General features: G+C 38.7%; 4 protein-coding genes across 10 annotated transcripts; 2 read left to right on the top strand and 2 right to left on the bottom strand.

Annotated features, from left to right (window-relative positions):
- Window positions 1-14,952: 14,952 nt before the first annotated feature.
- zmat5.S (zinc finger, matrin-type 5 S homeolog) lies at window positions 14,953-24,618 on the bottom strand. Of its 2 annotated transcripts, XM_018232345.2 has the most exons (5): window positions 24,230-24,618; window positions 19,521-19,583; window positions 17,277-17,357; window positions 15,633-15,732; window positions 14,953-15,159 (listed from the first exon to the last, which is right to left on the bottom strand). In XM_018232345.2, exons 1-5 carry the CDS (start codon window positions 24,354-24,356, stop codon window positions 15,036-15,038), a joined length of 495 nt encoding a protein of 164 aa, XP_018087834.1. In that variant the 5' UTR covers window positions 24,357-24,618; the 3' UTR covers window positions 14,953-15,035. The 2 variants fall into 2 exon arrangements, with proteins under 2 accessions (XP_018087834.1, NP_001165293.1); NM_001171822.1 differs by lacking the exon at window positions 19,521-19,583 and having other exon boundaries at window positions 14,956-15,159; window positions 24,230-24,451.
- A 94-nt stretch (window positions 24,619-24,712) lies between these two features.
- Window positions 24,713-26,715, top strand: LOC108707062 (cytochrome b-c1 complex subunit 9). Its single transcript, XM_018243995.2, has 2 exons — window positions 24,713-24,891; window positions 26,463-26,715. The coding sequence occupies exons 1-2, from the start codon at window positions 24,751-24,753 to the stop codon at window positions 26,508-26,510; spliced, it is 189 nt and encodes a 62-aa protein (XP_018099484.1). The 5' UTR covers window positions 24,713-24,750; the 3' UTR covers window positions 26,511-26,715.
- A 1,742-nt stretch (window positions 26,716-28,457) lies between these two features.
- ascc2.S (activating signal cointegrator 1 complex subunit 2 S homeolog) lies at window positions 28,458-51,045 on the bottom strand. Of its 3 annotated transcripts, none has more exons than XM_018233963.2 (19): window positions 50,906-51,045; window positions 50,301-50,382; window positions 49,911-50,069; window positions 47,719-47,889; window positions 47,506-47,635; window positions 46,578-46,645; window positions 45,770-45,880; window positions 42,072-42,184; window positions 38,420-38,494; window positions 38,118-38,225; window positions 37,979-38,047; window positions 35,102-35,176; window positions 34,847-35,015; window positions 34,556-34,764; window positions 33,781-33,900; window positions 32,166-32,357; window positions 30,411-30,504; window positions 29,357-29,436; window positions 28,458-29,230 (listed from the first exon to the last, which is right to left on the bottom strand). In XM_018233963.2, exons 2-19 carry the CDS (start codon window positions 50,379-50,381, stop codon window positions 29,059-29,061), a joined length of 2,196 nt encoding a protein of 731 aa, XP_018089452.1. In that variant the 5' UTR covers window position 50,382; window positions 50,906-51,045; the 3' UTR covers window positions 28,458-29,058. The 3 variants fall into 3 exon arrangements, with proteins under 3 accessions (XP_018089452.1, NP_001080879.1, XP_018089442.1); NM_001087410.1 differs by having other exon boundaries at window positions 50,851-50,907; XM_018233953.2 differs by lacking the exon at window positions 50,906-51,045 and adding an exon at window positions 50,769-50,854.
- Window positions 51,046-51,267: 222 nt separating this feature from the next.
- Window positions 51,268-101,763, top strand: mtmr3.S (myotubularin related protein 3 homeolog S). 4 transcript variants are annotated; one of them, XM_018238216.2, is made up of 23 exons: window positions 51,269-51,432; window positions 63,614-63,666; window positions 64,542-64,594; window positions 77,806-77,852; window positions 78,837-78,904; window positions 78,982-79,071; window positions 79,374-79,490; window positions 79,937-80,019; window positions 80,790-80,956; window positions 81,038-81,134; window positions 81,284-81,397; window positions 82,574-82,782; window positions 82,888-83,019; window positions 83,160-83,271; window positions 85,493-85,688; window positions 86,763-86,948; window positions 87,206-87,376; window positions 87,529-87,674; window positions 88,122-89,544; window positions 94,856-94,966; window positions 97,153-97,241; window positions 97,347-97,373; window positions 99,633-99,888. In XM_018238216.2, exons 5-23 carry the CDS (start codon window positions 78,902-78,904, stop codon window positions 99,787-99,789), a joined length of 3,630 nt encoding a protein of 1,209 aa, XP_018093705.1. In that variant the 5' UTR covers window positions 51,269-51,432; window positions 63,614-63,666; window positions 64,542-64,594; window positions 77,806-77,852; window positions 78,837-78,901; the 3' UTR covers window positions 99,790-99,888.
- Window positions 101,764-115,755: the final 13,992 nt, after the last annotated feature.

Raw genomic sequence — 115,755 nt, 5'->3', positions numbered from 1 at the left:
TACTTGCACAGCCGTGCCCCTGCATCCGAGCTCCGATGACTTCTTCTTGTGTTCTGATTCGCCAGTGAAATGTAAGTCCCGGTAAAGCCACATGCGGATTGGTTGGGAGAAGTTTGAACCTCCCCTTTACTTTATCCAATCACTATGCGGCTTTACCGGGACTTACATTTCACTGGCGAATCAGAGCATAAGAAACTGAAGATACCGGCATCTGAACTCCCTGGCTAAGGTACGTGCAGTTTTTTTTTTCTTTTAACTTGTGGGGGCCCTGACCAATTGTTTTTTAAATGTGTGGGGGCCCTGGTTAATAGTTTTTTTTTTAAATGTGTGGGGGCCCTTTGCTAGTTTTTTTTTTTTTTTTTAAATGTGTGAGGGCCCTGGCTAATAGTTTTTTTTTCAAATGTGTGGAGGCCCTGGCTATTTGTTTTTTTTTAATGTGTGGGGGCCCTGGCTAATTGTTTTTTTTTTAAATGCATGGGGGCCCTGGCTAATTGTTTTTTTTTTAAATGTGTGGGGGCCCTGGCTAATTGTTTTTTTTTTAAATGTGTGGGGGCCCTGGCTAATTGTTTTTTTTAATGTGTGGGGGCCCTGGCTAATTGTTTTTTTTTTTAAATGTGTGGGGGCCCTGGCTCATTGTTTTTTTTTTAAATGTGTGGGGGCCCTGGCTCATTGTTTTTTTTTTAAATGTGTAGGGGCCCTGGCTCATTGTTTGTTTTTGTTTTTTTAATGTGTGGGGGCCCTGCCTAATTGGTTTTTTTTTTAATGTGTGGGGGCCATGGCTAATTGGTTTTTTTTTTTAAATGTGTGGGGGCCCTGGCTCATTGTTTTTTTTTTAAAATATGTGGGGGCCCTGGCTAATTGGTTTTTTATAATGTGTGGGGGCCATGGCTAATTGTTTTTTTTTTTTTAAATGTGTGGGGGCCCTGGCTCATTGTTTTTTTTTTTAAATGTGTGGGGCCCTGGCCACCAATGTTTTTTTTCTTTAACCACCACCTGACCACCAAAACTTGTAGGAGGGGTCTGGGCACCAAAGTTATTTTTTTAACTTGTAGGGGGGCACTTCATGTTTTAATGCCTGTGTCTTGTGTGGCCTTCATACTGAGGGAGGGGTGGCGAGGGGGGCCCAGAAAATTTTGTTGTGCGGGGCCCCGTGATTTCTGATGGCAGCCCTGTACGTGAGTGTATGGAGGAGTCCGTGTGTGTATGTATGGATGCTGGGTATTATTTGGAGGGGCTGAACTTGATGGACTTTGGTCTTTTTTCAACTGTATCTAACAATGCAACTATGAGTCTTTTTAGCACTGCAGGGGGAAAGTCTGTTCTTGCCGCATCCAGCATCTCATACTCTCTAGGGGATTGCAGTAGTTATGCGGGAATTGCAAAGCCCGTGCACTGCCTGTAGGGATGGGTTCTTGTCATGGCCCTGTGTGGATGCTGGGTCTCTCTGGCAGAGGTAGGGAGAGTCCAATTCTTGGCACAAAAGACTAATCTGCTGTCTTCACACTCTCTTCCTAGTGGAAGTTATTGTATCATCACAATGAGGGATGGGATAATGAGCTCTGAGAGTGACAGGCTGAAATAATCAGCTAATGCAGTATTCCGCCCGCAACCCTCCCTCACCTCTCACCACCTGTCTTCCTAATTCTTACACCTCCTGTTGCCTCTCCTCTCTTTTGTCCTTCACTCTTCCATTTCCACTTAAATATTTTGAAAGCAATGTGGCAGCAAGATGTAAATCTCATTTTCACATCTGTCTTGGGAAGCAGTATGCAGTGGAAAGATAATAAAAAAAATACACATACCATTACTGTTTCTCACACCTTTTCTCCTCTCCCCAGCGCCCCCCCCCCATTTAATTCTCTTAAATTTACAACCTATCCTTCTCCCATTTTGCTTTTAATTTCATTGCTCCTTGTTCTCACCCACCATCTGTTTCTGGGTATCCTTACAGTTCTTTCACATTCCTCCCATGTCTACAACTGTTCAGAATGTAGATCACATAAAACTTATATTTTCAAAAGGACTATGTAAGAAGCACTAAGAAACAGTTGGATAATATTATAAAGCAGATTCACAAGAAATCCGAGTATTGTATGCTTTTGTCAGGACGCAGAGTTCATTCTCCTCCCCCACCAAATTGGATTCCAAGGTCCCGTGACTTACCTTTTAACACAATCAATCCATCAATACCCTCTTGACACCTCTGCTTTACTAAAAAAGGCAAAGGAATATATGTGGTGTCCCAGAGGTGAAGGATGAGACACTATCTGCATAATAAACATGGATGTAGATGTAAAGATACACATGTAGCTCTACCTTTTCAATACACAGATATATATTGTTTAAACATGCACATCGGGGTGTGTCTTGCATGGCGATGGAGAAAGACCAAGAGCTCCACTATAATTACATCCTGAAATCCTCCTGAGCCCTTATAAATAGGCAAAATAATAACATTTTTGGACTCCTAAATACTCCCAGAATGGGGAAATATGGACTGAGACAGAAAACCATGGAGCACTTTGCCAAAAAAAGTGATCAACCCAGCGGTTCTCCAACGCTGCCTACCAGTGATGATGGCGTCGCAGATCCGACTGAGCTGCAGCAACCAGATCCGGGACTCCAAATACTCCTGGTGGCAATTGCCAAATCCCGCAAAGCACTGTCTACACAAATTGAGGAGCTGAAGGTAGACTTCTCGCTGCTGCGGGCGGATGTCCAAATGATCCGCGAAAGGCAGAGGGAAATGGAGGGCACGATCTCCAACCTGGAGGATGTGCAGGGCCCGGTTCCAGACCAACTCGGCAGTCAGACGCAGCATATAAAGCAACAAGCAGAACTACTAGAGGATTACGAAAATAGACAGCGCTGTAATAATATCCGAATCTTTGGACTGCCTGAACGAGCTGAGGGGGATAACCCGGTAATCTTTATTGAAACATGGCTCCGAGACCAGTTTGGGCCAGAAATCCTCTCGCACCACTTTGTTGAGGAGCGAGCGCACAGAGTGCCTAGGAGACCCCCTAGACCTGGTGCCCCACCGAGGCCCTTTTTGTTGCGCTTATTAAACTACCGAGACAGGGATGCCATACTGAGTGCAGCAAGAAACAAAGCTGAGCTACAACATGATGGTGCTTAAATCAGGCTATTCCCGGATTACTCCACAGCTCTACAAAAGAAAAGAAGCTCCTTTGTCGCAGTAAAGAGACGGCTGAGAGATTAACAGTATAAGTATGCTGTCCTGTATCCGGCCATGCTCAAGATTGTAGAAGGCACCCAGTCGCATCCTGGCTTGACAGCAGACACCAGCCAGACCCAAGCAACAGCCCCAGGCATTAACCACTGAAGGTTTGTTCCTACACATATGGATCCATTTTGGGGTTATTCCAACGCCACTCAACGAGCAGTTGCGATATATCTGGGCTCAAAACAGCGGAGACTTAACTTGGAATCGAGGAAACACCACTTGATCTTCTGGGCTTGGACTACACCTCACAGTCGGTATTTAAGGGTATTAGGTCTACCTAGTTCTAAGGATAGACAGTGAGGGAGGGCTAATGTTTAATATGTATGTTGTTATATAATGCATGTGTACTGTATTAGAAACGGATGGTTAACCTTTTTTCCCCACCCATTGGGCCACCTTGGTTTAAGATCATTACACCCTGTATGACTATGCCTATTTGCTTTCCCAAATTTAAAATATGGAGTCCGTGGACATAATTTCTTGGAATACCAGAGGCCTCAATTCCAAGATTAAAAGGGGCCTGGTATTCCAATATCTCAAAAAATACCAACTGCACCTGGTTCTTCTTCAGGAGACACATCTCACAGGTGGCCGCATTCTAGCCTTGAAAAAAGCATGGGTTGCAAGAGTGTACCACGCTGAACTCTCAAATTACTCTAGAGGGGTGGCGATACTAGTAAGCAAAAAAGCAAATGTCACTATAATAGACTTACATACTGATAGACTCGGCAGATATATTGTTATGCAATGTTCAGTGAGGCAACAATTACTTAACCTGGTGTGTGTATTTGCCACCACCGGCCGATATCACTGTACTAGATGAGGTCATGGGGAAAATATTGAACATGGATCCAGCCCACACGCTACTTATGGGTGATCTTAATATGGTTTTAAAACCAGAACTAGACCGTTGCCCCCCAGGAAACCCAGGCCCAACCCCTTTACTTAGCAGGTGCCACACTTATAACTTTGACATTTGGAGGCAGGCCCATCCATCAGGGCAAGCATATTCTTGTTACTCGGCCACCCATAAGACGGTGTCACATAAAGATCTAGCGCTGGCAACGCCAATATTGCAACCTAAAATCACTAATGCCCGATACCTCCCGGGGGGTATGTCAGATCATGCCCCGCTTATCTTATCCATTAGATCAAACCAAGACTGTTCTACACCCATGTGGCGTCTCAACCCTAAGTGGCTCACTGTAACTGAGGTGAATGAAAGGGTGGCACATAAGCAGGAGAACTATTGGTCAGAGAATGCTGAGTCAGCCGACCCTTTAATTGTTTGGGATGCCTCTAAGGCTTGCCTTAGAGGGTCCTTTATTGGCAGTATAGCGACATATAGACGTCAGTTGGATACAGAGTTAAATAATCTGAAAGCAGAGGTCTTAAGGGCACAAACCCAGTTCACGGCAGATCCATCCCCCACCATTTATGCAAAGGTCGCACAGGCACAAAGAGAGCTACAACTTCACATTCTTGGAATAAAATCAAAAAAAAATTGTTGTGTACCTCACAGATTATATTTGAGAAAGGTAATAAAGCAGGCAAGCTCTTAGCATATCTCTCAAGAGAACAAAATGGATAACAATTATCCCCAGGGTTAGACAAGACAATGGCACCCTTGTTGACTCCCCTACAGGTATCAATGATGCCTTTAGAGAATATTACACTCAACTCTATAATCCAACACACCCTACACAAACTACTTGCCCAATGCAAATTCTTAGCAATGCTAAGCTCCCTAACCTCTCAGCACCTGAGCAACAATTTCTGGACAGTCCCATCTCTGTAGAAGAGGTAAAGGTAGCAATCTCTGCATTTCCATCAGGGAAGACTCCAGGTCTAGATGGGATCCCAATAGAACTATATAAAATCCAGCAGGATAACATGGCACCCAGATTGTTAATATGTACCAAGATGCTCTTATTAAAGGTCACCTCCCACTGTCTGCCCAAGAAGCGTTAATTGTTTTAATCCCAAAGCCTGGGGGGGATGTAGAGGACTGTACTGCATATAGGCCTATCTCCTTACTCACGTGTGATAACAAGATATTAGCAAATATTTTAGCACTAAGATTAGTACAAGTGATAGAGACATTGAGCCACACAGATCAAACTGGGTTTATGCCCGGGAAAGCCACATCCATCAACATACGTAGGCTCTACGCTAATATGGAATACTTAACCCTAAACAAAAATCATGGAGCGATAGCCACTTTAGATATCAGGAAAGCTTTCGACACTGGGATTCCTATGGGCAACTATGGAGCACATGGGCTTCGGGCCCAACTTTATCAAATGGGTCAAACTATTGTATATGAATCCCACGGCAGAGGTACGAGGCAGGGTTATCCCTTGTCCCCATATTTATTTGCCATTGCCATAGAACTATTAGCCAGCCTGATTCGTTATGACCCAGACATCCTTGGCTGGAAAGTGGATGCGCTAGAGGAGAAAATTTCCCTCTACGCAGATGACACCCTAATCTATCTGAAAGATACACACCAGTCACTTAATAAAATGCTACAGGTTGTCAATCTATTTGGGAAAGCATCGGGTCTCACAGTTAACTGGTCCAAATCTATACTTCTGCATATGGGTACATCCTTGCAAAGACTGCTAAGTCAAACACAGGCATTATCGCAGGTGGATCAATTTAAGTACCTAGGAATAGTCATTCACCCGGATCTCTCCCAATATACAGCCTTAAACATAGATCCAATAATAGCTGACATCTGCCATAAGTTTTCACTATGGTCCCCACTCCCACTCAACCAAATAGGCAGAGTTAATATGATAAAAATTATTATCTTGCCTACACTGTTGTATATGTTTCAGAATGCACCTTATGTAATGCCAGCAGCACTGTTTTCAAGGCTGGATTCCATGGTGTCATTTATATTGGCAAACAAACAGCCTTGAATTAAACTAGCAATACTAACCGCACCTAAGGAGCTTGGGGGCCTAGCCCTGCCTCATTTCTTTATATACTACTTAGCATCTCAACTCACCCATGTGGCAGGGTGGCTCAACCCCTTGGCAGAGGACACTGCCAGCATAACTGCTGCCGCAGTGGCGGGATCCTTCGAATCACTAGCTAATCTGCCATTTCATGGCATCACTCAAAATGGGTGGCCACTTTCCACCTTTCGTACAGGTATACTTGCCTGGAAAAAAGCCTTGGCTTTAAACAAACCTAGCACCCCACAAATATTGCCCAATATACCACTGAGGCTAAACCCATCCCTGCCACACTTACAAACAATACCGGACTTGCAGCTGTGGGCAACATACTGTATAAAAACAAATATTTGGGTCAGTTATACAAAAACCAGACACTGAAGTCATTTACAGAGTTGTCCCAGGAGTTTCACTTACCACGTACCATGTTTTACCGGTACCTCTAGGTTTGGCATGCCCTGAATGCCCATGCAGTAACATAACTAGAGGGGGCGGGCCCTGGCGTGGGACATGCAGCCGGGCCCCCGCCGCCTCCATACGCCCCGGAAACACTGAAGAAGTCAGTGGCGCGCGAGCTGTAGGGGGACATGAGGGTGTGCGGGCCCTGGCCCAATCGCACCTCCTGCTCCCCCAGTAGCTACGCCACTGTTCCCATGTGTACCCTTAATGGAAACACCAGCCTTGGAAACTCTGCTTAAGGCACCTGAAAAGATTGTCCAAAGTATATAACCTGCCATACTCCCAAAGAGGTTACATATACGCAAAGTGCTATAGTAAATGGATCCAAGACATCCCTACTTTGGACTTAGATGACTGGGGTGACATAACAGAAACCTTTGTTCCTACAGTAATTAGTAGTGGGGATAGGCTTATACAGCATAAGATGATTTTTTTTCTAGATCATATAGACCAATTAATCCCACAACAAGCTAAACGACAAATGTTTTGGTTACTATTCTTTTATGCAAGGAAAGTTATTGCACTTAAGTGGAAACTCCGAGATCCTCCTACGGTATCATTATGGAAAAAAATGATTAATGAGGCACTTCCCATGTATAGACTGACCTACATGAGAAGAGGATGTCCAGAAAAATTTGCTAGAATTTGGGACGTATGGACTATGTGTCAAGAATCCACCACAGAGATGGACTAACTCATCTGGTATAGCATAAATATCGGACTGGTCAATGGGTGGCCCAACCACCATCCCCCTACCCCCACCAACCTACCACTCCACTTCCCCTCCCCCTTTTTTTTCTCTCCTTCCAACAATATTATTTGTGTTATTGTTAAATGCAAAAATATCATTTGATGATTATGATTGCTAAGTAAACTCATTGGCATGGCTTTGTGTATTACAGCTAGAGGTCATCACTTCAGATGAGAGGACAAGTGTTTTTACTTTCAGCAACAGAAAGGCTTCTTCATTCTAAAATTATGGAATTCGCTGCCAGGATGGCTGACATGGCAAATTGCCTTAATGTAAATATGCAAATAAATAAATTGAATAGCAGTAATATATTGATCTTTTAATGTGTTCAGTGGTTAGGAATGTTTTTTTTTTATTAGCGTTTATGCAGATAAATTCAGGGGGCAATGAAAGATTTTGGCCATGACAATGGAGAGTATTGAGTTTGTGGTTGTTACGGTGCAGTGAATAGCATACATGGAGGTCATCATTATTCTTTATTCTGAAATGTGGGTGTGTACAAGAATGAAACACAAGCAATAAGGATAAAAGTCACAGTGTATCTGCATTACTATATCTGCCTTCTCTATGGCTTTACATTTCCAAGATAAATTGTGCATGATACCGGATAGTATTTATCCTGACATTTTTTAAGGCATCTCTCAGTAGAACAATTTGGACCAAATTTTTCCAACTGATCCTCCACTGGGTACATACACTTATTGGCCTCTTCAACAGTTAATTGAGTAGCCACCTCCACCTTCATACCATATCTAGCAATAAGAACGGGAGAGCCTTTAAATCAAGTTTAGTGTTGATTTATTAAAACACTACGGGGCACATTTACTAAGCTCGAGTGAAGGATTCGAAGTAGGATTTGCGATTTGATATTCGAATTTGTAGGATTTTACCTCGAGGGTCGAATTCGAGGGTTTATTAACCCTCGATATTCGACCCTTAGTAAATGTGCCCCTCCATGTTTCATACCACACAGGTCCTTCCTCGGGTGCATGTTACAGACTAAACTTGATTTAAAGGATCTCCATTTCTTATTGCTACATATTTCAGTAGATACTATTGAAAACCTTTAGGGAGTTTTCCCTGCTAAACAGATGGATAACAATACAATAACAGAACATAAATACACTTTATGGCCTACAAATGTTGGAACACATATGGTTGGGTTGCCAAATGTCTCCAGATGCAATGTCAGCACAAGAACTAATCACAGGTATCACACGTTTTTTCGTTTTTCCGGATACAAAACTAATAACACCATTTGCAAAGTCAAGCTTTGGCTGGGGTGGTGAATAGGTTACATCACTTCTCTATGAAGCAATGGAAATGCATTATTTGGACCGATAATGGCATTTTACCATCTGGCAGTCTGAACTTAAAGGCTGGGTTTGACAGATGCCATGGGAACACTACCCACCTGAATGCATAATGACGAAAGCAAAATTTGGTGGATGAGACATAATGACCTGGAGCTGTTCTTTCAAACCTCAAGGCTACATCATACAATGACATTCCACAATTCCGTTGGTGCAACTGTTTGTGGAAACAGTAAAAAGCTTTTTACTGTTTCCACAAATTATGCCCACTACACAAAAAAGGTCTATATGGATGGGTTTGCTGGGAAGGAAGTAGAAGAGCTTGACTAGCCCTGAGGTTTAAACTTGCATTCCAACTGTCAGTCAGAACATATTCTCAACCTCAGTGCCCAGTCTTTTAGTAGAATTTGTAGCAAGTATATTCTAGACAGAGAAATAGGGAATTAAATTCAATGGTAAAGGAGCAACAAGAGAGAAGAAACTACAATGGCAGATAAAGCAGAACAAAAACTGCAAACAAAAATTATTACTAATGAATTGAATTCAGGTACAGAATTTATTTTTGATTGATCTGATCATTCCAAACAGTATGAAGTAGCTGAGGTAAAGACATGATATATACAGTAAATCTGAAGCACTGACGGCATTTCCATTTTACTGGATGAATTAATATGCACTGGAGACCCTCTAATAACGGGCAAGCGATGAAAGAACTCAGCTAAAATAAAAAATTGCTGTTATACATTAAATGTTTCTTGGCTTCTGATAATGTCGTATGAAAAAAAACAGCTACATCCCCACTAGGGACAAAACAAATCATTAATGGTATTTGCTCCATCTTCATCCAGCCCTATGAGTTTTAATGTGGAATTGGGAATTCTAAGGAATAGACTAGAGAGTGCAGGCATTTTTTCACATTCTCCATAAAGGGTTTTGTATAACAGGGCAATCGTGCTTTTATGCGCCTTGTATTGGCAGCAGGTTATATTTGAAAAATGTCCAGGCTAAATAAATCGAATAACAGCCCCTACACTTGTATTTTTCTCATCCTATTTCTAATGTATTTTTGGTAACAATGAAATTGGATGAAAATTAAACCAGGGTTAGCCTATGGCTCAGTGAACACGGGTGATTTATCCCTGGCCTGCATTGTATTGCTTCACTTTATTATGAAATGCATTTGATATGTTGTAATGTTTCAATCAAGGTCAGTAGACTGGGGATAACACAGAACTTTAGCGGGACATAAAAATTGTTTATGTAACACCAACAAATATCTATATGAATCTGAAAGTCAAATTTGCTTAATTTTAAAAAACATGAAATATTTGATTAAAATGGAGTCTATGGGAGATGGCCTTGCTATAATTTGGCGTTTTCTGGATAACGAATCCCATACCTGTATTTCCTTTTGATCCTGGCAAGACACCACAATAGGTGAACAGCCCCATATCAGAATATTTTTACTACTACTTTTGACTTCTATGGGTTTTTTGAACTACCTTCTTATTTTTCTGGCTGGTGCTCTTTCTGGTTGAGAAACAGAAGGCTGTTTGGGTTCAGCGTTGCAATTAATATTGATTGTTCTTATTTTCCACCTTTGACTTTCTTGGCACATACCTGTAATTTGCAACATTCTATTCCCCAATTAAGGAGCGATTTATGCTTTCATCTCACTTTTCTGGATAATTTAGCTGCCTTCTATGGTCTACTTCCTAATTTCTCAGCAGTCCTTTTTAGTGACATTCTGCCATAATTCAAACAGTTTATAGAAAGTATGTGAAGATTTAAATCAGTGATGTGTCTTGACAGATATGTAGATTAAACTAGTTGATGAACATGATACTCCGATACATTTCAGTTTCTTTCTAAAACTTAATTTGTTGAACATGGATCCAATAATATTTCAGCTGCCCTTCATTTTTTATGTTTTTTTTAAAGTACAGGTAAGATCTATTATCCACAGTGCTTTTCTGGATAAGGGATATTTCTGTAAACTTGATCACCATACCTAAAGTCTGCTATACAAATGTAAACATTATTTAAACCCAATAGGATTGTTTTACAACCAATACGGATTCATGCTGCTTAGTTACCATCAAGTACAAGCTACTGTTTTTTTATTCCAGAGGAAAAAAAAAAGACTTATTTGTTTGTAAAATTGACACTATTCTGAACTTTCTGGATAATGGGTTTTCAGTTAAGGTTTACCATACCTGTATCAGCCTTCTCTTTTCTTCCCAAATCTGACCCCTAGCAAAGACTGTACTCACTGTAAGGCTTCACTTTTGTTATTCTTGTATATGTTTCTGCTTCTTTGTATTAAATGTCTCTATTTATCTTTTACTCCGACTTCTACAATGCTTTTGCTAAATTAAATAAGCCATAGTAACATTCCATTGCATGCCAGAGTGCTGTAGTCTGAAAAAACATACAGCAGTTTGAAAGAATGACAGATGATTAGGAGTCAAAAAGATGAGCATTAAAAAGAACAGTAAGAGCATGCTTCATCACCCAGTTGGAAATCTCCTTTCCTGCGGGAGAGGAAGGGCTCGAGAATACCTGTCCCTTCATATTAGTTGGAATCAGTAGAACACATTGAAGAGATTGTGGGTAATTTCCCAAGAATGAAGGTGGAGGCATTCTTAAGCAACTTCCTGGAATCACTGCATATACAACATATTGCTAGTTATATGAAGGGGCAGGTATTGTTGGGAGCTTCATCCGGCTGCCATAGTTCCTAAACTTGATGCGTAGGAGTCGTCAATGTAGGAAAGGTCATATTGAAACCAATAAGAGGCATCTCAGGAGGATGCAGATGATTCTCTGCTGTCCCATGTACAGAAGCCTGTGTTAACCATCTTAAATCTATAATGTGCAGTGGATTATGTTGGCCCTATATAAAGAACCAATACGATACCCTTACAGTGTACACTCAACAATCAGTAGACAACTGTGATGTAAAACAGTTTTATTTACCTAAGGAAGGAGTGCACGTCGTATTGGTTGTGAAAGCCTCCCAAAGCTGCGGGTTCGGCAAAGCTGCGGGTTCGGGGCGTCGCAGCCGGACCAGAGACCAGGAGCCGTGAGTGCCCTGTATATAATGAATGCATATTGAATGTGATGAATTAAGAGACAGGTCCAGGGCATTCACACCCAGACCCACTCAGTAAAGGGGTGAGCGCTGCCGGCATTAAGCCTGAATGTTAGTAATCGATTTAGAAAGGTGATAGGATTTCAGCGCATTTGTGTATTGGGTTTTTGCCTATATAAAGAACAACAATAATAAATGTTATGCAATGATGGGGGAAACATCCCCATAAAGCAGAGAAATAACTTTATTTACAAGTTATTTTATGTGCAAACAAAAGAGCATTGAAGCAAATAGCTCCAGTAAAAACACTAAAGCGATTGGAGTTTGGCAAACTGAATGGTTATGAGAGGTATGATACACAAGATTGGTAGAGTCTATAATCTCTTAGGTGAAACAAATCACACAATGAGACACAAATATGAATAAAACATCACCCCAACTCAGATAAAGATAAAACAGGTATTTGTACCATGCTCAAAATCTGCTTTACTAAATGATATTGATTCCTGCCTATTTCCATAAACAATAAAATTGTGGTTGCAGAAAGTGTCTCTGCCACAGAGTGTGCAATTAATTCCTCATAAGAGCTAGTGTTTAGTGCCAATAAAAGGAAATGACCCACAGGATCTGTAATTAGAAAGGACAGTTGCGCACAGGACCAGCAATTGATTGAGAAACTGACACAAATAGAACATGTTTAAAGGCAGAGACTACCATTGCACTCAGCGGGATACACAGTGAATTCATGACTTCAGGGGGGCTACTGATATTTAACAACCACAACCTCAAGGAAAAGATTGCCCACTGAGGCATGACAAGAATTAATGATGCTGTGTCTAGCTCCCTGCTCCTCTCGTCAAGCCTGCAAATGATAGCTGCTCTCTTCTTAAACCAGTCAATACATATGGTCTTGCAAAGCTTGTAATTCTAGATTAGTGATGCATTCTGGAGAAGAACAAGCTTCGCATATCTTTATATATTGCAGCACGGTTGCAGTAGGATTATAGTGCATTGAACCTGCATGCTTATTATATGCAGAGGCAAAGTTAAAACTTCAGGAACATCACTGTTTACCCCCATGTGGCCACCAGCAGTCATATAGTTTAGTAGCTTGATTTTAAGTAACTGAAGTCACAAACTATAGCGTTGGATGAACAATATAGATTTACTAAGCTCTGTACACGAGAGACCTCCAGCATTAATTGCAAGATCTCCTCTCAAAATATAAAGGGGCATGCTTATGAAGGTGAGCTGGCCTGGCAATGGGATTGGATAAACTGTAATCATAAAAAAACTTCATTTTGTAGAGCTCTTCCAGCTAAATCTAATGAGGGGTTTGTCATTTCTGAGGGATGTTTTAATCAAATATTTGGCCCCTCTATGTCACGGTCAGAACCCTTAATCCAGAACCAATGCTAAGCACCCTGTTCTGGGCTCTTGCTTCTGCCTTTAACAGCCGCCTTTAACCTCGAGAGGAGCCCTCGGCTAATCAGATGCCGCCAGGTCTTATAAAGAGAGGTAGAAAACAGGGTGCTTCTGATTCAGGTCACTGTTGCTGTATTCTTTGTGGCTGTGGATTCAGGTGTCTGTGTTACACCCTTAGTAATCAATAAAGCATAAAGGTGAATCAATCACAGCTCCAAGCAGTAGTTTTAAACTGCAAAATATTTATTAGCAGTGTTTGCGCACTACATGTTTCGGGCAGAGCCCTTTTTCAAGTGCAGTTTAAAACTACTGCTTGGAGCTGTGATTGATTCACCTTTATGCTTTATAAAGAGAGGTGCCAAGCGAAGGGTTCTGGACGAACATAGGGGCACGACTGTAAAGCAAAAAGTATTTTGGGCAGAAGATCACAGTACAAGGCGTAGGCAGAAAGTGTAGTCAAATTGTTGTAGTTGAAGAAGAGGAGAGGCATGGCGGGCGTCCCCGCCACACCACTAGACCACCAGGGTGAGTTGTGTCTACTGGTGAGCGCAGGGCGAATTAACCTTTTGCCAAATTTACTGAAATGGCCCTCTCTGGTATCAAGGCCATGGAGAATCCAACAAATGCAATAAACTGTACTTTCCCTTGTTGGATATATGGCCAGATAAACAGATAGCAGGATGAACAACAAACACTGTAGTAACTAAAGTAAAACATCTATTTGAAATGAAAATGTATAATATAATGTTTAATACCTGGGTATATGGAGCAAGTGCTTAGCACAACTAGGACCAATAATGGATCTGATCTACATGAGCTACAACGTAAAGTGGAGAAGTAAGTGGACAATAGTAACAGGAACTGAATAGGATAGGACCTGGACACAAACACAATTATTGTGTTCAGGGCACTTTTGGAAAGGTGTGTAGCTAAGCTACATGGTTTTCCATAGTGGAACCCTGTCTAAACATGATGAACTACATGAGTAGCAGGCTGATGGTTAGCTTGTTGATAGTGTAGCATATGTTGTTGGTAGACATAAGGTTAAATGATGCATAATGAATACAAAATAACCCCTTTTATAGACAATATAAATGAAGCTTTGGAATGCATCTACTGTCTGGTTTCTCTGCACTGCTGAAAAATAGAAAAGAAAAAAGGAACAATGAAAACCCAAAAAAAAAAAAAAGGCATCAGGTGAAATTGTCTCAGAATATCCATGTCTATTGTTAGAATGTGCTACCGCTGCCTGATATGTGTTGCAGATCAGCTAAAATAACCACACTGGATTAGAACAAATCAGAATGTTCTGAAAAAGAAAGCAACATGAAAACTGATGCAGAATGGCCGACAAGGTTATATATAGTAGCTGGAATGTCCAAGTTGTTGTTGACCTGCAATTCCCAGCATCATTCAGTTGAGAGGGATGGAACAAGGAGAGCTAGATATTACAGTTTAGCAAGAGCTGAAGGAGATCCAGCTAGGAATTGCAACAGTAGAATACACAGAACAGAATATGTTCAAAAGGTAAGATCAGCAAGTGGCCTCATTTAACAGAGCCACATAAACACACAACGCCCATCATTCTGTAATGCAGAAAATTGAAATTTTCATAATATGGCATGTTCTTCTCTTTAAAATAAAAACATGCATATCCCTCCAAGCTTTGGGATACATCAATAAATAATCTAAAAGTATTGTTTTTTATACATTTTTATTATAAAAAAAATATTAGTGAACACTACATTCCAGCAACGTCCTTTCTTATCTTCTTCCAGTTTCAGCCCCATTCCAGGCCAGGTGGTTCATCCCATTCTGAGGGGGGGCGGAGTGAAGGAGGAAGCTCACACAAAGGTGGCCAACTAGGTGGCAATTGGTAGGTGGGTGGTTGAGAAATAGAATCACTTAAGAAAGAAAAAGAAAAACCAGAGGCAATGATGCAGCCAAAATCTAGTCTAATGGAAGATCAGTGAGAGAAAAAACTGCCATAAAGGAGGTTTACAGGTTGATGTATTGCAGCCTAGATTTTTGATCGAGTATTATCAATATGGCTAAAGCACTGCAATTAAATATGGATTGTCACTTGTGTGTTGCAATAATCATTTGGTATCGCCAAATCATCTCAGAACTGTATGTACTGTTTATTGCATATAATCAGTTTGCAAATCATTAAGCAAAAACTATAGAAAACAGAAGGTTATATTATTGATGAGGAAATGTGTACTCCCTGTTACCACCAACTCCGTTTTCTCCCCTACCACCCCTACTGAAACTATATGAAAGAGAATAGGAGAGAGACAGCATGGGATAATTGTAATAGCCATAAGTGATGCAGTTCACATTATTTTGCTCCTACATCTCCCTCTGCTGTACTCACTTTTTACTACAAGCTCTCTTCTTGGCCCTCTCTTCAAGCCATCTCTCTATGTTGCAAGGGGGCAACTGTCTTCTGTGCATCTCTCTTGCCCATCTTTCTGCTGCAAGACAAAACACTAAGTCATTAAACAATACAGTTGTGACAAAGCTGGGCTGGGGTTAGTTCTGTCCACCAGGTGTACTTAGTGGGCAACAAGTAAAAAGGGGACTAGAAAAATATTTTTTGAATTCCTGGCTAATCTGCAGGCGTCTAAATTAGTCTGCCTTGAAACACCCAAGTCCATTTAGGTATCCAAAATGCCCACTTACTTACACCCTGACTGTATCTGTCTGGGCTCACTGAGCTCCTATAAACCTTTTGGTCTCAGCCTAAAGGTGGCCATACACAGGCCGATAAAAGCTGCCGACAGACAGTCTGACCGCCCGTTTACCCTTCGTTATTACCCAATTGTTGGACCCTAGAGCCCATGATCAGATCAGCCCTGATATCGCCCAACTCGAGGTGGACATATCGGGGAGAGATCCATTTGTTTGGGGACATCGCCAAACGAGTGGATCTCTCAGTGTATGGCCACCTTTAGCCAATTCTACAAATTAACTGTGTATGTAACTGTGTATGCAAAAGTATCACAAAACCTTAATACAGGATTAAGCAATTCATTGGAATTTTTACATAATATTAAGTAAATAGATAAAGAAACTCTGGTTTAAATAATTACACTTTTTGTTTTTCACAGGTCCTGTGAATGCAGTAGTTTCGAGAGAGAGATGAAATGAGAAAAAACGACCACTTATGTACCGATTGAAAGAAATGGCAAATGGCCTCTGAGGAGGTTTTGCAGTATTCTCGGATTAGGATCCAGGGAGTCCTTACACAACTAGTCTGGAGTAAGGTTACGAAATCATTTAAAAATTCATGGACAGGTCTAATAAATGCATGTTGCAGGGCTGCACAAGTTGTCTTTAAATTAAAATTAAAGTCAGTGCAGGCCCAGCTGGATTTTCGTTATATGTCCTTCAATATTCAAGTGGTCTGGCAACCTTAGGCTGGATTGTGGTCTCTGTTGGAACAAATTTAAGAGAGGTTGAGCTAGGGTTTCCCCTAAGCAGAGACACAGGGATGGTGAACTGGTCTCTGAGCCACTCAGATGGGCCTATACTAGACCAACTAAACAATGTAGCACATCAGCCGATCACCTTTACTTACTGGAGGCCTGGGCTGGGGATGGTGGGCACATTAACATATATGCCCCCCTTAGAACAACTGACCCAAAACATAACACAAAATAATGAGACATAGTCTAGTATACCACAATGGTTGTTTTTGGTTCTCCTTTGTCCAGCCCATAATGGCCGATGACTTTCATTTAAACAACCATAAATTTGTTATCCTGAGATACTTAGCTCTGTTAGGTAGAAAGTAAACCTCAAGGCTGGCTAAGCTCACTTAAGATCTTGGTGGTAACAACTGGCTGTTGTGACCCCTAAAAGTGTGTGTGCACAAACATTTGTTTTACTATCATAAAAAAAAATAAGCCATCAGCAGAGCAGCAATGAAATATTTCAAGCAAAATGGGAGGCTGGAAACAGATGAGACTAAGCACACATTATGTGACAGACTTACTGATTAAGTGCTTTCACTTACCTTCTACTTGACCCTTTAAAGCTTCCAATTCCTCTACTGTCAGATGGGAAAAACGGCAGCCAGGGCCAAAGTCACACTGGCCTGAAAGAGGCAACAGATAATTTTAATAATGATACTTTAGTACTCATCGGAAGGACAAAAAACATTAGTGTAATCAAAAGCAGGCAGTGACATCAGCAGCTAACCTCCAATACGCTGTATAGCGGGCACTGTACAAGGGCAGGACAAGAGCATTACCATGTGCTGCCATCAGACAATCTTAAAAGAACAGTTCAATGTTAAAATAAACTGGGTAAATAGATCGGCTGTGCAAAATAAAAAATCGTTTCAATATAGTTAGTTAGCCAAAAATGTAATGTATAAAGGCTGGCGTGACTGGATGTATAACAGAACAGAACACTACTTCCTGTTTTTCAGCTCTCTAACTCTGAGTTAGTCACTGACTTGAAGGGGGGGGGCTACATGGGACATAACTGTTCAGTGAGTTTGCAATGGATCCTTAGCATTCAGCTCAGATTCAAAAGCAACAGATATGACCCATGTGCCCCCCCCCTCAAGTCACTGATTGGTTACTGCCTGGTAACCAATCATCGGAAAGCAAGAGAGCTTCAAAGTAGTGTTCTGGCTATTATGTTAGACATTCAGTCACTCCAGCCTTTATACATTACATTTTTGGCTAACTTAACTATATTGAAAATATTTTTTTATTTTGCACAGCCTATCTATTTACTTAATTTTTACACTGAACAATTCCTTTAATAATCTACTTCTATGAGAAGGGCAAAAGGCAACCTATTTCAGTGACAATGCACCCCATAATGCACTGCCTTATTCATTACAAATATAATTAATGCCTCAACACGCCATTATGTAGCAAGGGAGATGGTCTTTAATAAGAAATTACACTGGAAACAACACTTAATTAACACATAATTTAAAGTCTTTATTTTTTTATTTTCAAGGGCGGGGGTAGGGGAGTACATACAACAACTTGGTTCACAGATTATAGTAAGAGTCAACCTATGGTGTGCCCATTATGTGGTAATAATCGTTATCATCAATACTTGGTATAACAAATATCAATCCTGCTTGTGAACAACACATTGCATCTTTGCACAATTTGGATTTTCATAGTTTAAGTCTACTAGAAAATGATGTAAACATTACATAAATCCAATATGCTGGTTTTTCTCCCAATAAAGATTAATTACAGTAGAACCCCCATTTTACGTTTTTTTAAGGGGACCAGAAAAAAATGGTGCAAAATCCAGGAAAATGTAAAATCAGGGAAATGTATTATGCATAATATATAGGTGGGACCACAAAACAACAATGTAAAATGAGGGAAAACTTAAAATCAGGGGATGTAAAATTGAGGTTCTACTGTATATCCTAGTTTGGATCAAGTACAAGGTACTGTTTTAAAAGGAAAGTTTTAAAAAATTTGGATTATTTGAATAAAATGGAGTCTATGGGAGATGGCCATTCGGGAATTTCGGTGCTTTCTGGTTAACTGGTTTCCAGATAACCAATCCCATACCTGTAATATGAATTGAATAAATCACGCACACAGGAGAAGTATGGGAAACTGCACTCACCCATTATCAATATACTGAAACATTAAGACATTTTGCACATTAAAGGAGACATAGAACAAAAAAACCATTACATTTGTAGGCAATTATGAATAATATATGGTGTTGGCTTCAAATTGGGCTCGCTACAGATGTTCACTGCTCCCTGTCCGTGTTTCAAATAAGGGATGGGCGTGTCTTAACGGTCCCTGCCAGAAGCACAGTAGGGTGCGGACAGCCAATCACAGCCTTCAATCACAGAAGCAAAGACAGGCTTCAGTTCCCTAACAGGTCAGTCTACGTAGCTGCTGCTGGTTTCTATCCTACAGTGCAGAGTACTGAGTAGGGCCTGCTCCCCTGCATAGCCAGAAAATTCAGCAGGCAGGACTGGGCGGGGCGAAAATTTTCAAAAAAAAAGTAACCAGAAACACAACTTTTTCAAGCACATGCCCTTCTATATCTAAAAGAGTAAAAGGAATGATAAATTCTTGTTTTTTACGTAATATGTCTCCTTTAAGTTACTACAAAACGCCCTCCCCTTCAAACAAAAAATATTATTATTTTTAAAGGGAGGACATTTTCCCATTTTTGCAGCCCAATGCACTGCAAAGTGTACGCAATAAGAAGTGCATTTTATTTTACACCTTGAGAAGAGCAGATGGAGGATTACCACACTGTATGAATCTCCTGCAGAGTTTCTTGGTGTGTTCTTCTGCAAGGATCTCTGAAGCATCTGTGAAAGGCAAGAGAAGAGGCCGATCTGAAATCTGTTGGTTGCCTTCCTAAATGTTGTATTAATGGGCAGTTTTTATTGCATGATTTGGCCATATTGACCCTGCCAACCTTGAATGGCCTTTGAAAATTACAAAAACATTTGGAGCACATGCCTGTACTTTCATTCCACTCCCCTGTTCTCACACCTACATATGAAAAATTATCTGTTGCAGCAATCTAGCGAGGCCATGAGGTGAATCATCTGCTCCAGCTTGGAGAGGGGGGGAGGATTAATGCAATTTACTAATGGGACATTAGGCTTAGATAACATAACACTGGTACTTGAAATAATATACACATCATCATAGTTTATGGCATGCTATTCCAGCTGGGTGATATGATCTAGCCAATTATAGGGTGCATCATCTTTAAGATCAGCTCTAAACATCATCCACCGTCTTCAGAAAAAATATAAAAGCAAAAGTGCACATTGCGTGTGGGCTGTTTCCGGCCATACTAAGCACCTGCAGCCCCTACCAGTTCATGAGTAGGGAGTAATCCATGCAGATAACAATGATGAGCTCAAACTCTAGTGATGCGCAGGTCAATCCTAACAGCTAACCAGCCTGCCAATGTATTTACCTGTGCCTAGCCCGTCCTGGATGGTGAAAGGGGAGGGGGGGGAACAATCATTTGACCCAAACCTGTCTAACCAGCAGGTCCCATGGATTTCTGTCAAAAGAAAACCCCCATGTTCCGGAGTTTTATCTACTACTACGGTTGATAAAACTTTAATAAACCCACCAGGAAGACCTATAGTATCAGGTGTTGATTCCATCCTACAACCATTAGCAATTTATGTTGATACATACTTGCAAGAAATTTTACCAAACCTAAATACGTGCCTAAAAGACACTATGGAGTTTCTGAACACCATGTCTGAAGCAGAGATAATAAAACAACCCCCATGTTATGCACTATAGATGTAAAAGATCTGTATACCTCTATAAGACACAAAGAAGGTATTGAGTGCTATAGGGAGTATCTATTAAAAGATAACTTTCCAATGTATGAGGTACATTTCCTCTGAGAATGTTTAGATTTCAATCTAAAACTGAATTATTTTTGTTTTGACTTAAGCTGCTATCTACAGGTACAAGGTAAATCAAATAATTTATATATCAATCAAGCAGATGAATTAATTAAAAAAACAATTGTGAAAGAGGATACCAAGAGGAAGAACTCCAGTCCACTAAAATTAAAATTCTTGGCCTGCTAAAAGAAAAAAGTAATGAAAAACAAATAGCTACATGTGTAACTACTTATGGTCCCCATTCTACCTTCATTAAAAAAAAGTCATTTTGAAACACTGGCCCATTTTACAAAATGACATTTTTGGGAAATTGAGAAAAAAACACTATTTTGCTACAAAAGGGGTAAGATTATAGCAGATGGTATTATAAAAACAGACATTAAGGAAAGGGCAACCCAAAAACCAACGTATAAAAAAGTAGGTACCTTCTCATGCTGAAATTTGTAAACATCCCAGTCAAGGATATGACACAAGGATAAGACATTTTGCCACATGTAACTCAGAAGGTGTATTTTAGCTATTGAAGTGCCCATGTGGCCTTGGTTACGTGGGCCAAACCTCTAGGGCATTTAAAGTGAGAATGAACGAACACAAGAGTGTAATGTGAAATTTCAATTTGTGGTGAATTTGTGGGACATTTTGCACTATCCTAAGGAATAGATGACATTTTCATTGCATCAATTGGACATCACTGAATTAATTGGACAATTAAAGACAATATGGAAGGGAAATGTGATTGTGCACTTTATTCTGTATCCTGATGAAGGGAGGGTGTACCCCCGAAACGTTGACATTGTTGGTGAAGTAATAAATGGGTTAAGCTCCCCAACTGCATAAATAGAGTGTGTGTGGTTCCATATACATTTTTTTGTAACCAATGTATTTCGAGCCAACCAGTAAAGCAGTAGCTGACAACATAGCCCTTCAATTTGACACTCCACTCTCCATCTGTTTATCCAATAATGCAGGCATGTCCAAAGTGTGGCCCGGGGGCCAATTGTGGCCCTTTTTCAAATTTACACCGGCCCTCAGCCTCCATCTTGAAATTAATAATAATGAAGCCCCCCAGCACAGTGTGATCAGAAATCCCATAGCAGTAATATTAAGGCACATTAGTGAAACGATATGCCACTGCTACCTATGTGCTGAAGATGTTAGCAATAGACACGTACTGGCACATAGTGATAACCCACTCTCACATACTTCTTTAGGGCTGAAGGTGTCAATAGACGTACTGACGTGCCAGTACAATAAACTAAAGAAGTATGGCGTCACTATGTTCCAGTACGTGTCTATTGCTAACACCTTCAGCACACAGACAGCAGTATAGACCAAGTGGCAGATCATTTCACTAATGTGCCCAAATATTACTGCTACGATTACTCGATTCCTGTAATTTAATGTTAATGGTTCAAGGAATGTCAGGCTGAATGGTCGGCCCCCACACATTTTCACCTCACCAAATCTGGCCCTTGTTGCAAAAAGTTTGGGCACCCCTGCAATAATGCCTTCTGTTATGTTTTGGGTAGCTGAAGATGAGTAGAGTCTCTTGGCACGAAAAAAAGTTCTTTATAGCAGTAAGTGCAGTTCCATCCTAATGTGCTGGCTCTTTCTGAAAGCACATGACCATGCAAAATGACTTAAAGGAGAAGGAAAGGTTAAAACTAAGTAAGCCTTATCAGAAAGGTCCATCTAAATATACCAGTAAACCCCCAAAGAAGTGCTGCTCTGAGTCCCCTGTCAAAAGAAATACTGCATTTCCTTCCTTCTATTGTGTACACATGGGCTTCTGTATCAGACTTCCTGCCTTCAGCTTAAACCTCATTGCCCTGGGCAAGAGCATGCTCAGTTTGCTCCTCTTTCTCCCCCCCCCTCCCTTATCTACTGTAATCTGAGCCCAGAGCAGGGAGAGACTCAGGCAGGAAGTGATGTCACACCATGTTAATACTGTAGCTCCTATCCTCAACAAACAGAGTTTCTAGAGCTTTTTACTCAGGTATGGTAAAACATTCTACAGAATAAATATAGCATTCTAGCTTGTGCTATTGCAGCTAATCTATTGGCAATAAAACACCTCTGTAGCTTTCCTTCTCCTTTAAGATAGCTGCCTACATAAAAAAACATGACAGAATCCCTTCAAACCAAAATGTTGCCATTCTAGGACCCACGTCATCTTGTTCTGTATGTTACTTCTGTGTGAGTCTATGGTTCCAAGACAAGTAATCCTTAGACGCAGTAGAGGAATTTACTTCCCCAGTCTGACCTGCACCCAACCCTAACCTGCAATGGTTTGGACACATTTTAACCCAAACCTGCAGGTCACTGTGGGTATGGGGCAAGCCTCACATAACTACTTCCAGCATAAAGATAACAGAGGCATTCATACCATGTGGTAAGAACCAGAGCAATTCCTACCATATAGGCACCCACAGGCCATTGACTAGGGTGGCAGCAATAAATGAGTACCAATATGGTAAATAGTAAAGGTGATAAAAAAATTCCCCTGCTTGCTGCTAAATCTGGGAGTGGAGACCCTGATTCTCCAATGACTGGGGCATGAACAGAGGGGGTGTCTGTGCAAAAGCTGGAAATGGGGGGGCTGCTTTAGGTAGCACCAGACCAAAACACAGCCCTGATGAAAACATTGCCTGAGGCAGCACACATGCATTTCCCAAAGGACAAAGGGCTAAAACATTAAGGGCAATGGCTATTTGGCCCTGTGAGTACCACATTTTTAAATACACAAGAAACTCCGTGCCCAAACAGCCCGGCGTAGATATAAACTGATAGAGGCTGATAAGGGCTTGTGCAGCACTCTTCCAGTGATTCAACACAGGTCTATGGGGAAGGGGGTTTGTATCAGGCTTTGGGACCTATAAAATGTTTTAAAGGAATGAAAATATTATGTAATGTTGTCCTGCACTGGTAAAATATGTGTGTTTTCCTTAGAAACACTACTATATTGTATATAAGCGAGCTGCTGTGTAGCCATGGGGGCAGCCATTCAAGCTTGTACACAGTAGATAACAGATAAGCTGTGTAGAATCCCATTGTATACTACAGGGCTTATCTGTTATCTGCTATTATTTAACCTGTGCCTTGTCTCCTTTTTCAGCTTAAATTGGCTGCCCCCATGGCTACACAGCAGCTTGTTTATATAAACCAAAGTAGTCTTTCTGAAGCAAACACATCAGTTTTCCCAGTGCAGAGCAACAGTACATAATATTTTAATTACTTTTAAACACTTTTCTTTTTTTGGCGTTACTGTTCTGCAGTCGAAGTTGCTGAGTCTTATGTGCAGTTGCCCCTAACAACCAAAACCAGTGTACTGTGCACTGATAGGGTAGATGTTGGGAACACTACTATACACCCTCCAGCTTCAGTAGAGGACTAGACGTGGTACAGCCATACTACCCCGCAAAGAGCCAAATAAATACACTATTATTCTACTGTTGAATGGGGAGAAATGACAAACAAAACAGTGGTGTGAAGCACAAGACATGAGTGGGAAATACAGGATATTGTAGGCCGCAGGAGTCGCACCGTGAGCAGCGGGAGAGAGGCGCTCTCACCTCTGAACGTATCGAACCAGACCTTTTTGCTCCGCTGGTGTTGCACGCCATTCAGGTGCTTCTTGCGGTTGTGTAGATTGTCCTGAAAAGAGCGATCGCAGTAGTCGCAGAAATATCGCCTTCCCATTATCTCAGCCTGGCCGACCCACTCAGCAACAACTACTGCCCCTCGCCCTGCATTCACTTATCCACCCAACAGGGAACCCGCTGTGCCATTCCCGGAATCCTCTCTGGGCCCTATACGTGCAGACACGCGCGCATGCGCATTAGATACATTCTAGGCAGAGAGATTGGGAAACTACAGCAAAGTTTTTTTTCATAAACAATACTTTAACGAGAGTTATTTGAGAAGCTAAACTCTCATGATTTCTAAAAGCATTCTTCTGCCGGTAACGAAGGCGTTAAGCCGATGTCAAGTTTCAGTTTTTCACGTGATCGGAAAAGAACCAACAGCCTTCAAGTATCTGGCCGCGGAAGTGACGTAATAGTAGGCGGTGCATTTGCCGGTGAGACGCAAAAACATGGCGCTGGGAAGTTCTCTGTATCGGGCGCTCTTCCGCAGAACTTCTACCTTCACGCTGACCATAGTGATCGGCGCGGTGTTGTTCGAGCGGGCGTTTGACCAGGGGGCGGATGCTGTGTATGATCATCTCAACAGAGGGGTAAGGACACACCAAGGGCGAACGCTGAGGAGGTCCAAGGACACCAAGGGGTCACCAGAGCTTGTGGTGCCACAATATCATTTAATAAATAATAATAATAATAGCCATGGCCGAGCACTGCTGCAGCTTTATTTGCTCTCTAGTCATTGGACGCTTTCAGTCTCTCGGCCTCGTCTGTATTAGAAAGCAGCTTCGTGCTGCCCAATGTGATTCCTTTAGGCGAAGTGTTTAGCGGCCAGTTATTGTAGTCTCTTACCCCCTACCCTGCTCCATTGCTCCCAGTCTAAAGAGGCCCTGCCTGAGCTACTGTACGTGACGTGCGCTAGTGAGTTCACACAAGGTACAAGATCTCTGTGCTACACACGCACCCGGCCTCAATAGACAAAGGACAACATGGCTGCGCTCATGGCTAAAGTACCCAAGTCTGGGGCATTAATTTAACAGCCCGGGGTAGTAGCAAAGTGAGTAGAATCACAGGGGATGATGCCTAACTACTTGTCACAGTGATTCCCCTTTCTCTAAAATGAGTGCTGCTTGGGATTGGGGGGGTTGTGGCTTACACTCTATCACCCCCCAGGGAATCTTTCTTTGCTTTTTACTTGTTTTTTGATCCTTTAAACTGGAGTTGTTGGAGAAAGTCTTCTGTATTGTAGTGGATGTTCACCTTCCAAACACTTTTTTTTTCAATTCAGTTGTTTTTAGATTGTTCCCCAGAAATAAAGACTTTTTCCAATTACTTTCCATTTATTTTTTACTGTTTTTCCAAAATCTTAAAGTTGAATGTTCCTGTATCTGGTGTTTGAGTCTGGCAGCTCAGTAATTCAGGTGCAGACTCTGTACTGTTACAATTTTGCAACATTTAGTTGATACATTTCTCAGCAGCATCTCTGGAGTATTAGCAACTATTGTATCAATTCTAACAGCTGCCTGTGATGAAACTCAGGGATTCTGCTCAGCAGGGACAAAGATAAGAAATGAATCAACTAAATGTATCAATTTAGAACAGTTTACAGGGTCGGCGACCCCCCTTCACAGGGCTGCTTCAGAAGGTGAAAAGACACTTGAATATTATTAGAAAACCGGTCACACATAGAAATTCATTGGAAAATGTCATTATTTATGATGATCTATCTGAAAACAACTAGTTGTTTGAAGGTGAACTCCCCCTTTAAACTATTAGATTGGTTCATCATTTTATCCATAGAAATGTTTATTTAACCCTCGTGAGTTCTTTGACACAACTTTTTCCTGGCTGCAACCAACACACTCATGCTGTGATTCCCTGTTTGATTTCAGCATGAACTGACAATTTGCAATGTGTTACTGACACACATCACAGTTGGGTTCTCTATAGTATGAAAATGTTAGGTTGAGAAAGCACATTTAACTGTTTATATTCTGAACTTTATGAAAAAAAATAAAACCTATTCCTACACATCCAGTGAAGCCTGGGGGCATTTCATTATTAAGAACTGTTCTTCTTTAGCTTCTGAGGTTCTAACGTTTGCTCTTTATTAAGTTAGGGGTTTTATTACTGGTACCAATCTTACTACTTATTCTCTATGTTGTAGAAATTATGGGAGCACATCAAACACAAGTACGAGCAGTCAGAAGAATAGACTGACCAGACTGATGTGTAAAGAAAAAGACTGAATAGGCTGGCCTGTCATCAGGGAGAAGAACAGAATCCCCTACAAAAACCTTTCCCTGAAACTCTGCAGACTGTTTTTTCAGATGTATTTGTGATTTTGCTCTGTGTCTGTTTAATACAACTCCATGTAAAGTCTCTAATAAAACTGTCAGCTATGATGGACTGAAGTGATATTTGCGGAGTGTACTGTGTGAATATGTTGCTGCTGTTAGCTCTGCCATTTATAAAGCCCTTCTCCTTACCTCTGTCACATGACTTAAATGGGATAACAAAATATTGTCCATGTGGCATTTCCAGATGTAGTTAGATTGTGTGTGTGTCAATATAACAGGAGAACTTGTTTTTTCAGAACATTGTGGATGTTCCCAGATAATGGCCAGGCAATTGTCCCTGGTCTGTATTGTGTAACTGATAAGTAACCCAGCACCAGTACATGGAAATGGAAAAACATGTATAGGGCAAGGCTAAGGGCACATTTCGAGTACAACAACACAAGAAATTATCATCTGAACTGCAGAGAGATTCTTTCTCTGCAGAAATGAGGGGTGGTAATGTCTCTTCACTCACCCACAGAAATGGGTCACAGACAGAACTTATTTAAATTAAATTATGTTTTCATCCCTTGAGTTAATGCCCTTTTTTATGCAAGAGAGAACTTTATTTGCTTTAGTAGCCACAGAATGACACTGCCCACAATTAGACAACGTGTTATCTACAAAAACCCCTAGATCCTTCTCATTTAAGGAAACTCCCAACACACTGCCATTTAGTGTATAACTTGCATTTATATTATTTTTGCCAAAGTGCATAACCTTGCATTTATCAACATTGAACCTCATTTTCCAGTTTGCTGCCCAGTTTCCAAATTTAGACAAATCACTCTGCAAAGTGGCAGCATCTTGCATGGAACCTATAGTTCTGCACAATTTAGTATCATCTGCAAAAATAGAAACAGTACTTTCAATGCCCACCTCCAGGTCATTAATAAACAAGTTGAAAAGCAAGGGACCTAGTACAGAGCCCTGCGGTACTCCACTAACAACACTGGTCCAATTAGAAAATGTTCCATTCACCACCACTCTTTGTAGTCTATCTTTTAGCCAGTTCTCTATCCAGGTACAAATACTATGTTCCAGCTCAACATTCCTTAATTTAACCACTAACCTTCTGTGTGGCACTGTATCAAATGCTTTAGCAAAGTCTTAAGTAAATCACATCCACTGCCATCCCAGAATCGAGGTCTCTACTTACCTTCTCATAAAAAGAAATTAAGTTAGTCTGGCAAGATCTATTACGCATAAAACCATGCTGGCACAAACTCATAGTATTATGATTTGCTATGAAGTCCAGTATCTTATCCTTTATTAACCCTTCGAAAAGCTTTCCTAATACTGACGTCAGACTAACTGGCCTATAGTTTTGAGGCTGAGAACGGGATCCTTTTTTGAATAGAGGCACCACATTAGCAATTCACCAGTCTCTCTGCACTATGCCAGATCTCAATGAATCCTGAAAAATTAAGTAAAGAGGTTTGGCAATCACAGACCTAAGCTCGCTAAGTACCCTGGGATGAATACCATCTGGCCCCAGACCTTTGACATGTTCTAGTCTCTTTTGAATTTCCTCATGTGTGAACCCATGCATCATTAGCTGTATTACTAGAATTGGGACTGTTAAGAAGGAAACCTTCACTTACTGATTCCTCATTTGTGTAGACAGATGAAAAATATGAGTTCAACACTTTGCCAAATACATTCATGGATTATAAAGATCCCTAATAAATGTCAAGTAAATTAAACCCATTGCTTACGTTTTAAGGAGGTTCTCCAAGCTCCACTCATTTGGATTAATATGTATAATCATACCAGTGTTCAAGGACTAGCTCTTTTGTACCCTGGGATCTAAGAAAAGGCAATTTCTAGGTACCCGCAAATTTAATATCATTGAATAATATCATCATTGTAATTACCTGTAGTACACAGTAGTTTACATCTGACACATTGCCAACGCCTGTGCAATAGAGGGTAAAATACAGCTTTAGAAATAAAGTTCAACACCATGGAGAGTGCTGAGAAGTATTAAAGCTAATGTAGTTTTCAGGTAAGTGATTACAATCATTGGGGGGGGGATGAAGCAAAGAAGTTGAGCGATGTATAGCAATGTAGCGATGTAGTCCCAAATTACTAAATGATAATAACAATGCAACTTTATTTTTGCAACTGGTTTTGCATATTCATTTAGTTTGTTTTTTTTGACAAATTAGTGAATCCTCTATAACAATCCAATGGTTCTTTAACATTTGGGCAGCATCCTATGCTCGAATGGTTGTCCACATGGAAGTAGAGCTTTTGTGCTTTGAGAGGTTTCATGCCAATTTTTTCAAACCAAGTTAACATCTTCTGGTAATCCAAAAGCATAATATGAATTATTGCACACAAGGCAATGTATTATTATTGTATAACCTTGCAGGTTTTGTCTGTGGCAGATCATGTTGCCCTGCTGAGTCATGCAGGGTGTTAGGATGGTATCATGCCTTTGTTCCTCTTCCTGTCGGCCATCGCTCTGCGATTGTGATTGGCTCTCATATTTTTATTGGCTTCTTTCTTCCTGCGTTCCTGTATAGTCTCACGACTCTGACCCTGCCCTCTGCCTGCACCCGCCACTGCTGCTGTGTTGTCCTGTCGAAATCTGCAAGGACACAAAGTATATTCTCACCTTCCCTCAATATATTTCTTAGTACCACTAGCATAGGCCTTTGCTCGAAGGTTCCTACATCAAATGGGTAAAGGCTATAGAAAGTAATACAGCTCTCACCCTTTCCTGGCATAGTAGATAGCTCTTCTTGCCTCGGCCCTTTCTCTCAGCACTGCAGGATCTTGCACAAAGTGATCTGGCTGTAAGTAGAAGAGAGAGAGAGAGAGAGAGAGCAGTTACTGACAGACATACAGCTGTAAAGGTTGGAGAGTGTGGTAAATGGGTAGAGTCTCTATTTATCTAGTAAAAACTCCCTAAAACATATATATTAATTTAAAGGCATACTTTAAAAAGCACCATACCTAGTGAAAAGCAACAAATATGTAATGTATCAGAAACTCCATCTTAAAAGCCCACAAAGCCTATCAACAGAAAGGAGCAGACTGTCATGCTAGCTAGCACTACCCCTCACTGTGTCCATATTAGTGCCACAAGACTAGCCTTTATGTAGTTATACCCTGCCCATTCCCCACATTCATAAGTTGCAATGATAAGGGGGGATTTGGGTTTTAAGAGTATAACACACTGTTAGAATAGCTAATAAATGCTCCATGGTTGTTTTAATTATTCTTGCAGCATAAAATTATATAATTTTTGTATTACAGCTTCATAAATGTCACAAGGAATGTAATGTAGCAAACTACACCCAAACACACATTATCCAAGCACAATAATATAATATATGCCTGGACACAGTATCCTAAAAAATATACCCAAAAGGGTAAGACACACATGGTGTTCATATTTTACGTCCATGGGATTTTGTGCATCACTACTCTAGCCAGAGCACAGCAAACAATTCAAGTGGGGTTAGAACGCTGAGTGATGTGTGACAGTATTGCTGGAATAAAAATACTTTCTTATCACTGATAATGGTTATAGGCCATCAGCTTAGTTCCCCAGCTGCCTAGGGCTTGTGTAATTAGTCATTACAGTTTGTGTGTTATACACTGGCCCAGATAAGTTCTGAAATGGCCTTTAAAAAGCCAGATGGCAGGAATGAAGGGCTAGTACAAAAGCATATTTTTTGACAGAATTTAGTACTACATGCTAAGCATCGCTACAACCAACATGTGTCTAGTGACCATGTCTCTGATTATATTCTCTGTTTTACCTTAGACTTTTCCTCTTCGACCACCTCTTCCTCATCTTCCTCTTCTTCCTCCTTCCGATTCCTAGATCTAAGCACCTGTGGGATAGTGAATGGCCTAGGACAGAGGGCAGAGACAAGTGATACAATTCAAAATGGTTTTATGTTTGTTTAAAGCAGACCTGTCACCCACACATAAAAAGCTGCAAATTAAACATGAAAGAAAACCTATTTCTTTTTTCATTAAGACATCCATACCGGTTATAAAGAATAAAGATGTTTAAATATCTGAGCGTCAATTCTATATTGCCTGTCCTTTCTCTATGCCTGACCTTACCCTAAGCTCGACCTCATTTATCAAATCTGAAAAATAGTTTTATATTTTGCAGTATATTGTTTATGTACCTTGTTAGTTTTAGGATTATTTTGTGGTGGTAAATTATGTCCCATAATGTTGATGTGATCCTTATGTTGATATGTTTTGCTGTAGGTGTGATACATTGGACTTGCATATAATGTGATATGAATAGACTCGTTAGCTAGGGATCAGTGAGAGTAATGTTAGTTGAATTAGCCTTCTCAGCATGATTGTGATACTGATGTTTTAACAACAAATGACTATGTAATATGTATTGTTTTGTTACAATTGATGTTTTGTTACAATTGATATTTTGTCTATGATGGTATTAAGTGATGGTATATGTATGATGAGTATTTATTTATTGCACTAGTCGCTTTATTGCATCTCATGTTCACTTAATGGGAATGGTTTCTTCAAGGTTTATACACCTTGCAGGAGCAGTGCTATCTTAAAGGAACAGTAACACAAAAAAACTGAACGTAATTAAAATATAATGCACTGTTTCTATGCACTGGTAAAAGTTGTGTGTTTTTTTTTCAGAAAGACTACTATAGTTTATATAAACAAGCTGCCGTATAGCCATGGGGGGCAGACATTCAAGATGGAAAAAGGAGAAAAGGCATAAACTACATAGCAGATGACAGATAAAACAACATTGTATTGGGCAGGGCTTGTCAGTTATGTGTTGTATTCACCTTTTGTGCCTTTTCACCTTTTTTTAAGCTTGAATGACTACCCCAAGTTGCAAATCATTTATATAAACAACACACAGCTTTTACCAGTGCAGGGCAACGGTACACTATATTTTTTACTACACTTTAATTGTTCCTTTAATTCATAAGTCACTTTGCAGCATTTCCTGTTTACTTGCAGTCACCTCTGATGTCACTTCCGGTTGGTTTGCCTATATGGGGTATATTTATGTGACTGGGATATAGGCATGGTTCTCTTAAGAAAAGCCTCGATGGGAAGCAGGAGATTATCTTCCCATTTACAATGGATGATACAGCCATGCAGAAATAGGATATGCCAGTGAGAATAGTAAATACAATGCTTTTTGCTGAAGTGACAGCTAAATTCCAGCAATTCACACTCTGTTCAGCTTGTTTATTTGGTTTATATGATAGATGGCCCAGGGGAGGTCAGAATGTACTTGAAGGCTACGGAGACCGTTCTGACTAGGACCGCATTAACATGCCAACATGCTCCTTGTCTGAATTGAGCTTCAAACCTCCCGATAGTTATCTAGCTGATTTTCAGCCATTTTACCAATGACCCCAATAAGCTGCTGACTTGGTCTGGAGTTAGCAGCATTTAACGGCCTACCTATGGCCATGGCAGGCAAAATCAATCATTAATCAGTGTCCATTCAAAACTAAATATAAATAGACCATTATAAACCTGAATATCATAGATACCTGCGGCTGATAAGCTCATCATCTGAATCTGCATCATTTGCTCCCACTTGGTTTCCATCATAAGTATCATCATACTCATCGTCATAATCCGCATCTAGTTCCTCACTGACCATGCTGTACTGGTAGTAACGCTCCCTCTGTGCAGAGATCACACTCTTATCTGCCAGGGTCTCTGCTGCCGACTCCTGTTTCCTACATGGCATCAGGATAAAACATTAGATTTCCTATTGTATTTGTCTGTAGCTGCTAACTTGTAATCTACATGCATTACATACCACTGTATTTTTATATTACATGTACAGTCATACCTCCATTTTGCATTTCCAGCATTTTTATTTTCTGTTTTATAAAAATGGCTGACTGTAAATGAAACGTATGTATGTGTATATATATATATATATATATATATATATATATATATATATATATATATATATATATATATATATATATATATATATATATATATATATATATACACATACATACACACACACATACATATATATATATACACATACATACATACATACACAATCGGGGGGGGGTCGCGATTCTTTAATGGTTTGAAACACAAGAGAACATCTATAGGGAGCATCAATAAAGGGGACATTTTTAAAGATATTATTAATTTTTAGCCCAATATGAAACCAGCACCATATATTATAATTGCCTACAAAATTCATTCCCCCCCCCCCGCTTATTCTATACCTTTAAAGGCAGCTGTTTCATTTGATACAATAGTTGAAAAATTAATGTAGCAAATTGTAACAGTTGCTTCTGGATCACTGAGCTGTCAGACTCAAACAATAGGATCATTAAAAACTTTAAACCTACATTTTGGGGAACAGTAAAAAAAAAAAAAAAGATGGAAAGCAATTGAAAAAAGTCTTGGTTTATGGTGAACATATGCAGAGGTAAAGACACATTTATTAGGCAATATAGACTGACAGTATGTGGTTAAGAGAGAAAAAGAGGAAGCACATTATTCTCTGTACACTATTGAACAGTACAAAAATATATGTTTCAATATTTTCAATTCCTAGATGATTCATATTTATATACAAACTATGTACATTTGATCTCGTTTGTTAACAGTAAGGGAAAAGTATGTACAACTCAGTTACATAAAGCAGCAGAAAGTAATATATATCTGCATGTCTCAAGTAGGACTGATTTACTAACAGAGGGCAAATTAGCACCTGGGCAGAAACCCATGGCAACCAATCAAGTTTCATTTTGCTGTTTTACTTGAAGCTGGCACAGTTACGGTATATCCAGAATTTATATGCAGCAGAGAGCACCAGACCACTGGGCAATTCCATGTGCATATAATAATGTTACTGCACCATGCCATTGTTTAAATACTAACATATATTTTCATCAATTGACCTTTATTCTGTATCAGATCTTTGCATATTTGAGTACACCTCTCACATACGCACTAAACATTTATATATGTGACATGATTCTTGGGTTTTTACTGATCACAGAAAACAATCATCCCTCCATAAATAATGCAAGGCCAATTTCATCTACATAACACTATAATAAACAACAACAACAATCATTCTGCAGACAAAAGAATACACATTGAAATCTGTAGCTTCCTCACCTCCTTCCCTTCCATATCCTTGAAGTGTCAACAACATCTCTGCTGAAAATGTCAAACTCATCATCTGCAAAGACATTTGATCTTGAGGCAACAAGCGGACAGGGCTCCATCCTCTCTTGTCTAAGAGAAAGATTACAATGGGAATAATTATTTGAATTGCTGCTAAAGACAAAATAACCAGTTACTGTTGATATTTCTGACATACAGTTTGACAAATCTTAATACATACAGTAAAGCTTAGCACAGGCCTCTGTAAGGATGCTCCAACCATGGATATTAGTAATTACTACACTTACCCTTAGAAAATGCCCATTTAGAAACTTTTGTAATAGTAGAAAGAGGTGTAGATATTTAATCCTCATGTTGGCTAGGGACATTATTATTTTTCCAGAGCACTTATATTTTGTTATAATGCCCTATACATATCAGAAAGATAATGGGCTAGCTAGTGCTTTGGCCATTTAGCAAACCAACCACGACAATAAAGGTACAAAGATTCTCTGTAGTGGAGATAGATTCCTGCATTGCCTGTACATAGAGATACACTAAAGTAGGTTAGCACAGCTGTTGCCTTGTGGTAAGCAGAATTTAGCAATTATCTCTGGTGATTTCAGGGAGGTGAATCATGAAAAGCAGACGCAACTGGTGCATTGTCAATAAAAGAATAGATAGGACAGGATACACCTTTCAGCACAAGTCTATCTTGAACACATGTGTATACTGCCCTTTAAGAGATATGTTTTCAAAGCAGGTTTGGTTATAATAAAATGAGTACCTAGGCATAGTGCGATCCAAACCTTGAAGACGTGGACTTAGGTTATCTTCCAGCAAGTAGTTAATTACTTTTTCAGGATTGTGTTCATATTCCTCAAGACAACTTAATATGAATCCCTCGCCCAGATCAGGAAGCAAGTCCTTCACTTGTGATACCAAAGAATCCAGCTCTACCCCAGTTAAACAAGAACTGGCTGCAGCACCTGCGCACTGAAACAACAGGAGACAAGTAAAGTGACTAATAGTGCATGATTACTTAGCCCTGAAAGTAATGTTTATCCTTGATCCTTACTTCAGGCTCATCCCCATAGACAGAGTTCTGTGCTGTAGAAATGCTCACTCCATTAGTAGCCCCTTTAGGGCTAGTCTGTGTTGGAGGAACTGTAGAGGCTCTGGATCTTTTGGTATCGGTCCATGCACTTTGCACTCCATGCAGCAAGTAAGTAGTGCGAGTCTCATCACTGACAAAAGAGTAAAGGGTTTTTTTCTCCACCCAGTTGCATTTTAGAAGCTACACACCTAGACACACCATCATTGAAAAGGATACAGTGAAGGGGAGACCTGCTGTAGTAAATTCACATCTTCTACCACTGGGTACAGTTCATCATAATCACACAAAAACCTGTTGATTGAAAGAATCTGTTTATTAGTTGCAACCATGAAACGACTTCATGTTATATTACAAGAAAAACAAGCAAATTCTTAAATTCTAGAAAATGTTGAAGAGCAGCTGTTCCTTGATAAACAAATCCTATTCTGGTCCAGTCCTACCAAGCCAACAAACCTGCCAACAAAACACTTCTTCATTCAGTGGTAGTAACTAAACTGGACATGTCCAATCTGAAATAATCCTGCTGCTGATGAATGAAACCTTCCAACTCACTGACTGCTGAAGACTGCTGGGGGTTATGGCTAAATAAGTCAAAGTTTAACATGTATTCTTTCTGTGCAAAGACCCTTGTCTTTATTTGAACAGTTATTTATTTTATTTTTTTTTTACAGTGGGCCACTATAACCACCCCATTTACTGAACTGAATGTTGTGCAACTGTAGATAATAATAATTACAATAAATAATAAAAATAAAGTAAATCATTTAGTCTAGGGTTTGGTGTCAGGGTTAATTTGAGTCCCAGAGACACATTAAACATGTCCTAATTTGGACTCATATTTTGACAAATAACTTTACTCCGCTGAATCTTTTGTACATGTTTATTTTTTATTCGTATACTACCCTAAATATTGGTGATCGAATCATCAATAACATTATAAATACTGACTGATAATCGTAAACCGAACAAGTGGTTATTGAAATTATGCTTCCTAAAGATCCAATCAACTCATCCTGTACTGAATTGCAGACACACAGATTAGTTTAATCATGTTAATCAGTTAAAGTGGCCTATATTATCTAGTGCTATGGTGTCCTTCTGTCTCAAGCAATATTAAAAAGACATAAGACAAATAAGGAAAATCACCCCATTAGGCAAAGCAGTTGAAAGTGGAAATTATATTAACTAATTTAAGACAATTAATATGAAGTGTTTTGTGAAAAAGAGCATGTTCCCTATAAAACAGTTATTCCAATTATGTGACATTAAAGTTAGATCTATAAATATTTGGACAGACATTTTTTTCTAATTTTGTTTTTTTACATTACCACAATGAATTTTAAATGAAACAACTCAGATGCAGTTGAACTGCAGACTTTCAGCTTTAATTCATTGGGTTGAACAAAAAAAAAAAAAAACATAAAAATGTAAGGAACTAATGCCTTTTTTTTAACACAATCACTTCATTTCAGGGGCTCAAAAGTAATTGGACAATTAAAAAACTGAAAATAAAATGTTCATTTCTAATACTTGGTTGAAAACCCTTTGCTGGCAATGACAGCCTGAAGTCTTGAACATCACCAGATTCTGGGTTTCCTCCTTTTTAATGCTCTGCCAGGCCTTTACTGCAGCAGCTTTCAGTTGCTGTTTGTTTGTGGGCCTTTCTGTCCGAAGTTTAGTCTTCAACAAGTGAAATGCATGTTCAATTGGGTTCAGATCAGGTGACTGACTTGGCCATTCAAGAATATTCCACTTTACTTTGCTTTAATAAACTCCTGGGTTGCTTTGGCTGTATGTTTTGTTTCATTGTCCATCTGTATTATGAAACGCCTCCCAATCAGTTTGACTGCATTTAGCTGGATTTGAGCAGACAGTGTCTCTGAACACCTCAGAATTCATTCGGCTGCTTCTGTCCTGTGTCACATCATGGATAAAAACTAGTGTCCCAGTGCCACTGGCAGCCATGCATGCCCAAGCCATCACACTGCCTCCGCCATGTTTTATAGATGATGTGGTATGCTTTGGATCATGAGCTGTTCCATGTCTTCTCCATACTTTTTTCTTGCCATCATTCTGGTAGAGGTTGATCTTGGTTTTATCTGTCCAAAGAATGTTTTTCCAGAACTGTGCTGGCTTTTCAGATGGTTTTATTTTTTAGCAAAGTCCAATCTAGCCTTTCTATCCCTGAGGCTTATGAGTGGCTTGCACCTTGCAGTGCACCCTCTGTATTTACTTTCATGCAGTCTTCTCTTTATGGTAGACTTGGATATCAATATGCCTACCTCCTGGAGAGTGTTGTTCACTTGTTTGGCTGTTGTGAAGGGGTTTCTCTTCCCCATGGAAATGATTCCGCGCTCATCCACCACTGTTGTCTTCTGTGGACGTCCAGGTCTTTTTGCGTTGCTGAGTTCACCAGTGGTTTCTTTCTTTCTCAGGATGTACTAAACTGTAGATTTTGCCTCTCCTAATATTGTAGCAATTTCTCGGATGGGTTTTTTCTGTTTTTGCAGCTTAAGGATGACTTGTTTCACCTGCATGGAGAGCTCCTTTGACTGCATGTTGTCTGTTCACAGCAAAATTCTCCACATACAAGCACCCCTCCACCCTCAAATCAACTCCAGGGCTTTTATCTGCTTCATTGATAATGACATAACAAAGGAATTGCCCACACCTGCACATGAAATAGCATTTGAGTAAATTGTCCAATTACTTTTGAGCCCCTGAAATGAAGTAATTGTGTTAAAAAAAGGCTTTAGTTCCTCACAGTTTTATGCAATCTTCTTGTTTAACCCACTGAATTAAAGCTGAAAGTCTGCACTTCAACTGCATCTGAGTCGTTTCATTTAAAATTCATTGTGGTAATTTACAGAACCAAAATTAGAAAAAGTTGTCTGTCCAAATATTTATGGGCCTAACTGTATATGACTTCTCCAGAGAAAATGTTCTTTCTAAATAAACTCTCCATTATAGAAAGACTTGAGTCCAACTAAACTGAGTGGTGGTCCTTGTATTTACGTGGTCACACAGAATCCATAAAGAGTATATGAAATCAGCCTGTATTATTATGGACATGAATTATAAAAATGCCCTCACCTCCTTTCTGGAAGAAAGGCTGTCAGAATCTGTAGAAAGTCCTCCACAACAGGCTGAATATTCTCTGTCCTGCAATTAAAAAAAAATAAGAATCCAGACTTTTAAATGTTAGTCCCCAGGTTGGGCAGAAGGCAAGTACCTGTGTTCTAGAATGGGCTGCAAGCAAGTCTCACTGATAATGATGTGGCAAATTTCCAGCAGCTTCTTCTTGGAGTGTGAAAGCCTCCTCCAGAGATCTAATTTTGTGCTGGAGAAACAAAAGTTGCAGAGATAAAAAAAGTTTGTTCATCAATAGTACTTATGGGGAAGAACGGATAAGATAAAAATGTCAGGGTGCCCAATATCTGCATCAGCCCACTTGCTGGGAAAGAGAGAAACCAAACAAGAATATGAATTTGTTTAGTCATAAAGTTAAGAATAAAAAAAAAAAATCTTTAATACCTTTTGTCTCCAAACTTCCTTTTCATTACTGCAGCTTCCAGTTCAGAGAAGGCCAGCTCATAAAATGAGCTCAATCTGAGGAGAAGAGATAAACAGCCTTCAGCATTCCATTGCCTAATTAACAAATGTGATTTTGCTTTTACCTAAAAATAAGAAATCATTATACCAGTAAGGGTACTTAAAAGAAGTAACTCATAACAGCCAACATACACTATACCTATTATATTCAGGATGTGGCCTTTCAGACGATGCTGAATTACATCATATGTTAATTCCCAAAAGCCAACAGTCATTGGACAATGACGTTAGCTGTAGTTCACTAACTCTGCCTCATAATATAAAAGAAATCGACATGCCCAAAAAAAACTAGTTCAGCCAATAAGATGACTTCTTTAAAAACAAAGATTCTTGAGGGCACCCAGAACGGTCAGTATGGAGCCCATGGATTTTGACCATTGGGGTAATTATAATTTCTGCCTTGCTTTGCACTGGTTTCTGAGATTAGTACCTGGGCAATGGCGAAGGGTTAAAATGTTTGCAGACATTACCTTAAATGAGGATTGTAAGTAATTCCACAACTTCAGGCATGCATCTCAATTGCTCCCACAGATGCCCTTTAGCTACTTACATACTTTTAAATCGCAATTCCCCCAGAGCCCACTTTCTGTAACAAACACAACTCAAGAATTATACTTTCACAAGCCAGACTCATCCAAGGCATTGACGTATTTACAGTTGTGTTCAGAATAATAGCAGTCCGACATCACTAACCTGATCAATCGCTGTTTTTGGTAAATGGCAAATAATTTACTAGTAGGTGTAGTAGAGTAATAGAAAAGCAACAGACCCAACAGTCATGACATGCTGCTGATTCTGTGCAATTGAATCATTAATTGTGGCTTGTTCCAAATAATATCAGTGTTCACAATAATAATTGCTTGTTCCAAATAATAGCAGTGTGGAGTTCAGTTAGTGAGGTCATTCATTCTGTGAAAAACAGGTATCATTGTTCAGAAGAAACGTGTACTTTGATTAGAAAGTTGATTGGAGAGATTAGGAAAAATATTTAAGATGTGCAGAAAATGATAGGCTAAAATTATCACAAATGCTTTCAAATGGCAACCAAAACCTGAAAGGCATGGAAGGTAATGGAATACTACCATTGGAATGTATAGAAGAATAGCCAAAATGGCAAAAACTCCAATAATCAGCTCCAGGAAGATCAAAGTAGGTCTAAAGTTACCTGCGAGTACTGTTACAATAAGAAGACGCCTATGTGAAGCCAAGCTATCGGAAAGAGGTCCCCGCAAAGTCAAATTGTTGAAAAAGTTACAAGAACACATTGAATGGCCTAAAGAGAAATGGCGCAACATTTTGTGGACGGATGAAAGCAAGATTGTACTTTTTGGGTCTAGGTGCCACAGGCATTTTGTCAGACGACCCCCAAACACTGAATTCGAGGCTCAGTACACTATGAAGACAGTGAACCATGGTGGTGCAAGAATCATGATATGGGGATGTTTCTCATACTATGGTGTTGGGTCTATTTATCACATACCAGGGATCATGGATCAGTTTCAATACATCAAATTACTTGAAGAGGTCATGTTCAAGAGGAAAAGCCCTTGAAATGGGAGTTTCAACAAGACAATGACCCCCAAATACACCAGTAAATGAGTAACATCTTGGTTCCAGACCAACAAGATTGGCGTTATGGAGTGGCCAGCCAATCTCCAGACCGTAATCCAATAGAAACTTGTGGGAAAGGAAAGCAAAATCTTGAAACATTTTTTGTTTATACAGAGAATAGTTCAGTTTGTAAAGAAGAATGCAGACACTACTATCTTGGAATATAATGTGCAGTGTTCCCAATGCATTTGTGTGTATGTATCACTTTTCTATATACACTGCTATTATTTTGAACACACCTGTATATGCCATTGTGATGAATCTGCAACACAATACTCTCCTCAAGTCCAAAGGAAAATGGAGAGAAAATATACCAGATTTGGATGAGGAGATGTGGGAGGAGGCACTTGATTGGGTGCCCCAATTTACTAGGTCAGCAGGGACAGGTATATTTAGATTAAGTTTATCTACAGAGTCTACTTGACCAATGTCCCAAATGCCAAACTGATGATGGTTCTTTTTACTGTGTTTTGGAAATGTCCAGCCATACTCAAAATCTGGCAAGAAATACTGACATACAGAGCATACACTTACATTTCCCAACATATTCCACCAAGCTTGTGCTTACTGGTTCACTTGTGACAATATGAGAAACCACAAGAAACTATAATAACTGCAACTGTTTTGTTATGCTAAAAAGGCTAGCCTCTTAACTTAAGTTAGCACTCCTCCTCTCTGGTATTTTGGAAGAAAATCTCCCAGAACAAAAACTTTTATATCTCACTGGGGGATGTCCAGAAAAAAATGACAATATTTGGGAACCCTGGGTGCAATAACAGAGGGCAGGGACAGACATTGTATTTTATGGTGCCTGTATGCTTTCTTCTCCACCCGCACAGGCTCCTCCTTTTTCTCTTCCTTTCCTTCTTATATTCTTCTCTCCCTTCTCACTCAATCTCATCTCTTTTTGCTGTAATCAATGTTTGGTTGAAAAACAAATAAAAACTTATTAAAAAAATCCAAAGATTCCAGCTAGTCTGGTAAACAGTAGGGCTCATACAACAGTGGGTCACACTACAACTAAATTACAAAATGGTCAAAACTTTAGATATATAGAACAATCTTTAGAACAATTGTTACCATGCAGCCCAAGCAATACCCCTATTAAGGACAAAACATTCTGAATGCACCACCTTAAACAGAATGCTGATAAGCACAAGATTACTGACAAGTAATATTTTGTGAAGAAGTAAAATTATTATGAATGAAAGAACAACTATGGTGAACAATGCACAAATGTTGTCTTGGCCTCCTGTTGCTGAAACTGCTCTCTGTTCTGCCCTTGCCTGGGCTAATGCAAATTGTAATTGCTACTTTGAATTTGAGTCAGAAAGATTAAAGTGGACCTGTCACCCAGACACAAAAATCTGTACAATAAAAGTCCTTTTCAAATTAAACATGAAATCCAATTTTTATTTTTTATTAAAGCATTCATAGCTGTTGTAAGCTCATTTAAAAATCTCAGCTGTCAATCAAATATAGTCTGCCCCTCCTCTATGCCATGGGCATAGAGGCGGGGCAGACAATTACTTTCACATTCCCCCGTTCTCTTTACCATTTAATTGTGTAGCCAGTGCATGGGGATCGACATCAAGTTCCCCATTCTGTTGCACAAACAACATTCTGAGCTGATGCAAGGCTTTCCTTAAAAATAGTGTCCACAAAATGGCTGCTGCCTGCTTGCTATAATTCCCAGACTGATGGAAACAAGATTCAAATAATTTATACTGTATAATTAAAGTTTATTTTCCATGACTAATGTGATAAAATATTATTTGAAATATTTTTTTTGGGTGACAGGTCCCCTTTAAGCAATAGGAGTAATGGCATGAGGTGGAGTATATGCCATGCTTCAACAAACTGTGCCAAAAACACATTACAAAAAGCAAATTTTCAGCAGAAATTGCATTTCTTGCTGTTCTTAGGCCACACATAATAATAAATGGGGCTTTCATATACTTACTTGTTAAGGATGTCATGTTTCTGCACAGTCTGAGCAGCAGCTGGAAATATTTCCAAGAATGCCCAGAGTGTGCTGGATGTATCACAGATGTACAGCACAGCATCTTGCAATTCCTGCAACAGAGAAGAAAATAAACAAGGTTGTCCAATTCGTTTTTTACTACATTTCGGTTTTATCTAGGCTACAGCCACATGGGGCTGTTTCTCAGCTTGTGCAGAGAGAGAGTAAGTGTCCCTACAGTGACCATCACTGCGTTGGCCTGATTGCTGACACAGAGTTTTTCACAGATAGTTCTGTCAATTAGAGTATCTAATGCTTACAGACACCTGCTGCACAAATATGGCAGCTCCCTCATAGAGGAACATGGGAGTAAGAAAGGTAATGTAAAAGCATCAGGCAAATATGTTTATGGAAAAATTATAAATAGCATTCAAAGACAATGGTATGATAGATAAAAAAGGTTATTTTCTGGTGTCAGCATCTTTTTAATCAACATATAATTGTACTCATCCTTATATAGAAAACAACTAAACCAAGTGATCTAAAGTTTTTTTCTTAGCCGTTTGTGTTGTCATTTCCTCAAGCCTTGTGATGTAATTTACTTAGAACAGCCATTCTTTTTATGGAAGGCAATCTGTTTTTTTCCTCCAAGCAGGAACGAGAAGCTCAACAGCATTGAGCAAGTGACATTCAAGCAATTTATCTGAGAAATGTGAGTCCATGTCCCAAACCAGTAATATCTGGGCAGGAGCCTGAGGAAGGGAGTGGACAAGTATATTGGAGCATATTGCAAGTACCCATTGCCAATATAGTTTGATGAGATTACAGTCCCAGAAGATATACTGAAGAGTGACAATGTAATCTGCACATCTCCAACAAATGTTGAGGGATAATCTCTTTGAGTTTGTGTTGTATAATACCACCTAGTCAGAATTTTATAATAGAGTTCTTGGATTCTACAGAATGTTCAAGCAATTAAAAGAATCTAGGTTCTCTTTATAACTGATTTTTTATATATCACCTAGATTCTTTTAATTGCTTGAACATTCTGGAGATTTTTAACACAATATTGAACGCCTACAGTCTGGTCCAAGAACCGCATTCAATCTCTCTTATTCTCTATTATTTCTCTGGCACTGGTGGATTTGTGGGTTTTTTTTAGGAATTTTTAGCTCTTCAAATGCGATAAGATTATGTAACCAAGAGACCACAGTCCTCAGTGTACTACTTTCTCCCTGTGTGGGGTCCCAGGGCATAGAAAATTAATAGGCAGCAGCTTCTTTGGGACTTCTCCACCTCTATACTATTTTCTTTTTCCTACTCAATGTTCCTTGAATGACGGCTCTGGATCCTTTTTTAACTACTTTTTGATGAATGAATTACCTCTTGATTATATTATATAATGCACTAGCACCTTTAAAATATTATCAACTTTGAACCACAAGCAGTCAGATACTGCAATCAATTTAGCACTAGCACTTTATAAGTTATCAACATCCTAAATTGTAAAACGGACACCGGATAATCCTAATATTACGCTAGCACTAGCAATTTTAATATACACCCAAAAAGCATTTCTCCACTTTTTTAATTCATTATTTGAAATTTGTCTAACATCTAATTAATTTATTAGAAGTTTTTAAAAAACATTTATTTCTATTCCAGCACATGCACTTAATTCATATTAATTGATTGGTTCACAGTATATTTTAGAAATTGTTCATAATAAATCAATATTTTTAATTGATTTCATTAGAGAGTGCGGGGGTTTTACTATCTTTTTCTTTTCTCTCAAATGTTGGAGCTCTACCAACCATAAGATTAATTTGCAGGCAGTACTCTATCACTTGGTGGGGGATAGGAGGTCAGAATTTGGGGATAGTATGTGTTTAGCCATAAGATTGGCAATGAAAGGTCCCTCCTTGGCTTTTTATTATAAGTACAGTTTGGGACAGCTGGGAGTATTGGAACCTGTGCATCTGGGAGTTAAGCCCAGCCTCCAGGAACTCTGCAACTCGTTAAAATGCCCATCTGCAAGCCGAGGCTTAAAAAGGGTAGTTCACCTATAAGATAACTTATAGTATGTTATAGAATGGCTAATTCTAGGCAGCCTTTCAATTTGTCTTCTTTATTTCTTCTTTAGTCTTCTTTATGACTCTTTCCAGCTCTTAAATGGGGGTCACTGACCCAATCTAAAAACAAATGCTCTGTAAGGCTACACATTTATTATTATTGCTACTTCTTATCACTCATCTTTCTATTCAGTTCCTCTCTGATTCATATTCCAGTCTCTTATTCAAATCAATGCATGGTTGCTAGGGTGATCTGGACCCTAGCAACCATATTGCTGGAATAACAAACTGGAGAGCTGCTTAATAAAATACTAAATAACTCAAAAAACACAAATAATAAAAAATGAAAACCTATTCCAAATTGTCTCAGAGTATCACTCTCTATACCATACTAAACGTTAACTCAAAGGTGAACACCCCTTTAAGGTTATGAGAATTTATGGCTGGGATGTTGGTCACTGGTATAAGAGGAGAATGATATTTAGTAAAGGTAGCTTCAAGCATTATTGACACCCATGTTGTCAAGGCACATTATAGATTAAAAAAAAGTTTAAATGGCATGAATTACCCCATGGTGTATCTTGTCTTTCCATGGAAGATGTATCAAGTGTGTTCATATAGATAGTTTTTCAATCAACCCAAGCCTTAATGTCTAGATAGTGAGACCAGTCCTGAATTCTCTTAAAGTAGTTTTGTGATACAGCCATTGACTGTGTCTTTCTCCTGCCCACTAATAATGTTAATACAAGCGTGTTATGGTAAACACACATCTACATTAACATCAACAGCTGACTTATCAAAGGTCAGGAGAAGCAGGAAAATAACACATCCGGTGGCTGCCTAATTAACCAAGGAAGTCATTCATTACATGTGAACTTTATCCCTTTTAAGTATGAAATGTTCCGAGAATTTTCAATAAGTTTATATTGCAAAATGGTTGCATATACCATACAGAAGGCCCATATCAATTCATCTAATATGCCTTCAGATCCCCTTTAAGTTTCAGAACCGTCAATTCATAATGAACAAGGTTAGGGAGGCGTTGGATTGCTTTGTGAGCCTAAGGGGGGGGGGGGGTAGGGAACTGCCCTGCATAATAGGTAGACTATCACGGGTTTCTTTCAATCTGCAGAATAAAGTATGTCAATATAACAAATAAATATGTACATACACACACACAAAAGTGGTAACATATATATTAAAACCCCCAATTATTTAAATAATGCAATATATATGATGGCATAGCCGTATTTTAGATCTTTCTACATAATGGTTTCCCAAATAACAGATTCAATACCAGCATAAAAATGTTTCACTTTTGTATTTATGTGTGTAAATTCTATTTATATATAACCATTTTAATACGCAGAACTAATATTGATGTTAATGGCCAAAACTAGGAGTTCGGTAATCAATTAACACGGGTGTACTAAAAATAAGCTGAAAAAAAGGAAAGAGAATAAAAGAATATATTGTTCAGTTCTATAGGACTACAAAAAGTTTACTCAGGCCAAATTTAGGCCATATTTAAAAACATGAAGCAGTTAGAACAGAAATATCTTGAGTATAGTTGCAAATGCCAAAGCAGAAAATCACTTTACAACATGTTTACTTAAATAAACTGACCTCTTCTGGCATATCTAAAGGTGTTGTCTTTTTCTGGCTTTCCAATTTCTGAGGCTCTGCACTCTCGCTGTCCTGCTTTATTCCAAAGATCTCGAGGATTCTACTGAACACCTTCAAAGAAAGTAATGACATTAGAAATAAATATAATGCATGAGACCTTCATATATACATTGAAAAATATAAATACATTCAAATCTGTCTTTATTAGTGTCCTGTGTGCAGGCATGTTATGTATTGCAGTGACTGAATATCTGAAGGCCCCAAGGCAGGGTCAGGGATAATGGTGTAACGAAAGCTTACTAGGCTGCAAGGTCAGGGATAATAGTGTAACGAAAGCTTACTAGGCTGCAAGGTCAGGTATAATGGTGTAACGAAAGCTTACTAGGCTGCAAAACATGGTCTTCCTAGGACCCCGTAGACCTCTGGTAAGATGATCTAACTAATTCTGAAGTTTACAGTGCACCTTTTGCCATGTACCTGTATGGGAGGCACTAATAACACCAAATAGGTATATTTCGTCCTATAAATGTACCTGTTCTATGTATCTTAATTATAAGCTCAGGTAGATAGGATCACAAACTGTAAAATTTAGTTTATAAACAAATCACAAACTACCTTGAGGAGGAGGATTCCTTGCAAAAAAAATAACTGGAAGTCTCCCAGTTCCTTATACCTCCACCTCCCTTTGCACTATTATACTGTACCTTTGTACCTTTAAATGGTCACAAATTCCTCAAAAGAATTTTAACATCCTCATATTTTTCGGGATGCATTATCCATTATTTATTTTAGACACCATATCATTTACCTGAAGCAAGGTAGGAACACTGTCATCAAGATCCTGGTAATAACTGGGTTGTTGCTGGAAAATGTTACCTGGAAACAGAGACATGCTTTTAAAAGCATACAGTGGAATGAAAGATGTAACAAAGTATGAGCTGGCAGAAACCTGGAAATCTCATGTTTACTGCTTTACGCAAATATAAATTTATAACTTACATAACAAGTCACAAATGGAACAGTATTTAAAATATTTATTTAACTTAACTGTATGTTGATATTTTCTTGAACTGAAACTATACACTGTTTGTTTGATCTAACTACTAACTTTTGTTTTTGATGCCTGTCTACCTTCTGCCTGACAAAGTGTCCTGAGAATTAATGTTAATTGTGCTTGATCACATGGCTGTACAGATTTACAATTTATTGTAAAGGATTTCATGGTACAGCAACTATTATAATGTCAGCTACTACACAATTTTCAGCAAATTTTGACAGGTTAAGAAAAACATTTTGCTGTCTAATACTGTATTGTATTGGCAGATGTCAAAGGCGCCAACATGACTTAATGTACTAAATGTATATTGGTTCCTGGTTAAAAAGTAACAAAACTGTATTTTGCATGCAGCAAATGAACACTCTACACACAAATTCACATTGTGTTTTAAAAAACGATAACATTTATACCCAAAGGGTGTTAAAAAAAAGTTTGGTCACGCTGGGTTTTAAAACATCTTGAGGAAATACTTGTAGAAATACTAAGAGAATATTTTGCACACAGCAAGCTATGTCCTCCTACTTCACAGTCTAATTAAGGGACAGTAGATGGAGAATGAACCCAGTTTATAAGTGCAGTACACCTGCATTTTTTGAGTACCGGTAACAACCTTCACAAAAGTTAACAGAGGAGAATGAATGAAGGGTTATGGCAAACAAACAAAATCAGAATTGTTTACCAATCATTTTCTGCAGCAGAGCAGAATTTCCCTTTCCAAAAAGGACACAGATATCCAGGAGCTTAGGGATGTCAAACAGATAGTGGTTGTACAAGATTTCCCCAAACACAGAGGGAGTAATATGGTGTTCCTGTAACAAACAGACACAATTTAACAAATATGCAACAGAATTCTAAAAATCTATTACATTGAGCAATTATTGTGTTGTAGCACCTTGGACTCCTTGTGTGTTGACATCCGCAAGAAGGTGAGGAAGACATAGCGATGAAGATCATTCTGCACTTTCTGCACAGATGGAGGAAGAGGACAGGGGCGGTCATATCTCCTTGGAGCACTGCTCAAAAAAGAATCTAGACATTTTTGTAGTGATTCGTCAAATATCACCTGGAGTTTTGGAAACAGAACATGCATAGTAAAAATACTGGACAAGTGCATAGTTGCTGCATTTAATAACAACAAATGTTAGTAGAACACACAGAGGGTTTGTATATGGGAAAAGTGGAACTCTTCTCTTAAAAAATTAAAAAAGTACAGCAATTATTTTACATTGATTTACTAGACTTATGAAACACATGGTGCTTCACTGCATTCTTTCACTGGGTTGGAGATGCAACCTTTCTTGCCTAATTTGCCAGTAAATCCTAACCTGATTGTTGTCACTACAGACAGCAGGTACAGTTGTGCTCATAAGTTTACATACCCTGGCAGAATTTATGATTTCTTAACCATTTTTCAGAGAATATGAATGAAACTTTTCATTCACTCATGGTTAGTGGTTGGCTGAAGCCATTTATTGTCAAACAACTGTGTTTACTCTTTTTACATCATAATAACGGACAGCTTGAAGTCTTTTGTGGTAGTTGTGGATGAGGCTCTTTATCTTCTCAGACGGAAAAGTGCCCATTCTTCCTGGCAAACAGCCTCCAGTTCCCGTAAATTCTTGGGCTGTCTTGCATGAACTGCACATTTGAGGTCTCCCCAGAGTGGCTCAATGATATTGAGGTCAGGAGACTGAGATGGCCACTCCAGAACCTTCATTTTATTTTGCTGTAGCCAATAACAGGTCGACTTTGCCTTGTGTTTTGGATCATTGTCATGTTGGAATGTCCAAGTATGTCCCATGTGCAGCTTCCGGGCTGAAGAGTGCAAATTTTCCTCCATTATTTTCTGTATTTCACCTGAAGTTATTTGTGGGTTTTCCCTTGCATCCTGAACAATTTTTCTGGCAGTTGTGGCTGAAATTTTAGTTGGTCTACTGGGCCATGGTTTGGTTTCAACAGAACCCCTAATTTTCCACTTCTTAATTAGAGTTTGAACACTGCTGATTGGTATTCTCAATTCCTTTGATATTTTCTTATATCCCTTTCCTGTTTCCTGAGTTCAACTACCTTTTCCCACAGCAATTCATTTGCTTTCCCCAGGACTTAGATTCCAAAAAACATCGGTGCAGCACTGCATGAAAGATGCAAGGGTCTGTCAGGAGTCCAGAAAGTCATTGACCTTTTATACAAACCCACTAATTACAAGCAAACAGATCACATGTGAAGATGGTTACCTTTAATAGCCATTCTAACCCTTTTGTGTCAAGTTGTGTGCATGTTAACAGGCCAAATCACCAGGGTATGTAAACTTTTGGTCAGGTTAGTTTGTGTAGTGATTATGATTTAAAAAGAGCAAACACAGTTGTTTGACAATAAATGGCTTCAGCCAACCACTAACCATGAATGAAAAAAGTTTTTGTGTTATCATTCATATTCTCTGAAAAATGGTTGAGAAATTATAAATTCTGCCAGGGTATGTAAACTTATGAGCACAACTGTATGTCTAAATACAAATATACACAGAATGGATGCTGGAGTGTTACTCAAAGTGTTCTTAAACATAAGTATATTAAAGGAGGAAAGGTGAAATCACTGGCGGTGCCAAATGTTAGGCACCCCCCCAGTGGTTATAATCACTTATCTGATACCCTGTGCCAGTGCTCTTGATTGCAGAAAAATGCACAGCCACAGGGAATTTCTTTAGGAGCACCATTAAGCAATTATCTTCTTCCGCTTCTTTAATGGGCCCACGCTGATTCATGAAAAGACCAGCTTTTTGCTTAAAGTTTGGTTTTTACATATGGGCTGGCCCAGAAAAGAAGAATAAGAAGCACATGAAGATCACACACTGCTCCTAAAGATGTACCATATGCCGCTGAGGTTTTCAGTGAGCAAGAGCACCAGCCCTGGGCATCAGGTATAATCACTGGGAGGTCCACAACATTCAGCAGCCTCCCCATTAATTTCACCTTTCCTTCTCCTTTAATATAGAATAATATTCACAAAAGAAAAGGCCAAAATAATTTACAAGATTCTTTTAAAGCATGGCATGCATTAAAGAGTTAAACAACAATAATTTGTCACCTGACACCAGAAGAGGTCATGGGGTAGCCCCAGTAACCAGCACAGGTCTTGTGTGATAAAATTAGCTCTCTCCAGAAACTCCTCTAGTAGAGATGGAGCACAGGAAGCTGGTGGGGGTACATACAAGACAAAGTGCCTGGATACAATACGCTCAGGATGCTGGTGAGAAAAAAAAACAAACCAAACAATTAGAGTAATCTAGTTCAAATGAAACGTAAAGAGTAAATACATTTTTGTCAGTAAGAGTGAGACAAAGGTGCATATTCAGTTAAGGTGGCTCACAGTCCAAATGTACCAGATAAATACAGCTATATTCAGGACACACTCACTACAAAGCTTAATTGGATTTCTACCATTATAACTGAATCTAGTGCAGTCGTTTTCTCTCACCAGAGCTGGCAGAGTACACAGTCTCCCTGTGTCGGCATCTTTCTGGGTCACCTGTAACTCATCCAATGGCAAAGCTGGCATCCTGGGAACCATGAGAATAGCAGATTAGACTTCATTTATTAAACATAAATGTAGGGATAATATAACACAATGAATCAATAGCTAAAAAAACAGCTGCAAAGTCAAGAATAAGTTTGTTTAAAAACAAAGGCATAGCAATAAGGTACTGCGAGTCACAACAAAATCTGGTAAGGTAAGAGCAACAGTCACTGTCATATAAAGTCCATTCTGGTCAGCTGTTTGAGTGCACTAAAGCCTGCCAGTATTGTCATTCCATAAACATGTCTTCCTGTCTATCTATCCCATATGGAAGTCTACCATAAGGTTTGTAAAGCCTAGCGCGCAAGGTTATACATGTTATGTGAGCCTTATAACATATGCCAGCATTGAATGCGGGAAACATCTTACATTTGCAGCGAGGAACAGGAAAACAACTTGTGGGGAGCTTATGTCTGGGGGGGAGGCAAGGGAAACAAATGCTAAAACTTACTCAAACTCTCAGGAACATTCAAAATGAAGCTCTTATAAAAGCGTCTTCCACGAACCTGTCTCCAAAAGCGCAGGGTACCACTTCCTGGGAAACCTCATGTCCGCTCTTTCCCGGAAGTGACGCGCAATAACATAGCTGAGGAATGGGAATGATTCATGAAGAAAGGGGAACTGCACCATAATCGATATGTCTTTAAATGATTTGTTTGAGTTGAATACGATGCCACGACCACACGCGTTAATACATTAGGTGGATTATATTCTAGCCTCACCCACATTAGATGCCGGCACCGCCTACATTAAAGGACAATGCCCGTCAAGTTTTTTACGTAAAACCGCCCACATAGATAGGATAAGAGGCGTGTCAATCGATTTGAGGGGGTGTGTCAGTGCGCGTTCCCAGAGTGCGTGGGAGTACCCAGTCAGGTAACGTCGACACCCCCTCCGGCCTTCATCTCGTGCCCGCGCTTCCGCCATGTTGTTGTGGTTGTGAGAAAGAAGGAAGAACCCTGAACCCAGGAAGATAGCAGCTAAAACCGGACACCAGCGACTCGTAGGGATACTGCTCGCACTCTGCACCTCGGTAATAAAAACTTGTTCGCTTTCGTGCAACAATCTGTTGTGTCCATACTCGTAGCCCAGCCTCTGGCTCCTGTCTCTTGTTCCTTCTCGCGTCCCCACTACGCTTAAATTGGTTTTAATGTATGTCTAGTGGGTGGTTGTATATTCTTGGGTGGTTTTTGTAAGCCCTGTATTTGCACGCACGGTGTTACTGATCTTTACAGCTCTCTCAGCCCACATATACACGTAGTTTATTGGTTCCATGGTGTCCCTGAATTGCTAATTCTCTTATTCAGGGGGTGACCAGCCTGTTGTGCTTCAACTACAACTACAACTTCAACTTCCACTGACAACATTATTCCAAAATGTGGTGCAGAGAATTGTTGTTTAAATGCGGGTGTTGGGCCACACAGGTCACACCCCTTTGACAGCTGACTGTATTTTCTATATTATTGTGTCTGACATATTCTTACACCGAGTCTGCACTCCCAATATATCTAGTTTCAATTCTGTCTGTGCCCATACTTGACTTTTCTTTGCATTTTCTATGCAGCTGTCAAGTGGGCCTCCTTCATGATGTTCTCTAGTTGATATTATAGGCTGCACACTTAGCAATGGCCATCATGTATCCTTTCCTTATTATATTTTAGCCAGGTGGCCCATCCCGTCTGTTCCTTTTCCATTCTCTTTCCTACAGTGTTTTATATAAATCTGTGGCATGTGCTGAAGTGCTATAGCATTGCTTGTGCTGTTGCTGCTGATTGCTGAGGTGGTTTAGGCTTGAATCAGATTTTGAATTTTATTCTATCTATCTATCTATCTATCTATCTATCTATCTATCCTAGTATGTTTCATAAAAGTACTCAAATCTCGGCTTCACATTGCTATAACACTTGGCATATTATGTAATTGTGTTTATATGTCATTTTTTTAATAGAAAAGATTCTAGTGTTCATCGTTGTAGTGGTAGCCTTTTGTCTTGTGCCTGTTGCACGTGAATGCCCATGGCTGTCAGTAACTAACTAGTAGGCAGGAATGCAAAATATACACATATTCCAAAAGACTGATAAATCCTTTTAATTCCCAACTATGCTTATTCATTCATTAAGTAATCACATGACAGAGAGGTGAGACGCAAAATCCAAATTCCATCTAAGTGAGCCATGCGATCTGGCACATCTTGCTGTGCTTTGCCTGTATGAGAGAAACACGTTGTTAGAGTCCTTCGTTGTTTCTTGGTCATCTATTACTTCTCCTGTTCAAAGCCTTCAGAATGCTTATTCTATCTTTTCAAAATTATGGGTAATGTTCTTGATTATTGATGTGCAATGTAATTTTTAAAGAAGCAGGAATCCATATATACCAAGTCTAGAGATTAGGGATGCACCAAATCCTGGAATCCTTTTTCAGCAGGATTTGGCTGAATCCTTCTGCAAGGCCAAACAGAATCCTAAATTCGGGACAGGGAAATCACGTCACTTTTTGTCACAAAACAAGGAAGTTAACATATATTTCCCCTTCCCATCCCTAATTTGCATATGCAAATTAGGATTCTGTTCGGTATTCGGCCAAATCTTTCTTGAAGGAAAGATTCGGCCAAAGTGGATTTGGCGCATCCCTAAAAGAGATGGATATTAATATAATAATTGCAAGTTTTTGCAGAGACGCTGCGTTCTTTGTTAGTGGCTCTATTTAATAGTTTAGGGATATACAGTGCACATAAAGAAGCTGTTGTAAAGAGATTTAACAGTCTATGGGTCACAGCTGCATGAAGGCACATATTTTGGATACGCATTGCATGAAAAAAATCCATGGGCAGTACATCAGCTTTACAAATGACTGCATCACCCAAAATTCTTTTGCACAAAACAGCTTTTTTGGACCCACATATGGAGCAATGTTGCATATTTTTGATCATATGTAATCAAATAACTTTGTGGCTAGGTCAATTGTTAAGCGCATTTACTCGTCTAATACAGATGTTTATCCAAACATTATGGGGCAGTTTTATCAAAAATCAAATGTGATTTGTTTTTTTTCCACAATTCAAATTTTTTTGCACCGAAGCTCCCATTCAAGTTATCGTTTCAAAAACTCGAATGTCTGTGAGTTAAAAAAAAAAAATTGGAAATTTGAATGTAAAAATTCGGTTTTTATCCGAAAATTCAATCTTTCGGGACATATATTTGATGGATTTGAATTTTTTTTGGGACTTGAACTCGATCACTAGAGTTTTTTTTTTTTTTCCACATTGTTTTTAACATTCAGATTTTTCCATAAACACGCAAACATTTGAAATTCGAGTTTTTCCGAGGTAGAAAAACCCTCACACAGCTCACAAATTTGATTCTTGATAAATATGCCCTCTGTATTAAGAGGTTTTCAGAATTTATCCGTCTATTGACCCATTTGCAGTTCAACATTTTGTACGTCTCCCACCAACATGTAAAAATATGAAGACCCAAAACCCAAAAAAGCTGGGTTTATGGACATATTATGATTAAGGGAGTGATTCCCGAAACGCGTAGGGCGTTGGATCCTTGTTTGAATCTGGAATAAAAGTATATTCCATGCACCGGAGTGCCGTCCTTCTCTTTTTGATGTTTATGGACATATGTATGTCATGTACAGTACTTTGAGCAGTATCCAGGTTTTTCTAAATATTAATTCACTGCAGGCACACAGTGTAGCAAAAATAGCTTTGATGTGAAGTTGACATGTTTTTAATGCTAGTTGAGGTGTGTTCTCTGCTGCTTGATTCCAATTAAGTAAGATGGAACTGCTGCCTAGATATTTTGATGTTGGAGGTTTTTCCAGGACCTCGTGGGAAACATTTCCCTGCTGAATGTAGGTACATTGAGCAAAGAAACACAACAGGCTGCTGATGTAGGGCAGTTGGGCATCTCCATGCAGTTATTCGTATTGCATCTGCCCTTGGGGACACACCGATAAGCACTTTAAGGTTAGCCTGTACTTTATTTGACTATGCAGTAAAATCTTGACAGCTGCAATTGCTCAACAATAAATTGTAAGCACAGCTTTTGGTTACATGTACTTGGTTGTTTTTTTTTATGTGGCTTGCCTCACCAACACTTAGAGCAAAATAGGAATATGGCTGCTGTAGATACGGAATGGCTAGACAGCCCATATGTATTTGGGATTATCATCTGTACATGTGCTTAGACCTGCAGTGCACATAGGGTGCCCAGCAACAGCAGAATGTTGGCATTAACAGCAGGTATCTCGGCTTACATTTGCTGGGGTCACTGAAGGCAAGCACCAGCCAAAGGGACATTGCATTTTAAAATACATTTGCAGCAACATACATTCTACTAGAACAGAATTATGATATCTCAATAAGAGCCCAGTGTACACTGGTTCACACAGTAGTTATTCTATATATAGAAATACTCAGGCCCGGATTTGTGGAAAGGCCACCGAGGCCAGTTCCTAGGATGGCAGAAATTTATGGGGATGGCATGTTGCCCAACCACACCCACATTGGTTCAAAAACAGTGGGGATGCGCTGGAGATACAAACCTTTTTTAAATTTCCCATGCGCCAATCCCCATTGCTCCAGTCCAGATGATGGAAATTTGCACGAATAAAGGGGAGGGAACAGGGGCGACGAATGGCAGTGGGCCTAGGGGCGCCCATTATGTAAATCCGGCCCTAAAAATACTGCCGCAATAATATATATCTTGAAAGGTTCTAATGTGGACTTAAAATGGCAGGTGATTTGTTTATATACATCATAACTTTGCTTTTATCTGTCAATTTTATGCAAGACCTTGAACTTTCCTTTAACAGTTGCTTGTAGGCTGTGTGCTAAAAACACATTTATATAATAGCAACTATGCCATGAAGCTGTTCACAAAGCATGTTTAGGCAGGTTTTAAAGCCTTCAGAATTCTAGTATTTGAAATATTCTTTCCAAACTGTACTCCATCTTCACAATATGCTTGCTGTTCATAGTAGTCCTGTTTTGGTTTTGTTACTCTTTGTATGTATTATTGTTAGGGAAGTGCTACACCCAGGATTCTGTTATATAGTTGCCTAACTCTCAGGATTTGTATTTAATCCTTGGTGTGTGTGTTTGGCTGGGGTTAGTTAATGCCAGTAATTTTTGTATTAAGATTAATGTATTTGAGTGAAGCTCTCACCTGATAACTGAGCTTCAAACAGGACAGCTTGTGCTGTGGAATATAAATCTAAGTACACTGCCCGTTAAATATAAATTGACAGTTTGAAAAAGTGAAAAAATAACCAATTAGCTTCATCCTGAACTAAATTACTGCCAACCTCTCTGTGTGGAGCAATTTGCAAACTGATTTAGAATATTTAATGGGTAGCTCAAGTTACAATTTATGGGGTTTTGAGTGGTGGAAACATACTGTAAGTGAAGCTAATCTGAGATATGAAAGATATTGTTCTATGTTTACTGGTGGTTTTATAGGCCAAGTATGTTCATATGAAGATTTTTGTGTGCATTATCTCTATAGCAAATTGGATGGATTCCAAAGATGTATTGTAGTCTTTATAATTATTTTCTTTTCTGTTGGCTCACTGGGTAGCATTTCTGCCTAAGATTCAGGTCTGGGCATTACATTTACCAGCTTGGCTAATAACGTGAAAGTGTCTAGCATCTGCAAGTGGATTATCCAGTCCATAAAATTTGCTTGGAATTATACAGATACCAATTTGTAAATTTTATGGGATAGGTGTTTACAGTTACTGCCCAAATACAGGTATAGGATCTGTTATCCGGAAACCCATTATCCAGAATGGACATCTCCTATAGACTAATTTTATTCAAATCCAATTTTTTAAAAATGATTTCCTTTTTCTTTGTAATAATAAAGCAGTACCTTATACTTGATCCGAGCTAAGATATAATTAATCCCTATTAGAAGCAAAACCAGCTTATTGGGTTTATTTAATGTTTACATGATTTTCTAGCAGACTTAAGGTATCAAGATCCAAATTATGGAAGGATCTGTTATCTGGAAAACCCCAGGTACTGAGCATTCTGGATAATAGGTCCCATACCTGTACCATGTCTGGTTCCTGTGCTGGGCATTTTGGCTCACTACATGTGTAGCCAAATTGTAGGTTTGGTGTGCTGATGTATATTCAATTTCAATTTGAGCAGAAATACTTTGCATTTCCCTGCTAGTATTGGTGAGTTCAGACCTACATTTACACATAACCATGCTAATGGCTAATGCACAAATGGCTTTTAAAAACTCTCAAATGGCTTTTTAAAACTTAGCAGCCAGTGCCTGCCCATGTTTGTGCATTTTACCAGATTACCAAAAACCCATAAACCCATCAACCATAAATGCACCACATTTATCATGAGCAGGTAGGCCTTTCTGTGTGAGAATATAAGACCACCCACATATTTTACGGCACAAATTGGAAACATTTTAGTTACTGATGCTGAAATTTCTACAAAGCTGGACATTCTTTTTCTTGGTGGGAATTTATTCATTGGCAAGTATCTTTTCCTCGTCCTTGATATTATCTGGGTTATGTGAGAAGATAAATCTAGCTATTAAGAGCGCTGATCAATATTTACAGTGTCACAGCCTGCGGGTGTCTGAACACACAGATTATAGGATAATTTTTTGCCTGTGTTATTTGTAGATCACAGTGAAAGATGCCTGCGTTGTAATATGTGATGTTCCTAAGTAACATACTGCATGTGCAATATGTTCATTTGTTTGCACATGTATTAAACTGTGTATGCACTTGCCAACATATTTACAAATAATGGTTATACATAGCAAGGTTTAACCCTTTAACTGCCAAGCACGTACGGCATACATGCTGGCGGTTCAGGGCCCAGACTGCCAAGCACGTACCCTGTATGTTTTCAGCAGCTGAACCCTTCTCTCTGCATCGGCTTTTGCCGCCTCTGCAGAGAGTCAAAAGGGATGACAGCCCCCTGGGCAACGAGGGGGGCTGTTAAGTTGGATCTGAGACGTGATTGTCGCAGATCCGACTTCAAAGTAGCAGATGTGCCATGCATGGAGCTTCTGCTACTATGGAGCTTCTGCTACTTCACATACCTCCTCCAGGTAGCACACTTGCCCACTCACTTCCTGCTGCGCAACAACTCTGCATACACTCTGTCCAGGGTCCCTCCAGCTACAAAAGTGCACGTTTTTTTTTTTTTTTAAACACTTGCGTGCACTTACATAAACTTACAGTACATTTATACACTTACACACATTTTAGTAAAGATTAGTATTTTTTATTTTAGCATACTTGCTCCTTTTTGTACACTTATTAACATGTATTTACTCACTTTTAGAAGTGCAGAAACATGTATACACAACTCAAACAGGTTTTTTTTTTTTTTTTTTTTTACTTAGTCATTGTATCATTATCTTTTGGGGTTTTTTTGCCAAAAAATTTATTTTGGCAGCGAGACTATTGGATAATCGATTTTGGCCGCTAATTATGCTGTTGGATCAGTTATTTTATTTCATTGATTTACACAATTTTTGTGGTTTTATTGCAATTTTATCCCTGCATTATTGTTCCTTATGTATCTTTAGTATAGTTTTGCTGTTTGGTGCTTTGGTATAGAAAGATGTATTTTACTTAATTTGATCCGCCACAATATGTGCTTTCCAAAAAGCAGTTTGGGGGTCTTACGGCACATAACGCACAGTTGGGGCTCTCTTTTTCAGCAGCTGAGTTGGCCAGTGTGAAAATTCATATGCACATTTTTCTTCTGGGGTCCGTACACACCACATACTTTGGTAAATCTATGCATATTGGCCATCAAACTTTTCAGTAGACCTCAGACTTTCATATTTAGGGTGATTTTTCTTTGTACATAAAACATTGTGTGAGATAAATGCTGCAAACTGCAAAATCTTTAGGTGATTTTCAGAAATGTAAATACCTCTGTTTAGAAAAGCTTTGCAGTTTGGTGCAGAAAGAAGTCTTTATCTTTGTTGGATTCATCAGAATGTGTACTTTCCAAAAATATATGGTTTTGGGTGGTCTTTGCTGTTAGGATGGTCTTATGGCACATAATATGAAGTCAAGGGTCTATGTTCACAGAAGACGAATAGCCGGGCGAGAAAATTCATATGCACTATTTTTATTTGGGGTTTGCACATGCCAGCTACCTTGGTATATCTATGCATATTGGGCATCAAACTGTTCAGTAGACCCTTGGCATCAATATTTATGGTGTTTTACAATTGTAGGTAAGAAATTAGGTGAGATAAATGCAGCCAATTGCAATATTTTTTGGCAATTTTCAGAATGTCCTAAAAACCGCTGCATTTAGGTAGTGGTAGTTTGGAGTAGAAAGACATAATTACCTATTTTTGATTTGTCAGAATGTGTACTTTACAAAAATATATGGTTTTGGGCGGTCTTTATTATGTGCCACAAGACCACCTAACAGCACAAACTGCCAGGAGCCTTTGTTCACAGAAAGCGAATCGGCAGCCGAGAAAATGAATATGCGCTGTTTTCATTTGGGGTTAGCACATGTCCGTTGCTTTGCTATATCTATGCATATTGGGCATCAAACTGTTTAGTAGACCCTTGGCGTCAATATTTAGGGTGTTTTCCAATTTTATGTAAGAAATTGGGTGAGATAAATGCGGCCAATTGCATTATTTTTAGACGATTTTCAGAAATGTAAAAACCGTTGCCTTTATCACCAAATTTAGGAAAGGTTTGCGGCTTGGTGTTTTGAAGTAGAAAGACATGCATACCCAATTTGGAATCGGGGGAATGTGTACTTTCCGAACATATATGGTTCTATGGGTTGAACGTACTTTTTCTAACTTTACCCCCCTATACACCTATACATACATACACATTGGGCATCAAACTGTTCAGAGGACCCCAGGTGATTTGTCTTGATACCCAATAGTATGTGGGAAATACAATGCTGCAGGGTGGAAATTTTGAGGTTATTTTTGGAAGTCACCAAAATCACCAAATTTAGGACATGTTTGAGGCTTGGTGCTTTGGAGTAGAAAGACATCCATACCCAATTTGGATTCGGGGGAATGTGTACTTTCCTAAAATATATGGTTTTCTGGGGTGAACATACTTTTTTTTCTACCTTTTGCCGCCCCCCCCCAAACTATGTAAATGTGTTGATTTCGCAGTATCTGGAATAACAGAACTGATAGGTCAAATGGGGTGTCTACATTTTGAGGCCCTTATTTGCCACGTGCTTAGGTAAACCTATACATATTGGGCAACAAACTGTTCAGTGGACTCCTGGCAATCATACAGGGTGTTTTACATTGGTACCTAATGATGTGTGGGAGATGTGATGTTGTAGATTGGAAGCTTTGAGGTCATTTATCAAAAAAATCACCAATTTCTATAAAACATAACTTTAGGACACAATTGCAACTTGGTAGTTTGGAGTACATGGATATATTTACCCATTTTTGATTCTCCAGAATCTGTTCTTTCTAATAATGAGTAGTTTTCTAGGGTAAACCTACTGTTAGTGGAATGTTTGGCCTTGAAATGAGAAGTATGCAGTTTGGGGTGCAGTGCTTTGGAAATTTGGTAGTGTACTGCTTGTAGATTTTGATCTATACAAGTGAGAAATCTCCATCAAACTATATATATTTGCTATTGCCGCATTCAGGAGACATAGACCTTTCCATATCGGCTGTATTCTTGTACATAAAATATGATATATGTGATTGTTCTTTGTGAAACATGATTTTTTTTTCATTTTATTAGACACTTGGAAGCCTATATTTTTTTTACAGAAGTAGAATTACACTAAGATTCTTACATATTTTGAAAGCTCAGGTTGCCCTGAAAACAACAATATATTGATTTCCTGGGTAAACTAAAATACCCCCTCGAGAAAGGCACTTAAAGTACAAAATGTCTAAAAACAGCTTGGCAGTAGATTTTCGCATATAGGACAAAACGGCTGGCAGGGAAAGGGTCAAGTTGAGATCCTGTAACTTTTTATATAATGTAAAACATCAGTACAACCTCCCTAGGATTTGCTTCCAAGTTTATTTGAAAATAGTTAATTTTTTTTTCTTATCAATGCCAGTCCATTGTCATTACCTATCTGAGGCAAATGCTCTTAAAATGGGCCCCTGCACCCCCTATTATCATATATCCCTTTATTGTATTTTTTTTTTTAACTTCAATTAATATGTCAGTCATATTGCCTGACTGACAAGAAAGGTTCTGCACGTTGTACTCCCCATATGATCGAATTTAAATCCTGCATCCTATATGAACACCTAAAAGTTCAGGTTGTGCATGAACAGCTTAAAGGAGAACTATACCCTAAAAATGAATATGGCTAAAAATGCCATATTTTATATACTGAACTTATTGCACCAGCCTAAAGTTTCAGTTTCTCAAAAGTAGTAATGATCCAGGACTTTAAACTTGTCAAAGGGGGTCACCATCTTGGAAAGTGTCTGCGACACTCACATGCTCTGTTGGCTCTGAGCAGCTGTTAAGAAGCAAAGCTTAAGGATCATCTCACACTATCAAGCAGAAAATTAAGTTGACTTGTAATATAAGCTGATGCTACCGGACTGATTATTATATTCTGACACTAATTGCACTGGTTTCTGAGCTGCCATGTAGTATTTATCTGTATTAAGTACTAATCAATCTTATATTGTGTCATTTATATCCTATGTGTGTACACTGCGAGTCAGTCCCTACATTTAAAGAGCTCTGTAAGTGACAACGGCACAGAGCATGTGCAGTGAATCCGCAGAAAAGGAGATGGGGAGCTACTGGGCTTCTTTGGAAGCCCAGATATTAAAGTTAAAGGGCTGCGGTTGGGTACAGAAGACCAAAACATACTGTACAACATTCTAGCCTAGGCTTTAGTTCTCCTTTAAGGTTAAAGCTAGAATGAAAGGTTTAGCATGACAATTTATTCCTGTGACAGAGTTAATAATAATCATTTGTTAGCTTGTTGAATAGCTACACATGCCAGCAGCTGCTTTATTGTAAGCATTTGGTGAAATTTGGCTATTATATGTGTGCTCTTCAGCAGTTAATAGACCTACCATACCTACCATTTGGCACATGATCCCCTGTATCTTATACCTGCCTCAATAAGGTTATCCCAGGGCTCCCCATGATGATGCAACATGCTTTGCCCCCTCCCATAAATGCGGTTGCATCTAGCACCAGATTTACCAAATGTATGCAGGTTTTGCACCTGTGTTTATGAATTACACACAACTATAGTTAAACTTATACTAAAATGCCATACTAGCTTATATTTTATACTCCGCACTATTTTAGTAGTGTAGTTTTCTGCTCTATGAAAGAAAGCAGGAAGAGACTATACTTTTGAGTAAAAAGAAAGCAGACTAAAGTCTAGTGGCAAAGTACAACTTTCCAGTATTGCAATCATAGTCTGTAGGTTTAAATACCATAGTTTAGCTTTTTTGTTTTTACAGTTGCCTGTGTTCCAGCCTGGTCCTACTATTTTGTTTTCCTTATTAGAAATGGGTTTTGTTTGGTGGGATTAATTTCCAAAATGTTCTCACTCATGATGTGAATTCTTCTCATCAGCACTTTAGCAAAGGCATTCAGCCTCTAAACCACAGTCTGGTCACATGGTCCTGTCAAGAGAATCTCGACCATTCCCGTTATTGTTGCCGTTAGACCTGTCTGCTTGTACTTTCACTTTTTTTTTTTTTTTTTTTTTTAACAAAGCAGTGCAATATTGAACCCCATTTTATCAATAGACCTCAAATGAGATGAAACTGAATGTTATCTGCAATCCTGCCTGGATTGCATTTCCAAGTTGAGTTTGTTACTAATATACTCAGGTGTGACTCTCTCAAATATGAATCTTTTGGAATAAGCCTAAATTTGGCTGTGCTCGGGCCTATTTTGTACAGTATTGGGCAGATGAAGATTTGAGACGTGCCTGATAAAAGAACTACATGCTTTGTTTCAAATGATTTTATCAGGCAGGTCTGAAATCTTCATCTGCCCGATACTGTACAAAATAGGCCAGAGTACGGCCAAATTTAGTCTTGAAACTTGAACTTGAAATGATGCTTTCTTTACATTGTGCATTGTCTCCGTTATTGGCACATAAATAACTATTATTTCATAATATGCTTGTGTCACAAGTATGCTATATTAGCCGTAGACTAGTCAGCCTTGTTCGTCCTCTTTTGGCTGTATTAAAAAATCTTTGTCCGTGAATTATCATATATTGTGTCATCGACATCGCCTGCACATCTATCTATTCACATCTAAGTGCAAGTGCCACAAGAAGATTATGCAAAGCTGCAACGTTAAGCATATAAACATTTTATTATATTAGTAATAATTCCAATACTTAATATACTTATTGTTTATATGCTTCTGTTAAAGACCTACTGACTTTGTTTCAGTATTTTCACACATCCCCCATAACTTTCTAGGTGTCAATAACTGAAGCACCAGATGTCAGGCTGCTGCATGCTCTTTTCTCAATCCAACTGCCTAAATAGTAATTTGGGGAAAAAAAAGTGGTAGTTGTGCAGAAAATACACTCCCCCCCCCCCCCCCATGGATTCAGAAATAACTGAACACTCCTGTGTTACAAAACACAGACACTGTAATTTTTTTCCCATGCTTCCATGGGTTTTCTGACAGGTTGATATTTTTTCCTGATCAATTTGACCATAGAGTGTGTGACTGTGATAAGAACCTTAGATTGTAAGGCCCATTGGCCAGGGAACAATAGGAAAGATAGATCATGACAGGTATGTACTGCACTGTTTGAGGCTGTACAAATAAGGAATAATAATAAAGGACATGAGATCACCACTGCCTTGTGCTTTGGGTAGTTTAAGAATAGCCACACTTTTCTGTTAAAGTGAAACTATAGTAGTTGCACACATTAGATCTGATGGCATATAAATTATGTCTGTTGACTGTGTTTGTCACTATCCTATCCAACTCAGTCTGCCCAATGTTTTAATATGGAGCAACCTTAAGATCTTGTTTAATGTAATCCAATTCATTATGCAAAAGTCAGTTTTAGGATACCCCCTTTAATGAGGGTCAGCTAAAATTATACATACCCATCATTTATACTTGATTTGCATATGCATGGGGCATACGTGTCTGCCATCACTAGTGTTTCATTCTCTAGCATAATAATGCATATCTGGAATAGTTTAATAACTATTCATACTTTGTAGGTGTCGTATAATACTGTTGGTGTGATACCTGCAAGACATTCACTGGCACACAGGTAATGCTGGGAGGGTGAAACCTTTGCTTTAAATTTATTTAATGCAGCATGTGACATCTTTTGACTTTGGTTATGGGAGATAGCTCATAGTACAAGTTGATCCAGGGACTAGTCCGATTGCCATTTTGGAGTCGGGAAATAATTGTTTCCCCTTTGAGGCAAATTGTTGAGGCTTTCTCTGGATCAACTGGCAGTTAGGCAGATTTACAAACCAAGTTTCATCGTAGTGTTATCTTGAAACATTGGAAGATACTGAGCACTGACTCTAAATATGGGCAGTTATAAAAACATAAGACCACTCCCCACAAGGGGGTACGCAGCATACTGGGTATGCAAAGTACAGGTACTTACCCTTGTAGGAATTGTAGTCACTGCAGCGGCATTATACCCGGAAATATTGCTGCTCATCCACTATTGGGTACTAAACATGAACTCAAAAGTTTCTGTACTTGTGATGCAAAGAATGTAGTGTATTGCATTAAGTGCCCATGTGGCTTATTATACATTGGCCAGACCAGCAGGCCTATAAAAACTAGACTAAATGAACACAAATGAAATATTCGAACTTATCATCCAGTACCCCCTACACCACAGACACAGAGCAAAAAAATAGATGAGAAAGTAGCCAAATCAAAAGTTGAGTATTTATTGGCAAAACATTTTTTTTCACAGGGACATAAAATAGCACAATGGCAGATAATAGAAAAAGTTACCGCTAAGCCGTGCACTGACATAAAGAAAAACCTATTGCAGAGAGAGTGCTACTGGATATTGCTTATGTAGTCACGTTACCCTAGGGGGTTAAATGAAGAATTTGATATGACTTGCTTTCTGTAAATTGTTCATTTCACAAAATTTTTTGTCTTCTTCTTCAGATAAGCATTTTTGACGGATCGACCTCCGGGACAGATTTCCCCTTCCACGTAGGGTAAGAGAGTTAATTTGTTTCCTCCTGATTATCTATTGAAACTGATACATTATCTGCATATTTAGTATTTCTGCCTAAAGCTCCCCATAGACGCGACGATTCTTCTTACCGAACGACCGATTTTAGGGAAGCCCGACCAATCCTTCGAAATTATTGTGCGTTTAGTGGGATAGATTGATCGTACATTTTACGATTTTTCGGCCAACATCTGTCAGGAAATTGATCGCCAGGTCCAAAAATCTTTGTCGGGCCCAATCTATCTATGTTTGCAGGGCCAAGCAGGCAGCTCCCCTTTGTTTTCCTGCCAAATTGGTCTTTTTAGTTGATGGTAAATTTGTACGATCGTTCTGAGAAGGTCGTTGTCTCACGATCAGGATCTGATCTTTTAAAAATCTCAACATCTATGGCCAGCTTAAGTCTAATATGTTACTTTGTTTCTTTTTTCCTGGATTGTTTCCTGGATCTTTTGCTTTTGTTGGATACTTTGTCCAGGATGTTTTTAAAAAATCTTTGGACCTTATGGATCTTAAGGTTTATAAGAATTTCTATCTTTTTCTAGTGATTTTTACTGCTTTGGACATTATTCTTCTTGGACACTTTCGATCACTCCTTCACTTGATTGGACAATTTAATTGAAACCTCTGGACTTAACTTTATTTTTTGATGCCTATGGAATTTTTTCCTATTTTTTTTTCTCTTTTTCTCTCTATTAATTGTAATTAATTTTCACTATTTTGTATTGGTTATTGCACTTTGTTTCTTTTCTTTAATTTCTTTTGATTTTAAATTGTGCAGATCATAATTCTAATATGCTATAGCTGACAGTGTAATTATTGCAAGGACCTTTGTTAGATAATACACCTAGGATTCCATTTGGTGTTATTAAGCATTTAAAAGGGCAACTTTTAGCATTTTCAAGTAAGCTGGAAATTACTTGAATCAGGGAGCTGCCACGTGTTCCACAGCAGGGATTTTTAACCTTAACATGCTGTTTAAGTTAGGGCCCCATAACAGAATAAAACCTAAAGAATAAACCAAACAAACAGGGGGTCCAGGTGCTCAAGCCCTTCAGCTCAGGGAGGCAATGTTGCAAATAGTAAATGATGAAAAGGCTGGCACATACAGGACCACAATCCAAAAATTAGATGTAGTAAAAAAACTTATTATAGCAAAAACATCACGACAGGAGGCCTTACGCGTTTCGTGCCTTAGGGGCTCTTAGACATAGGCTGACTAAGCTATCTGTTACTGCTACAATATAGATAATACTGATAATTGTCTCTGCTAAGACACTACTCGTGTTTTATCAGAGACAGTTCTCGGTACTGTCTATGGCAGGGTATTTTCTGGTGTTTTGTAGCCATGACTAGTAGCTTGATGTGTCATAGCCCTACCTCTAAGGTAAAATAGATCACATTTTCACTGTTTATCTATCTGCAGAAAAAAGTAGTGATAAACTTTGTTTGAAAGTAAAAAGTAGTGATAAACTTTGTTTGAAAGTAAAAAGTAGTGATAAACTTTGTTTGAAAGTATAGATTATTTAATGAACTTTGTTTATTTCCCACTGTTTGTGTATGTTTGATAAGTATATGGACAAAGGTTATTCTGCACAGTGATCCTTTTTCTCTAGTCCTGTGTATGGACACTCTAGTAGTTCAGTACTGTATTAGGGCAGGGGCACACGTGCAGATTCGGTGACAATATCTCCAAACTGCCTTCTGCCTGCTAAAATTAAAAATCGCCTGCGGCAATGCACTTGCGGTGCTTCAATTTCCAAAGTTTCCTTGAGAGAAGGGAGATATGTTATCCAGAAAACCCCAGGTCCTGAGCATTCTGAATAACCGGTCCCATACCTGTATATAGGTCTGTACTGGAGGGCCCTTGTCTAAGGAGGCCACTCTTGGGTGTCTGTATGGTAAATTTTAAATGCACAGGGGAAAAAAATATCCCTCGCTGGAGAAATAATTGGCCACCATGAGTGCATGTGCTTCTGTAAATGCGTTGATTGAGAACTAAGGTCCAGTGCTGCTCTTCTTGCTATGCTGTTTGATTCCTGGTTCTATCCAGCTGTTTCAAGTGGCTTAAAGGACCAGTAACATCAAATTTAACTTAAAAATGGTAAAGTCTTTATTAATAAATAACTTACCGAAACTCCGCTTGCACTCCTCTTCAGAAAAGTCGACAGGTCGTCGATCCATCGTGCGGCGCTCGATTTCTGCCAGGTAGGAGAAATTGAGCACCGCACAATGGATCATCGCCCTGTCACCTTTTCTGAAGAGGAGCGCAAGCGGAGTTTCGGTAAGTTATTTTTTTTAATAAAGACTTTGCGATTTTAAAGTTAAATATGTCTTGCCGTTTTTTTCCGTTATATACAAACTTTTTTTTTTTAAATTTTTTGACGTTACTGGTCCTTTAAGGCTGTGACCTAATTTTGCTTACACACTGACTTTTAGAAATTCTTTACCTGTGAATTAAATATTATTCACAAGTAGTTTAGGGTAGGTCCCCCAATACCCATTTTAATGCTGACAATGGTAATTTAAAATTACCTGCATAATTCCAGAACATTCCTTAGTCTTGAAGCTTACTCCCAGTCTTCATAATATGAATCCTCTTAGAAAAAGGTTAGTGATTCTCTGCACCTAAAAACAGCCATTGGTGCTGCCATGTTATTGGGTTTTAACAAATTTCCATCCTCTAAAATAATCACTTAGCTGCTCTTGGAGATTTTTCAGTAGAAAATCTTTAAAAGGAATCTAGACCCTAAAACTGCTTTTGCATGTTAAAAGAAAAATACAATTCTAATTACGTCCAGAATTCATTGATTAAACATATTCAACATGTTTTAGTTATTTTATAAATATATACCATAAGAAGTCAGTTCTCCACCAAGTCTGTTAGTTACCTGCGTTTTGCTACATTGTTTTTGCTTCAATAGCCAAAATCCTAATGAAGGGACAAATAATACAATATAACAGAAGGCAGCTGATTAACGGTCCTAGAGGAAAATTGATTTCTAACAAAATTTTTCAGTAGTAACAATCCGAGAGCAAAGGGACCAACACTGTTTTCACTGCAATTATATTTGTTTACAAATAGCTTTAAAACCATTGAAGGAGGAAAAGAAAGCTGGGTAGAGCTATGCAAGTTTTTCATTGTTCCTTCAGCAAAAGTAGTTAAATCTGCTATAAATTCCAACATTCAGACTGTACAGCCTAGTTAGATGTTCCCATTGCAGGCACAATGGGGCACTAGGGCATAGGACTTGGACACTAGTCAGACATAACAAAAAGTGTTTTGGCTTGGTTTTAAAGAAGCCAAAATACCCTCTGTTACAATTAACTGATTAAATGCCTGATAGTATTTACATGACTTGGTTATGCATTTCACATGGGGAAAAAAGGTAGTATAGCTTGAATTAATGTTCCTGACTGTACACTCCTGTATGATGACTGCATATTTCAAATATTTTCTGTCTGTATCACTCAAAAGATTTTGAAAGAAATTCACTGAAGGGGTTCGCTATTTTCTTGGTGTGAATTTGCTTCTGTTTTCTGGAATGTACAGTAAACCCTCTATTAGAGTTTGCCTCACTGGTTAGCTTGATTAAATTATTCCTTTTGTACTCTGGCAGTGAATTGTCCGAATTCCTGGGCTTAACGAGGAGAGAAAGATCATCCATAGGTCTTTCTCACTGAACCAAAAATATTGGAACACTATTATGCCAGTATAGAATCCACTAGCTACAAAAAGCCAGTTGGTCATCCGGTAAAGTGATTGGTTATACCAATGAAACCTTAGTTTCTTGGGTACTGCAAGTTTTCAATGTATTTCCTATAGCACAGGTATTATTAACTTTTATAGGTCAGGACCAAAATTGGGTGCAAGACCAATTCTTAGATCTTGGGGCAAATTCATTAAGATCCGAAGTTGCGCCAGCGACAGCTTCGCCACACTTTGCCAGGCGTAGTTTCGCCAGCGCTACGCAAATTCACTAAAATCCAAAGTTGCACTCAGGGAACCTAACAGTAGCGAAGCTGCGCTACCGTTACTTTGTCAGGAAAAGTGAAGTTACGCTAGCGATGCCTAATTTGCATACATCGCAAAGTTAAAATAAAATGGACATATACACCAGCCCAGGAAACCTTTAGAAAATAAAATTAAGGGGTTCTATTGCCCTACGCATGTGCCCACTGTATCGTTTAGGTGCCATATGTTAGGAAATGTAGGGGGAAGGAGGGTACCCCCAAAAAAATGTACGCTATTTTTCAGCCTATCACCTTTAAAAAAAGTAAGACACCAGCGTTTTTTGGGACTTAGAAAAATTTGAACTATTTTTGGACAAACTCCTATCGTATTGACCTTTGCCTGGTCTGACCTGGCGAAGTAAAGTCTGGCGCAAGATGTAACCTTCAGTAAAATGCGCAAGTTAGTGAATCAGCGTAGTTACGTCCCTTCGCCATATCGCAACTTTGCCTGGTGTAAGGGTGCGAAGTAGAGTAGGTCCACTTCGCTAGCGAATTGATGCCAGCACCCGTTAGTAAATTGGCGAAGTAACTAAATGACGTCACGCTGGCGAATTTGTGTTAGCCGCTCCACGCTTTAGTGAATTTGCCCCTTGGAGAGAATTTAAGAAACCTTTCTGCTTGTGTGAATCGATTATCATATTTTCATCCAGTTTCCAAATGTGGAAACTGGGTGAAAATGTGACGATCAATTCACACAGGTTTTCAGATCAAAATAAAAAGTTCTATTTTCTGTTCCTTTTTTTTAATTCAGTTTTGAGTCATGAAAACCCACTTGTCCCAAAGAATAGATGTCTGTTAATAGCTGAAATGGGAATGGCCACCCGGAAACATTTTTGCATAACTGATGAAAATATAATTTGATACAATTCAGTAATTTTCCCTTCACCAGCAAACATATTCAGAAGTTTTACAGTTATTTGCAACATTGCAAGTCTTTATATTTTCTCTACTGCTAGCTTTGACTTTCGATCTACTGTAGCAGAATCTGCTTAAAAACAACTGGAAAACTGGGCCAACAGTGCAGAGAATTTAAATGGCCAGATAGATACTGCTTTTAACAGCAACTGCATTTACAAATAATTTAAAAAAATTTCAAGGTTTGTATTGGGTATTGGAAACTTGCTTGGAATTTAGTTTCATTATGCAACATCATTTTTGGAAGAGGATACTTTATCAGTCCTATTGTTTCTGAAATGGCACTTTGCACTATTTATTCCATTTGGCATACACCATGGACTTGTGCTGACAGAGTGAAAGTGAAACACACATAGGGCATGCTGCTAAAGTGAAAGTGGACAAATACTTGCTGTGGTGTCAACCGTAAGCTCTCCATGTGAGGAGTCAACAACTGTAAAGGACTTGTTCACCATCCAACACTTTTTCCAGTCAAGCTGGTTTTCGATAGTTCACCAGAAATAAAGCATTTTCCCAATTACTTTCTATTTTCTATGTATGACCGTTTTTGTAATATTCAAGTGTAAAGTGTCATGTTTTATCTTCTTCTAAAGCAGCTCTGGAGGGGGGGCACCCGCCCGGGGGGGCACCCGCCCTGTAAACTGTTCTAAATTGATACATTTAGTTGATACATTTCTTATCTTTGACCCTGCTGAGCAGTATCCCTGAGTTTCATCACAGGCAACTGTTAGAATTGATACAATAGTTGCTAATACTCCATAGATACTGCTGAGAAATGTATCAACTAAATGTTGCAAAATTGTAACAGTTCAGAGTCTGCACTTGAATTACTGAGCTGCCAGACTCAAACACCAGATACAGGAACACTAAACTTTAAACTTAAATTTTGAAAAAACACTAAAAAATAAATAATGGAAAGTAATTGGAAAAAAGTATTTTTCTAGGGAACAATCTGAAAACAATTGAACTGAAAAAGTTTTTCTAAGGTGAACAAACCCTTTAAACAGTAGCGTAACTAGTGGGGGGTGGGCCCTGGTGCGTGACATGTGAGATAGTCTGATAGCTAAATATCTGGACCGGTTTCGTTTACTGATTATACCCTATGCCTTACCATAAGTAATGCTATTATTCTAGTTCTGGTACATTAAAGCCCTTATGTTAGCAGCAAAAACAATATTATTTAATATTATTATTATTATTTTTATATATGTTCTGCAGCTCTCAGACTTGGAGTTCACATTACCATTGCTGGTTGCTATATATCAGTTACCCTAGCAACTAGGGAGAAAAAAATAAAATATTTTAAGTTGACATATGGAGTCTTTGCTCTGCTTCTTTCAACTTGCATTTTTTCCTTGTAGACTGAGAGAAGCAGAGCCAAAGCAAAAAGCTAAAATAACACAGGCTGAGGCCAGCAGAGCCAACGGCCCATATGCCCTCATCCTTGGGGCTCTAGTTGGACAGCAATTTCTGACATTATTATTTGAACCCTTCTCCTGTTCATTTGTATACTTGCTGGAACATACAAGCCAATACACTTCTAGTTATTTGGTTAACCCTTGTCAATGTACTTAGCAGACTGCTAATTTTCCTCCCATTAATTTAGTGTCATATGTTTTCTTCCCCAGTTATGTTCTTTTGTTTTTAATAGTTTGTAATTGTTGATATTCAATACATTGACATGGGACAAGGAAATCTTTGTGTTTACAGGGAGCTGGCAAAAACATAAATAGGCTTTAACACGCAGGATTTATCTAGTGCTGTCAGCTGCGTAGGGGAATTTATCTCTACTGCTTTGAGTTGCAGGTACTGATAAACAACTCTGTGGGTGGAAAAGCATAATTAAAGGCACACTCTACTCATTATCGCCACAGTGTCTGTTAAAATCTAATAATGCTTGTGGCAGGAAATGTAGAAAACCACATGTTTCCTTGCAAGGACATTTTAGGCTACTTTGGAAAGTAGCTGCGTCACATGTTTCCGCATTGACAATTCAAATGTTAGGCACTGTGAAAGCATTTGGAGGAGATAAATCGCCCATGCATGGCGACTAATCTCCTCATTTGTCGTTGCTGCAATAGTATTTGAGGAATTGGAGTATGCTAATTTTCTGATGAGCATAATCCAACTTTTCCCAAACACTATAACCTCCATTGTGTTTAGGCCATTGTATCTCCAGAATAAAGAAGTAAGCAAAGAAGCAAAACATGTTTACATATGTTAACATGCTTACTCTGTGATATCACAGGGTACCTGGTTAGCTATATTTTTAGTTATTACTCCAGACTGGTGCTTATTTTAGGGGGAAAAAATGCACCAGCCCGGGGTAAAAAAAAAGCACTGTACCGAGCAGTCATGTTTCCTATTGTTGAATGCCAACTTTTCAGTAAAACTGAAAAAATGTCCTGCATGTGTGCAAAGTATTAGGGCAATGACACAGTCACTATTTGTTTGCTCTACAAAACACCAGCTAATACACTCAATTCTTGTAATATATCAGAAGCTTTTGTATGCCCTTAAAGTGATACTGACACACAACATTTTCTTTTCAAATGGTAATCTACATTAAAATGTACTTATAGGTCATGTTTGTTTTTTGCTGATAGTTCTGTTACAGAACCTTGATAACACTGTTGACCTGGTAGAGTTGACAATAGACCCCTTATTGCTAAAGTCTGGAAATATTTATAGTAGAGTGTTCATTTAGATTTGTAAGGCAACCCATGTGCAGTATTATAATATGAAATATATCCAAATAGCCCTTCTGCACAGTAGATATACATGTTGATGTATTGAGGCTTGTGCTTATTGTGTTGCTTTTATTGTATTATCACCAAATGTGGAAAAGCATTATTAGTAACATTGATGCACATAGATGGCAAATGTACCTCTAAGGACTCATGCTTAACCTCACTGCAGTCCTTATTCACAGGCGTCACACATTAAATTGTGCAGTGGTTACTGCAGATGAACATGGACTATAATAAAAGCATAAAAAAGGAGTGTCCGGTTCTAGCTCAGTGGTAGGCAGCCCGCGTCTCTGGAGCCTCATGCAGCTCTTCAACCTGCTTGCTGCGGCTCGGTCTTGCGGCTTTGCCTATCATGTCATCTATACTGCCCTTGCACCTGGCGGCGGCTTCTTGAGGTGTGACTGCGGTAAGCGAATGGTTTGCAGGTGTGAGGGTTGTATAGACGTCCCAGGAGTGGCAGGAATGAGATCGCAGCAAGTTGATTCATCATGGTCCTTACCGAGGTCACATACTCAAGACAAGAGAGAAGCTTCCAGAGATTCCAGCTGCAGCAGGTACAAGTGCTTTAGACGTGGATGTGACGCATATTTTAATGACGTCTATATCCCATGCCATTAAACAGATGAGAACAGTAACATTTTAATAGGGCTATTCAGTGTTTAATTTATTTCAAAGTAGTCCTACACATGCACACTGCACTTTTGTTTGTTGTTTTCTGTTGCTGTAACAGTTTAAATTAAAAAAAGGTTAAAACTTTTAAAAGTTTATAAGCTGTGTTATGTTTTGCGGCTCCAGACTATTTTTGTTTAGTGGAAGAAGGGGCAAAATGGCTCTTTTGATAGTAAAGGTTGCTGACCCCTGTTCTAGGTATTTTAAATTCTATATTTGGTTGTGCTAGTTCATGGCAGTAAGATTGATGTTCTGTATCAGTATTTGCAAAATTCGGAGTGCTCGACCCTTCACAATAACCCTATGCAGGGTGTCAGGTGCTTGCTCTGGTTGACCCTTTCCTGCCCACAGGGTCCAGCATACAATGTAGAAAGCAATCCAGCAGCACACTGATTTTTTATGCAATAAGTGATATTATTTATTCAGCCCCTTTTTTTTTTTTTTTTTTTTTTTTTTTTTTATTATTTATTCAGCCCTTTTTTTTTTTTTTTTTTTTTATTTATTATTTATTCAGCCCTTTTTTTTTTTTTTTTTTTTATTTATTATTTATTCAGGGCTGAATAAATAATATCACTTATTGCATAAAAAATCAGTGTGCTGCTGGATTGCTTTCTACATTGTATGATGTTCTGTATCAGTCACCTCTTCTATGCTATTTAGAGTTGCTTGTATGTTTTCTTGTAAGAAGTTATTGCGCATAGTTTTGCTTATAAGTTTATTCTCAATTGTACAGCCAAAGGAAAGGGCTTGATTCACTTTTATGTTGGTGGTATCGATGGTTACCTTTGAATTTGACACATGGACACAGTTCTGGCAACAGAAATAAAAAGTGTTTGTTTATCTAATATGAAAAGCAATGTACTTATTGTAGGCCATTGTGCTACAGCAAAAGGTTCAATAAAGGGTTTGCAGAGCTGCCTCTCAAACACAGGTGGGAAAGGTGCTTTCTATTATTAGCTCTGGTACAGATGGTAGAGCTGTAGGATAGAAAATAAACATGCTACAAAAATGTAACATGCATGTGCCCATAGGCTAGGAAAGAAGATTCTTAGATTTTCAGAAAATATTTTTTTTTTAAAACTGCCTCCTGTATCCTGGTGTAATCAATGTTTTTGTTTATACCTTTTGCATTCTAGTATTTGGTCACAATTTCTCTTAGCTCACCAAAGTTACCAGTTTACAAAAACTTGGAAACAGCAGCCGGTATGCTACATTTCCAGATGTATCCAGTTCAACCAAGGCCTCTTTTCTATTGGGTAGCAATATTTTAATGTTACTTTGTATTGTATTTATCAGTTTGTTGCCTGTATGCTTTTGTGGTGTAGGAGGAACCCTGAGTAGAGTGTACCCAGAATAAACCCACACAGATATGCTACTTGTGTTTTATGAGTTGTATGATATTTTAAGGGCAACTTAAACCAGATTAAAGGAAAACTATACCCCCCAAACAATGTAGGTCTCTATTAAAAGAGTAAAACAGCTCATGTGTAAAACCCTGCTTCATGTAAATGAACCATTATCATAATATTATACTTTTTTAGTAGTATGTGCCATTGGGTAATCATAAATAGAAAATTGCCATTTTAAAAATTAAGGGCCGCCCCCTGAGATCGTAAGATTCACTGTGCACACATACAAACCACATGTAAGGTCACATGAGCCAATTAACAGACTGAGTTCTGCCTTTTGCTTCCTCACTTCTTCCTGTTACAGTTAGTGTTGTAGTATTTCTGGTCAGGTGATCTGAGGCAGCACAGATAGTCACGAAATGGTGGTTCAAGGCAAGAGATGTAAAAGGGCAATATTTATGTAAATATATATTCCAGTTTGGTAAGATTCTTTAATATGTCATTCAATTTGATATAAACTATCTGTTGCTTAAGTATTCATTTTGGGGGTATAGTTTTCCTTTAAAGTTAAGGAGTAAGTATGGGCTTGCAGAATGGCATATGGCTACATCCTGTGGCTAGCTGTCCTTTACCTTGTGATCCCAGTACTAGACAGGTTTCTTTTCCTAGTCACAAATGTATGATTCTTTTTAACTTAGCAGGGATAGAACTGCAGAGTGGTTTAGGTGGTGCAGCATCTATGTTACTTAATACAAACTCTTAAATCTTCAAGTTAAGTCTGAGCTGCAGTTGTACTTCAAGATCTCAATTTCTTAGTATTTTTTTTTGACAATCATGTTTTTATTTTATTTTTTTTGGGTCTCTCTTTTGTGCCAAATAGTTTTCTTACTCAAATAGCTTTCATGTTTTTTGTTTATATGCTACAATAATATGTTATCTAGAGTCGCCATAATAAATGTAAAATATATGTACAAACTAGGCCCATAGGGAGGGACATGGAGGGTGAAGATGGCTGCTAAGGTCGTCTGGGGCCTAGAACACACTGTACAGTTCTGAAGGCCAGAAATAGAAAGTGTAATATAAGGCTTTTCAAATGTTCTGCATTTAAATCGGTATAGCATATATCAAAGTATAGGTGTATAGAATTTCATGAGAGTAAACAAGTACACTTTTGATTTTTTGCATACAATAATATAGGCAAGCTGCTTTTGTGTGAAATTCTGTTCTGATTATACAAAGTGGTCTGAGTATGTATTATATCATCAGCTAGTGCAACCGTCGTGCCTGCTGGGAATGTTCACATGGATTTAATTAAGAAGAGTACAATTTTAATTTTTATAAAAAGTAATTTAAGAATTTGACTATTTTATGGATATTTAAAGCAGATATTTGAGCTCATTGTTATGCTATCAACATTTTATTTCACACAACTTACGCTTGGAGGCTTATTTATTAAATGTTGGATTTTAATGGTTTTAGGTTAAACTCAAAAACTCTTAAACCACGATTGTCACTGAATTTATTAAAAAATTAGAATATAAAAGCTATGGGGGGAAAAAAGCGCTGAACAATACAGTAAAAATTTTTGAATTTTTCAAAATTTGTGTGATTGTTGATAAATGGGCCCCTTCGTATCCACATGGTCTACAGATCTACCCTGATCCCAGAGAATTCAGTACTGACTTTTGCTGAGAAATAGCCAGCAACAAAGGCTTCACTTTATATAACATTAATAAACCTAACCACATCCTCATGCATTCATCTGCATAAAGGGAATAACTGCAGACAATCTGTTAATCAGGGAGCAATACAATCTGATGACCTCTGCTTGGTCAGTGAGCTGTTTAGCTGTGACACAACCTATACCAGAATTCATCTCTGCTGGCTCTGGCCCAGTATTTGCATTGTCTTGAGTTTCCTGCTCTGACTTTTTATCAGTTTTTTTGGCTTTTGCGAAGTAGCCAAGAGTATGTATGTTACTATATCTTTTGTGTACCGAAACAAATGTGTTTTCCTGGTGCACCATTGAGCTGCACTTGTTGTAGCTCTGAGGGTAAGGCCACACTAAGCGATAGCGCGGCGATTTGACTCGCGGCGACTTTTCGCCGCGACTTTTAATCCGCAATCGCTGGCGAAACTTTGGCGCTGGCGTCTATGGGGAATCGCGCAAAATCGCCAGCGTAAAAACACACGCGGCGATCTTTTTTCTATTGTCGCTCGAAATCGCCTAGCGAGGCGATTTCAAGCGACAATAGAAAAAAGATCGCCGCGTGTGTTTTTACGCAGCGATTCCCCATAGACGCCAGCGCCAAAGTTTCGCCAGCGATTGCCGTTTAAAAGTCGCGGCGAAAAGTCGCGGCGAGTCAAATCGCCGCGCTATCGCTAAGTGTGGCCTTACCCTGAGGTTATATGTTTGATTCCAATCAGAACACAAGGTGCAAGGTGTTTGTATTTTGTCACTGTGTGTGTTCCCCTTGGTACTCCTCTCGCTCTCTAAAACACACAGGCTCCTGGTTAAGTTGAAAATCACAAATGTAGACTCCACAAGAGCAGGGACTGATTATATATAGTCATTGTAAAGCTTGTGGCTATAACATTTCCTCAGGCACATGCTAGTTGTCAGAAAGTGTGTGTGCCTTGCACTGATCTCATATTTTAAATGTTTTTTATTGCTTAAAAATCCTTATATAATCCAAGCACTCTGTATTAAAAGAACAATAACGCTAAATATGAAAGTGACTGTATTTTAAAGTTATTGAAATATAATGTACTGATGTTCTGCACCGGTAAAACTGGTGTTTGCTGCAGTTCAAGTTCCCAGTCTATCACTTAACAGTGGAAAAAGTTGAGGGAGGGTTTGAATGACAAAAAAGTTGGGGGGAAATAGTACTGGAGTGTCAGAAACATACAGTCAGGATTTTCCCTCAGTTCTCTTATCTAAATCACGTATGATGTCTAGTCTCTGCCATTCATCAGCTGGGTATCTTGTTAAAATAGCTTTCTTGGGAAATAGAAGAATGGGTTGTCCCAACATAGCCTAGCACATGATCTGTTTCAGTCTGCTAAAGATTAAATGAACGCTCTTTTCTATGCAATTTAAAGATCCCAATCACTTTCACACTCAAGCTAAAGGTTAATGTCCTTCAATAGCCAAATCAGAGTCCTGATCTTTGTCCAATGAATTTGAGGAAAATGTACCTGGGAGATGACAATTATTCAGTGCAAAGCTGGGTGTTTAAAGCTGGTATTGCTGCAAAATCTGGTTCTATCAAATACTGAAGCAGTGATTCTTAACCAATAGAATAGGACCCAAAACTGCATTTAAAAGCTATTAAAGGTGGGGTCTGTATCTCAGATCCAGTGAAATGTCCTGCAACAGCAGAGAACAATCATTAAAATAAGGTACACATTTCTAAATAAGCTGTTCAGTCTTGTGATAAAGCATAGTAGAAGAAAGATCTGATTCTAAAAAAAAAAATGTTTTCCTTTGTTCCCCGTAGGAAAATGTGTTAAACCTGCAACCACCAAGGAAGGGAAATTTCAAAGCGTGAGTAAAAGAAGGAAGAAATTCCTTATTATGTACGTGGCAAACTAATTAAGATTTGGGGTCAGGGGGGCAGGTGGAGGAACTGAAATATATATATATATCTAGATCCAAACTGGTGCACTCCACAACAAAAAGCTAATAGCCTGGGTGCTGGTAAAGGTTACATATAATAAATGAAAAAAGGCCGCACTCACAAGGCTTCTTGTGGAAAAAGAGCCTCAAAGGGCTACAGTTTGCTAGCCGAAACGTTGAGGAATAAATTCACAGCCCTTTAAGGCTCTTTTTCCACAAGAAGCCCTGTGAGTGCGGTCTTTTTTCATTTATTATATATCTATATCTATATCTATATCTATATATATCTTAAATATATTGGTAATGGGTGGTTGAGTGCAGAGGAATCTTGTATATGTATATATATATATATATGTATATATATATATATATATATATATATATATATATATATATATATATATATATATATATATATATATATATATATATATATATATATATATATATATATAATTTTTTTTATTTTTTTTTAGATCAGTTTGACCATAGTCTCTTCCTTGTAGCGTGAGCACACTAATATGTTGCTCGTGACCTGTGCATAGTCCTTGTCTTTTTGCCACCAAAATATTCAGTTCACCTTATACCCTGGGCTGGTGCTTCTGTTTGCTAAAAACTGCACTGGCCAGGGGTATTTGCTTAGAAGTCCATCATTGCTGTCTACTTTTTTTTTTTTTTGTCCAGGCAGGCCCATGCGCAGTATAGTGAGGGCCAAACTTAAATTCAAAAAAGTACTTTTCACACTGCTGCACTTGGCCCAGAAATGAAGACAATAAAGTAAGGTGGTCTGTGCAGGTGAACATCTACAGAAGTAACCCATCTCAGTGCATTTTTCTGTGAACAGGAGCACAGGCCCAGTGCATTATAATCTCTGGGAGGTGCCTAATATTTGTCATTGATTTTCCATTTCAGTTGGATTCTGTGTAGTTTAAAGACCCTGGTAAAGACGCTGTGTAGCCATACAGGTTTCATTTGCCATGGTAAGCCTTGATTTTCTTGACAATCTACTCAGCCCCCTTGGCACTTTGCCCAACTAACAGTGTGCCATGTCTTTTAGGATGAAGAAAGTCAGAGCAGCCTAGAGTGTATCCAAGCCAACCAGATTTTTCCACGCAAACAGCTGATCAGGGAAGATGACACCCTTCAGGTGAGTGGCTCACCTAACAGTCCTAACTTATTAAAAAGCTGTTTAAAAACAAGAACCCCTTTAATAAATGTGATCAGAACCCTTATTCAGCTGACTACAGTTTCATATTTTTTTTTTATTTTTTTTTTAATATATCAAAGTAAATCTAAGTAACACAGCTATGCAAATATCTTTCAATCCTTTTTGATTAATGAGGCACTCATAAAACATTGCTATGCGTTACATGCCTATTAATAAATTAGTGATGGTTGAAAGATTTTGGCTGCCTCTTGTTTTTAACAGTTCTTCTACTAATTATTTAGGTTCCTTTCCAAGAGCTGCATGGAGAGAGCACAGAGTTTGTGGGCCGAGCAGAGGATGCAGTCATCTCTTTATCCAACTATCGTTTGAACATCAAATATAAAGAATCTTCTATCAATGTGAGTGAGACTTCTCATGCATTATACCTGTGACATGCAACTGTTAACCCAAATTCTCACATATTCTTCTTTGACTGGTTTTGGTCCTTAGCGAAAGCAAAAGTAAACTTTCTCAATAGATCTTAATTCTTTGTTAGGGTTGTCAATATACTTACAGTAAATTAATAATCTCTAGTCCTCTGCCTCTAATCTACCCCAACACAAATTCAATCCCCTCTCTCAGCAGTCACCATCTCCCAAAGACACCCGCCCTACTCACTCCCTTGTATAGGGAAGATGATGTGTGACTCTGCCCCCATTTGTGTCCGGACCATGCCTTTTGCATGACAGACCAACCCTTTCATATACCCCACCCCAGATAATAAAATTATGGCTAAAAGTTGGAAACTCTCACTCTCTAATTCTCCTATTTTTATTTAATAATGTATTTGTGGTCTTGTTTGTAGGTTCCACTGCAGCTCATTGAATCTGTTGAGTGTCGTGATCCTTTCCAGCTCCATTTGACCTGCAAAGACTGTAAAGTGATCAGGTAGAATATGGAACAGAACTCCAGTTTGGTAAACTGGATTATTATTGGGGGAGATGGTTTTCTATAACAATGTTATTGAAAGAAGCCTATCAAAATGGTATAGATATGATTTTTATCTAGCACTCATAAATACATGATACAGGTATGAGACCCATTATCCAGAATGCTTGGGACCTGTGGTTTTCAGGATAAGGGATCTTTCTGAAATCTTGTAAACATGAAATAAACCCAATAGGCTGGTTTTGCTTCCAATAAGGATTGGAAGCATAAGGAATCCAAACAAAAAAGTTTGGATAAAACTGAGTCTATGGGAGACAGCCTTTCTGTAATTTGGAGCTTTCTGGATAACTGGTTTCAGGATAACGGATCCCATACCTGTATTGTACTTTGAACAGGTTAGTCTTTCTGTCACAAAAGTCATAAATGATCGTAATGTAAATAATAGATTTATGAAATTATGTTATGTGTTTTCATTCAATGAGAGCTATACTTCCATCAGTAACTATACAGGGTGTGATCTATATATCACCCTGAAAAATGCTTTACAGCTGAGCAGTACCAGAACTCTGTGATGCCATATTACTGGCAATAGGGAGCATGTGTTTTTAAAGAAATAGTTTATTTGCAGACATGAGAGAAAGTAAGAGCCCCCAATGTAATATTTTATATTGAACAATAAAGCTTTTTTTTATTTGTCAAGATAATGTTTTGAGTTTAGCTCAAAGAAACATTTTTGCTGACTTCTGAGATGTACCTCTGTTTGGTCCTAGGTGCCAGTTCTCCAGCTTTGAGCAAGTGCAGGAATGGCAGAAACGCATGAATTCTGCTCTGCGTCCACCAAGTCGAATTGAGGATCTCTTTTCCTTTGCATACCATGCATGGTGTATGGAGGTGTATGCAAGTGAAAAAGAACAGCATGGAGACTTGTGTCGTCCAGGTGTGTTGCTTATTCCCCTACTCCTTGGCCTATCAGAAAATTGTCAGTTTTAGTCTTTGAAATATAATCTTGTTTGTGCAGGAGACTACGTAATATCACGATTTAAGAATGAGGTGGAACGAATGGGTTTTGACATGGAAAATGCTTGGAGAATTTCGAATATCAATGAGAAGTTTAGGTAAGTAAGGCAATGGTTTGTCCTGATTTGTATTTTATTAAAGATTTTAGTAAATATAAGCTAAAATATGAAGTGTGTTATAGCACCATACACTTATCCTGTAAGCAAGACAAAATGTAATGTGAACATGTTTGTGTGTTTCTGCATAGGCTGTGTCCTAGTTATCCACAGGAACTAATCATCCCTGCTTGGATAACAGATAAAGAGTTGGAAAGTGTTGCCAACTTTCGTTCATTGAAGCGTTTTCCGGCTGTGGTGTACAGGTGAGACTTTGAAATGGTGTATTCCTCTGAAAGCCATGATTTCTGCCAAACATGCTCTCCTTTTCTCTTATCTTTTCTTATGTTACCTTGTTATTAACTTAACCATAGCTTAGCTTAGAAGCAGCAAGACAGTGCTGTCTTCAGGAAATTACAGTGGGTACAGAGCACCAGACCAGGGGTTGCCGTAGCAAGTAAAGTCACTGGGGAGTATATACCACATGTGGTTTACGGTTTACCTTTACTTCAAATGTAAAGCAAATGTGTAAATAAGTTTGTTCATTTCAAAACTGCAATTGCTTTTCCTGTGAAAGAGGATCACTGACACCTAGTGGTGGAACTTCATACTTGCCCATCACCTAAACCAGGGGTCAGCAACCATTACTATCAAAAGAGCCATTTTGCCCCCTCTTCCACTAAAGAAAAATAGTCTGGAGCCGCAAAACATAACACCGCTTATAAATTTTAAAAGTTTTTTTTTTAATTTTAAAAAGTAGAAAAGGAAGGCCAATTAAATTGTTGCTAAGAATAAAATATTCTATAATATACCAAAATTTAAAGCGGGTTTTCACCTTCCAAACATATTTATTCAGTTTGCTTGTTTTCAGATTTCACCAGAAATTGACTTTTTTTAAAACTACAGTACTTTCCTTCCCCCCCCCCCAAACTTGAAGCTTAAAGTCTAATGTTCCTGTCTGTGGTGTTACGTTCTGAAAGAGGTCAGTAATCCAGGTGCACATTCTGAACTGTTACAGCTTTGCTACATTTCTCCGCAGCAACTGTGGAATATTAGCAACTATTGTATCAATTATATCTGCTGCTGGTCAGATAGAAAGTAAAGGCTTTATATTTCTTTTGAACTATCTTAAAACAAAAAAATTTGGAAGGTGAACAACCCTTTAACTTTTTTTTTTTTAAAAAAATCATTTTCGCAATAGTTCCCCTTCTTTTTTTTTAAACTTAGAAACTGCTATATTATATAAAATGTCTCACAGCTAGAATCTGTGTATCCTGCTGTCCTACATATGCTGCACTACAACTCTCCGACTGCAATAGTCTGTTGGTTGCATGCTCTAGTACACAGAAAACTTATTTTTAACCCTTGAATCACATGGCAAGATGATTGCTTTTCACCTAAAAGGACTCCTATTATAAAAATACTTTTCTGATTTTTCGCAGGCATCAAAGTAATGGGGCTGTGATTGCACGATGTGGGCAACCTGAAGTCAGCTGGTGGGGCTGGAGAAACGCAGATGATGAGCATCTTGTTCAGTCTGTTGCTAAAGCCTGTGCCACAGACAGTAGTCGAACCAGCCCAGGCAAAATGGCCAATGGTGGCTGTCCCCGCAACCACGTAAATGGTGGAGTTCTGACAGATGTAGATTTTGGTAGTAATTTAAATACTGTTTGATAATATAGTGCAACTAATTATAATAAAAATATATTCTTGGTTTAGAGTCCATAATTTGAAATATCTTTGTTTCTTTCAATAGAATCCTCTTTGTCAAACATTCCACCTCCTGAAAGCCCCTCTGTTCAGCCACAAAAACTGCTCATCCTTGATGCTAGATCATATGCTGCTGCCGTGGCCAACCGTGCCAAGGGTGGAGGCTGCGAGTGTCCTGGTAAGAATGTTCTGGGTTGTGTGTAAGGTTGGGTGTTGATAAAAAAAATGAAAGGTTATTTGAACCCTTGTGTGTTTAAGAATGGTACAAAATTATATAGGATGTGCATTAATACTGTTACATCTTTTAATACTGTACAGAGTATTATCCTAACTGTGAGGTTGTGTTCATGGGAATGGCCAATATTCACTCCATTCGTAAAAGTTTCCAGTCGCTACGCCTGCTCTGCACACAAATACCTGACCCAGCCAAGTGAGTAGCACTGTGTATTGTCTGACTTTCCTTTTAACAAGGCCACACAGATTGTGGTATACACTGATTGTAAAACACTATGCTGCTTTCTTGTTTCTTGCATATTTCTATGAACCAGGGATCCCTAACTTTTTCACTTTTTTTTTTTTTAACCTGTGAGCCACATTCAAATGTAAAATAAGTTGGAGAGTAGCAGATGCAAGCAAAAGGTTTCTAGGGTGCCATGGTTGTGATTGGCTATTGGTAGTCCCTATGTGGACTGGTAGCCTACAGGAGGCTCTGTTTGGCAGTGCACATGGTTTCAATGCAACTGAAACTTACCTCCAAGCCAGGAATTCAAAAATAAGCACCTGATTTAAGGCCCATGGGAGCATCATCCAAGGGGTCAATGAGCAACATCGGTTAGGGTTTTAATTGATATAAACTATAGTAGTGTTTCTGAAGCAAATACACCAGTTTTAACAACAGTACGTTATAGATCAACAGTACGTTATATTTTAATTACGAAGATTTATTTTTTGTTGTCACTGTTCCTTTAAAGACAAGGACACCCCTATCCATTCAGAAGTGCCAATATTTTAGGGTTCCAAGTGAAATAAAAAAAATAAAAAATTTTCGTGGGCCAGCGCTGCTTTTGTGAGCAGGGATCAGACATATATTTTGCAGTGTTTCTCCACAAAAAATGGCCATAGACATTTGTTTCACAAATTTTTAGCAAAACTAAATGGTACAGATTCATCCATCACTATTTGGGAAAGAATGCACCAGTCCTGGGATATTTCTATATAAGCAACTTGCTGCTATCTGAACTGTATTACCCAGCGATCCTTTGCATCTAGCTAGGCTTGTGCATGAGCAGTATACAAATATACCATCCAATATAAAGATGGTGGCACCATGCTGATATAGAAAGATCCTTGGACTCCCAAATATTTAATCTCGAACAGGGAGTACTTGTCTAGCGGGGGAAAAAACAGGCTTTCCTAACATGTTGGTTTTCCCAAATGAATTCGAATTTCCTTGTTATTTTGCTACTGTTGTTCTTTTATAGATCAGACTTTTAGATGTTTAGAGATTCAGAAGCTGTACTACAGTTAATGTAAAAAGGAACCTGTTAACTGTGACTAGAAGAAAAGTCAGATTCCATGAATGTCAACATTTGTGATGAAACGAAAAAAATCTTTATATAAATCATTGTGATCAACGTCAGTCAAGCAGATACAAGTGTTTTTACTTTAAATGACATGCATAAAAGTGAAATGAAACTTAAACGGGCTACATATTGTAAAATCTGCACTTTAGTACCAATATAAATTGAATGTTTCTGTTGTATACCTTTGCAGGATGCCAGAGTTAAGCTCAGCTTGGCTTTCTAGAAGGAGAATATGGCTAGAAAAAATGTATTTTATATATTGAACTTGTAGGCCTGCTAAACCTCACTGCTGTTTCTGTAACAGTAACAGTGGTTTTAAAGTTGTCAATTCCCTCTCCCAGCATGCTCTGGGCTGCTGTTGATAAGCTATGCTTTGAGGCATTAGGAGTCATCAAAACATTATTAGTAAGCCAAATTACATCTGTCCTAGAAGCTGATCAATTCTGAATACACTTTTTTCATGCTGTCCTATAAGATGAATCTGGATTAAATACATATCAGCCTTGAAGTTTAGATCTTTGTATGTATGTCTGTATGTGTCTCTGCCTGTCTGTCTGTCTGTGTGTCTCTCTCTAAATTCAGAGAACTAAAGGGAAAGACTAAATAAGATCTAGAACACCTGCTACCTTGTTAGCATCCACCAGGAACTGGATCCCTCACACTGTACCAGTCATTGAGGAAGTATACATGTGTAACAAGTTTTAGCAAATCTATTCTCCTGTGCTGAAGTGCAACTTTAAAAGCATAAATACATAAGTAAATAATTGATAGCTGAGGGTTAGTTCACATGAGGAGATTCCTCGTGAGGAAACTTCGGGCGACTTCGGAAAACGGTGTGCTTTAGCGCAGGCGATTTGTCATTCTAGCGGATGGGAAGACACAAGGAGGTAGTTCGGGGAGATTGTCGCCAAGAAGCAGAGCCGATTAGTCGCCAGGCGACAATCTCCCCGTGTGAACTAACCCTAAAAGTACAGAGGGATGCGTTATAAATGTAGTATTAAACTGAAAACTGCAGAATGGAATTTTCTTTATAAATTGTTTGTTCTCTCTTACAACTTTTTTTTCCAGCTGGCTTTCTGCATTGGAAGGTACCAAATGGTTGCAGCACCTCTCTATGCTGCTCAAGTCATCCCTTTTGGTGGTGCCTACGCTGGACAAAGATCAAAGACCTGTTCTTGTGCACTGCTCTGATGGCTGGGATCGGACCCCACAAATTGTGGCACTTTCCAAACTGCTGCTGGACCCTTATTATAGAACTATAGAGGTACACGTTCTGATGTTGCACAAAGTACTTTAATTGGACAGTACTCCATTCATGTAAATATTAATGTAATTTGTGTTTCAGAAATATTCTTATATATTGTATTGCATTTGTGGTAATATGTGTTGCATGTGTAATAGCAAGAGGGCCGTTGGCATGACATAGCAGTTCAGACTGCAGAGTCTAAAAGTAACAGGGACAAAATTGTGGCTGTCATCTGTCTGCTGTATTGTATTGATTCTTGGCCCCACGGGCTGCCAGTTGGACAGCACTACCCAAGAGGACTGTGTAATTGTGTGTGTCCAGCCTCATTTGTATTCTAATCCTACTCCAATAAACAGAAAACCAGGAACAAACAAGTGTTCCTTGTTACAATGGCCATGTTACATGTGTTTGAAATCTGTTGAATTAATTTATTGAAATAACCTCCCTGTAGAAAGATCTCTAACCCAAGGCAGGCTAGTCTCATAGCTCAGAATTATAGGTATAGAAGAGGTGCCAGTTCAGAGGAATAACCAGGTTTTGCATATCACAATATGTAATGGTAGTTTTAGGTTATTGCACGGATTACTGTGAGTCCCAAACCCGTATGCTTGGCAGAAAGAATCCAACACACTTGGGTGCACACTCCAGTATTCCATATCCATCACTAGAAGTAGCTAAAAAGGATAAATTGCAAACCACTTTTGAGTGATGGATATGGAATACTGGAGTTTTGCACCCAAGTGTGTTGGAGTCTTTCTGCCAAGCTACAGGTTTGGGGCAAATGCACCTGGACCACGCAGCACACACTGAGCCACAGTGTATAAATTCTTCTATTTTAACTTCAGTGATTGCCATCAGATAACATGGATGTCCTAGAAATTTCTGGTCTTATTTGCTCAATTATTTGAATATCTGCCATGCCAGTGTGGTTTCAAATGACAGTTATCTTTTTTTTTTTTTTTTTTTTTCTCAGTTGATCTCTGTTTACAAAAACAGTTGATCTCTGTTTTTTTTTTAGTCTGAATTTAGCACCTGTAACACCCAATGGCAGGATGGATATAACACTCACTCATTCCTCTCTCTTCTTTACAGGGTTTCCAAGTCCTGGTGGAGACAGAGTGGTTGGACTTTGGACACAAATTTGCAGACCGCTGTGGACATGGTGAGAATTCTGAAGACCTGAATGAGCGCTGTCCTGTCTTTCTGCAGTGGTTGGACTGTGTGCACCAACTGCAGAGGCAGTTTCCATGTTCATTTGAATTTAACGAAGCTTTTCTGGTAAGTTTAAATGGGAAGTTGAAGGCTAATGTTCAGAAGTGCATTCTGTATTAGCAGTGAATATATATAGATAACTGTTAAATTATGCAGATTGCCTGCCTCATCTATGAGTAGTTTCTAAGGCATGCCCCATTGACTCAACAACACCATTAGTGTTAAATTATGTATACAAGTAAATGACTAGGCATGTACTTGCTTATTTATTGGAATGCATTAGTGACCAAGAGAAGAATTGATTGTAATTTTTCTATATGTAGGTTAAGCTGGTGCAGCATACCTATTCCTGTTTGTTTGGGACATTCCTGTGTAACAACGGCAAGGAGCGAAGTGAAAAGCACATCCAGGAGCGTACATGTTCAGTCTGGTCCTTACTGCGTGCAGGGAACCGTTCTTTCAAGAACTTGTTATACTCTACTCAGTCTGAAACTGTGAGTGTCCTTTTCTACTCCCCCCCCCCCCACAGTATACAGGCCTGCGTACACAGTTCTCTCATCTACTACTACTTTTATTCTCAGGGATATTAAAGCCATTACAAATATTCTAAAACCCTATATTCTTAGTGTATGCTTTTAAATTTCAGGTGCTGTATCCTGTATGCCACGTGCGGAATTTGATGCTGTGGAGTGCGGTTTATCTACCAGGCTCCTCCCCTTCCACTCCTAGTGTGGAGTCCTGCACACCATACCCTGCTTCTGGGTCTGCAACAGAGGAACCACCAATATGCAGGTCTGTTGCCTTTTAAATTTTGAGTTTGCTTAGTGCAGTGATTTAGGACCCAAATAACGTATGCTAATACAGGTATGGGATCTGTTTCCCAGAAACCAGTTATCCAGAAAGATTCAAATTTTGGGAGGGCCATCTTTTAGAGAGTCAATTTTTACATATTTTTATCATTTTCTCTGCCATTAAATTCGCTTTCTGTTCTAATTAGTATTTGGCTTTCACAAAGGATCCAGGGTTACAGCCTAATCCAAAATAGTTGATTCAGTACATCCCTAGTAGTAATGTTACATTATTTTAGGTTAGTGTGTTTAATAGAATAATGTAGGCTGTATGTGGTAAGCACACGATATTTGTGAATTTTGGTAGAAAACTGTAACATCAGCCATTTCATTGTGTATATTCGAATAATGTAGGCTGCATGATACTAGTTTTCTTTCTTTTCCTCTGAAGGCTGTCAAAGACCCGGTCATATGATGATCTCCCTTCTGCTTGTGACATCATGGTGCCCTGCATGAACAGGAGGAGCAGCGATCCCAGTCTTAATGATAAGTGGCAGGACCATCGGCGTTCTTTAGAGCTTAATGGTTTGGGGAACCCGGGGGAGGAAGGGTATGAAGGCGATAGACAACCACTGGGAGCTCATCTGTCCATGGCAGCTGGTGTGGGTGAAGGGCAAATGGAGAACATCCTGCAAGAGGCCACCAAGGAAGAGGGAATTGTTGAGGAGCTTGGTGGGAAACAGGGAAAGGGCCCGGAAGCATGTCTGGAAATAGAACAAGCAAATTATTTAGAAGATTCTGCGAAAGGGGAGGAAGGTCTAGAACTGACCAGTAACACACCCCATGCTCAAAGTAATGAGGGGATGCCAGACCGAGATCGGGAGTGTGCCAACCCCAAGCCAGGAGGAGAATGTGATAAGTTCTCAAATGGGAAAATCTACAATACTGAGGATGCAGAAGTGGATGGTGGTTCACCTCAGGAATTTTGTGATGATGAAGGCACAAGCCAAGTGCCCGAGCAGCTTGCCTTTAAATTAGAAGGGAATACAAAACAAAATGGAATTAAATTTGAAGAAGATGCAAGCCAAGTGACAGAGAAGCTTAACTTTAAATCAGAAGGGGGTATAGAACAAAATGGAGTTGAATTTGAGGAATGTGCAAGCCAAGAGCACAAGAATCACAATGGTGTAGAAATTGAGGAAGAAGTCCAGAACAGTCCTAGTCCTCTTCCATCAGCCCTTACCTCTTCATGTGTAGTTTTGGAGGATTCAACGGATACCTTAACTGAAGGCCCTGTAGTCTCTTGGCCTTGCAGGCTGGACCATGTGACTGCAGCAAATGAACTGGCACAAAAGCCAGAAAATTCATCCAATGAGGGCCTCGTTATGATGGGTATACGGGGAATGAAGCTGCAAAGTGATATGACATGTATGCCTCCCATGCTTTCTCAATGTGCCTTCCACAACTCTGAATGCAAAGTACTAATTCATTGTAACAGGGACCAAATTTATTGTCCCTCTCTTGATGGGTCTTGCCTTAATGGGGACATCCGAAGGGGCAAGCCAGGACTCTCACGACAGAACTCTAGCACAAACACCCCTCACCTACGGAATACTCCGCACAAGTGCCCACTGCATAGTGGAGGGAGAAATAGGATTGGAAGTCCTCCAGAACAGCAAGCTCGTAACCACCTAGATGATGATGGCATGCCTCTCTATGTGGACCCCATACAGCAAAGGCTAAGACAGATGGAGTGTGGTCATCAGCAGGAGGTTGAAACCTTAAAGAAACAGGTCCAGGAGCTACGGTGCCGGTTAGAAAACTTCTTTCCCAACAGCCCCTTGCGTTTCAATGGTGAATTTACAGATGAAGTGGTGAGTGTACATATGGCTTATATTGTAATTAAACCATTTTTTTTTTTTTTTTTGTTTTCTTTTCTTTTAATTGTCATGTGAATAAAATGGTGTGTGAGTATATTATTTAAAAATGCTGCTGTTTGGTGGTTATAAATCAATCTGGAATTAGTTGGATAAACTAGAGACGTTTCCAAGTGATGCATGCTTCTCAACCTAATGATTTTATTATGACACAACTAGTTGCTCCTGTTTTCCACCTAACTAAAAGTGTCAAGCCTTGGTGGATATATTTATCACTGTGACTGCTGCCCTTTAATTTGATTTAATAGCAGCTGTCACAGTACCCTTTTAAAATATGCACTGATGATGGCAGTAGAATCTTTAGAAAGCAAAGCAGAAAATGATTGATGTGAAATATTTTTGTAATGTAAATGATTATTTATATGCAGAAGTATCGACTTACTACTCCCAGCTGCCACATAGTTAAATTGGGTTGAAAAAAGACAGTCTATCAACTTCAACCCCTCCAAATGAAAACCCAGCATCCATACACACACCCCTCCCTACTTTCTCATAAATTATATATACCCATACCTATACTAACTATAGAGTTTATTATCACAATAGCCTTTGATACTCTGTCTATCCAAAAAAATCATCCAAGCCATTGTTAAAGGAAGTGTTCAGTGTAAAAATAAAAACTGGGTAAATAGTCTGTGCAAAATAAAAAATTTTTCTAATATAGTTAGTTAGCCAAAACTGTAATGTATAAAGGCTGGAGTGACTGAATGTGTAACATAATAGCCAGAACCCTACTTCCTGCTCTTGGTTTCCACTGATTGGTTACCAGGCAGTAACCAATCAGTGACTTGAGGGGGGGCACATGGGTTGCTTTTGAATCTGAGCTGAATGCTGAGGATCAGTTGCAAACTCACTGAACAGTTATGGCCCATGTGGCCCCCCCTTAAAGTCGCTGACTAACTCAGAGTTATAGAACTAAAAAGCAGGAAGTAGTGTTCTGGCTATTATGTTACACTTTCAGTCACTCCAGCCTTTATACATTACATTTTTGCCTAACTAACTATATTATAAACATTTTTTATTTTGCACAGCCTATCTATTTACCCAGTTTTTATTTTAACACTGAACTGTTCCTTTAAAGGCATTAACTGAATCAGCCATCACAACATCACCCGGCAGTGCATTCCACAACCTCACTGTCCTGACTGTGAAGAACCACCTACGTTTCTTCAAATAAAAGTTCTTTTCTTCTAGTCTCAAGGGGTGGCCTCTGGTACGTTGATCCTCTTTATGGGTAAAAAGGTCCCTGTCTATAATGTAATTGTAAAGTGTAATCATGTCCCCTCGCAAGCGCCTTTTTTCCAGAGAAAACAACCCCAACCTTGACAGTCTACCCTCATAATTTAAGTCTTCCATCCCTCTAACCAATTTAGTTGCACGTCTCTACACTCTCTCCAGCTCATTTATATCCCTCTAGAGTGGATCCCAAAACTGCACTGCATACTTCAAGTGAGGCCTCACCAGGGACCTATAAAGAGGCAAAGTTATATTTTCATCCCTTGAGTTTATGCCCTTTTTTTATGCAAGACAGAACTTTATTTGCTTTAGTAGCCACAGAATGACACTGCCCAGAATTAGAAAACGTGTTATCTACAAAAACCCCTAGATCCTTCTCGTTTAAGGAAACTCCCAACACACTGCCATTTAGTTTATAACTTGCATTTATATTATTTTTGCCAAAGTGCATAACCTTGCATTTATCTACATTGAACCTCATTTTCCAGTTTGCTGCCCAGTTTTCCAACTCTGCAAAGTGAAAGCATCCTGCATGGAACCTATAGTTCTGCACAATTTAGTATCATCTGCAAAAATAGAAACAGTACATTCAATGCCCACCTCCAGGTCATTAATAAACAAGTTGAAAAGCAAGGGACCTAGTACAGAGCCCTGCGGTACTCCACTAACAACACTGGTCCAATTAGAAAATGTTCCATTTACCACCACTCTTTGTAGTCTATCTTTTAGCCAGTTCTCTATCCAGGTACAAATACTATGTTCCAGGCCAACATTCCTTAATTTAACCAGTAACCTTTTGTGTGGCACTGTATCAAATGCTTTAGCAAAATCTAAGTAAATTACATCCACGGCCATCCCAGAATCAAGGTCCCTGCTTACCTTCTCATAAAAAGAAATTCAGTTAGTCTGGCAAGATCTATTACGCATAAAACCATGCTGGCACAAACTCATAGTATTGTGATTTGTTATGAAGTCCAGTATCTTATCCTTTATTAACCCTTCAAAAAGCTTTCCTACTACTGTCAGACTAACTGGCCTATAGTTTTGAGGCTGAGAACGGGATCCTTTTTTGAATAGAGGCACCACATTAGCAATTCACCAGTCTCTCTGCACTATCCCAGATCTCAATGAATCCTGAAAAATTAAGTAAAGAGGTTTGGCAATCACAGAGCTAAGCTCGCTAAGTACCCTGGGATGAATACCATCTGGCCCCAGACCTTTGTTAATCTTAACATGTTCTAGTCTCTTTTGAATTTCCTCATGTGTGAACCATGCATCATTAGTTATATTACTAGAATTGGGACTATTAAGAAGGAAACCATCATTAACTGGTTCCTCATTTGTGTAGACAGATGAGTTCAGAATCTGAGCTTTAATTTTGTTTTCATCAACCAGCTGACCCCCCTCTGATAGTAAGGGTCCCACCCCTTCCTGCTTCATTTTTTTACTATTAACATATTTAAAAAATAATTTTGGATTTTTTTAACTGCTTGCTGTAATATCCTTTTCCATATCAATTTTAGCTTGCCTTCTAGCTTCTTTGCATGATTTATTGCCCTCCTTGTACCTTATAAATGATTCAGCTATCCCAGCTAACTTGAAAGCTTTAAAAGCACGTCTTTTCTTACCCACCTCAACACCAACACTTCTATTGAACCAAAAAGGTTTTGCTTTGCAACGACGTTCCTTGCTTACAAGTGGAATATACTGACAAGTATATTTATAAAGCAGCATTTTAAAGACTTGCCATTTTTGTTCTTTGTTTAACCCTGTGAAAAGCATTTCCCACTTAATATGTTGCAGAGATGCCCTTATACTGTCAAAGTTTGCACGTCTGAAATTTAGTGTTTTCGTTACTCCCTTATAGAATTGCTTCTGCAACAGAATCTCAAAGGAGACCATGTTATGATCACTATTCCCTAAATGCTCACCCACACAAATGCTAGAGATGAGTTCAGTATTATTAGTTATTACAAGGTCCAAAAGTGAGTTATTCTTAGTAGGTTCTTGAACGAGTTGGCATAAAAAGTTGTCATTCAGCATATTTACAAACCTACTAGCTTTTTCTGTCTTGGCAACCCCATTACCCCAGTCAATGTCTGGATAATTGAAGTCACCCATAGCAACATCTTGACCCAGCTGTGAAGCCGCTTGTATCTGCAAGAGTAGCTGGGCTTCATACTCGACACTTATACAAGGTGGTTTATAGCATACACCAATGATTCTTTTTGTAACCTTCTGCCCAGTCAAAATCTCTACCCAAAGGGATTCTACACCCTCAGCAGTGCCAGCTATTGTTATTTCTTTAGTGCATGGCTTTAATTCAGGCTTTACATACAAACACACTCCTCCACCCTTTTGTATCCCTCTGAATTTAAATGGTTACACCCTTTTTAGGAGGGACACAGTCCAGTCACGTTTCATCTCACCAGGTCTCAGTGATACCAATTATATCATAATTTTTAGAGCATGCAATTAATTCTAGGTCTCCCATTTTACCTGACAAACTCCGTGCATTTGCCAGCATACAGCGGAGGTTACTACTTTTACTTTTGAAATTTGCTTTACTTAGTGGAGAATTATATGTTAAATTAGTATTATTCTGTTTTCCTTGTAACAGAGGGACCTCCTTAGCTGGTAAATTGTATGCCCCCCTCACTCCTCCCCCAAGACCCCTTACTAATCCCACTGCCCTGTCTACCCTAGCTTCCCCATAATTCTTTATCTCACCCACCCACCCCCCCTTGCCTAGTTTAAACACTCCTCCAACCTCTTCCCTTTCCTTCCCTCAGCCATCCTTTCCCCTAGCACCGTGGACCCCCTTCCATTGAGGTGCAAACCTGACTGTATAGGTTGTACCCCAAGGAAAAATCAGCCCAGTGCTCTAGGAACCCAAACCCTTCCTTCCTACACCAAGACTTGAGCCACGCATTTAGCTCCCTAAACGCCCGCTGTTTTCCTAAATTTGCACATGGCACGGGCAAAATTTCAGAAAAGATGACATTGGAAGACCTTTCCTTGATATTAGAGCCTAGATCCCTGAAATCACTCTTTAAGGTCTTCCATCTACCATTTATTTTGTCATTAGTACCGATATGCACTAAGACAGCTGGGTCATGCCCAGCCCCACCCAATAATTTGTCTATCCGATCAACCACATGCCAAACCTTGGCACCAGGTAGACGGCAAACTGTTCGGTTGTAGCGATCCGGACTAATACTTGAGTCCCCTACAACCACAATCTGCTTAGGCCTGACTCTACTCTCCTCCCCACCACTACTAGAGAAAATGGTCTCCCGGCTGTTGGAGAGATCAGCCCCATCTAGAATTGCCAATCCAGAGTTCATACTCCCATCATCATCATCACACAATCTGGCAAATTTTGTTGCGATGTATAAGCTCCGGATCAGCCTCCATTTTCCATTTGCCCACCTTAGATTGTCTGTCACCCAGCTAGCTGCCTCAACATCCTGCTGCTGTTCTGTCCCCCCCCCCCCAAACTATCTGACTCCGCTAGGTCCTGCTCAGTGAGCAAGAGACTCCTTTCAAGATTGTCAATTGACCGCAGTGTTGCAATTTGTTGCTCTAGTGCTCTAACTCGAGCCTCCAAAGTGGCAATTTGCTCACAACCACCACAGAGGTAAGCATTTTGGATCTCTTGTTCCAAATCTGCATACATATGGCAGACTGTGCCATATGTATGCAGTTACAACTGCTAAAATCTGTGGCTCCGCACATGAGTGTGTTTGCAGCTGCAAAAAAAATTAGATTGAAGAGCTCAGAATTTAGATGAATAAAACACTGCAGTGAAGGCTTTATGTAAAGCTGCTACTTCTTCTGTTTAGTGTTTTTTTTTTTAATAATACTTGTATAACTGTTACAATATAGCAAATGTTAATAACCATAATGAGTCTTGTTCTACATTACACATCATTGTCCATCCTTGCAAGTCTTAAGACATACTGTTTAAATTTTTTTTTTTAACTCAACCTTTATAATTTGAAACCCCTAGAACTCGATCCCAGATACTGAAGGCAACAGAGATCCCAGCTGTTTGTCGGGCTGCAGCACAGAACCCTTATCTGAGACTAGCTGGGAACAAGTGGACAAACGGGATACAGAGGTAGGTCTGCTGGTCTTACTCACACAGCAGTGCCATTAGGATTTGGGGCAGAAAATTGTATGGTGGTATATAAAGGTTAGATCATGTATTCATCTGTCAATTTACAAGTTGCAAATGAAACTGTACCAAGTGGTACAGACATGAAAACAAACAACTGGAATTTTTTTTTAAAATTAACATTTTAAGAAAAAGTTGTTTAGAACTACACTTCCAATGAGTGTATATAGCTATTAGTACAGGTATGGGGTCCGTTATCAGGATACCAGTTATCTAGAAAGTTCCAAATTACAGAAAGGTGGTCTCCCAAAGACCTAATTTTAGCTAAATAATACAAATTTTTAAAATGATTTCCTTTTTCTCTGTAACAATAAAACAGTACCTTGTACTTGATCCCAACTAAGATATAATTAATCATTATTGGAAGTATACCCAGCGTATTGGGTTTATTTAGGTGGCACATTTACTAAGGATCGAAGTGAATTTTCGAATTAAAAAACGTAGAATTTCGAAGTATTTTCTTTGAAATTTGTTCGATAGATTAAATCGTTCGAATAGTTTAATTCGAACGATTTCTATGATCGAACGATTTTAATTTGACCGAAAACAGCCAAAAAAAATTCAAAAAGAAAAGTTTGACTATCAAATTTGGCCAATTCGATGGTTGAATTTCGAAGTTTTTTTAACTTCGAAATTCGACCCCTAATAAATGTGCCCCTTAATGTTTACATGATTTTATAGTAGACGTAAGGTATGTAGACCCAACTTACAGAAAGATCTGTTATCCAGAAAAACCCAGGTCTCTGGATATTCTGGTTAATAGGTTCCATACCTGTATAGTAATAAGCAGAAACTGTAGGAAATGGTTGCTTGAATTTGCAAGTGAGCCCCACAAGGAGAGGCATTTCTTTTATATTATTATAAAAGCAGATCATTTAGGATAGTACGGCTCATCTATGAACACAGTGCACAGGGTGCAAAAACTCACTCAAATAACTTTTTACCCACAACTCAGCTCTTTTTACAGAATTCCAGTATGTCTCAAACTTGTGTGGACTTAACAGTGCAGGTGCAAATTAGCAATTTACTCACACCAGAAACTTTATAAACCCAATGTGCATAGTATCTGGCAAACGAAATTTGAAGAAGAAACAAAGTTAGTTTAGTTAGTTCTATTACGTATAAATGTTCATCTAGCCCAGGTGTATGCAACCTGAGGCTCTGGAGCCTCGTGCGGTTCTTCATCCTGCTTGCTTCGGCTCGGTCTTGCAGCTTTTTCAGGTCGGCTTTACAGCCCTCGCACCTGCTGGCGGCTGCTTGAGTGTGTGAACGGGGTAAGTTAATGGTTAGCTTACCGCAGTCGCACACTCAGGAAGCCGCCAGCAGGTGCGAGGGCTGTATAAACGTCCCAGGAGAGACAGGCAAGACTGAGACGCAGCAAGATGATTCATCATGGTCCTTACCGCGGTCACAAACTCAAGACAATAGAGGGAAGATCAGCATTGAACTTCAGAAACAGAATTTACATTAAGCAGATGATAACACTAGTATTTAATAGGGCTATGTAGTGTTTAATTTATTTCAAAGTAGGCCTACACATACACACTGCACTTCTGTTTGTTGTATTCTGTTGTTGTAACAGTTAAAATTGAAAAAAGGTTAAAACTTATAAAACAGATTATAAACTTTTACGTTTTGCGGCTCCAGACTATTTTTCTTAAGTGGAAGAGGGGGCAAAATGGCTCTTTTGATAGTAAAGTTTGCTGACCCCTGATCTAGCCTCTATTTTGCACCTTATTAAGTAAAGTCCAGTTGAGCAAAAATACCTGTTAAAGGGGCAATATGAGTGAAATGAATAGGACTTGTGCTAAACATACTATTTGCCTCTTGTTATAATCATTAAACAGCTATGGTGTTTGGTATTTCATGTGCTGAACAGGGCAGATATTTATACTGAAGCTACTCCATGTTTGGTCCTTGCAAGATCGCTAATTAGATATATGCCAGTATACAACTCCCTCCTTTAGCCTTTGTTGTGGCTGTTTTGGTTGCATGAATCCATTATGCAATGGGGAGTATCTCTGCACTGGTCATGTAATTATGAACTCTTTAACTCTCCCACTTCCCATGAACCCAGAATCTAGTACAATTCATACATATTCTGTATCAGACTAACATCTTTGTTACAGGTGACGAGGTGGGTGCCAGATCATGTAGCACACAACTGTTATAACTGTGACAGCAAATTCTGGCTGGCAAGCAGGAAGCATCATTGTAGGTAAGGAGTGTTTTGCACGGATTGTTCTTCTTATCCTGCAGCCTAATATGCTACAAGCTTATTGTCATTCCCCTCCCCTTCTTAGTCATGTTTCACTTGTTGCAGGAATACGGAAGCCATATCTGAAACCTGGTGAGTCGGTCGGTCAGTTTGTCCGCTTGCAATCACCAAAACTAACAGTGTCTTCTTACTCCCCACCCCCCACATGCACACAAGATAACATTATATGCAAGCACAAATGTTTTCAGTGTTGAAAGAGCACATCATGAGTCTATAAACTGCAGCATATAAAGGCAAAATAATACCGTAGTTACTGTTTTTAGATGGGCATGAAAGTAACAGCTCAGGTTTAGCTGCACATGTTCTGGTATCTTACAGGTTTGTTTAAAGAGCCTGATACTCCTTCTCTTGTAGTCCTGTGAAAAGTCTGTCATCCGGTAGCATCCACACAGTTGTGAAGATTACAATAATAAAAGCAAATGTATGGCTGCTAAGAGTTGCTGTACTTTTGTATCTTTTAAAGTAAGCCTCATTTTCCTCTATCTAACCTAAATTTTGAGCTTTACATTCGCATTTCTGAGAATGATTTTTCATAGCTACAAATCCCAGTGTTCCCCGAACACATGCTGCTCAGTACTTGTTGGTTAAGAGACTTATCGAAACCTTTAGAGAATGTTCTGCAGGACAGTTGGTGTCATGAAATGATAACCTGTTAAAGATCACTGTACCTTGATTTTCTATCATTTGAAGAAATATAAAGACTTTGCCTTATTCCATTGAAGTATATAAAACTTAATGCCCGCTTAGTTATTGGACAATTTTAAAATATGAGGTATGCGATTTCTATAAAGCATGTTTACAAGGCTGAGGACAAACTACTTGGCTGCATGGGTGCTACCCAGAACTCTTTTATATGCATGTATTTAGAGCCTATATTTTATATGCCAATATCTTCACAGAAGTTCAGTAGGGCAGAGTGCAGCAATACTTTATTAGGCAGTTACAGCTGGCAGACCTCCCAGTTCCCCTTTGTTCCATATACAATAAGGACATGGAATGAAAGCAGACATGAGGTCTATTCTCCTGAAATATTCAACCTTAAGTGATCCGAAACGGTGCATAAATGCTATTCTGATGATGACTTAGGCAGGGGGGGAATGCTTTTCAGTAGAAGTGGGAATGTTCATGCATTTCTAAGACAGCAGTGTAATGCTTCATGCTTTTTTTTCCCAGCAGGAAGTTTTACTTTGAGGCATCAGCCCATCTGTGTAGCATTGCTGCTTCACTCCCCTTTCAGGTCACACTGTGTTTGGGAGAGTGTGTGCACTTGCTGAATGCTACAAGAAGTCAAATCATATGTTAGCATCAGTTCCCCTTAGGATTTCAGATATAGATTGTTGGTGTAGAACTGTAAAAAGCAATAAACATTGTATCTTACTGACAATTTTCACATACTTTGGTGCATGCACACTGCCTCCTTTCTGCATGTATGTCATGAGCAGTAGTTAGTCTATCATACCCCTTCCAGCATGTACAGAATTGTGGTTCTGTTCCCCTTTTTAGCCTACATACAATGTGGCTTTTATTTGCTGCAAAAAAAGCAATGCACTAGTGTCACTTAGCTTCAAATGTTGTATGGTTTACCCCATAAAAACAAACATACAATTTTTTTTTCTTTCTTTCTTACAAAGTAAAGGCTGTTCTACAGTATGTGCAGTCATGCAGTTTCCTCTTGGTCCTATAAAAGTTCTTGCATAATGTTTGTTTTCATGGGTTGTACCTTAAAGGGATACTGTCATGGGAAAATTAATTTTGAAATCTGATATGGTGCTAGAGATATTGTCAGTTTCTCAGTTTCTCAGCTGCCTCCAATCACTTGTGCTCTGATGAACTTCAGTCACTTTTTACTATATCATCCCTCCCCCAGCAGCCTAACAACTAAACAATGGGAAGGTAACCAGATCCTAACACAAGCTAGCAGCTGCCTGGTAGATCTAAGAACAACACTCAATAGTAAAATCCAGGTCCCACTGCAACACATTCAATTACATTGAGTAGGAGAAACAACAGCCTGCCAGGAAGCAGTTGCATCCTAAAGTGCTGGCTCTTTCTTAAAGCACATGACCAGGCAAATGACCTGAGATGGTGCGTACACACCTATACTACTTAAAAAAAAAAATATATACTTGCTGGTTCAGGAATGAAATGTTTATATTGTAGAAGGAATTATTTGCAGTGTAAGTGTAATTTAGAAATAAAAACATCATACAAATCATGACAGAATCCCTTTAACAAGGGCTTCAGGTTCCGTGTTGTGTAGCTGGTGACAACATCATTAGTATATAACATTATATGAGCTAATTTTCTCTTTCTCTTGCTTTTTGGTCAAAGGAACTGTGGGAATGTTTTCTGCTCTAGCTGTTGTAACCAGAAGGCACCAGTTCCAAGCCAACAGCTGTTTGAGCCAAGCCGAGTTTGCAAGTTATGTTACACCGACCTGCACCCCACCTGGGAACTGGAAAATCCTATTGCAGCAACGTCAAACTAGGCAAACTTCCATAAAGGCAGAGAGCCGAGCCTTGATACCCAGTGGATGGTCCTGAGGAATCTGTTGTTGGAGAATTAAATCTTATTGCTTTCTCTACTATGTACCTTTCTCCACTATACACACTTTATTTCCAAGATCCTGCTGTTTATCAAGACTGCGTTTGGAAGGGGACCTTTGAATTTGTGTTTTCAATGCTGGCTATTTAGCAGTAGTTCTGGTTTTCTAATTCCTTGAAGGACTAAATAGTGGCTTTGAGGTGGGCACATTGCTCTTTTCTCCTCCTGCCACTAGTGGGCCTCAGAGTGTGCCCTTGTTTGTCTGCACACAGTTGTGGGTCTGCCTTTTTAGCCACATATAGACCTCATTATCTGCAGTACTTTGGCATGATCTGAATATATTGACACATATTCTCACATCCCCTTCTGATTCAGATTATCCACTCATAGTGAGAGTTGGCCCCTACAACATTTAAAAGAATTCTGTTGTGCACAGGGTGTTATGAACCTGTTTGTATGCACGCTGTACATTTCAGTCAGTGAGAAGTATTGGAAATGTGGGATATAAGATGGCAGTGAATTAACGAGAATTAATGTTAGACTCCTGAATAAGATAATGCTCATTCTGAAAAGCAAAGTCAATTCTAGAAAGCAGATAGTGTGCATTCTTTTTCAATGTGCTGTGTGGTGCTGCAAAGAACATTCACACCAAAAAAATCAATGTGTTTAAAGTAGTGGAAATATAATGTACTGTTGCCCTATACTGGTTAAAGTTGTGTTTGCTTCAGAAACACTACTACATATATCTGCTGCTGTGTAGCCCTGGGGGCTGCCATTCAAGTTGGAAAAAAAGAAAAGTCACAGACTACATAGCAGATAACAGATATGCTCTTTAAAACACCATTGTATTCTACAGAGCTTCTCTGTTATCTGCTGTGTAGTCTGTGCCATTTAGCACGATTCCTATGAACTATAGTAGAGTCTCTGATGCAAATGCATATGTATTACTAGTGTGGGGCAGCAGTACATAATTTTAATTACTTTGAGAATTCCATTGTTTGCTGTTACTGTTATTTACAAGGTATAGCAATTCTCACACAGGAGATTTATTTTGCCATGTGCCTGATTTGTATCTTCCCTTTCGTAGAAGCTGTTGCAATTTTACAGTGACCAGGTACCACCTTGACCTGCATTCTTTTGCCACTAGTTTTTGCACTGGCAAATATAATAGATAAGGGCTAACTACACTCCTGATATATAAAGCAGAAAACATTCAGAACAAAAAGAGTAGCATGTTCAGAATGAATCTCAATGCTTACAAATTAACCCTCCATCAGCTAGATACAGGACTCTCAGAATACAGATTATAAGTGGTTTACAAGAAAATCTCTACTAAGAAGGTTGCATTTGAAACATTGAAAGTATTAAAACCCAAAAATGTATTCTAATTTAATTTTTTTTATTCACCTTACATGTTGCTTTATAGGTAAGGTGTTTGATACTAACATTGGTTCTTGACTTGTTTTCAAAACTCCAATGTTTCATGTGTTGTCTCATTAGTAGAGTAAATGTTAAAGGACAGGTCAACCCAAAAAAAATGGGTTGCCTAATAAAAGAAAACACAATTCTAAGCAACTTTGCAATATGAATTTATTAAACATTGTTAGTGCTTTAAAAGTTACTTGTAAATGTCATTGCCGTTGAAAGCAGCATTTGCTTAACTCCTGGTTGTTACTTATACAATGCTGCAAAAGGCAATCTGCTCCTGCAAGACAGGTCTGTAAGTCCGTTGTTTTGTGTTACATTGTTTCAAAAGGCAGAGCCACCAGGGTAGAGAAAAGACTGGGCCAAACACTGCTTTTAATAGGAATACAAATGCAAACCATAGAAAATTTGTAATGAATGAATGCAAAGCTGCTTAGAATTATGTTTTCTTGTAAAACATTATTTTTTGGGTTGACATGTCCTTAAAGGAGAAGGAAAGTGTTCTTGCACCAAATGTTAGGCACCCCAAAATGATTTTATTTACTTACCTGAAACCCCGGGCCAGTGCTCCTATCAGCAGAAAACTGCACCGGCCCGCGGTTCTTCCAGTGAGCAACACAGATCGATCCTCTTCCGGCTTCTTCTCTCTCCGCACTGCTGCGCATGTGCAGTAGAACAAAAAGCTGAACTTTAACTAAAAAGTTGGCTATTTTGTTTTACTGCGCACGCATCTGCCCCGGGAAATTTGAATAAAGAAGAAGTCGGAAGAGGATCGCTCCGTGATGCTCTCTGGTATAAACCCGGGCCGGTGCAGTTTTCTGATGATAGGAGCACCGGCCCAAGGTTTCCGGTAAGTCAATACAATCACTTGGGGGTGCCTAACATTTGGCACCCCCAAATGCAAAAAGACTTTTCCTTCTCCTTAAATGCAAACAGATAAAATTATTCCGGGCCTTTTCCTTTCTTATCCCCTTTCATAACCAGTTTACATACATCTTAAAATTCATCCATAATGGATTATATGAGCATCTCCACTGATGAAAGAATACCAGCAGTGTCAACATATGAGCAGTCCAATAACTGTAACAACATGGTTACTACTGGATCATGCAGTTGCAATTCCTGCTCCATGGGTGATATCAAACTGTTTAGCATATTGTGAAGCAAAGGTTCCAGTTAAATGTGGCAAGAACTGTTTTTGCTTTCCTTCCACTGGGATATAAGAGGGGTCATCGGTTTATCTCAAGGAGAATATTTAAGAATTGGCTTTGTGTATCCTTCGGGGTATAAACAATTTGAGCGTAATGAACCACCAAATCTGGGTAAACTGGCAGCATTTCAATAAGAAAAAAAATGTGGACAATTTAGTTATTGCCAAGACTGAACCGTGAAACAATCGAGGGTATTACTGGGGAAAATGTTGGGTTTTTTTTTTTTTGCACTTTCTTTTCAATTATTTTTGTACAAATATTTATTCCCCCCTCCCCCTGCTTTAGTGCACTTAACTCACATTTGGCTGTGTCAAAAAAGACTGCTGGTGGGAAATAGGGGTGCAGGGTTAGTGAATGGGGTTGCAAGAGAATGTTTGCTCTACTGCAGTGCAGCACAATCCCAGTATAAAGATTCTCTAAGTTTGGATTTGTGTCAGCAGATGTAAGAAAGACTAGATAACTTAAGCTATCGCTAGTCAGAGGTAATGACAGTTAAACTAGGAACTAGGCAGATTTAGGGAGCTTTAAGGATCAATGTCCGTCTTGGAAATGAATGATTTAGTACCAAGTATGACTTGAAACTCCTGACATTGTAATATGCCTTTAACTTTGAGAAAATGCTGCAAAAAAGGAAACCTGAAATCTGGATTTCAGACTGTTGCTTATTGGGTTACTTTGAATTTAAATGGAATAAGGCTGGTAATGTATGTTGTGCACCATTTCTAATAGAAGAGAACAGTAGGGAAATAAAGATCATTACTCCCCCTCTGAGATTGGGAAAGCATGTAAATTTATTGATTTATTCACCAGAATACAATTCCTTGACAAAGTTTGTAAATAAAGACTGTAGCTGACTCAGGTCAGTAATGCACTTTTTTCCCCCTCTGCATTGATATATTTTTTTCTGTAAGGAAGCCGATTTCTTACTTCATAGATCGTGTGTGTGTGTGTGTATATATGTATGTATATGTATATATATATATATATATATATATATATATATATATGTGTGTGTATATATATATATATATATATATATATATATATATATATATGTGTGTGTGTGTGTGTGTGTATATATATGTATGTATATGTATATATGTATGTATGTATATATGTATGTATGTATATGTATATATATGTGTATATATGTGTATATATATGTATATATATATATATATATATATATATATGTATATATATATATATATATATATATATATATATATATATATATATATATATATATATGTATATATATATATATATATATACATGTATGTATGTATATATATATATATATATATATATATGAAATGCTTTCTCTCCCTTCTGAGGCAGGTAAAAAACTTTTCTCTATATATATTTTTCTTTTGTGTCAAAGCAAGAGCAAGAGGTAAAGAATTTAGTATTGTTAACTATACAAAAAATAAAGGTAAAATAAAGTTCACAGTTGGCATGGTACTTGTTTGCAGTGACCTATTTACAATATTTAAAGATCCATAAGAAATTGTGGGGTTTTTTTTATGGGTCTACTTGGGGGGACCTGGGTTTTTAGACAATTTTTTTTTCCCATAATATTTTTGAGAGTTTTTTTTCCTGAGTTGGAAAATACAAAGCATTTCTGTAGATTAGTCAGATCAGACAAATAAAAATCATAAAACATAGAAATTTTATGCAACCCTTTTGGGTGATCTGTCATAAATTTCAAGATAACATAACGTGATAACAGAATTAACCGAAAATGGCAATGCACTTAGAGGACAGGTTAAGAGCAGCTACAGTATTGTGGTAGTTTGAATAGTCAGTCTCTGAGTTCAGAGAGAGCTAAGTGAGTTACATCCCAATTGTTTTTCAATTTGTTTTGTTGTTTCATAGTGCTGAGAGAAAATCCATTCTTCTCATGTGATCAAGAAATTCTTGCTGTGTAGGTGATAATTTTTCCATTTAGGGTGGTGACACGCTAAGATTCGGGGAGATTTAGTCTTCCCGCACTCAGAACACTTCATTTTCCAAAGTCGTCTGAAGTGTTTTCGGAAAGAAGACGAAGAGGCGATTTGTCTCCCCGAAACTTAGCGTGTGTCACCACCCTTAATGGCATCTTGCTGCTGATCAGATTGAGTTGGCCAACCTTTGTGCTGGATTTTTGATCTTTGGGATTTAATCTCCTAGAATAGATATCGTGTATATTTACGTATACAGTTATGGGACCTGTTATCCAGAATGCTCGGGTCCTGGGGATCTTTCTGTAATTTGGATCTTCATACCATAGGTCTACTAGAAAATCATGTAAACATTAAATAAACTCAATAGGCTAGTTTTGCTTCCAATAAGGATTAATTATATCTTGGTTTAGATCAAGTACAAGGTACTGTTTTATTATTACACAGAAAATGGAAATCATTTGTAAGAATTTGGATAAAATGGAGTCAATGGGAGATGGCCTTTTCATAATTTTGAGCTTTCTGGATAATTGGTTTCAAGATAACAGATCCCATACCTGTATATTGGAGAGGAGTATTTATTTCACCAATTAGTTACCAAATCCAAAAATATGGTAAGTTTTGAACAGGTCCAAATTATATATAAAAATAGGACCATCTGCAGAGCCACACCTCCAACAGTCTGAAGAGGAAGTTTGAACAGTTTGTGTAGTAGTGCTGGTGTGTGGTACCATCTCGTTTGTGTGTTACCCTCAAAGATAGCAAATACCAAATCCAAAGAGCTTTTAGTAGCATTATCCCCATATTATTTGCCATTTTTGTCAAATCTTTAAGCTAAGCATGAAATGTATGAACCACTTGTTTGGTAACCAGTTTTGGGCCAAATCAGAATCATCTCTTTGCCCCCTGGAACAATGAAAGGGTAACAATGGGGCCTAGTGAGACCTGCCTGAAGAGGATTGCATTAAAGCAACGTTTCACCTTTATATTAACTTTTAGTAAAATTTAGAATGGCTGGTTCTACGCAACTTTACAATTGGTCATAACATTTTTTTTTTTTTATAGTTTTCTTAAAGTCAATGTAAACTTTATTGCTATCTCAGCAGTATATGAATATACAGTGAGACGAGACAACGTGGCTCCAGTTAGTACAGATCACAAAAAGGCACTTAGAATACACAATAAATATGTAAACATTTGAAATGTGCAATACATTGGCAGAAATTGGATATATACATGTGTAAACCTTTAGAATTGTGCAAATAATTTAACAGTTCACAGTTCAAGTGTGTCTGGAATGTAGTGGGAGGGCAGGCAGTGAGTTGAGGAGTCGGATAGCTTGTGGAAAAAAACTTTCGCTCAGCCTGGTTGTTTGCGAAAGTCCAGTGCAATGCAGGAGGCCGTTCTTGCACAGCGCTTGTGGAAGATGTCCTGCAGTGATGGAAGACAACAATAATGTTGCCAGCTGCTCTGACAGTCCCCTGTAGACTTTTCCGGTCAGCAGAGCTTTTCCGGTCAGCACTACTGTACCAGACGGAGATGCAGTTCGTCAGGACGCTCTCTATGGTGCTCCTGTAGGGTGGGAGGCGGAAGACTATCCCGTTTCAGTCGTCTTAGGAAGTGAAGAGGAGGTCACTGACCCCATCTACAAACAAAGGCTCTAAAGCTACAAATGTATTGTCATTTCTAATTCAGACCCTAGCAACCAGATAGCTGAAATTGCAAATTAAAGAGCTGCTGAATAAAAAGTTAAATAACTCAAACCGCACATAAGAAAAAATAAACAATTGTGGATTGTCTCAGAATCACTCTCTACATCATACATTAATTCAAAGGAGAACTAAAGCTTAACTCATTTTCTGCTTGATAATTAGGGATGGCCCCTAAGTTTAGCTTTTCAACAGCTGCTCAGAGCCCACTGAGCATGTGAGTGTCGCAGACACTTTCCAAGATGGTGACCCCCTTTGACAAGTTTGAAGTTCTGGATCATTGCTGCTATTGAGAAACTTAAAACTTTAGGCAGGTACAATAAGTTTAGTATAGGCAAAATAAGGCATACTAGCCATGTTTGGGTTCAGTTCTCCTTTAAGGGGGATTTTTTTTTGTTGTTGTTTTTACCTTGATCAATAAAACTATATTTGGCATATTCTAGAGACATGAAGCTTTCCAAATCAGTTGGATTTTCATGTGTAAAATGAAATATTTTTCTGGTATTTATTCCTATATTGTGAAAAATAGGAATTTTCTTTTTTATTTATTTATTTATTTTTTTGGGTGTTTAGCGCTATAAATCTTTTTGCAGAGGAGGAAAAAACGAATGCAGATTTAGAAAGCTCAGTTTCTCCCCAAAAAAAACAATGTATAGGTTTCCCCTGAGAAGATGCCCCTAAAGTTAGAGAGCACAAAATGTTTCAAAAACGTCTGGCATTTCGCGTAACCAAAATGTTCAGTTCTGCTGGCACTTAAAGTTTTTTTTTTGACATTACTGTTCCTTTCAGGGGCATTTACCAAATTTAGCATGCAATACATTATACCTTCAATTCATATGCACCATTTATATGCATTGGGTGTGGAACCCATATTGAGACTTGTATTTACTGGTATCCAAGAACATGTGGAGTATAGCACTTCTTCACATTACAGATTTTAGGGTAGAAATCCTTATTTACCCATTTCAGTCTGAGCTTTTACAGTGAAAAAATGGAATACCCTTTTCAGAAAAATAATTTTTAGTAGGAAGATCCTCTCCCCAGGTTGGACAACACTTGTAGCTTACACATTGGTTGGCCCATGCACTAAAGTGTATGCATGGTGTCTGGCTTGTATGATTGTTGGTTGGTACCAGGGGTCTGCAGACTGGTTAGATATAGTCTACAGATATAATACACAAAAGCCATGAATATCTTGTTAATTATATCCTTATAAACGGTGAGTTCTGATGTCATCAGTTATAAAGGGTGAGTTCTGATGTCATTTCTGTCACATGACTCACTGAAACGTGTGTATTATAATAAATAAAGTACCCTCAGTTGCAAAATATGAGGATATTAGAAGTTACCTCGGAGTTCCATGACCTGTATAAAAACACTCGGCCTTTTGCCTCGTGTTTTTATATGGTCATGAAACTCCTCGGTAACTTATAATATCCTTATATTTTACAAGAGGGGGTACTTTATTCACTATATAGGTTATGTTTGCTTTTGATTGGCTATGGTATAGGTCCTACCTCCTTGTCTGGGAGGGGCAATACTACCTATCTGTACTGACATGTCGGGACTAGAAGAAATGTAATTTACAACAAGTAGGTAAGTGAGATTCCCATTATCTCAGTCTTTGCAAACATTATAGAATCCTTCCCATAATTATATATATTTGTAACTATAGGAGATACTAAGAGTTAAATCTATTTTTTTTTTTTGCAGCATCATCTCTTTAGCAGCTATAGCCAAGGTGCACCTTGAGGACTGTAGAATAGAAATCCCAGATGTAATGGCTATAAAAATCAGTTGTATTCATTTATGTATTCATCTATAAAAGATTTATAAATTAGTTAAGCTTAAAAAAACAAATTATAGACAATGGGCACTAGTATAGAGTTACTGCACAAGCAGCACAATGTTAAATCTATAGGTCAACTATCACTCTAAGGGGCATATTTATTGAAGGTCGAAGTTAAAAAAAACTTCGAACTTCGAATTCAAAAAGACCAATCTAATGGAGGTCGAAGGTTTTTTTTGGGGGGCGAAGTGGGCCGAATTCGGTCTACTTTAAATCGTACGATTGTACTTCGATTCAAAGTTTTTTTTTTAACTTCGACCTTCTATCTCCCAAACTCCCCCAATTGCCTCCATACAGGTTCTAGGAGGTCCCCCATAGGCTAAAACAACACTTCGGCAGCTTTTAGGTGGCGAATGGTCGAAGTCGAAGTTTTAAAGAGACAGTACTTCAAAAAAGTTTGACCTTCGAATTTCGAAGTTTTTTCGAATTCGAATCGAAGTTGGACTATTCCCTAGTTGAAGTACACAAAAAAATTGCTCGAAATTCTAAGTTTTTCAATTCGAAAAAAGAAATATCTGTTTTCGCCTGTTACTAGTATCATTATCGTTAAAGGGGAACTCCGGCTTCCAAACCAACATTTGATAAAGAGGCCCACATATCACAGAAAACCCTAATCATCACAGTTACCAGTTTCTTCAAAAAGTATACATAAATGCCATTTTCTATGCTGAAATCCAGCTGTTTAACGGTTCTTCTCTTTCTGCATCATTTGAAATCCTGGCAGGGAAGGAGGGACTAAACACTGATGTTACAAATTGTAACAACTACTCCACAGCTTACAGACAGCATGCAGGAACTACATAACCCACCATGCATTTCAGTGTGATGTTCCATTCCTTATTGAAATCACGTGTGCAGGGAATTGTGGGGTTTGGAGGATGCAGTCTAAGGACAGATGGCTCAGGAAAGTAGTCCGACAGATCAGCAGGGGGGCTAGGCTTAGGAAACTATTCCAAACCATTAAAAATCATGAAACGTCTGCTTATTTTTTAATTGATATTGTAAAGTTGCTCGAACTTATGTTTACATTTCAAAAAGCTTAAGTTATGTTTGTGTGGAGTTCCCCTATAAGAAATATAACTTGAAAACACACAAACACTACAGAGATACCTCCAAAATAGGGTCTCCTATTTATATTGAAAACACTAGGCAATAGTTATTAACTATAACCAATTCCAGGAGGAATTGAAGAGACAAACCTACACCTGCCAAGATCAATACTGTGTGATGTACCTTAGTAGTTGAAAAGAAAGCATTTAGCTCGTCTCCTTTGCTCTTGATGACAGAACGCAGCACATCTAAAGACAAGATGTTTGTTGTCCCTTCCCAGATAGTCAGAACCTGCCAGAGGAACATAATGTAAAACATGAATGCCAACCACATAACTAACACCTCTCAATGTGGGCTTTTCTTGTTATCCTGTATTTATATTTATCACCCAAACAGTATACAGCACTTTATGGAGAATGTTTATTCATTGACATTAATACCAGACCTAGTCAAGCTTACATAGATTTGTTCTAAGAAATTCTAAGAAATTGCATGGTTTGCACAAGGCCTAGTAACCAAAGCATCCAGCAGGTATTATTTATTGGTAGAAAGCAAACATCTGATTGGATTACTTGATCGGTTGAAAACTTTGCTACTTTTCTTCTGTTACCTCATGTTGTTTGCTGTTACATGCGCTTTCCCCAGGGTCAGTTCTGGCAGGAGCTAAGTGACTACTATGATTTAGTAGTGTGGGAGAAAACAAGATTCTTAAAGGAACCCCACACACTCATAGGAAATTTTACCTGAGCATCTCTGAGCATAGCAGGCAGTCCTGTGTCCTCCATGTATCCCTGTCCACCAAACCATTCCAGACCCTCTGATATAACAGCAAGGGCCTGAAAAATAGAACTGGATTATATCTCAGCAATGCTGATACACATACATATAGACTCAGTGGAACAAAACCTCCGTACAGAGACCCTTTGTCTCCGTGTACCTGTTTGCCAGTATACAGTTTAGCGACAGGAGTTAGCAAGCGAAGGAGATGCTGATCCTGCTCTGCTGCCATGTTTATTTCCTTTAGTCCCAGAAGCCGCAAAATCTCCATCAAAAGAATAAAAGCACCATGGGCTTCAACCTAAGTTGTATTAAAAGCTTCAAGTAAGCTTATTTTCCCTTCAAATCATTCAAGCACATATAGTACAGTATCAGGAATTGATGCATGTGGTATCCTCTCACGTTATTCATAGTTTGCTTAATACATGTTGGAAAGAGAGGCTGGCAAATACAAAAAGTTTACAGAAGAAAAAACAACACTTTTCTAAGATGGCATTTAGGGATTCTGAGCATTTGGGTCTTACACCAAACACATAATGGACATACAAAATTCCTTAAAAGATCTAGAAGTGATTTATAATAGAAGTGAAAGCCAAATGTTTTCACACAAAATTATCAGTAATAGTTGCTATACACAGTATGGGTAAATTCTGAATGCAGATGTGGCCACTCCTGATCAAGCTGTCATCCTATTGGCCCATCTGTGTACCTAATCATATCAACTCTCTCTACTACTTGGGTGGCAAAATTTGGTCTACTTGTTTGTAATCGGATGAAATAAGCTCCTGTGTTTGACCAGCTTGAATTTATATTGATTCTATGGAGATTTTAGTTTCATAACTGGCGTATGAAATCTTTTTGGGCAGAACGAGTTTAGTATATTTATATACAGTACATATAGAAGCACTATCTAAGGTCGATGCAATTTTTATTGAGAGTTTTTTATAGTTCATAAAAGCAAATATGTTATCTTTATAATTGAGCAGATTCTAGTGCAAAATAAGGGGGATTTCACAAAAGTAGTGATATTTAGAGAAATTAAAAGCAAAGATAGATTTGTCGGATTTCCCCACATTCTCAAACCTCCATTTTCACTTTAACAGAGTTTCCAGGTTTTGTCTGTCGCACAACATTTTACCTGCATTTTTCCTGAATTTGTCTTTAGCTCTTGCTAAACCTGTCAGTCTGCATCAGATCACTCCCAACTGTACCTGTGTCTTGTACTAATGATTGTGCCTTTCAGGCACAAAGGGCAAAAAAGGAAAGGAAAAAAGTAGGAAAAAATTTTTACTTCCTTGTTTTGTGCATCTACTGTAGATCTATCATATATCAGTATAGAACTGCCACTGCCATGCATGCCATGGTCTGAATATGAAGGGGATGTTCCTTTATCAGTTTCCCAAAGACATCTTTTGGCTGCATAATCCCTTGCCAAGCTGATTACTCGGGGAGACAAGGAAGGTAAGGATTGAGTACACACTCAGCTGACATTATTTCCTTGCGAACCAGCAGTGCGAACCAGCAGTGAGGCTGAAAAGTGAGCCCAAAATCTTGAAATCATGGGTAAAATGTTCTTAAGTAGGTGAAATTGGTTAATGATACTAAGGACTGGGCTCTAAACCTAGACCGTAACACCGTAACACTACACTATGGGAGCAAAGCATCACCAATAGCAGACACAGGGGTGACACCAAAGATATGTACTATGTGAGTCAGTACGGAGTACAGTGGAGCCATATATGTCAGAGTGTACGTAAACATTGGACTATGATTTCCAGCGATGACAGATTACTAAGAAAGTAACAAAAAAAACCCAAGTTTAGCATGGACCGTGATGCAAAAAGGGGCATAGCCACTGGAATAGTGCCACAAAAGTGGCGGGCCACATCGACAGAAGCCGAAGAAAATGTAAGTTTTCACCTGAGGGCAAGGGCTTTTGTAAAGAGTATTAGAAATTACCGGCAGCTACGTTGCCGGTAAATTTTTATAACAATATTCAGACCCAATAGATAAATATGTGACAGCGCAGAAAAAGCACTTTCTAACCCAATGCCCTGGGGTGTATAAATGTGGTGGATGAGTCATGTGCAGTAGCTTAATTGTAAGAGATAGCTTTTTCCAGTTTGCGGATAAGTAAAGCTATGAAATCAGACAAAGAAAGACCTGTACTACAAATATGGTTGTCTACATTACAAAGTGTCCTTGTGGCTTATTGTATTGTGGTAAAACCATTAGACAGCTAAAAGAGCGCATAGGAATGCACAGATCCATTATTAGAGCAGCGCTTAATCCCAATAAGAAAGACAAAAAACAAGACATATCACAACAATTGGTGGCCAAACACTGCGCAGAAGCTAAACATAGCCCAGTGTCATTTAGGTGTATGCCAATCGATCAGGTCTTGTTGGGTTCATGAGGGGGTGATTAAAGAGAGAAGCATACTGGATACACAAACTAGATTGTGTTGCACCTAATGGTCTCAATGGTCAGCTGGTTTTAAATTGCTATTTAAATTAGGAAAATTCTCTACATTGTGATACACAGATAAGACAGTAATTATGGAAACAGAGACGCATGTAAGCACTAAGAAATAAGGCTATAGGCTGATTGTTTTTTTAAATGGTTTTTATTACATTGTTTTTTTTATCTTTACCAATCACACTGAAATGAGATAACACTGTCACTTCTGTTACTAAGTTTACCATTTATATAAACTTCACAGGTCCATTGGCAAAGAATGTATCAAATTGGACCAGGCATGCCCAAAGTGCGGCCCGCGGGCCAATTGCGGCCCTTTGTCAAATTTAAACTGGCCCTCAGCCTCCATCATGAAATTAATAATAATGTGGCCCGCCAGCATAGTTCGATCAGGAAACACGTAGATGTAGCAGTAATATTTGGGCACATTAGTGAAATGATGCGCCGCTCTCACATACTTCTTTACTTTACTGTACTGACACGTCACTACTTCTATTGCACCTTCAGCGCTAAGGAAGTATGGCGTCACTACGTGCCAGTACTTGTCTATTGCCAACACCTTCAGCACACAGGCAGCAGTATAGACCAAGTGGCAGATCATTTCACTAATGTGCCCAAATATTACTGCTTATTTAAATGAGTTAAATGGTGTTAATGGTTCAAAGAATGTCGGGCTAAATGATTGGCCCCCACACATTTTCACCTAACCAAATCTGGCCCTCGTTGCAAAAAGTTTGGACACCCCTGAATTGGACTATTTTCACATATACGGTACAGCAGCAGCACTGTGTGGTGAGAAAACATATTTTTCAAGGTTATTTTGTAATGGACATTTGGTGATGTGAGACTTTGTTTCATGTGACGTCATGTTTGGCGCCAAAAATTGTGGGGAGGTGTTGGTATAAATACACTAATGTCATTATATTCACTTATCCTTGATAAAGGCCCTTAGGTGGGCTGAATATATGCAAAATAAAAATGTTTGATTCAATGAACGTTTGGAGTACAGTGATTATAAAAAAGTGAAACCAGTGATTATAAAAAAGTTTTTTCTTTAATTAAAAGAATAGGCAGAATAGATTTAATAAAAAGGTACCCCTGTAGTTAAGTATGACAATACTAGAAGCCATCTGTGATAGATATGCAGATACTGTAACAATGGAGTGTTGAAGAAAACTAAAGCTTCAATACTGACATGTGCTTCCAATTAGTCATTCTGACGGCAGACGTTGAATATCTAGCCACACATCTTGTCAGCAGCATAAGCTTTATCCGGTCTGTGTGGTTGCTCCCCCCCCCCCCCCCCCCACCACCCACACACACAGACACATGAAACTGGAATAATACAGAGCTGGCCCAACATAAGGCCTAATTAGAATGACTGGGGAGTGTGGGGTTAACTGTAGATTTTTCTGGCATCACAGAAAGTACTGCAACAGCTTTGGAGAGAAAAAGTTTGTGCTGAGAATTGTATACTGAAAATGACAGCCATCAAGATGAAAACTGTAGAATGACATGATAACTGTGGCATGAAAAAATATATGAAATTTATATGAAAAAAATATAAATTATTTTAGCAATAATTAGTGTCATTTAATTTCCCATGAATGAATTTTTCTACATACATATTTGTCCCTTGCTGGCCCTACCATAAGCAGTAGGATTTATCAAGAAAAATTCTGTTATAAAATGAAGCATCTGTCTGACTTGGCACATATATGTTGCTTGTTAGGCATTGCTTTTCATTGAGGTTCTGTTCACCCTTCTTTATCACTGATCTCATGAAGAATATAAAGGTTTAGGAGGAATGTTCATATACTCCATTTTTATTTTGCTATATTTGTGTATATAGGCAGTTCAATGCAGTATAACTTTCTGTTATCTGGGCTTTTCCAAGAAGAAAACAGAAATTAAAATCTAAAGCCTGTCTGGCTCTACCTAATACACAGGTGATTTTCTTGTCTTCCACAGGGTGAGGACCTATCTCCCAAGCCCTACAAATACAAACACGGAGTCTTTATCCCTTATAAACAAGTAACATTCACACTCTTCACACTTTCCTCCAGGTTGCCTCTCTCTTTTACAGGCCCTTTACTTGCAATTTGGTTTTCTTTGGATGCAGCAGTGAGCCAAGGTGATACATTGATCTGATATATTACAAAATGAGAAGGAAATGATCCGACACGGATGGTTTGTGCGTCACAATTTGGATGCTTTTGTTTTGTATTTCTAATTCTAGTTCACAGTGAGTTTGTGTTTTGAATACATTTCTTCATGGAATGATGTCTCAGTGTTCATTTACTTTGGCTGCTGAGAGGTTGCCTTGGGAGGTTTGGACAATTATTTAAAAACTGTAGTCCAATGACTGATTTACTAAGCTCGAGTGAATGGTTCGAATTTCAAAAAGTTCGAATTTCGATGTAAATTTTTGGGTACTTCGGCCATCGAATAGGCTATATTCGACCATTCGACTTTTCGAATGGTCGTTTTGAAGTAAAAATCGTTCGAGTATTCGACCATTCTATAATCAAAGTACTGTCTCTTTAAAGAAAACTTTGACTTCATACTTTGCCAAATTAAAGCTACCAAAGTGCAATGTTAGCCTATGGGGACCTTCCAGAGCACTTTTTTGGTTTGGTTTTTTTGGTCGAATAGAAATCCTTCGATCGATCGCCATAAAATCGTTCGATCGAATGATTTTTATTAGACAGCAGGATTGCCAAATTTGTTGAAAAAACTTCGAATTCCATATTCAAATTCAAAGATTTTTGATTCGATGGTCGAATTTCAAAGTTTTTTGAAATTCGACCCTTGATAAATCTGCCCCTAAGACTTAAGGATAGGAGCGATGATGTTACATTTTTTTCTGCATGTGTGCTGTGCACTAATCTGTACATTATGATATAATGTATTTCTTGAAAATTTGGTTTAACTGAGTATTTCAGATGTTTTGTGCAATTACTGAATTAACCATCATTATAAAGGAGGGCAGAGACGCTCCGCAAATATTGTACAAACGAAGTACAATTTTCCGTGCATGTATGGTGGGGGACGAGCCGATAGGTAGAATAATACAGAGAAAAAGGAAGTCATTTTTAAAAAGTTGGATTATTTAATTATAATGGAGTCTATGGGAGACCTTTCTGTAATTCTGAGCTTTCTGGATAATAGGTTTCAGGAAAACGGATCCCATACTTTTAATTGTTATGTTAAATATGGCCGGTAATGCACTCTTGTGTTACCTATCCCCAATCTCTGTTGATACAGTACATAAAGTAAGCACACCTTTCTGTATTTATCTAATTTTACATTAAGAACATAGCATATATAGCTGCACCTAATAACTAATTTGTATGCTAAACAGATTTACTTCCAGATCTGTATCAGTCTGGTGGAGGGGGAGTTTACTTAATATACAGATACTGGAACTATTATCTGGAATGCTTGGGACCTGGGGTTTTCTGAATG

Source organism: Xenopus laevis, chromosome 1S, assembly GCF_017654675.1.
Source record: "Xenopus laevis strain J_2021 chromosome 1S, Xenopus_laevis_v10.1, whole genome shotgun sequence".
NCBI lineage: Eukaryota > Metazoa > Chordata > Amphibia > Anura > Pipidae > Xenopus > Xenopus laevis.
This window is presented reverse-complemented; position numbering and strand designations above follow the sequence as displayed.

Bases quoted from the DNA above. Each gene is read 5' to 3' on its own strand.
- zmat5.S (XM_018232345.2), bottom strand. From the start codon at position 24,356: ATGGGAAGGCGATATTTCTGCGACTACTGCGATCGCTCTTTTCAGGAC. The intron at 15,733-17,276 runs GTAAGTGAAAGC...TTTGTCTTGCAG, and splicing joins TTTAAAGGGTCAAGTAGAAG to CAGAAAGATGGGCAAGAGAG. The intron at 15,160-15,632 runs GTGAGTACAGCA...TTCTTTCTTAAG, and splicing joins AAGAGAGCTTGTAGTAAAAA to TGATTCTATTTCTCAACCAC.
- LOC108707062 (XM_018243995.2), top strand. From the start codon at position 24,751: ATGGCGCTGGGAAGTTCTCTGTATCGGGCGCTCTTCCGCAGAACTTCT. The intron at 24,892-26,462 runs GTAAGGACACAC...TCTATGTTGTAG, and splicing joins ATGATCATCTCAACAGAGGG to AAATTATGGGAGCACATCAA.
- ascc2.S (XM_018233953.2), bottom strand. The intron at 50,070-50,300 runs GTGAGAGAAAAC...TTTTCTCACCAG, and splicing joins TGTGTACTCTGCCAGCTCTG to CATCCTGAGCGTATTGTATC. The intron at 35,177-37,978 runs GTGAGGGCATTT...TTCAATCAACAG, and splicing joins GCCTTTCTTCCAGAAAGGAG to GTTTTTGTGTGATTATGATG.
- mtmr3.S (XM_018238208.2), top strand. The intron at 80,020-80,789 runs GTAGAATATGGA...GTTTGGTCCTAG, and splicing joins AAAGACTGTAAAGTGATCAG to GTGCCAGTTCTCCAGCTTTG. The intron at 85,689-86,762 runs GTACACGTTCTG...TCTTCTTTACAG, and splicing joins CTTATTATAGAACTATAGAG to GGTTTCCAAGTCCTGGTGGA.